This window comes from Capra hircus, chromosome 14 (genome assembly GCF_001704415.2).
Source record: "Capra hircus breed San Clemente chromosome 14, ASM170441v1, whole genome shotgun sequence".
NCBI lineage: Eukaryota > Metazoa > Chordata > Mammalia > Artiodactyla > Bovidae > Capra > Capra hircus.
In genome coordinates, this window is record NC_030821.1 from 8,486,933 (window position 1) to 8,631,111 (window position 144,179).

The 144,179-nt window shown below is 40.0% G+C and overlaps 3 protein-coding genes across 3 annotated transcripts; 2 read left to right on the top strand and 1 right to left on the bottom strand.

Moving 5' to 3' along the window:
- Window positions 11,810-54,911, top strand: DECR1 (2,4-dienoyl-CoA reductase 1, mitochondrial). The gene is made up of 10 exons (XM_005689252.3): window positions 11,810-11,925; window positions 25,536-25,738; window positions 26,951-27,008; window positions 27,133-27,219; window positions 28,175-28,322; window positions 45,690-45,789; window positions 50,743-50,815; window positions 53,473-53,619; window positions 54,100-54,162; window positions 54,266-54,911. Exons 1-10 carry the CDS (start codon window positions 11,875-11,877, stop codon window positions 54,323-54,325), a joined length of 990 nt encoding a protein of 329 aa, XP_005689309.2. The 5' UTR covers window positions 11,810-11,874; the 3' UTR covers window positions 54,326-54,911.
- Window positions 34,731-36,809, top strand: LOC106502862 (V-type proton ATPase subunit S1). Its single transcript, XM_013969299.2, has one exon. The coding sequence runs from the start codon at window positions 34,776-34,778 to the stop codon at window positions 36,114-36,116; it is 1,341 nt and encodes a 446-aa protein (XP_013824753.2). The 5' UTR covers window positions 34,731-34,775; the 3' UTR covers window positions 36,117-36,809.
- On the bottom strand, window positions 66,272-88,124 carry CALB1 (calbindin 1). The gene is made up of 11 exons (XM_005689251.3): window positions 87,800-88,124; window positions 87,198-87,274; window positions 83,005-83,079; window positions 73,986-74,069; window positions 73,825-73,881; window positions 70,317-70,394; window positions 69,509-69,564; window positions 69,380-69,419; window positions 69,199-69,252; window positions 68,275-68,346; window positions 66,272-67,935 (listed from the first exon to the last, which is right to left on the bottom strand). The coding sequence occupies exons 1-11, from the start codon at window positions 87,876-87,878 to the stop codon at window positions 67,822-67,824; spliced, it is 786 nt and encodes a 261-aa protein (XP_005689308.1). The 5' UTR covers window positions 87,879-88,124; the 3' UTR covers window positions 66,272-67,821.

Genomic DNA, 144,179 nt, shown 5'->3' on the forward strand with positions numbered 1-144,179 from the left:
GAGACCCGGGTTTGATCCCTGGGTCGGGAAGATCCCCTGGAGAAGGAAATGGTAAGCCACGCCAGTATTCTTGCCTGGAAAATCCCATGGACGGAAAAGCCTGGTAGGCTACAGTCCATGGGGTCGCAAAGAGTTGGACACGACTGAGCGACTTCACTTCACTTCACTTCAATAATAGGCTACAGGGGGCTGATGGTAGTGCCCACATGCGTCCTGAAACGGAGGCTGTTGTAGCTCTCTGAGGGGCATCTGTAGTGGGGTTCTTTCCCCCTGCTCCTTGGTGGAACGCTGCCTCTGTCTAATTCCTGTGTTTTCTTCCCCCTTCTCATCAGTACTTATGGGAGAGGTGGATACAATCTAGGAGGTCCAGCTGAGGTGGAATCCTGGGGGCGTTGACCAGAGGTCTCCATCGCTGGGATCGGAGCCTACTGAAATGGCGGCTCTACGATCTCCAGGAGAGCTGGCAGCAGAGCAGCAGCTGCTGCAGGAGCTTCACCTGGCCCTGGATCGGGCATTAAGGCAGCCTCTGGTCCCGATGGAGCACTGGGCGGTGGGCATGTCATCATCCAGTATGGGGGAGGGGGCAAGTCATCCTCATCCAAATCCTGTAGAACTTCTTTTTTATCATCTTTCAATTTTTATGCCATTAATATTTTTCTCTTTCCCTTCTGGATACAGAAGCTCGTCCAAGGAGGAGGGTCTTGAGCTAACCCTTGCCATGAGCCCATATATGGATATTGATCCAGGTGTCCCAGCTCTCCTGTGACTACTGTATAGACTGCTTCCACTATTTTTAAGTTCATGGTGTCCTCTGGTGGCCACCCTACTTCCACAGGGGGCCATTTGACCTCACAGAGTATGTGGAGGTGGTTAGGCATCATCTTCACCCCATAGTCTCCTCCAAGTCTCTTCCTTAAATTTTAATCATGCACTCCAATGCAGTTGCCTTAGATTAATTTTCTCCCATCTTTCTTACCTTCTTGGACCTTCTTCTACTTTTCGTTCTGTCTAGGAAGTTCTTGGTACCCTATGTACTTCTGATATTTCCACTCAATGAAAGGAGTGGAAATTTAATTTCCACTTAAATTGCCATTCCACCTCCTTCCTAATTGGGGTAAGAAGAGCCTTACCTCCCAGATCCCAGAGGGAGAAGGGGGATTGGCGTGTCTTCACCTGCCAGTTGGCATGGCCAAACCAGAACACCACATGGTCCAAGACTATTTCTTCCTTAACTTTTAAAGTCCATCTGCCTTAGTGGGCTTTATCAGGTGCAGATGAAAACACAGATGTGTTAAATATCCCATGTCCCAGGCCGTCTCCAGAAAAGCCAATTCGTACTCACTTATGTTCCCTCCTCCTTCTAGCCTGACAATTCCGAGGGGGTCAAGAATTTCACAGCAGATGGGACACCTCCTTGGGGAGGGCAGAATATGAGCACACAAAGACCAAGTTTCTTCTTCTAACAATCCCCTGGCAATTGCTTGGTAATAATTTTCCCCATAAAGGCGTGGACACCACTTCCTATGACCTTCTCAAATTTCCTTCGTAAGCCCTAACACACCATCGACCTGTGTACCAAGCAATCGCCACCGGCCTATTCCAGGCTCCTGTGGGTCCTGCTCCTTCTAGTCCCTCCCAGGGGGGTGATCAGGCCCCCTCTTCCACCCTGCCGGGTGGGTTCCTCCTCACCTGAGCGCTCAGTTCCCCTGCTGCCATCCACCACCTGCTAACGTGAAAGGTCCGGGCGTTGAGAAACAGAATCCTTCCAGAAGGGCGAGGCGCCTTACCCCCTCTAGAAGATTCAAGCCACAAGGCCTTGGAGTAGTCCCAAATGGGACTTGTCTCCTCAAAGTGAGGAGTTTCCTGGCCAATGCAGCAAATTTTGTAGCCACGCATTCTGGGAAACAAACTCACTCAGAAGGACAACGCAGATGGTGGAGTGCAGTTTATTACCCAAGGCAGAGTCTCCTCTTAGCTGAGGACTCTGACCAGTTTTTGTGAAAACTTTACACAAAGGATCAAAGAAAAAGAAAGATACCATCAAAGTTAACCTGTGATTCATATGCCTTAAGCCTAGGTAGCTAACAGTGGACGATTATCCATAGGCCTGTGGTCATACCCCAATAAGCATAATAGAATTTATGATTCTATTCAGTTACACAGATAATTAGGATATTCTTTTAGGCGACTAGGAGAGTCTAGGGTACAAGCCCTGGGGCTTTCCTTCTGGGGGGTCTGGTTTTCCAGTTGGTGTGTCATTTCCATAGATGGTGGGCATATAGCTCAAAGTCCACAGTCTGGCCCAAGATAGAGTCCTGCTTTCAAGATGGAGCCTGTTCTGCCTGTTTCCTCCTGCATTGGCAGCCAGATTATTTACCACTGCTTCACCTGGGCAGCACTGTCATCTAATCAGGAGTTAAATACTGGGGAGTCTATCCATCCTGTCCAGTTCGACTTGTACCATGCTGGTACAAGCTCTTTTCTTAATACTCCTCGCGTGCCTGCTAAGTTGCTTCAGTCATGTCCAACTCTTTGCAACTCTATGGACTGTAGCCCTCCAGGTGAAAGGTTATTGCTGAGCCACGAAAGACTCCGGGATTCTTGGCCTCCGGAGGAGAACAAGTCAAACTGGGGCCAGAGACGAGGGTTGGCTGTGCAGGGCTTTTGCGTAATAAAGTTATATTGAAGTATAAAAGAGACAGAAAAGCTCTGACATAGGCATCAGAAGGGGGCAGAAAGAGTGCCCCCCTGCTAGTCTTTAGCCAGATGTTACATAGCTAATGCTGCTGCTGCTAAGTTGCTTCAGTCGTGTCGAATTCTGTGCGACCCCATAGACAGCAGCTCACCAGGCTCCCTCGTCCCTGGGATTCTCCAGGCAAGAACACTGGAGTGGGTTGCCATTTCCTTCTCCAATGCGTGAAAGTGAAAATGAAGTCACTCAGTCATGTCTGACTTCTAGCGACCCCATAGACTGCAGCCTACCAGGCTCCTCCATCCATGGGATTTGCCAGGCAAGAGTACTGGAGTGGGTTGCCTAGCAGTCTGCTAATTAGAGAAAGGAAATGTGTCAAAACTCAGAGAATGGCACCAGACCCCTCACCCACAACATGCATTTTGAGATAACATTGGCATCAGGTGAGTCATCCCAGGCCATAACACGATTGACATAAATCTGGAAGATAGGCAGATTTCCATACAAATATATAGTTTCATTAACATAGATTAAGAGAACAATGTATAACATACTGGTTTGTCAAGTTGGTTCTGAGCCTTTAGGCGAACTACTTGAAGACAGAGTCTAGGGTAAATGCATAGTACATTAACATAGCCTAAGACAAACATTTCCATAAGAGAAATACATTGGTTAGTTCAAGGTTTGAGAAAAGTTAAGTTCAGGTAGAACCAGGTGTCATTATGACAATACAGAATTTTAAGAGAAACTCTTTTTAAATGTGTATGGACTTGAGTATGGGTAAACTCCAGGAGCTGATGATGGACAGGGAGGCCGCGTGTGCTGCGGTTCATGGGGTCGCAAAGAGTTGGACACGACTGAGCGACTAAACTGAACTGAACTGAGAGAAGGGGAAAAATATAACACTAGTTTGTTTCCTCCTGCCGCTTAAGAGAAATTAAAAATGTCTGACACTTGCAGCCTATTTCCTCCGTTTGGAGACTCCTGGCCTTTCTTCCTAACTCTCTCACAGGCTCTTCTATCCATAGGTGTCTCCAAGCAAGAATACTGGAGTGGCTTACCATGCCCACCTCCAGGAGATCTTCCTGACTCTGGGATAGAACCCACATCTCTTGCGTCTTTTGCATTGGCAGGGCTTTTTTTTTTTTTTTTTTTTTTAACACTAGTGATAATTTACAGTGGTTGACGTCGAGTTTGTGGTCTCTGAAGGAGAAAATTTCACTCCGGAGGCAAAGACACAGTCTCAGTCTTTTGTGCAGCAAAGTTTTATTAAAGTGAAAAGATAGAAAACTCCTCCAGTAAAAGGCCCTGGAAGTGGCTAGGGCATTATATACTTTTCAACTGGCTGCAGAGAATAGATAAAAAGAACACTTCAAGACTACAAATTCCACTGGACCCTTTCCCAAGCCACACATCCTGAAATAATTTCAGTACAAGATTAGCTAGAAGGAACATGTTCTATGCAACATGATTTTGGGGGAGATATATTGTTGCAGAGGAACAGGCTCCCAAGCAAGATTTTTTATAATTATAATCATTAATATAGTGTCTAAGAAAATCATTTCCTTGAGTAAGACTGTGTCATCATTAGCTCCTAAAGAAAGGCCAGTTCTTGGGCAAGACACATTTTTGCACAAGGCTTAAGGAAAGCTTGAGTGAGAAATTTTACCTACTCCTTAAAGGCCCCTGGACTGCCTAAGTTTTAACTCTCTCACTAGGACTACTTGGGAAGCTCCCTTAATACTCCAGTAGTTGCCTAAGCTACTTTACCAGCAAAAAACCTGCCACTTACATTATACTTAAGGTAAAGTATTTAATGTTTCCCCCGACATCAAGAATGAAAGAAGGACATATTTGCTGATACCACTTGTTTTAAATGTGGCTTTGGATGCTCTAACCAACAGAGTAAAAGGGGAAAAGAAAAGGCATATGAATTGGGAAGGAAGAAATGACAGTCATTATTCACAAATGGCATACTCATGTATATTGAAAACCTAAAAGAACTGGAAAGTATGTTTAATAAGGTCACTGAACACAATGTCCAAAAAATTCAGTTGTATACCTTTATTCCAGAAAATAAATAGAAAATGACATTTAAATAGATAATTATGATAGCACCAACAGTCATCAAATACCTCATAAGAAACCAATCAAAAGATGATACAAAACATTATTGACTACAAAAAAATTACTGACAAATTAAAATAAGTCCTAAATAAATGCCAGTTAATATACCATGTTCATGGATTGCTAATGTTAAGTAGTTAGAATAGGAAAATGGAGTCCAGAATGGTGGTGGCTAAAAGACAAGGAAGGGAAAAGCCCGCAAAAATAGAACAAAGGAAGGTCCGAGGACCGGAGTGAGGACCTCAGGTACAACAAACAATACTCCTGGCTAGCCCAGTTTACATAGGGCAGGCCCAGGGGAAGGAGGGGCAACATATAAAAAGAGGAGCCAAAGGGCCTGGGGTCTCTCTCTCCCGTGTGCGCATGCTCTCTCTCTCTCTCCTCTTCTTGTCTTTTGGGTCGGCATGCCCTCACGCCTGTATTTTCCTTTTATTTTCTAAATAAAACTGAGCAGTAACACGGAGCTGTAACACTGATCTGTCTGAGAGCTATAACACGGTCTATCTGAGAGCTGTGACACGCCAAGGGCATTAACGTCCATTGCTTCAAAATTTTGTTGTGATGAGACAGAACCAAGGAAATAACACACTCCCCTGACACTAAGATGCCATTTCTCCCCAAGCTGATCTTTAGATTCAATGAAATTTAATACAACGTCCCAGGTAATTTTTGAGTGGAAATCAAAAAGCAGTTTCTAAAATCTATATGGAAATTCAAAGGCTGAAATTCAATAGCCAAGGAAATTTTGAAGAAGAATAAAGCTGGAGTACTTACAACTAGCAACTATCAAGATGTATTATAAAGTTGTAGTTACTGTCAACTGTAGTGCTGGAGAAAAAGACTCTTGAGAGTCCCTTGGATGCCAAGGAGATCAAACCAGTCAATCCTAAGGGAAAGCAGCCCTGATCCTGAAGCGCCAATACTTTGGCCATCTGATGCAAAGAGCCAACTCACTGGAACAGACCCTGATACTCAGAAAGATTGAGGGTAGGAATAGAACATGGCAACAGAGGATGAGATGGTTGGATGGCATCGCTGACTCAATGGACGTGAGTTTGTGCAAACTCCAGGAGATGGTGAAGGACAGGAAAGGCTGGAGGGCTGCAGTCCATGGGGTTACCAAAAAGTTGGACATGACTCAGTGACTGAACAACAACAACTGAGGACCATCTATGTGAGGATTTTCTTCTTCATCCCAATTCCTGCCGTCGTTCTCAAGTAATTGTAAGAAACACCTGGACAATGTGCCAGCTAGGCTCACATTTCTTTGACTTTCAACTCCTGTTACTTTCATTTCTGTTTCACACATGCTACCTGTTTGATGGTCACAGTTTACATCACCAGAACCTTAATATCTTCCTTTCTAACTGGAACGTATTCCTACTACACCTGCTGTTTGGCTTCTTCTGGATATCCAGCCACTTGAGTCCTCCACTTTATGCAGGTTACCAGCATCCTTCTATCCTCATCGTGTGCAGAACAGACATCAGGATCTGTAGCTTGAACGACTTTTATTTTAGCTCATCTCTCAGGGCTAAGACTAGCTCTCAGAATAAATTTTATTTTCAGAGCTTTCAGCTCTCATTTTTAACTCTATAGCTCACTTTCCTATGAGCCCAACCAACCCTTCAGTCATGAGTGTCATGACTGCCTTCTATACTGAGGCTTCTGGATAAAATCTGCCTATCTTTGAAAATATAAAATGAATGCAAGCTCATAAATTCTAGTATCAGTTGAACTACAGAGCACTATTCATCAACATAATTTCCTCTTTAAAAAAAAAATCATTCTCTATAAAACGAAAGAGTTATTCCACACCTTTGCCAATCTCCTCGGATCTAGTCATCTCCAAACTTCCTTCTAAGAACACAGCATCATATCTTACTGGGGAAATTGATACAGGACTTCCTTTCAATTTCTGATCCTACCCTACATCTATCCATATCATAAGACACATTTCTTTTCTTTTAAAATCTATACCTATACCTCACTTTTGTCTTCTTTTAAAAATTTTTGGCTGTGCTGTGTGGCATGTAGAGTCTTAGTTTCCTAACCAGGGATCAAACCCATACCCCCTGCATTGAAAGGGTAGAGTCTTAAGCACTGGACCACTAAGGAAGTTCCTTATTCTAGCCTTCTTATATTTGGTTTCATGGTATGATTTGACATTTTGGTTTGGAATCAAATCCTACATTTGTTCTCAAGCCCATCTCCTCTCATTCCCACTAAGGTTTTGCTTTATGAATTACCTCTTTCTCCAATCTATCTTCAATTTCTTTCTTTGTTTCCTTCACCTTACCTTAAGTATTTAAGAGACCATCATGTCTTCTCCAAAAATTCCATTAATCTGCCATTATTTTCTAACTAATGTTAAGCTAGAGCATAGGTTTAATAGAGCTAGGATTTAACTGTCTCCAGATCACAGACTAACAAAGATAGCCCAGTCTCCTCTGACATATAATAGGGTTTAAATAATAACTGTCTTGAGGTATTACTGTTAGCATTAAAAGAGATACCATACTATGTATGGTAGGTGTTGAACAAATATTAGTTTCCTTTTTTTTTTCCCATCCTTTCTAGTTCCTAAGTGTAGGGGCTGTGTCTAAATCATTTTTGTGTCTCTACTGTATAAATCACTTATATATATATATAATTACCTCATCTAGACCATATCTAATTCCTGAAAATGAGGCAATGAGGGGAGGAACAAACTCTTACAATTATCTTATTTTAGTTTTATTTAGAATTCAGTTCAGTTCAGTTCAGTTCAGTCGCTCAGTAGTGTCAACTCTTTGCGTCCCATGGACTGCAACATGCCAGGGTTCCCTGTCCATCACCAACTCCCAGAGCTTGCTCAAACTCATGTGCATTGAGTCGGTGATGCCATCCAACCATCTCATCCTTGGTCGTCCCCTTCTACTCCTGCCTTCAATCTTTCCCAGCATCAGAGTCTTCTCCATTGAGTCTGTTCTTCATGTCAGGTGGAAAAAGTATTGGAGTTTCAGCTTCAGCATCAGTCCTTCCAATGAACACCCAGGATTGATCTCCTTTAGAATGGACTGGATGGATCTCCTTGCAGTCCAAGGTACTCTCAAGAGTCTTCTCCAACACCACAGTTCAAAAGCATCAATTCTTCGGTGCTCAGCTTTCTGAACAGTCCAACTCTCACATCCATACATGACTACTGGAAAAATCATAGCCTTGACTAGATGGACCTTTGTTGGCAAAGTAATATCTCTGCTTTTCAATATACTATCTAGGTTGGTCATAACTTTCCTTCCAAGGAGTAAGCATCTCTTAATTTCATGGCTGCAATCACCATCTGCAGTGATTTTGGAGCCCAGAAACATAAAATCTGACACTGTTTCCACTGATTCCCCATCTATTTCCCATGAAGTAATGGGACCGGATGCCATGATCTTCGTTTTCTGAATGTTGAGCTTTAAGCCAACTTTTTCACTCTCTACTTTCACTTTCATCAAGAGGCTCTTTAGTTCCTCTTCACTTTCTGCCATAAGGGTGGTATCATCTGCATATCGGAGGTTATTGATATTTCTCCCGGCAATCTTGATTCCAGCTTGTGCTTCTTCCAGCCCAGCGTTTCTCATGATGTACTCTATATAGAAGTTAAATAAGCAGGGTGACAATATACAGCCTTGACGTACTAATTTTCCTTTTTGGAACCAGTCTGTTGTTCCATGTCCAGTTCTAACTGTTGCTTTCTGACCTGCATACAGGTTTCTCAAGAGGCAGGTCAGGTGGTCTGGTATTCCCATCTCTTTCAGAATTTTCCATTTCTTGTGATCCACACAGTCAAAGGATTTGGCATAGTCAATAAAGCAGAAATAGATGTTTTTCTGGAACTCTCTTGCTTTTTCCGTTATCCAGCGGATGTTGGCAAGTTGATCTCTGGTTCCTCTGCCTTTTCTAAAACCAGCTTGAACATCTGGAAGTTCACGGTTCATGTAGTGCTGAAGCCTGGCTTGGAGAATTTTGAGCATTACTTTACTAGCGTGTGAAATGAGCACAACTGTGTGGTTGCTTGAGCATTCTTTGGCATTGCCTTTCTTTGGGATTGGAATGAAAACTGACCTTTTCCAGTCCTGTGGCCACTGCTGAGTTTTCCAAATTTGCTGGCATATTGAGTGCAGCACTTTCACAGCATCATCTTTCAGGATTGAAATAGCTCAATTGGAATGCCATCCTCCACTAGCTTTGTTCATAGTGATGCTTTCTAAGGCCCACTTGACTTCACATCCCAGGATGTCTGGCTCTAGGTGAGTGATCACACCATTGTGATTATCTGGGTCATGAAGCTCTCTTTTGCACAGTTCTTCTGTGTATTCTTGCCATCTCTTCTTAATATCTTCTGCTTCTGTTAGGTCCATACCTTTTCTGCCCTTTATCGAGCCTAGCTTTGCATGAATGTTCCCTTGTTATCTCTAGTTTTCTTGAAGACATCTCTAGTCTTTCCCATTCTGTTGTTTTCCTCTATTTCTTTGCATTGATCACTGAAGAAGGCTTTCTTATCTCTCCTTGCTATTCTTTGGAAATCTGCATTCAGATGCTTATATTTTTTCTTTTCTCCTTTGCTTTTCGCTTCTCTTCTTTTCACAGCTATTTGTAAGGCCTCCTCAGACAGCCATTGTGCTTTTTTGCGTTTCTTTTCCATGGGGATGGTCTTGATCTCTATCTCCTGTACAATGTCACAAACCTCTGTCCATAGTTTATCAGGCATTCTGTCTATCAGATCTAGTCACTTAAATATATTTCTCACTTTCACTCTATAGGTCATAACTGCATGGTCTAGTGGTTTTTCCTACTTTCTTCAATTTAAGTCTGAATTTGGCAATAAGGAGTTCATGATCTGAGCCACAGTCAGCTCCTGGTCTTGTTTTTGCTGACTGTATAGAGCTTCTCCATCTTTGTCTGCAAAAAATATAATCAATCTGATTTCAGTGTTGACCATCTGGTGATGTCCATGTGTAGAGTCTTCTCTTGTGTTGTTGGAAGAGAGTGTTTGTTATGACCAGTGTGTTCTCTTGACAAAACTCTATTAGTCTTTGCCCTGCTTCATTCCGCATTCCAAGGCCAAATTTGCCTGTTACTCCAGATGTTTCTTGACTTCCTACTTTTGCATTCCAGTCTTCTATAATGAAAAGGACATCTTGTTTGGGTGTTAATTCTGAAAGGTCTTGTAGGTCTTCATAGAACCATTCAACTTCAGCTTCTTCAGCATTACTGGTTGGGGCATAGGCTTGGATTACTGTGATATTGAATGGTTTGCCTTGGAAACAAACAGAGATCATTCTGTCGTTTTTGAGATTGCATCCAAGTACTTCATTTTGGACTCTTTTGTTGACCATGATGGCTACTCCATTTCTAAGGGATTCCTGCCCACAGTAGTAGATATAATGGTCATCTGAGTTAAATTTACCCATTCCAGTCCATTTTAGTTCGCTGATTCCTAGAATGTTGACGTTCACTCGTGCCATCTCCTGTTAGACCACTTCCAATTTGCCTTGGTTCATGGACCTGACATTCCAGGTTCCTATGCAATATTGCTCTTTACAGCATCGGACCTTGCTTCTATCACCAGTCACATCCACAGCTGAGTATTGTTTTTGCTTTGGTTCCATCCCTTCATTCTTTCTGGAGTTATTTCTCTACTGATATCCAGTAGCATATTGGGCACCTACCAACCCAGGGACTTCCCCTTTCAGTATCCTATCCTTTTGCCTTTTCATACTGTTCATGGGGTTCTCAAGGCAAGAATACTGAAGTGGTTGCCATTCCCTTCTCCAGTGAACCACATTCTGTAACCATTTCTATTGTTTCCCCATCTCTTTGCCATGAAATGATAGGACCGGATGCTATAAACGTAGTTTTCTAAATGTTGAGCTTTAAGCCAACTTTTTCACTCTCCACTTTCACTTTCATCAAGAGGCTTACTAATTTACAAATCAGTGTGTTTAATATTGTGATATCTGATTCATGACTAAGTTTAGAAAATGAAGCTAGATCTGTCCCTGTGTCTGTTTGGATATATGTATGCCTCAGTATGTGTCTTTGTCTTTGGATAATGTTGCTGGGGGTTAATTTGTAAATGAGCTTTAATCTAATTGGTCTAAAAAAAAGTAAGCACTTACAAATGAAACAATTATAAATACAAGAGAAATTAAGCAATTATGAATTACTGAAGTCATAACTAATGATTTTCAGGTTTACATGAACTGGGAAGTGTTCAGTATTAAATTAATACCTGGTATTAATGTTTGTTGATCTAATTATTATAGACATGTCTAAGAGTCATTAATATTAAGCATAATATTTTCATTCTGCCTAGGTTTAATATAAGCTAAATAAAATCTTGTATCTGTTACAAATCTGTCAGCAAGGAAACTTTCGATGTGAAGAAATGTTTAAGGAAAGAAAATGTAAATGAAATAAGAGTTTTTAGATAAACTCTGTTAAGAATAATTATGTTGTAGCTTCTGTGGCCTTAGTGGTTGGGGTATAGACTTGATTTACTGTGATATTGAATGGTTTGCCTTAAAAATGAACTGAGACCATTCTTTCCTTTTTGAAATTGCAACCAAGTTGCCCCTTCTCGCCTCATTAAAGGTGATCTGTTCTTGTAAAGTGCCAGTCTGGTTCTTTTTTCCGAACCTCGCCTTCTCTAACTCCCTTACCCTACCACCACAGTCCATGGGGATGCCGAAGAGGCAGAGAGGGCTCAGCAGCTAAACTACACGTGTGTCCATGTCATGCACGTCTGCAATCTCCAGACTTCTCTGGCACAGTAAGTCGTGCACTCAGAGGGACAGACGAACCTCCATTAAAGACCCTATTTAAACAACAACAACAATGGGGAAAACAAAGGTAATTAGAGCACGAAAAAGCACAGGAGAGGCCTGGGCTCTGACCCGGGGGGCGGGGAGCCCCAGCCGCCCAGGCGGGTCGGCTCCCGAGGCAGTCCAGTCCTGCCAACTTGGGGCTCTCTGACCCGCCTCCCTTCGCGCGCGCATTTCCGGCCAGACCTGGGGAGGCCAGACATGGCGGTGCTAAGCCAGCTTCTCTTTTCTTGGGGCCGCGGTCCCCGGCGGGTAAGGCAGCTCCGAAAGGGCTGGGGGCCCTGCGTGTCTCCTGCAAGTGCCCCGTCCAGGGGGCGCGCGGAGTGCAGACCCGGCGTCCCGGGCGCGGGGAGGAGCGCCGTGGGCCCCCGCGGTCCCCGAGCGCGGAGCGAGGCGCGGGGGTCCTGCAGACGCGGGGTCGGGGCGGGGGGCTGCGGCTTCCCCGGACTGGGATGAAGCGGGGCGGTCACGTCCAAGCTGCCCTCGGGAGAAGCCCTGGGGTACCTTTGTGCCCGTGTGGAGGGGCACGTTGAGCGCCTGCGTGGTTCTCACAAGTTGCACATTCTTGTGAGTTTCCAGTGAAAGTCGGGCTTCCCTGTGGCTCAGCTGGTGAAGAATCCGCCTGCAATGCGGGAGACCTGGTTTCGATCCCTAGCTTGGGAAGATCCCCTGGAGAAGGGAAAGGCTACCCACTCCAGTATTCTGGCCTGGAGAATTCCATGGACTGTATAGTCCATGAGGTCGCAAAGAGTCCAAGTTGTATGTAAATAGAGAGAAGGACCCTGCACACACCTGCCGGCCTGGTGAGGAGGGGGAGAGGGAGGTGTGGGGAGCGGGGCCCAGAGGAAACACTGGCCTTAGCTGGAGTCCTTTTTTTTTTTTTTTTTTTGGAGTCCTTTTTTTAAACGAAGAAATTCGTTCACCTGTTTGTTGTTCAAAGATTAATACCAACCTGGCGCGCGTGAGTGCTGAGTCAAGTCAATTCTGAACCTGTCTCTTTCAATTCTGGTTTCAAGAGGGAGAAGGTTTAAGAAGGACTACTCATGCCCAATTATTCTCTCAAAATTTTCTGGTCAGATAAACGATTTGTAGGGGGACAGGGTGACTAAAGGGGCAAAAGAAGCCTGGGAGTTAAACTAAGACATCTTCCCTCCTGGGGGGAAGTGAAGCATCAGGACTGGGGAAGAAGATGTTCCCACTCACAGTGGGAGAAGTGTACAATCTTAAGGAGTATCATTTTGGGGTTTTACATTTAAACTAGGACCTGAAGGATCAGTGGAAGTTAGCCAGCGGGAAGAGTAACAGTAAGAAAGTTTTAGGCAGCAGAGTGACCTTAGTGAAGGCCCAGACTAGAGTTATAGGTCCCAAATAAGGAGGTGGGTTGTGAGAGACAGACTGGGGAGGCCAGTGAGCCCCAGGAAGGAGTCAGAGCTTTGTCCTGAAGGCCTGAGAGCAGGGTGAGAATGGAGGCAACTTGAGCAAGACTCTCTCTGGATAAGAGACCATGGTGGCCTCAAGCGGGGAATGGCCGTATGTGAGAGGCTTGAAGTCTGGTGATATTCAAGTGGTAAATGGAGAGTCCTTGCTGCTTGGTCCATGGTAGGAGGTGAGAAAGGAAGACGGGGCCAGGCTGAGGAGGCAAATGGCACCATCAGAAGTGGAAGCAGGAAAGTAATGCCATCAGGTGGGACTTGAGATAGGGATCCGAGAGTGTAAGTAAAAGTGACAGGGGTCTGAGCTAAGGGCAGTTTTTGTAGCTATTTAGGACTAAAATGAACTCAGTGGATTGGGTGCGTGGTGTGAGATGAAGTCCTGATTTCTATCGTTGGCCTCTGAGCTAAGGAAAATGTTCCTCTCTCAGAGAATTTACAAGAGGGAGCCAGAGAGAAGAGAGGGGGTAAATGATGTACTTGAAAATGTTAAATGACCTCTCAGTTCATTTCAGTTGCTCAGTGGTGTTTGACTCTTTACGACTCCATGAACCACAGCACGCCAGGCCTCCCTGTCCATCACCAACTCCTGGAGTTCAGCCAAACCCATGTCCATTGAGTTGGTGATGCCATCCAACCATCTTATCTTCTGTTGTCCCCTTCTCCTCCCACCCTCAATCTTTCCCATCATCAGGGTCTTTTCAAATGAGTTAGTGCTTTGTATCAGGTGGCCAGAGTATTAGAGTTTCAGCTTCAACATCAGTCCTTCCAATGAACACCCAGGACTGATCTCTTTTAGGATGGACTGGTTGGATCTCCCTGCAGTCCAAGGGAGTCTCAAGAGTCTTCTCCAACACCAGTTCAACATCATCAATTCTTTGGCGCTCAGCTTTCTTTATAGTCCACATCCATACATGACCACTGGAAAAGCCATAGCCTTGACTAGACGGACCTTTGTTGGCAAAGTAATGTCTCTGCTTTTTAATATGCTGTCTAGTTTGATCATAACTTTCCTTCCAAGGAGAAGCGTCTTTTAATTTCATGGCTGCAATCACCATCTGCAGTGATTTTGGAGCCTAAAAAAGTAAAGTCTGCCACTGTTTCCATTGTTTCCCCATCTATTTCCAATGAACTGATGGGACCAGATGCCATGGTCTTATTTTTCTGAATGTTGAGCTTTAAGCCAACTTTTTCACTGTCCTCTTTCACGTTCATGAAGAGGCTCTTTAGTTCTTCTTCACTTTCTGCCCTAAGGGTGGCCTCTAGGACTTATAAACTGGTATACAGGTGATTTGACTAAGTTGTAGAGGTGGTGGGGAGAACGATAAGTCTGTCAGGAGTGTTAACGATGACCTTAGCCTTTGAATGGTGCATGTTGAGTGTTGGTGGAGATCCATTTGTATAAAGATAGGGAGGTGGACACAGTTGGTATTTGGGGAACCCTGAATATTTTGTTTATCTGAGTATAAATTTTAAGGAGGGGAAAGCAAAGGGAGATAAGGCTGGATAGATGGAGAAGAGCCAGATCATGATGACTTGCTGTGCTGGGTGAAGCTAAGGAATCTGAGCTTTATGCAGGGAATCCCTGAAGGAGGTCAAAGAGAGAAGTGCTACAGGCAGGTTTGCAGTACTCTGGAGAGCAGTATTGCAGATGTGCTGGGAAAAAGGGAGACTGGAGGACAGAGACCACGTAAGAGACGACGTAGCACAGACCCGCAGTATTTGTGAATGGTGGAAGATGGGAGTCTTTGAAGTCAGACAGTAGGCAGAGAGGAAAGATACTGACGAGGCAGGTAGAATACGGGCAATTTGGACAGGGATCGAATATATTAGGTGCCCATATTAGAAGGCATTTCATTAATACTTGGCAACCCTTAGTGTGTTTTTTTTTTTTCTTTTAGTTGTATTTATTTGTTTATGGCTGCACTGGATCTTCATTGCTGAATGCAGGCTTTCTCTAGTTGCAGAGAGCAGGGGCTACTCCTTGTTAAGGTGCTCAGGCTTCTCCTTGCAGTGGCTTCTCTTGTTACAGAGGACCGGTTCTAGGGTGCATGGGGGCCAATAGCTGAGGCACATGGACTCAGGAGTCGTGGCTCCTGGGCTCCAGAGCCCAGGCTCAATAGTCGTGGCACATGGGTTTAGCTGCTCCCTGGCATGTGGGCTCTTCCTGGGCCAGGGATCGAAGCTGTGCCTCCTGCATTGGCAGGCAGACTCTTTACCACTGAGCCACCAGGGAAGCCCAGCCCTTAGTTTGTAAAGAAAATTCCAGGTGGAAAATAATCACAAACTTAACTGTCCTATATTCTCTTCCTAAAATGATAACTTACTTTGACAGTAGAAATGCCTGGGTAAGTTAAGTAAGTTAAGAGTAAGGGGACAACTGTACTGTGATCCCTTCCAGAATGGGAAAACTCCCATGCTATCTTGCATCGAAAGCTGTGATAGAACTGTAGGCTTTCACAATTTGTGAAATGATGTTGCCATTCACCTTTAGCCCTGATTTATTTTGCTTATGCCTTAAAATTATATTTTTAACTCCAGATTAGATATCTCCAGCTGAATATTCCACAGGCATTCCAGGTGAAACATTTCTGATACAGAACTGGTTATTTTCAATTCTCCAACTTGAGTCTTCTCAGATCAATCGAGTCATTTAGGTACTGCTATTTATACTATTTAAACTCTGTCATCCTCAGCTCTCCCCTTCTTGCTTACCATTTCCAGTTGGCTGGCTTCTGAGTTCAGGCTAACCAACGTGTTAAACGTGTGGGAAGTATTGTCTTGCCTTGATTTCTGCTGTCCTCATTATTTCTCACCCAGACTAATGACTTTTGTCTGACTCGTCTCCATTTCCTTCTAGTTCACCGTTAAATCTTATTCTTTCTAAAACACAAAGGGATTGCACAAAGTAGCTTCAGATACTGAGATGAAGGTGAGAGAAGTGGAAAAGTTTCGGTCCACCAAATAGCCTTGATTAAAGAGAGAGACCTCTTTGTCTTCTTTTAGTGATATAGGTCAAGGTGTGCTGAGGTTGGACTTTAAGGCAAGAGGAAATAGTAATTCACTGCATCTTCTTTTTCTGGAACCTTCTCACCCGCAAATAATTTTATTTGCCAACTTCACACTCCTTCTATAGTGGCGTTCAGTCAAGGTCATCATCTCTTGTCTGGCCTGCTACAAAACATTATACCTACTCTCCCTGCTTTCAATTTTGCCTGCTACCTTTTCTTCTCAATTTAGTAACCAGAACAAGACTCTACAAACCTAAGGCAGATCATGACAGTCCTGTGCTCAAAACTTTGGAGAGTTTCCCACACAACTTGAGTAAGAATGTCAGTCCATGTCGTGGCTGACTCAGCCTTTGTGATCCCGGCCTCTATGCCTCACTGACTTCGCCTCCGTCCTTCTTTCTGCTTCCTCCGTCTTCTTCAGCCATGCTGGCCCTCTGACTCCTCATGTGCTCGGTAGGCTTCCTTCTCAGGGGCTTTGCCTTTAGCTTTTCCTCTGCCTGAAAGAACCACATGACTCATCCCCTCACTCCCCTTGGGTCTTTGTTCAGATATCACCTCAGTGAGACCTTTGCTGACCACTCTATTTAAAATAGCAACACTCTACCCATATTCTATGCCTTATTTTCCCTCACAGCAACACATTAGCTTTTACTGTACTATATATTTCACTTAATTCATCTGCCCTCATCCCAAAGATAATCTCTCTGTGGGTGGAATATCGTATCTGTTTTGCTCACCACTATATTGCCGTTGGTTGGAAGAGTGTCTTGGGCATAGCATATGCTCAGTAAAAACTTGCTAAAAATAAAATGAGTTAACAGTATACTTAATTATAATATCATATTTGTCTCTAGTACTTTTTCGCAGAAGCAAATTCCCAAATCAAAACAAATCTCTTTCAAGCACAGGGTTTCTATTTCTTGGTTCAAAAAAGTTAGTCATATTAGTTTTGGCTAATGTGATAGGGACCAAGAGGAGATGACTTGAATGAGAGGCAAGCAAGAGTGAAAACTCCACTTGAAAATTTCAAATTGCCTATTAATTTATCTCTTTGATTTCATCTTCCTTGATTGCATAGTTTTGGTGAAGCATCTATTTAGTCTACATCTAATTGCATACAGATAAGAACTGTAATAAAAATTAGCAAGTACACCCTGTAACACAGAGCAACTACTTTTTCAAGGACTGATGTTCATTGCTATGAAACGTATCATCACTCAAAAATGTAAGTTTTGTTTTGTTGCTGGTAACAACCACATAATTCAGCCTAGCCACTGAAGCTTGGAGTCAGCTAACTTTCTTTTATATTTGCTTAGCCTTACCTTCATGTTGCTGTGGCAATGAGATCTGTGTTCTGCAGAAGCTTAGAATGTCAGAGTCCTCTGTGCAGTGCCTGGTTTAAGTGAAGGAGCAGGTAGAGGTGCTCAAGCAAACCACACAGGTGTGGAGTTTGAGTTTAATAAAGCCTGTGGCAAGAATCAGAGAAGGCGATGGCACCCCACTCCAGTACTCTTGCCTGGAAAATCCCATGGACGGGGGAGCCTGGTAGGCTGCAGTCCATGGGGTCACAAAGAGTCGGACACGACTGAGCGACTTCACTTTCACTTTTCACTTTCATGCACTAGAGAAGGAAATGGCAACCCACTCCAGTGTTCTTGCCTGGAGAATCCCAGGGACAGGGGAGCCTGCTGGGCTGCTGTCTATGGGGTCACACAGAGTTGAGCACGACTGAAGTGACTTAGCAGCAGCAGCAGTGGCAAGAATGGAATGGGTAGAATTTGGGCTCTTCAATTTTGTTAAAGTTTGTAGTATACTGACACTATTGGCATTAGCAGGTGAGATGATCTTTTTATTCTGCAGGGAATAATGTCCTGTCTGCTCCTTATATTTCCAGACACTATGAACCATGTCAGTTATGCGGAAGTGACAGTAGGGTCTGGGCACTGGAAAGAACCCATGCATGTCACAAACTTATGCCTTCTAGCAACTGGATAAAATAAATTGCAAAGTAGTTATCGCAGGCTTACTCTGTTCATGCGCTATATGAATTCCTTTAGAAATGCAAAAGTGTGAACTTTTCAAAGTTGCTTGAAAAATAAGATTGTTTGGTCTTCACCAAATTGACATTTAAAGAATTATTTGTTTTTAATTGCAGGATAATGGCTCTACTGTATTGTGTTGGTTTCTGCCATACATCAACATGAATCTATTTTATGATATGAGTGTTGCTGCACCTGCTTTCTTTTGATTTCTGTTTGCATGAAATATCTTTTTCTGCCCTTTGCTTTCAGTCTGTATTTGTGCTTAGGTCTAATGTGGATCTCTTGTAGATAGCATATATAGGGGTCTTGTTTTTTGTATCCATTTAGCCAGTCTGTGTCTTTTGGTTGGAGCATTTAGTCCATTTACATTTAAGATAATTATTGTTATGTCTGTGCTCCCCTGGTGAATGAGCAGTAAAGAATCTGCCTGCAGAGCAAGAGATGCGGGAGACATGGGTTTGGTCCCTGGGTCGGGAGGATCTCCTGGAGGAGGGCATGGGGTACCCACTCCAGTATTCTTGCCTGGAGAATCCCACAGATAGAGAAGCCTGGCAGGCTACAGTCCACAGGGTTGCAAAGAGTCAGACATGACTGAAGTGACTGGGCATGCCCGGCCATGATCCTATTACCACTTACTGTATTGTATTATTTGTTTTTGTAGACCTTTTCTTTCTCTTGTATTTCCTGTCTAGAAAAGTTCCTTGAGCATTTGTTGTAACGTTGGTTTGGTGGTGCTGTATTTTCTTAACTTTGGCTTGGCTGTAAAGCTTTTGCTTTCTCCTTCAAATCTGAATGAGATCTTTGCTAAAAAGAGTAGTCTTGGTTGTAGGGTTTTTTCCCTTTTATCACTGTAAGTATAGCCTCCCATTCCCTTCTAGCCCGCAGAGTTTCTGTTGGAAAATCAACTGTTAGCCTTAGAAGGATCCCCTTGTAAGTTATTTGTTGCTTCTCCCTTGCTGCTTTTAATACTTGTTCTTTGTATTTAATTTTCATTAGTTCGATTAATATGTGTCTTGGGTTTAACCTGTATGGACTGCCTGGGCTTCCTGGTCTTGGTAGGCTAGTTCCTTTCCAATGTTAGGGAAGTTTTCAACTCTAATCTAAATATTTTTTTCATGCCTTTTCTTTTCTTTCTTCTTCTTCTTCTTCTGGGACCCCTATAACTCGAATGTTGGTCCACTTAATGTTGTCCCAGATGTCTCTGAGATTTCTTTGTTTCTTTTTATTCTTTTCCCTTTATTCTGCTTCGCTTCACCTATTTTTACCATTCTGCTTTCTGGTTCACTTGTCTGTTCTTCTGCTTCTGACTGTTATTCTGCTGTTGGTTCCTGCTAGTGTATTTTTCATCTCAGTTATTGTGTTGTTCATTGCTGATTGTCTATTCTTTAATTTTTCTAGGTCCTTGTTAACTTTTTCTTGTATCTGCTTGATCCATGCCTCCAATCTATTTATCTGCGCTTTCATTTTATTTCCAAGATTTTGGATCATCTTTACTTTCATTACTCTGAATTCTTTTTCAGGTGAGCTGTTTATTTCCTCCTCATTTGGCCTCGTTTTTCTGTTGTTGTTGTTGTTGTTGTTGTTTACCATGGCCCTTAAATCTGCTGCATGTCTCTCTGTCATTTTATTTAACTTACTGAGTTTGGAGTCTCCTTTCTGCCTGGTGGTAGGTCATAGTTCATCTCAGTTGTGAAGTCTGCCCCTCATGGGTGGAGTTGGACCAGTGCCTTGTGAAAGTCTGTTGGCTGGGGAAATGTGTGTCTGTGTTCTGGTGCATGGAGCTGGATCTTGTCTCTCTGAAGGGTAGTGCCGTTTCCAGTCATGTGTTTTTGGGTGTCTGTGCCTTGGTGAGGCTTTGGGCAGCCTTTCTGCTAATGAACAAAGTTGTGTTCCTGTTTTGCTAAAGTGCTGGCATGACACTGGAACTTGCTGGCTTTTCAATGGGCTTGGTCTTAGTGTTGAGATGGGAGGCCTTTGGGAGAGCTCTCATCAATTAATGTTCCATGAAGCTGGGAGTTCTCTGGTGGTCCCAAGTCCTAGACTCGGGTCTCCCACCTAGGGGGCTCAGGCTTGACCCCTAACGGTAGCAGCAAGACTTCATAGGCCATGCAGCACAAAAGACAAAGTGAAAAAGTGAAAGGGAAATTGCTCAGTCATGTCCGACTCTTTGTGACCCCATGGACTACAGCCTACCAGGTTCCACCGTCCATGGGATTTTCCAGGCAAGAATACTGGAGTGCACTGCCATTTCCTTCTCCAGACAAAGACAAAATTCCAAGACTAATGGTGAAAGCAACACTCAGTAGCCAATAACACCCAAAGAAACTCACACACACTTATAAAAAGAAGAGAGAAAACAGAGAAAAGGATAAAAACTAGAGTCAAAACAGAAGAGAGCAATCAAGCCAATAAACAAGCCCCTAAGTGAAAATGTATAGTAAAAACATGACTAGCAAAAATGCAAAATGAAACCATGGGGGAAAATGCAATATAACTACATAGTACCCTAAAAACAGGGAAAAACTGAAATGAATTTTTTAAAAAATAAGATGTTTTAAAACTGGAAAAAGTAGGTTGAAAAGTGAAAGTTAAGGGAATAGTAAAGAAAGGACAACATAAGAACATATGAGAAAAAAGAGAAAAATATAGAGACAGTGGCAGTATGAAGAATATCCTTGTGATTCCTCCATTTTCCTCTCCACACAGTTTTCTTCAGTCTATCTCCCTGCTCAGAAAGTCATCCAATATTTGTAGCAAGGCCTCTGGACCTGTTGTGGGCAGTGTTGAGTCAACTCAGACTCAGGTGTTACCTTACTCCACCTTTTGTGTGCATGCATGCTAATCAAGGTAAACTGGATGTGGTCAAATAGGAGATGGCAAGAGTGAACATCAGTATTTTAGGAATCAGTGAACAAAATGGACAGGAATGGGAGAATTTAATTCAGGTGACCATTATATCTACTACTATGGGCAAGAATCTTGGAATGGAGTAGCCATCATAGTCAAAGAGTTCAAATGAGTTCAAAGAGTTCAAAGAGTTCAAAATGCAGTACTTGAATGCAGTCTCAAAAATGACAGAATGATCTCAGTTTGTTTCCAAGGCAAACCATTCAGTATCACAGTAATCCAAGTCTATGCCCCAACCACTAATGCTGAAGAAGCTGAAGTTGAATGGTTCTTTGAAGACCTACAAGATCTCCTAGAACTAACACCAAAAAAAAAAAGTCCTTTTCATCATAGAGGACTGGGATACAAAAGTTGAAAAAGATAGAAAAAAGTAAAGAGATATCTGGAATAACAGGCAAGTTTGGCCTTGTAGTACAAAATGAAGCAGGGCATAGGCTAACAGAGTTTTGCCAAGAAACACACTTGTCATAGTAAACACCCTTTTCCAACGACACAAGAGAAGACTCTTCACATAGACATCATCAGATGGTCAATACCGAAATCAGGTTGATTATATTCTTTATAGCCAAAGATGGAGAAGCTCTATAGAGACAGCAAAACAAGACCTGGAGCTGACTGTGGCTCAGAACATCAGCTCCTTATTGTAAAATTCAGACTCAATTTGAAGAAAGTAGGGAAAGCCATTAGGACATTCAAATTGCTTATGATTATACAGTGGAGGTGACGAATAGATTCAGGGGACTAGATCTGGTAGACAGAGTGGCTGAAGAACTATGGACAGAGGTTTGTAACATTGTACAGGAGGTGATGACCAAAACCATCCCCAAGAAAAAGAAATGCAAGAAGGCAAAGTGGTTGTCTGAGGAGGCCTTAACAAATAGCTGAGAAAAAAAGAGAAGCAAGAGGCAAAGGAGAAAGGGAAATATGTATCGAAGTGAATGCAGAGTTCCAGAGAATAACAAGGAGAGATAAGAAGTCCTTCAAGGCTTTGTCAACGTGAAACTAAAGGGAATATAATGACCAGCTTGGAAGATGGCCAGATCTGCAAATTTTTCTTTATCATTTATACACATTTTCAAATTTTATACTCCAGTAACTTTCCCCCCCGGCTTAAAAATCAAATCATATTAATATTTATTGAATAAAATTTGAAATTACTCAAAATCAACCAACCTAACAAAAAGAACAAAGAATCTTCTATTATCCCTTCACCTAGTCATACATAATGACTGTGAAAGGTAATGAATGAAGTCAGATCTTAGATTTGAATCTTTACTACTTTCATTATTTACCTCTAAAGGTTAGTTACTTGACCTACCTGTGTCCTTCAGTTTTCTCATCTATAAAATTGGAGTAACAGTGTTGTTGTTGTTTTTGGCCCCTAAGTGGTCTCCAACTCTTTGTGACCCCATGGACTGCAGCATGCCAAGCTTCTCTGTCCTCAACTATCCCTTGGAATTTGCTCAAATTCATGGCCATTGAGTTGGTGATGCTATCTAACCATCTCATGCTCGGTTGCCCACATCTCCTTTTGCCTTCAGTCCTTCCCAGGATCAAGATCTTTTCCAATCTCTTTACATCAGGTGTCCAAAGTATTGGAGCTTCAGCTTAAGTATCAGTCCTTCCAACAAATATTCATGGTTGATCTCCTTTAGGATTGACTAATTTGATCTCCTTACAGTCCAAGAGATTCTGAAGAGCCTTCTCTAGGACCACAGTTCAAAAGCATCAGTTCTTTGACTCTCAGCTTTCTTTATGGTCCAACTGTCACATTCATACATGACTACTGGAAAAGCCGTAGCTTTGACTATATGAACCTTTGTCAGCAAAGTAATGTCTCTGCTTTTTAATACACTGTCTAGGTTTGGCATAACTTCTGTTCCAAGGAGCAAGTGTCTTTTAATTTCATGGCTGCAGTCACTATCTCTGGTGATTTTGGAGCCCAAGAAAATAAAATCTGTCATTGCGTCCACTTTTTCTCCTTGTATTTGCCGTGAAGTGGTGGGACTGGATGCCATGATCTTAGTTTTTTGAATGTTGAGTTTCAAGCCAGCTTTTTCACTCTCCTCTTTCACCCTTATCAAGAGGCTCTTTAGTTCCTCTTTTTAGAGTGTTATGGTCTGCATATCTCAGGTTGTTGTTATTTCTCCTGGAGAGCTTGATTGCAGCTTGTGATTCATCCAGCCTGGCATTTCTCATGATGTACTCTGCATAGATTTAAATAAGTAGAGTGACAATATACAGCCTTGTCATACTCCTTTCTGCATTGAACCAGCAGAGAACTCCATGAACCAGTCAGTTGTTTCATGCCCAGTTCTAACTATAGCTTCTTGACCCACATACAGTTTTCTCAGGGATTAGGTAAGGTAGTTGGTACTCCCATCTCTTTAAGAATTTTCTACAGTTTGTTGTGATCCAGTCTGTCCTTTGGCATAGTCAATGAAGCAGAAGTAGATGTTTTTCTGGAATTCCCTTGCTTTCTCCATAATCCAGCAAATATTGTCAATTTGATCTCTGGTTCTTCTGCCTTTCTAAACCAGCTTGTACATCTGGAAGTTCTTGGTTCACATACTGCTGACACCTAGCTTGAAGGATTTTGACCTTAACCTTACTAATGTGAAATTGTACAATAGTTTGAACACTCTTTGGCATTGCCCTTCTTTGGGATTGCAATGAGAACTGACCTTTTCCAGCTGTGTGGCTACTGCTGAGTTTTCCAAGTTCGCTGACATACTGAATGCAGCACTTTAACCGCATCATCTTTTAGGATTTGAAATCGCTCAGCTGGAATTCCATTACCTCACTAGCTTTGTTCATAGTAATGCTTCCTAAGGCCAACTTGACTTCACATTCTAGGATGTATGACTCTAGGTGAATGACCACACCATCATGGTTATCTGGGTCATTAAGACCTTTTTAGTATAATTCTTTTTTCTGTATTCTTTACACTTCTTAATCTCTTCTGCTTCTGTTAGGTCCCTGCTGTTTCTGTCCTTTATCGTGATCATCCATGCATGAAATGTACCTTTGATATCTGCAATTTTCTTGAAGAGATCTCTAGTCTTTCCCATTCTATTGGAACAATACAGTTTACCTTATAGGGCTGTAGAAAGTCCTAAGTAGACCTGGCACTTGGCAAATATCGAATCCACTACTTACTGTTGTTATTTCCTTCTAGTCATTTTTCTAAGCATGTATTTTTATTTATAGTTCAGGACATCCTGTATATTTTCTCTCTCTCTTTTTTTTTACATCATATTATAAGCATTTTCTTGTTCAATTTCTACTTGTGAATAGCCTTATCCTAAGCTATTGACTACATTTCTATTTCCTTACAGTAAATTTCTAGATATCTTAAGGCAAATAATGACAGTCCATTTACTGTATAAGAATGCTCTAGTGGGAAATTATATATTCTGAAGTTTTAATCTTACAGCCATGACCTGATGGGGAATATCAGATACCTGAATAGTATGATCATTAAACTCAGTAGGATCTCAGTGAATATAGAGAGATAACATGCAAGGTTTTATAATCTTGGTTTTGCAACTTGGGCAACATATTTAACTTCTCTGGGCCCCTCCTGTACAATGGGGTAAAATTAATACCTACTTCATGGGGTGGTGACAATTAGTTTTTAATCCTGATACGTGGTAAACACTTAATGAATATTGTTAGCTCTTTATTTGTTACTGTGTTTAACACTTAAAAGTTTGTTTTCAAAATTAAAAATGAGAGAATGGCAGTGTTTTAGATAAGTAATATGAGGGTAAGCTGTAAAGTATAAGATAGGGCAGTCCAAATACTTTTTTAGTTGAAAATGGTTTTATTGTTTCCCCCATTTTAATTATAACAAGTATTTTTCCCCCGTTCTAAATTTATTATTCAAAGACAACATGAGAAGAGGCATTTGATTTGATAAACCTTATAAAGGACTTTTATAATGTTCTTAAGTGATTCAAAGGATGGAATGTGATTTTCTTCCAAGTTGTTCTTGTTAAAAGACAAACATGCTTTAAGCTTTTTTAAAGTTAAATTTAAGCTAAACACATAAACTAACAATGCCAGCATTTATAGAGTGTTTTCTATGTGCTATCCAATTTTCTAAGTTTATTGTTTATATTGTCTCATGAAACCCTTATAATGACCTGTGAGGAAGGTTCTGTCATTATTTCCAACTGCAGAAGAAATTGAGGCAAATAGAGATTAAATAACTTGCTGAAGATTGTATGACTAGGGAGAAAGTTCTCTCCTGTGTAGTCTAGCTCCAAAGCCCATGCTTTAAACCATTCTACTGTGTTACTTAACATTCCACCAGAAAAAGTATAAAAATTGATTAAATATAGTACTAACCTGTTGACAGTGTTTGTGTTAATCCAAGAATTTGACTAATATTAAAGAATAAGTTTAAAAACTCATATCTTTTGTGGGAATACAAGTATGCATATTTCAATTCATTTTTCTTCTATTAGTTTTTCAGTTATGGAACAAAAATATTATATCAAAACAATGAAGCTTTGCAGGCTAAATTCTTTCCACCTTTTCCAAAAGTGATGCTACCACCCAATAGTTTTCAAGGAAAAGTAGCTTTTATTACCGGGGGAGGCACTGGCCTTGGAAAAGGAATGACAACTTATCTGTCCAGCCTGGGTGCGCAGTGTGTGATAGCCAGCCGGTAAGTGAGTTTTAGTACGTTGCCTGGCAAGAGTCTACTGATGGAATAAGTCTGTGCTACAATGTTGAAAACACTTTTTGCCAGATTTGTTTGATTTGCATCTTAATCTCTATGAAATAGTCTTTAGATTATTTAAAAAGAATAATAATAACTTTTCCTTGGAAAAAGTCAGTTATTATTTGTGATGATAGAAGTAATGATTGATGATGGAACTGATAATATACTTAAATTCAATAACATACACAAATTCAGTAACAAAATTTTTTCTGTGTATGAAGTAATAAAGTACTATATTGAGGCTCCTTTGTTTTCAGTATCAGTGATTATAATTACTGGTTCAGTAGATAGTTAACCTTGCACCAGGATAATGGATAGAATGCTTCCATTTCCTATAAGATGGGCAAATATTTCAAAACATCTATTGTGATGAATATAGGAAGGGGGAGGCCTTGTGGAAAGAATTTACTTAGGCATGTCCTGGTATCTTATAGCTATTCAAGTTAGAGGTTTAGAGACTGGCCAAAAAATCTATCCCTTCTTTCAGTTTGGAATACTGTAAAATTTTTAGATAGGATAAGTAATAGTCTGAATGATAAGTCACTATGTAATTTATAAGGGCCCAAAGGACTTTCTTTCAGATGTTTCTTTTAATGCAAATTGGCCAGAACATTTTTTTTATGTTGCAAATGTTTTTAAGTGTGTTAATATATTATTTTCTTTGTAATGCTATGTGATTTACATTGCTTTTTTGTGTGTGTGTTTTTCTGAAGAGTGTAAGATTCTGAATACATCTAGGTTGTCCAAACCCATCATTTTGGTATAAAATCTGGTAGCATAGATTTTATATATAACATAGATTTTTAAAAAATAGTTTAACCTAAGCTTACATCATTCCAGGAATGTATTTTCCTTCTAAAGCATGCCTGGGCAAGCAAACACATAGAAAAGAATATAATTAAGGAAATAATTTAAAATTTAACTGGCTTAAAAGTAATTCTATCAATTAATGTCAGATATATGAAAATTGCTTAAATTTAACTTCTGGAAAATAAATGCACTCAAACTAACTTGTTTATAGATTTAGCTTTTCTATTGTCCTCAAAATGCATGTTTTTAAGCTGTAAATTCTTTCTTAATGTATGAAATTAAAAAGAAAAATATAGCATGAAATTATTTCAGAACTCATGCAAAGTACCGTGTGTTTATTTCTAGAAAAATTGATGTTTTGAAAGCAACTGCAGAGCAGATATCTTCTCAAACTGGAAATAAGGTACATTAAAAAGTTATTTAAATCAGATTTAGGAATTATAACATGCTTAAGTAAGTAACTCATGCTTATGGATTAAGAAGTCTGAAAAAATGTAGAATTCTTTTTTCTTTTTATTGTTTTGCAGGTCCATGCAATTCAGTGTGATGTGAGGGACCCTGACGTGGTACAAAACACTGTGTCAGAAACGATCAAAGTCCTTGGACATCCTGATGTAAGTATGATGGTGATGAGGCGATAGTATCAGGTGTTTGATGTTGATAGCACCTACCAAGGTGTATTAATGAAATAAAATATTGATGCTGAGCAAGTGCTGTGTTAAGAAGCCCCTGTTTTCCTTTGCTAGCAAAAAGCCAGCTCTTTTTGCCAGGGAGTAGAGTAGGTAGACGGCTATACTATTTCCTTTCAGGAATACTTTAAAAATACATTTATAATCATATAGAACAAACTTTATTTCACTTTATTTAATAAGAATAAATAAATAAGAGTAAGCTATCCAAGAGCACAATATTTAGTTTAAATGATTCATGCTCTTTGCTTTTCTTTATAATTTTGGATTATCTCTGTCCATGGAGGAAAATAATACAAACAAGGAAACCTACAAAATAGCTCCAGATTTCTCCTTATAAGACTTGAGATATACATGGATGTTTTGCTTTTGTTTGGTTCACATATTGGAAAGAGGCCATTTCTCCAGTAGTCTCAAAGATAGCACTTTTCTATGTTAAAGATATTTTTGGACAAATCAATATCTACTGTAGAACTAAGTGGAATTTTTATTGTTATTGAAGAAGCAGGTCATCAACCAAGAATTTCATTAGCTAAATTAAGCCAAAATGATACCAGAAATTAAAGGCACTTTAATTGAGATTCCTTGAAATAAATAATCACATCCTAGACATGCTTAATCTATATGTATATTTTTAGTAATAGACTCTACCCTAATTTTGAGACAGGGATTAGAATTCCAAAATTTGGAAAACAATAATAGGAAATTTTCAAAGGCTCACAGAAAGTAAAAGTGAACCAAATCTCATGGTATTGTTTCATAACAGACTATGAACTTTAGTTTTACTTTATTATTTGGATAAGTTTCAGAAATAAAAGCCCTTTAGGGAAAATATTCTTCCTCATCTAAGCTTCTATAACTTGCCTTATTCACTTATTAGATTGTGATAAACAATGCCGCAGGCAATTTTATTTCTCCCTCCGAAAGACTCTCTCCTAATGCTTGGAAGACAATAACTGACATAGTTCTGAACGGCACAGCCTTTGTGACTCTAGCAATTGGGAAGGAACTAATCAAAGCACAGAAAGGTATGTGTATTTATTCTTCACATATTAATTGGCTCCCTACTGTGTGCAGGTTCTGTGCTAAGCCCTGGGATACTCAATGATGCAATGTCTGTACTTGTACAGTCAGGTCAGTTCAGTTCAGTTCAGTCGCTCAGTCGTGTCCGACTCTTTGCAACCCCATGAATCACAGCACGCCAGGCCTCCCTGTTCATCACCAATTCTCGGAGTTCACTCAGACTCACGTTCATCAAGACAGTGATGCCATCCAGTCATCTCATCCTCGGTCGTCCCCTTCTCCTCCTGCCTCCAATCCCTCCCAGAATCAGGGTCTTTTCCAGTGAGTCAGTTCTTCGCCTCAGGTGGCCAGAGTATTGGAGTTTCAGCTTCAGCATCAGTCCTTCCAATGAACGTTCAGGACTGATTTCCTTTAGGATGAACTGATTGGATCTCCTTGCAGTCCAAGGGACTCTCAGGAGCCTTCTCCAACACCACAGTTCAAAAGCATCAATTCTTTGGCTTTCAGCTTTCTTTATAGTCCACCTCTCACATCCATACATGACTACAGGCAAAACCAGTATGTCTAGAATCAGTGTACAGTTATTCACTTAACACTTACTGATGACTTTTGTGCACCATACCCTGTGCTGCATGCCCAAATGACAGAGGTGAATCAGACACTGTCCCTGATCAGGCTGTGGTTGGGACTTGAAGGGTGCAGGTATTTTCCCAGAGAGGTGATAGAGTATTCTGAACCAGGACAAGGAGGAAGTATCCTTGTGTTACTTGAAGGATGTCCTTTGGGGCTTGAGGGGAGTGGCATGGAGCTGATCAGTTTCCTTCCGTTGGTTCAAAGATTTTGTCTCATTAACTTCAATTTCTTCTTCTGTACAGTGTGGATAATTCTCAAATCAGCTTGAGAAAGGATATAGGAACAGACAGAAGGATTCTAGAGGGGCATTAGCTTTTTTTCTACACATGTGCTAACAATTTCCATCTTTTCCCCATTCTCTTATTGAAGTTGAAGTCCTATGTTTCAATTTCTATTATAGCAAAGTGAATATGATTGAGATAGGGAATTTGCTTTTTTTAAAAAAGTTTTTAAGAGGGGTGAATGAGTGGGGAGACAGAGAAGAGTTGCCTCCCTGTCCATCACCAGCTCCCGGAGTTCACTCAAACTCATGTCCATCGAGTCAGTGATGCCATCCAACCATCTCATCCTCTGTCACCCCATTCTCCTCCTGCCTTCAATCTTTCCCAGCTTTGGAGTCTTTTCCAATGAGTCAACTCTTTGCATGTGGGCTGACTTCTCTCTCTTCTCTCTCCCAGGATCCTTGTGTCTCTTCTGTATCTCTTCTTACTATATCCTTTTTCAAGTGTATTTGAGAATTATCCACACTGTGTCTGATTTTCTCTCTCCATACCTCTTACTCATTTCTCTGTTGCTCTCCGTATGTCTGTCTCACTCTCACTCTCTATCAACTCTTCGCTTTTGTTTCCCTGTTTATTTCTTCATCTTGGTCTCTCTCATCACTTGGTATTTCCCTGTCTTGTCTGTTTTATTTCATCCCCTGCCCGTCTTTGTTATTCTTGATTTCTATCTGACTCTCCTTCCTTTTCTCATTATTGTCTTTCTTTGTAATATAGACTTTGATCTATTTTTACTCATCACATTGGATTAAAATTAAAATTCTATGGACTTCATTAAAATTATATTAGCTCAGGCTTCTTAAAAGATGGAGCCAGTTTTTTTCTGCCAAAATTCCTGTCAGTTATAGATGCTGTAACCTGACAGTTTTCAGTTCAGTTCAGTTCAGTCGCTCAGTCGTGTCCTACTCTTTGTGACCCCATGGACTGCAGCACGCCAGGCCTCCCTGTCCATCACCAACTCCTGGAGTTCACTCAAACTCATGTCCATCGAGTCAATGATACCATCCAACCATCTCATCCTCTGTCACCCCATTCTTCTCCTGCCTTCAATCTTTCCCAGCTTTGGAGTCTTTTCCAATGAGTCAACTCTTCGCATGAGGTGGCCAAAGTATTGGAGTTTCAGCTTCAGCTTCAGTCCTTCCAATGAACATCCAGGACTGATCTCCTTTAGGATGGATTGGTTGGATCTCCTTGTAGTCCAAGGGACTCTCAAGAGTCTTCTCCAACACCACAGTTCAAAAGCATCAATTCTTCTGCACTCAGCTTTCTTTACAGTCCAACTCTCACATCCATACATGACTACTGGAAGAACCATAGCCTTGACTAGATGGACCTTTGTTGGCAAAGTAATGTCTGCTTTTTTTTTTTTTAACTTTATTTTACTTTACAATACTGTATTGGTTTTGCCATACATCACCATGAATCCACCACGGGTGTACACGTGTTCCCAATCCTGCTGTCTAGGTTGGTCATAACTTTCCTTTCAAGGAGTAAGCATCTTTTAATTTCATGGCTGCAGTCACCATCTGCAGTGATTTTGGAGCCCAAAATAATAAAGTCTGACACTGTTTCCACTGTTTCCCCATCTATTTGCCATGAAGTGATGGGACCAGTCCGTCTAGTCAAGGCTATGGTTTTTCCAGTGGTCAAGTATGTATGTGAGAGTTGAACTATAAAGGAAGCTGAGTGCCAAAGGATTGATGCTTTTGAACTGTGGTGTGGGGAAGACTCTTGAGAGTCCCTTGGACTGCAAGGAGATCCAACCGGTCTATTCTAAAGGAGATCAGCCCTGGGTGTTCTTTGGAAGGAATGATGCTGAAGCTGAAACTCCAGTACTTTGACCACCTCATGGGAAGAGCTGACTCATTGGAAAAGACTCTGATGCTGGGAGGGATTGGGAGCAGGAGGAAAAGGGGACGACAGAGGACGAGATGGCTGGATGGCATCACTGACTCAATGGATGTGAGTCTGAGTGAACTCCGGGAGTTGGTGATGGAGAGGGAGGCCTGGCGTGCTGCATGGGGTTGCAAAGAGTCAGTCAGACACGACTGAGCAACTGAACTGAGCTGAACTGATGGGACTGGATGCCATGATCTTAGTTTTCTGAATGTTAAGCTTTAAGCCAACTTTTTCACTCTCCTCTTTCACTTTCATCAAGAAGCTCTTTAGTTCTTCTTCACTTTCTGCCATAAGGGTGGTGTTATCTGCATATCTGAGGTTATTGATATTTCTCCCGGCAATCTTGATTCCAGCTTGTGCTTCCTCCAGCCCAGCGTTTCTCATGATGTACTCTGCATATAAGTTAAATAAGCAGGGTGACAATATACAGCCTTGACGTACTCCTTTTCCTATTTGGAACCAGTCTGTTGTTCCATTTTGTTCTACCTTTTTATTGTTGATTTGTAGAGATTTTTCATAGACTCTGAGCTGAGTGCTTTGTGAGATATAGTGTGTATTTAGAATATCTCCTCCTAGTCTGCTGTCGTTCAGTCACTGAATTGTGTCTGACACTTTGCAACCCCATGAACTGCAGAATGCCAGGCTTCCCTGTCCTTCACTATCTCCTGGAGTTTGCTCAAAGTCATGTCCATGGAGTCAGTGATACCATCCAACCATCTCATCCTCTGTCACCCCCTTCTCCTTTTTCCCTTAATCTTTCTCTGTATCAGGGTCTTTTCCAATGAGTCACTCTTCACATTAGGTGACCAAAGTACTGGAGCTTCAGCTTCAGCATCAGTCCTTCCAATGCATATTCAAGGTTGATCTCCTTTAGGATTGATTGGTTTGATCTCCTTGCAGTCCAAGGGACTCTCAAGAGTCTTCTCCAACACCACAGTTCAAAAACATCAGTTCTGCAGCTCTCAGCCTTCTTTATGGTCCAACTCTTATATTTGTACATGACTACTGGAAAAACCATAGCTTTGACAATAGGGACCTTTGTTGGCAAAGTAGTGTCTCTGCTTTTTAATATGCTCTCTAGGTTTTTTAATAGCTTTTATTCCAAGCAGCAAGCATCTTTTAATTTTGTGGCTACAGTCACTGTCCATGGTGATTTTGAAGCTCAAGAAAATAAAATCTTTCACTGTTTCCAATTTTCCCCCATCTATTTGCCATGATGTGATGGGACCAGATGCCATGGTCTTCATTTTTTAAAAGTTGAGTTTTTAAGCCAGCTTTATCACTCTCCTGTTTCACCTTCATGAAGAAACACTTTAGTTCCTCTTCACTTTCTACCATTAAAGTGGTATCATCTGCTTATCTGAGGTTGTTGCTATTTGGCCCAGCAATCTTGATTCCAGCTTGTGAGTACACAGCCCAGCATTTGGCATGATGAACCCAGCATATAGGTTAAATAAGCAGGGTGACAATATATGGTCTTGATGTACTCCTTTCTCAATTTCAAGCCAGTCCATTGTTCCATGTCTTGTTCTAACTGCTGCTTCTGGCCCAGCATACAGGTTTCTCAGGAGACAGTTAAGATGGTCTGGTATTCCTATCTCTTTCAGAATTTTCCAGTTTGTCATGATCCACAGTCAAAGGTGTTAGCATAGTCAGTGAAGCAGAAGTAGATGTTTTTTGGAATTTTCTGGCTTTTTCTATGATCCAGAGGATCATAGACCCTTTCTAGGTAATAACAGAAGTAACGATAGAGAAGTAGGTTATCTGGTCTCTAGCTGCTGCTGCTGCTGGTAAGTTGCTTCAGTCGTGTCCAACTCTGTGCGACCCCATAGACAGCAGCCCACCAGGCTCCCCTGTCCCTGGGATTCTCAAGGCAAGAACACTGGAGTGGGTTGCAATTTCCTTCTCCAGTGCATGAAAGTGAAAAGTGAAAGCGAAGTCGCTCAGTCGTGTCCAACTCTTAGCGACTTCATGGACTGCAGCCTACCAGGCTCCTCCATCCATGGGATTGTCCAGGCAAGAGTACTGAAGTGGGGTGCCATTGCCTTCTCTGTTTGGTCTCTAGAGGTTGTAGTTTTTATCAAATATAGTACATTTGCAGTCTTTATTTCTCCAAATGATTTTTCTGTTCCTTTATTCTGGGACTTCAATTATATATATGTTAACATGCTAGATACTTCCACAGCTTATTGATATTCTGCCTTTTTTCCCCCTCAATTTTTATCCCTTCTTTGTCCTTTATTTTCCATGCTTGATATTTGTGATGTCTTCAAGAGTGTGGATCTTTTCTTCTGCAACTAAAACCATTTATTTGATTTTTCATTTCAGATGTTTTTTAGCAATAGAAGTTCTGTTTGGTTCTACTTTTGTATTTCTAATTATACTCATGTTTTCCTTGAAATATTTTAGAATACTTACAATATCTTTTTTCTTCCATCTTTTGTTTTTATAAACAAAGATGATATTTTTAGTGATAAAAGGTACAATTCAAAAGGAGATAGACATCATAAACCATTACACACCTAACAACAGAGAAACAAAGATACATAAAGCAAAGATGAGAAGAAATGTAAGGGAAAAGGAAAAAATATATAATCATAGTGAGACATATTAATATTTCCTCTAAGAATATTTTTTCAATTGCAGAAAAAATAAGAATAGATGTGTCTTGAATGATGTCATTAATAATTTAAATATAATAGTTTTATATTTATATTAATCTTATATCCTACAGAGCTATATTTAAAATTTTGTAACTCATTTGTTATTTGGTTTCCATAGGACATTTAGAAAAACTGACAAAAAGGTAAACATTACTAAATTTCAAGAAGTAGAATTCTTTTCTTGTGTGATTCAGTTATACATATACACATATATTATTTTGGAAATTATTTTCCATTACAGGTTATAATAAGATATTGACTTTGTTCACTGTGCTACATAGAAAACCTTTGTTGCCTGTTGCATATCTATTTTTAAAGTTAGAAATCTAGCATTCTATTCATACTAAGTCAATCAGGTGAAATCAAAATGTCATAAATTTTTTAGTTAGGCAAAAATTGATAAATCTTCAAATATATATATTATACATATTATTTATATGTGAAAGTGAAAGTCACTTAGCTGTGTCTGACTCTGCTACCCCATGGACTATATAGTCCATGGAGTTCTCCAGGCCAGAATACTGGAGTGGGTAGCCTTTCCCTTCTCCAGGGGATCTTCCCGACCCAGGAATTGAACCAGGGTCTCCTGCATTGCAGGTGGATTCTTTACCAACTGAGCTATCAGGGAAGCCCTATATTATTTATATATATGTATACAAAAGAGTTTCTACTATACTTGTTAAAGGCTTGAGAAAGAACATTAGAAAAAAAAAAAAGAGAAGGTGGAGAAACTGGAAAACATAAACTAAATGAAATGGGAGCACCGAATGTAAAATAGAAAATGTGAACCAAGCTGGATGAAAGTAAAAGATCCTCATAGAGTCCAGTTGTTTTTAAACATGGCTGCTCATTAGGAACATATCTGAAACTCTGACCAATAAAAAGCAAGTAACACCTGGACATTTGTATTTTTCAAAGAATTCCAAGGTAATACTGATATGCATCTGGGGCGGGCGGGGACGCGGCGGGCTCCAGCGCTCTGCCGATGCCATGGCTGCCGCTGATGCTGGTGATGGCGGCGGCAGCGGCGACGTCGGAGCAGCAGGTGTCGCTGGTGCTGTGGTCGAGTGACCGAGGCCTGTGGGCTCCTGCGGCCGACACCCACGAGGGCCATATCACCAGCGACATGCAGCTCTCCACCTACTTAGACCCCGCCCTGGAGCTGGGCCCCCGAAATGTGCTGCTGTTCCTGCAGGACAAGCTGAGCATTGAGGACTTCACAGCCTATGGTGGCGTGTTTGGAAGCAAGCAAGACAGCGCCTTTTCTAACCTGGAGAATGCCCTGGACTTGGCCCCCTCCTCTCTGGTGCTTCCTGCCGTTGACTGGTACGCGATCAGCACTCTGACCGCTTACCTGCAGGAGAAGCTCAGGGCCAGCCCCCTGCACGTGGACTTGGCCACTCTCCAGGAACTGAAGCTCAACGCCAGCATCCCAGCCTTGCTGCTCATCCACCTGCCCTACACAGCCAGCTCGGGTCTGATGGCACCGAAGGAAGTCCTCATGGGCAATGCTGAGGTCATTGGGCAGGTGCTGAGCACACTGAAGTCAGAAGACATCCCCTACACAGCGGCCCTCACGGCGGTCCGCCCTTCTAGGGTGGCCCGCTATGTAGCCATGGTGACTGGGGGGCTGGGTCGCCAGCTGTTGCAGAGAACGGTGGCGCCACCTGCAATCAATGCCCCTGTGAGTTACAATGACACTGCCCGGCGGATCCTCTTCTGGGCCCAGAACTTCTCGGTGGCATACAGGGAGCACTGGGAGGACTTGACCTCCCGCACCTTTGGGGTCCAGGACCTCAACCTGACTGGCTCCTCCTGGAACGACTCCATTGCCAGGCTGGTGCTGACCTATGACTCACTCTTTGGGACCATGGTGACGTTCAAGTTCACTCTGGCTAACCGCTTCTACCGGCTATCTGCCCGGTACTGGTTTACCTTGGAGAACCTGGAAATCCATAGCAACCGTTCCGTCGCCTACTCCAATGCCTCCCAGGTCACGGGGCCCAGCATTTATTCCTTCCACTGCGAGCATGTCAGCAGTGAAAACGAGGATGGCAGCCTCCTTGTGCCTGACACACAGCCCTCTCTTTGGCAGATGACTTTTCGGGACTTCCAGATCCAGGCCTTCAATGTGACAGGCGAGCAGTTCTCCTATGCTAGCAACTGTGCAGGCTTCTTCTCCCCTGGTATCTGGATGGGGTTGCTCACCTCCTTGTTCATGCTGTTCATCTTCACCTACGGCCTGCACATGATCCTCAGCCTCAAGACAATGGACCGCTTCGACGACCACAAGGGCCCCACCATCACTTTGACCCAGATCGTGTGATTCCACACCTGTAGGGGTGGGGGATGGGGGGATTGAGGGCGTGCCTGGGGTCCAGGTTGTCACCTTCCCATCAGAGGCCCACTGGGCAGGAAGGCTTCTCCCTCTTCCGCCATTGCACGACTCCCTGGCTCCCCCTAGCTTGTCAGGCTACCTGTTCAGCCTGCTGAGGGTCTTCCCTAGGCTGCCCACTCCCCACATCTCTCTCCACAAGGTGTATATATTTCTGCATAGACAGTAGACAGATCTCCCAGGCTTGATCATTATAAAGGTAGGGGCCGTTAGTTCTACAAAATCCACCCCCCTTCTCCTTATTTATTCTGATTTCTCCACCTTCGCTGCTTGCTGTTGATAGTGCTTTTGTGTAGCCAGTCCTCCCTTCCCAGGCTCTATGGGGTTCCTTGTAGCAGCCAGGAGCTGTTCCATTCCCTGAGTTTGGGGGGGAGTGTGGAAGTACTATTTGTCTGTCCCGCTTAGCTGGCGTTATTATTTTATTTTTTGGTGATGTGCTAACAATAAGACGTACACTGGGGTTTATTCCTTTGGCCTAAGAAGTGAGGGATCTACATGGCAGGTGGGATGGGTGTGATCACGGGGTTTGGGACTTGTTCCTGTCGGGAGTACCTGGCAGGAGCCCCGGGGTGCTCGTGGTTTCCTTCCGAATAAAATAAAGACGGGTCGCCATGAAAAACAAAATGATATGCATCTGGATTTTTAAAAATGATTACAGGTTTTTCTATTAAATGCTACTTTTGGTGATACAGATTTCTATTTTCTGTTGACCAGTCATGATACCACGGTACTAAGTGAGTAATGGTTACATAGTCACAATAGTAAAAGATGTGGATCAGTTTTCACAATCAACAGCCAGACAAAAAACGAAAGATAATTACTGTTGCAAGCCATGATGGGAACATGATTAACCTAACAATATAAAATAATTACATACAATTTGGGGGATCAAGCCGAGTGATGTGGTAAGTGGAAGTGCATACATGCACATGTTTTCATCTGCTCAGCCAGTCTATGTCTTTTGGTTGATACATTTAATCCATTTTCATTTAAGTTAATTATCAATATATATGATCCTACTACTGTTTTCTTGTTTTGGGTTTATTTTCTATAAGTAGATATTTTCTTTCTCTTGTTTTCTGCCTAGACAAGTTCCTTTAGCATTTGTTGTAAAGTTGATTTGGTGATGCTGAGTTCTCTTAACTTTTGCTTGTCTGGAAAGCTTTTGATTTCTCCGTCAAACCCAAAGGAGAGTTTTGCTTGGTAGAGTATTCCTGATTGTAGTTGCTTCCCTTTCATCAGTTTAAATATATCATGCCACTCTCTTCTGATTTACAGGTTTAGTTAAGAAATCAGCTGATAGCCTAATGGGAGTTCCCTTGTAAGTTACTTGTCATTTCCCCCTTGTTGCTTTTAACATTTTTCTCTGTCTTTAATTTTTGTCAGTTTTGATTACTATGTGTCTTGGTGTGTTTCTCCTGGGGTTTATCCTGCCTGGGATTTTCTGTGCTTCCTGGACTTGGTTGCCTGTTTCTTTTCCCATGTTAGAGAAGTTTTCAGCTATTAGCTCTTCAAATATTTTCTTAGATCCTTTTTCTCTCTCGTCTTCTGAGACTCCTGTAATACGAATGTTGATGTGTTTAATGTTGTCCTAAAGGTCTCTTTTTTTCATCTTGAAGATCTTTTTTGTACAGTTCTTCTGTGTATTCTTGCCACCTCTTCTTAATATCTTCTGCTTCTGTTAGGTCCATACCATTTCTGTCCTTTTTTGAGCCCATCTTTGTGTGAAATGTTCCCTTGGTATCTGTTAGGTCCATACCATTTCTGTCCTTTTTTGAGCCCATCTTTGCCTGAAATGTTCCCTTGGTAACTCTAATTTTCGTGAAGAGATCTCGAGTCTTTCCCATTCTGTTGTTTTCCTCTATTTCTTTGCATTGATCGCTGAGGAAGGCTTTCTTATCTCTTCTGGCTATTCTTTGGAACTCTGCATTCAGATGCTTATATCTTTTCTTTCTCCTTCTTCAAGACCAAGATAATCACGATGGTGTGATCACTCACCTAGAGCCAGACATCCTGGGATGTGAAGTCAAGTGGGCCTTAGAAAGCATCACTACGAACAAGGCTAGTGGACGTGATGGCATTCCAGTTGAACTATTTCAAATCCTGAAAGATGATGCTGTGAAAGTGCTGCATTCAACATGCCAGCAAATTTGGAAAACTCAGCAGTGGCTACAGGACTGGAAAAGGTCAGTTTTCATTCCAATCCCAAAGAAAGGCAATGCCAAATAATGCTCAAACTACTGCACAATTGCACTCATCTCACATGCTAGTAAAGTAATGCTCAAAATTCTCCAAGCCAGGCTTCAGCACTACGTGAACCAAGAACTTCCTGATGTTCAAGCTGGTTTTAGAAAAGGCAGAGGAACCAGAGATCAAATTACCAACATCTGTTGGATCATCAAAAAAGCAAGAGAGTTCCAGAAAAACATCTATTTCTGCTTTATTGCCTATGCCAAAGCCTTTGACTGTGTGGGTCACAATAAGCTGTGGAAAATTCTGAAAGAGATGGGAATACCAGACCACCTGACCTGCCTCTTGAGAAACCTGTATGCAGATCAGGAAGCAACAGTTAGAACTGGACATGGAACAACAGACTGGTTCCAAATAGGAAAAGGAGTATGTCAAGGCTGTATACTGTCACCCTGCTTAATTAACTTCTATGCAGAGTACATCCTGAGAAACACTGGGCTGGAAGAAGCACAAGCTGAAATCAAGATTGCCAGGAGAAATATCAATAACCTCAGATATGCAGATGACACCACCCTTATGGCAGAAAGTGAAGAGGAACTAAAAAGCCTCTTTGATGAAAGTGAAAGTAGAGAGTGAAAAAGTTGGCTTAAAGCTCAACATTCAGAAAACGAAGATCATGGCATCTAGTCCCATCACTTCATGGGAAATAGATGGGGAAACAGTGGAAACAGTGTCAAACTTTATTTTTGGGGGCTCCAAAATCACTGCTGATGGTGACTTCAGCCATGAAATTAAAAGATGCTTACTCCTTGGAAGGAAAGTTATGACCAACCTAGATAGCATATTGAAAAGCAGAGACATTACTTTGCCAACAAAGGTCCGTCTAGTCAAGGCTATGGTTTTTCCAGTAGTCATGTATGGATATGAGAGTTGGACTGTGAAGAAGGCTGAGCACCGAAGAACTGATGCTTTTGAACTGTGGTGTTGGAGAAGACTCCTGAGAGTCCTTGGACTGCAAGGAGATCCAACCAGTCCATTCTGAAGGAGATCAGCCCTGGGATTTCTTTGGAAGGAATGATGCTAAAGCTGAAACTCCAGTACTTTGACCACCTTATGTGAAGAGTTGACTCACTGGAAAAGATTCTGGTGCTGGGAGCGATCGGGGGCAGGAGGAGAAGGGGACGACAGAGGATGAGATAGCTGGATGGCATCACCGACTCGATGGACATGAGTTTGAGTGAGCTCCGGGAGTTGGTGATGGACAGGGAGGCCTGGCGTGCTGTGATTCACGGGGTCGCAAAGAGTCGGACACGACTGAGTGACTGAACTGAACTTTTGGGTCTATGGGCTCTTGGTCTGGTTACTGGTGAGCTTCAAGAGGGTTTACATCAAGGGGGACCTTCTGAGGCTGCTGCTGCCTCTCCCCCGCCTCCTGTAGAGAGCTTTTGCTGGCCCACACCTACACAGGAGACCCGCTGACACTAGCGGGTAGTTTTGCTTCAGTCTCCTGTGGTTGGGGGTGTGGGGGTTACTGCTGCTTTCCTCTGAGTCTTGGTTGACACAAGATTTTGTTTGTGACCTTCAAGACTGGAGGCTCCATTTCTCCTAGTCCTGTGGAAGTCTTGTCATCAGATCCCACTGGCCTTCAAGGTCAGATTCCCTGGGGATTCCCAGTCCCTTTGTTGGACCCCCAGGTTGGAAGCCTGACGTGGGGTTTAGAACCGTCACTACAGTGGGAGAACTTCTTTGGTATTATTTTTCTCCAGTTTCTGGGTTGCCCATCCAGTGGGGTTGTGATTTGATTTTATCATGATTGTGCCCCTCCTACCATCTCCCTGCAGCTTCTTCTTTGTCTTTGGACAAAGAAGATACTTTGGAGTATCTTTCTCTGGTGGGTTCCACTGTTCTTCTGTTGGTGGTTGTGCAATAGCTAGTTGTGATTATGGTGGTCTCGCAGGAGGAGATGAGCGCATATACTTCTATTCTGACGTCTTGAACAGAAGTCTTTTCTATCATCTTTTTAAAAAAATTGTGAAGGATAGTTGATTTAAAATATTATGTTAGTTTCAGGTGTATAACATAGTGATTCAATGTTTTTATGGGTTATACTCCATTTAAAGTTACTACAAAATAGTGGCTGTGTTTTCCTGTGCATTACAACGTATCCTCATCGCTTATTTTATACACAGCAGTTTGTGTCTCAATCCTGTATTCCTGTCTCACCACTCCCTTCTTTTTTTGCCTCACTGGTGACCACTAGTTTGGTCTCTATATCCATGGGCCTGCTTCTGTTTTGTTATGTATATTCATTTATTTTAGATTTTGGAGAGGGAAATGGCAACCCACTCCAGGATTCTTGCCTGGAAAATTCCATGGACAGGGGAGCCTGGTGGGTGTCAGTCCATGGGGTCGCAGAGAATCAGACATGACTGAGCACAGAGTACGGTACATTTTAGATTTTAGGTTCCAAATATATGCGATAACCTATAGCGTTTGTCTTTCTCTGACTTATTTCCTTAAGCACGATACTCTTTTGGACCATTTTGTTGCAGATGTCACAATTTCATCTTTTTTATGGCTGAGTGATATTCCATTGTATATGTATACATCACATTTTCTTTATTCATTCATCTGTTGATGGATGCTTAAGATTGCATCCATATCTTGGCAATTGTAAATAATGCCACTATGAACATTGGGGTGCTGGTATCTTTTCTAATTAGTATATTTCTTTTCTTCATTCATTTCTTTCCAGCAATGGAATTACTGGATCGTGTGGTAATTCTACTTTTAATTTTTGAGGACTCCATACTGTTTTCAGTAATGGCTGCCCCAATTTACAGTCCCATCAACAACATATTAGGATTTCCTTTTCTCTACATCCTCGCCAACATTTGTTATTTGTAGACTTTTGGTGATAGCCATTCTTACAGGTGTGAGGTGATATCTCAATGTGGTTTTGATTTATATCAAGCTGGAATCAAGATTGCCAGAAGAAATATCAATTACCTCAGATATGCAGATGACACCACCCTTATGGCAGAAAGTGAAGAGGAACTAAAAAGCCTCTTGATGAAAGTGAAAGAGGAAAGCAAAAAAGTTGGCTTAAAGCTGAACATTCAGAAAATGAAGATCATGGCATCCGGTCCCATGACTTCATGGGAGATTGCCGGGGTCCAGCCCCGGTGGATCCAGGGTGATTCGAAGGGGAGACAGATAGGTAAGGAAAACTTATTTATTTAGAGACATAAGATTAGATTAGGACGAAATAGTATAGTAGGGAATTTAGGTGGAGAAAAAGATGCTGAATAACTTGGTTTATGGGGAAAACCAATAAAACCTCGAGACAAGAGATTTGTACCATCTACGTTAGGCCACCAGCGTCCACTTGAATATCGAAGGGTGCCCCACCTTAGGCTCCCTTTCGCGTGGATCTTAGCAGCCAGGGCAAGTAAGTAGAGGTGGCGAGCCTCCGTGCTCCAGATGGGAATTCAGCCGAAAAAGGGGAGAAAAGAATGACTTGGGGAAGCCCAGCATTGGTGCAAGACTCCAAAAACTATTTTTCAAAATCAGCTTATACACCCCAAGTTGTATATAAAGAAATAATGGAATATGCAGAGTTATGCAGGGGCAGCAGTCCTGACCCTCATTGAGACCAGGCTTTCTTTTTGCATACCCTCCTGTACACAAAAGGTCTCACGTGGTTTACATTATCTTCTGGCCAAGAGGCCTGTTAACAGTTTTATGGCTCTCTTCCTGGATAATTGTCTATCAACCAGAAAACTCCTTTTCCCTAGAAGTGTTTTTCTTTACTCTGCATCACCTTCAAAGTACTAAATAAAGTTACATTCCTGTAGAACAAAGGTGCAGTGGGTTATAACAAAGAAAGTACTTAACTCAAAGATCTAATGTTGCTAATACCAGGTCTACTACCTGTTTTTCTATATACCAACTATCTCTACAAATAAAAGATATGAAAATTTGGCAGCAGTATTGGCTCAACAAATGAAACCTTTAATCAGTCCTATTCTAATGATTTTGACTCCTCAGAAGCCCCTACATTCCTAGGATGTTTTAAGCTTCCTGTGCCTCCCATGGTCAGGAGGCCTCAAACAATCACATGCGCAGCTGCACGAGTCCTGCAGGCAGGCTAGAAAGCCATCAGAGCTCTAATTATTTCCAGAAAAAGGTGGTGGGGGGACAGCCCCCTGTTAATGACAGAAGAGTAGGTGGAAAGCATAACACAGTAAAGCAGGCAGACTCTGGTCTTGGGGGGTGGATGCTCGGGGGAATCCCTGAAGCCTGATCACGTCCTTGCATTTTGTCAGGCCTCCTTCCACATGACCTTGTCACGGGCGAGATTCCTCGTGCTGGCCCCCGGCAGGAAATAGATGGGGAAACAGTGGAAACAGCGTCAGACTTTATTGTTTTGGGCTCCAAAATCACTGCAGATGGTGACTGCAGCCATGAAATTAAAAGACGCTTACTCCTTGGAAGAAAAGTTATGACCAACCTAGATAGTATATTCAAAAGTAGAGACGTTACTTTGCCGACTAAGGTCCGTCTAGTCAAGGCTATGGTTTTTCCAGTAGTCATGTATGGATGTGAGAGTTGGACTGTGAAAAAGGCTGAGCACCGAAGAATTGGTGTTTTTGAACTGTGGTGTTGGAGAAGACTCTTGAGAGTCCCTTGGACTGCAAGGAGATCCAACCAGTCCATTCTGAAGGAGATCAGCCCTGGGATTTCTTTGGGAGGAATGATGCTAAAGCTGAAACTCCAGTACTTTGACCACCTCATGTGAAGAGTTGACTCATTGGAAAAGACTCTGATGTTGGGAGGGATTGGGGTCAGGAGGAGAAGGGGACGACCGAGAATGAGATGGCTGGATGGCATCACGGACTCAATGAATGTGAGTCTGAGTGAACTCCAGGAGTTGGTGATGGGCAGGGAGGCCTGGAGTGCTGCGATTCATGGGGTCGCAAAGAGTCAGACACAACTGAGCGACTGAACTGAACTGAACTGATGATTAGTAATGTTGAGCATTTTTCTTATGCCTGCTGGACATCTGTATATCTTCTTTGGAAACAGATTATTCAGGCCTTTTGCTCATTCTTTAATTGAGCTGTTTGGTTTATTTAATATTTTGGTTATTAGCCCCTGATTGCTTATCTTATTTGTCAGTATTTTTTCCCATTTAGTAGGCTTTTTTAAATTTTGTTCATGGTTTTCTTTGTTGTACAAAAGCTTTTAAGTTTAATTATGTCCCATTTGCTAATTTTTGCCTTTATTCTTTTGTCTAAGGAAACAGATCTACAAAAATATTGCTATGATTTATGTCAGAGAGTGTTCTGCCTTATTCTCTTCTAGGACTGTTATAGTTTTAGGTCTTACATTTAGGCCTTTAATTCATTTTTGGTTTATTTTTGTATACAATATGAGGATATGTTCTAATCTCTTTTTGCATGTAGCTGTCCAGTGTACAATATCATCTGAAAGGTCTTCATCTGCTGATTCTATCTCTTGTGTCATTTCTGAGAGACTTTCTATTATCTGATTTTTTTCCTGGTTGTTTCTGTGTCTTTTCATGAGTAGTAATTTTTGGTTGCCTGCTATAAATTTTATGTCATTGAGGTGTGTGCATGTGTGTGTATGTATCTGGTATGTCACCATATGTGTATGCATTTTCATTTCCTTTTGAATTAAAAGCTTGTGGATCAGGTTCATTGTTCAGGTTTGCTTTTAAGCTTTATTTGGGTGAGTCTAGAGTGGACTTTACTTTGGGCTAATTAAATCCTCCTACTTTGGCCACCTGATATGAAAGGGCAACTCATTGGAAAAGATCCTGATGGTGGGAAGAACTGCAGGCAGGAGAAGGGGGCAACAGAGAATGAGATGGTTGGATGGTGTCACTGCCTCAGTGGACATGAATTTGAGCAGACTCTAGGAGTTGGTAAAGGACAGGGAAGCCTGGGGTGCTGTAGTCCATGGGGTTGCAAAGAGTTGGACACAACTTAGCAGCTGAACAACAAACACCCTCCTACTGATGCACAGCCCTTCTGAACTTTCCACTGAAAGCCCCAATACTCAACAAGCCTACTTGAACAAACTTATCTCCCAGCCCTATGTGTACTATGGGAATTGTTCAGCTTATGACTCCCAGGAAGCTACTCTTTGCCTGGCTTTATGGACTCTTATTCCTAACAAGTACATTTTGGTGTCTGACCAGACTCAGAGATAGACTATGCAGATTTATGAGGCTCTATCTTTACATACTTTTCTCTTTGACATAAATCTCCTCACAAATTCAAACTTCCTTATTCTCCCCAAACCCCATTCTATCTCCTAAACACAGTGATAATGCTATATTTTACTGTTTTCCCACTCCTTATGCCACAGTCTGGAGAAGGCAATGGCACCTCACTCCAGTACTCTTGCCTGGCTAATCCCATTGATGGAGGAGCCTGGTTGGCTGCAGTCCATGGGGTGGTGAAGAGTCGGACACAACTAAGAGACTTCACTTTCACTTTTCACTTTCATGCACTGGAGAAGGAAATGGCAACCCACTCCAGTGTTCTTGCCTGGAGAATCCCAGGGACAGGGGAGCCTGGTGGGCTGCTGTCTATGGGGTCAAACAGAGTCGGACACGACTGAAGCGACTTAGCAGCAGCAGCATGCCACAGTCTATATGACATATGTATATAGGATATATACTATATAGACTGTAATATACACTATAATATGTATATATATATATATGGAGTACATACTGTAGTATATGTATAGTACCTTTATGTAAAATGTGATCTTAGGGCTCATTTCATTTGTTTTTCTTCTCTCAGAAATTGCTGTCTTCCCTCCCTGCTAAACAGTATCTGACAATAGTTGTATCATGTATTTCTGCAGTTTCTTTATGTTTATAGGAGGAAGGCAAGTCCATGGTGCTGAAGGCAGAAGTCCCTGCTAATTTAGTTTTAGTTCTGATTTATTCTTGTTTAAATGTGTGGATAGCTAATGGAAATTGTATCCAGCTGATTATGCAGGGCCTCTGAGATTTGAGCCTAGGTGTTGACTCACCTGGTATAGAGTTTTGATTAAGATTGGGCCATCCTGAATGACAGCAAGATTACTAGCAAAGAAAGATGAGGCACTTTTATTAGATTACTGTTTCATTAATTTAGCCTTAGTAAAGTTTTTTTTAAAAATTCTTCAGTTTTTGTTATACTCTTTTGAATCAGATCCCGTTATTTTAAATGTTTTCCTGATATGAATTGGTTTAGCTCTATTGTTAATTACTGTATCATTTTAAAATATTAGGAGCATCATTTCTTGCTATTACAACCATCTATGCTGAGACTGGATCAGGTTTTGTGGTACCAAGTGCTTCTGCCAAGGCAGGAGTGGAGGCCTTGAACAAGTGAGTACTATCTTGTTAATCTTATATTACTGTGTATATAATAATCTAATAAGTACTCTCAGGTTACTCTTGTCCCTGAAGATGATGTGCTTTGAAAGCCTGTGTAACTAAATTCCTGCTTTCTTGTTTCTTTCCAGAGAAAACGAAAACAATGACTAATTTGGATTTGCCAGGAGACATCGTGTCTCGTGAATAGGTCTTATTTTTCTATAGCTGCACTGTCCATTAGAATTCTCTGTAGTGATTAAACTATTCTGCAGATCTGTACTAGCCAGTAGCTACAAGTGGCCACTGAACCCTTGCATTGTGGTTACTGCGACTGAGAAACTAATTATTACTTAATTTTAATCACTTGTCTAGTACAACTGTATTATAAAGTTTGAGGAAAGGGCTGATAGGAACTTAGACTGGAGTGTCCATGTGTCTCTACTAGTACCCCCTCTGACCTCCCTTAAATATGCTTTCATCCTTTTATTGTACTTGCTATACTATTATACAGGATTAGTAGAACTAGCATAGACAGTGGCCACTTATCAGGTCTTTTGGCTTTTTCTCAGCAGTATATGATTGTTTTTTGAGTTTATTCCCCATTGGACTTCCCCAATGTCTTTGTTTAATGTAAGTTCTTATTGCTTTTCCTTCTTATTACAATAGCCCCATAATATGCTTCTCTGCTGCCAGTTTATTTTTTATTCACGTTCCCACCAGACTCATCTTTCTAACAATGTATGCCTGCTTGTTATAATTCCCTAGGTAAAAACCTTATATCATTTTCTTTTCATCTTTGGAATAAAAGCTGAAACTCAGTATAATATTCTAAACGGACTTGCCTTTGGCCTTTCCGTACTCATTGGCTTGTTAGGTCAATATTTATTGTGCACCTTTTGTGTATGTGGCACTTCTACAAGGTAGAGGGATACGGTAGTGATGGAAACAGAACAATCCTCATTCTCACCTGAGCTTGTATTCTTTTACCATTCTTCCTCTGCTTTAATCACTGATACTTCTGTGCTCTATGCTTACTTAAACACATCATGCACTTTCACATAGCTATGCCTAGATTGTGCTGTTGTTAGAATTTGTTATAATATATTTCACCTCCCTTCAGGGCTCTCATATCACCTCTTCTGGGATAGTTTTTCTCATTTCTTGGAGTAACAGGCAAGCTTGGCCTTGGAGTACAAAAGGAAGCAGGGCAAAGGCTAACATAATTTTTGTCAAGAGAACGCACTGGTCACAGCAAACACCCTCTTCCAATAACACAGGAGATCACTCTACACATGGATGCTACCAAATGGTCAATACCAAAATCAGATTATATTCTTTGCAGCCAAAGATGGAGAAGCTCTATGCAGTTAGCAAAAACAAGACCTGGAGCTGACTGTGGCTCAGATCATCAGCTCCTTATTGCAAAATTCAAACTTAAATTGAAGAAAGTAGGGAAAACCACTAGGCCATTCAGGTATGACCTAAATCAAATCATTTATGATTATACAGTGGAGGTGACGAATGGATTTGAGGGACTAGATCTGGTAGACAGAGTGTCTGAAGAACTATGAACAGTGGTTTGTAACATTGTACATAATGAAGTGACCAAAACCATCCCCCAAGAAAAGAAATGCAAGAAGGCAAAATGGTTGTCTGAGGAGGGCTTATAAATAGCTGAGGAAAGAAGAGAAGCAAAAAGCAAGGGAGAAGGGGAAAGATACACCCAACTGAATACCGAGTTTTAGAGAAGAGCAAGGAGGAATAAGAAGGCCTTCTTAAATGAACAATGCAAAGAAGTAGATGAGGAAAACAATAGAATGGAAGTGACTAGAGATCTCTTCAAGAAAATTGGAGATATCAAGGGAACATTTCGTGTTAGGTTGGGCACGACAAATGATGGAAACAGTAAGGACCTAACAGTAGCAGGAGAGATAAGAAGAGGGAGAAAGAATACACAGAACTATACAAAAAAGGTCTTAATGGCCGGGATAACCATGATGGTGTCACTCACGTAGAGCTCGACATCCTGCAGTGTGAAGTCCAATGGGCCTTAGGAAGTATTCCTACGAACAAAGCTGGTGGAAGCAATGGAATTCCAGCTGAACTATTTCAAATCCTTGAGTTGATGTTGTTAAAGTACCACGCTCAATATATCAGCAAATATGGAAAACTTAGCAGTGGCCACAGGACAGGAAAATGTCAGTTTTCATTCCAAACCCAAAGAAGGGTGATGCCAATGAGTGCTCAAACTACCGCACAATTGCACTCATTTCACATGGTAGTAAGTGATGCTCAAAATTCTCCAAGCTAGGCTTCAGCAGTACATGAACTGAGAACTTACAGATGTACAGCTGGGTTTAGAAAGGGCAGAGCAACCAGAGATCAAATTGACAGCATTTGATGGATCATAGAGAAAGCAAGGGAATTCCAGAAAAACATCTACTGCTTCATTGTCTGTGTTAAAGCCTTTGACTGTGTAGATCACAACAAACTGTGGAAAATTCTTAAAGAGATGGGGATACAAGACCGCCTTACTTGTCTCCTGAGAAACCTGTATGAGGGTCAAGAACCAACAGTTAGAATCTTACATGGAACAAGTAACTGGTTTACAATTGGAAAAGGAGTACAACAAGGCTATATATTGTCACCCTGTTTATTTAACTTCGATGCAGAGTACTCATGCAAAATGTCAGACTGGATGAATCAGGAGCTGGAATTAAGATCGCTGGAAGAAATAACAAGAGCCTCAGATATGCAGATGATACCACTCTAATGGTAGAAAGTGAAAAGGAACTAAAGAGCCTCTTGATGAAGGTGAAAGAGGAGAACAAAAAAGCTGTCTTGAAATTCAACATTCAGTAAACAAAGATCATGGCATCTGGTCCCATCACTTCATGACAAATAGGGAAAATTGGAAGCTGTGACAGACTTTATTTTCTTGGGCTCCAAAATCATTGCAGACAGTGACTGCCGGCACAAAATTAAAAGACCCTTGCTCCTTGGAAGGAAAGCTATGACAGACCTAGACAGTGTATTAAAAAGCAAAGACATCGCTTTGCTGACTTAGGTCCATACAGAAAAGCTATGGTTTTTCCAGTAGTCATGTACAGATGTGAGAGTTGGACCATAAAGAAGGCTGAGCACTAAAGAATTGTTGCTTTCAAACTGTGGTGCTGGAGAAGACTTATGGGAGTCCCTTGGACTGTGTGGAGATCAAACCAGTAAGTCCTGAAGATAATCACCTATTCATTGGGAGGACTGATTTTGAAGCTGAAACTCCAATACTTTGGTCACCTGATGGGAAGAGCTGACTCATTGGAAGAGACTCTGATGCAGGGGAAGATTGAAGGCAAAAGGAGAAGAAGGTGGCAGAGGATGAGATGGTTGGATGGCATCACCGACTCAATGGACATAAATTTGAGCAAACTCTGAGAGAGAGTGAAGGACAGGGAAGCCTGGCGTTCTGCAGTCCATGGGGTCACAAAGAGTCAGACAGGACTTAGTGACTGAACAATAACCTTTTGCAGCTTTAAAATTTTGTTTATTCGAATCTAATGAGAAGAGTAACACATTAATAAATGCCATCTTGTGTTGTAGATTCTAAAATGAAGGTGCACAGAGAAGGGCATGGGAGACCGTTTTTAATTTATTATTAAAGTTATATGACTTCCCCACTAGGATCTGTGTACTGTGAGAGAAGAAAGCAGATCTTATTCATCTTGCTTATTGCTCAGCAAGATCTGGTACATAACCAATGCTCAGTTCCTGCTGAACTACACAATTCTCTCTTTTGAGTAGTTTTAAGGTACTTTTTAACATGTAAACTAATAATACACATTTCTTTGGGAGACAAAATTATACTTTACTCAGCAGTTTAAACTTAGTCTGAATAGAGATAATTACCATTTTTAAGGTCAAATGATATTGGACATAAGAGCTTAGAATGTGACTATTTTGACACCATTTGTACAATATCTACATTTGTTTTGTCACGATCTTATTAGATATTTCAATTTCATGTTCTCTAAGGGCCATGATCCTGTGCTGCTTTCTTGATATTATATTACTACATGGTGAATTGCACATAGTAGCTGCTCAGTAACTGTGTATATTCTTCCCCAGCCTGAGTTCCCATCAGCCCTCTTCCATACCTTGTAGCACACAGTCATACCACATAAGGTCTTTTAGGTCCTGGAGACTGCGTGTTGTTATGCCTTTGTTCTTTATACCCACTGACCCACGTTCCTGGACAGTCTTCTCTTCTCCACCCTCCCTTCCAATATCTTCCATCCTCTTCTCTTTCCCCCTTACTCCCACAAAATCCTCCTAATCCTTCTTCAAGTGTTAGCTCACTTATCACCTCCTGAAGGAAGCCTTCCCTCTTACTCCTGGTAGAGACGGGCACTTCTTCCTCTGAGTAATGTTGGCACGTATTACACAGTTTCCATCTTTCACTCGATGAAGGCACTTGTAATGTTGCAGACACTGTGATCTAATGTACTATAAGTAAAGTTGCATTGAACTTTCTAAGTGCAGGACTGAACTCCAGACAATGCGAGGAAGAGACATGATTCTCTCAGTTCTTGATGCTAAATAATGATAGCCTCTTTAAATATGTATACTGATATTGGTCTCCATACTAAAATGTGAATGGTAGGTAGTCTAGCATAATGCTTAGGACACTAAAATGTAAATATTATATAGTACAGAAGACTGTGATCAAGGGCACAAACTCTTGTGCTGGACTGCTAGAAGTTGACTCACTAGCCATATGACCCAGAGCAAATGATTTATTTTCTCTGTGCCTCAGTTTCCTTGTCTGTAACAGAGGGAATAATAGCAGTACTTACCTACTGGAGTTGCAGTCTCTGGCATGTAGTAAGCATGTCGTAAGTCTTGGTTAATAGTATTTGTAATTTATAGTATAGTATTTTAGAAATCTGTACTGTTTGTTTTAATTTTTAGGTCTCTTGCAGCTGAATGGGGTAAATATGGAATGAGATTCAATGTGATTCAACCGGGGCCTATAAAAACCAAAGTAAGTTTTGGTTTGCTTATGATCACATTTTGAATGATTAAGAAGTGGACGATTAATAGGTACATTCTGAAATATGCAGCATTTTCCAAGGATACCAGAGTTTGGAGCCCTGGTAGAAGGGCAGAGGGTTTTGGTATTATCCAACATAAGAAATCGGAGAAGGTGATGGCACCCCACTCCAGTACTCTTACCTGGAAAATCCCATGAATGGAGGAGCCTGGTGGGCTGCAGTCCATGGGGTGGTGAAGAGTCAGACATGACTGAGTGACTTCACTTTCACTTTTCACTTTCATGCATTAGAGAAGGAAATGGCAACCCACTCCAGTGTTCTTGCCTGGAGAATCCCAGGGACGGGGGAGCCTGCTGGGCTGCCATCTATGGGGTTGCACGGAGTCGGACACGAATGAAGCAACTTAGCAGTAGCAGCAGTAGCAGTATAAGGTCTATTTCAGTGTCTTAATATAATATTTCTGGGATCTTCTATGCCTTGAATTTTGGCATTTGGTCTGATTCGTTTTAATGATCTGGTATTATATTTCTTATTTTTTACTATATTTTACAGGTTCTTACTTTGACGTCCTTTTTTTAAAAAATCATGGAAATTTAACTATATTTTAAATTTAAGAGATGGTTTCTAAATTTATCATATAAGCTTGGTCTTATATGTAGAAAATAGGTAGCATTTTCTTTGAGTCATATCTGTGCCTTTTCACTTTAAACACTCATGTCATCTAATTCCTGCGTCTCTGGGATTAAAAGTTCTTCTGATGGCATGCATTCTACCTGTAATCAGATATTCATTGCAATTCATATTATCACTTATGCTATTACAGACATTGCTCGAAAAGTTCACAGGTTCTCTGTTCTCTCACATTATCCCAAATAACTTCATTCTCGTATCTTTTTGTTTTCATGTAAAGCAGGAATTTTTAATCCCACTTGGAATGTTGCTTTGAAGGCCCAGGTGAAATTTGCTAACTTTAACTTAATAAACTGAGAGGGCTTCCTTGGTGCCTCAAACAGTAAAGAATCCACCTGCGATGCAGGAGACCTGGGTTTGATCCCTGGATCAGGAAGATCCCCTGGAGAACGGAGTGGCTACACACTCTAGTATTGTTATATAAATGGAAAATAATGCTAAGGGACATTTGCCTTATGGTGGTTCTGGGTTGTCAAATATTAACATGAAGATGGTTGTATTAATTAAGTAGTTTGAAGGGTGGAATATAGAAAAACTGCCTAAGTGAAACTTGACTGAATATCTGATTTGTTTGGCACTTAAATTATAAAATATGATAAAATTAATGGAAAAATAATTCAAATGCACATATTAAAATACTTGATTCAGAGTATCACTGTGTTAAGCACTGTCTGAAAAGGACTAAACAGTCATCAAAACTTCATTCTAGGACCTCAATATCTAGGAAAGGTCATCTGCATTTTATTATTTATTTAATGTATATTTACTGAGTGCCTTCTGTGTGCAAAGGTGCTGAGACAGATATAAAAACAGGTATGACAAAATGCTTGCCATCAAGGAGCTTTAGTCTAGCTAGTAATCTAGGTATGAGTTTTATGCAAATGACAAGCATATAATTTTAAAGAAATTAAAAGAAAATTAAAGTATGGAAACTCTGTAGCCAGCACTGATAGAACCAGGTTTGAGACCTTTGTCTATGATTTTCTTTATACCTGTCTAGGAAAAGCTGAAGGACTCACAAGGAGCCTGTGTGTGCTTTCTCTGTCTCGTGTCTGTCTGTGTTACTGAAAAGAATTGTCACCCAGACTTCCAGGCACTAGTAGAGGAAAAGTCAGTGATTTTTATTAATCAATGTGCATGCATACTTTGGGCTTCCCAGCTGGCACCACTGGTGAAAAAAAAACCCACCTGCCAATGAAGGATACATAAGAGGTGAGGGTTCGATCCCTAGGTTGGGCAGATCCCCTGGAGGAGGCATGGCACCCCACTCCAGCATTCTTTCCTGGAAAATCCTCATGGACAGAGGAGCTAGGCAGGCTACAGTCCATGGGGACACAGAGAGTCAGACACGAATGAGCAAACTGTCACACACTCACGAGCACACGCATGCAAGCTTTATCTTGGTCTGCTCCTTTGCGTCATTAACCGAAGGCAGAAATCGTTTCGCAGATTTAGTTATGGTTTTTCTCTCTCTGGGACCTACTTGAATGTGATATTACTACATACTGGTGTTCTTCCTTTCCTATGATTTTGAGAAAAAAGGAGAAGGAGAAGGAATTTCCTCTTAAATATTTTCTACTTGGGTCATTTTTCTGCGTTAGATCAAATAACAGTAGCCCCCTTGCTTCCGTCACACTAAACTTGTACATATTTCAGAGTATTTTTGTATACATTTTCTCATTTCCCAGGCAACAATTTTGTGAGATGGCTCAGACAGGCACCCTCATTTTACTTATGAAGAAACTAATGTAGAAAGGTTATATGTTCTAGTGGTTTTTTAAGGGTCAATATTAGGCAAAATGAATGTGGAAGAATTTGGCAAAACTTTTGCTTATAGGGAGTAAGATATGAACAGGCTGCCTTAGTAACATTCCATTTATTGCAAATTTATTTCTTAAATAGGATGTTTTTGTTTTTGTTTTTTAAAAGCAACCTAACTATTTTCTTAACTTCTAAGGGTGCCTTTAGCCGTCTTGACCCAACCGGAGCATTTGAAAAAGAAATGATTGACAGAATTCCCTGTGGTCGTCTGGGAACTGTGGAAGAACTTGCAAATCTTGCTGCTTTCCTTTGTAGTGATTATGCTTCTTGGATTAATGGAGCTGTAAGCATAGTTTTCTCTCTCAACACTTTTGAGAGGTGGATTTGGGGTGGGGAGGTGGATTTGGGGTGTGGAGGTGGATTGTAGAACCAACCCTGATGATGTTGAATGTAAATATGATTTAAATTATTTAATTAGCTGTATTTAGTATGTTATTTATAATCTAGAAATACTAATATAGTTTAAGCTTATGGAGTTGATTCATTAATAAATTAATTTTATTAAATGCAAATAACTCTGGTAGACATGCCTTTAAGCTGATCTTGAAGACTGGGTAGAATTTGAAATCATAGAAATGATGGAAAGAGGATTTTTAAGAGAGTAAATCAATTTAGATTTAATTGTCAGTTTTGTCTTTAAAACTTGTGCTTGGATTGAAAGTGTCAAAGAGATATTCCAATCAGTTAGGAGGGAGAAGTGGCTAATGGTTCAGAAAACTTTTTAAAAGAAGTTAATTTCACAGCTTTTATTATCATTTTTTAGGTAATTAGATTTGATGGTGGAGAGGAAGTACTTATTTCAGGGGAATTCAACAGTCTAAGGAAGGTAATGCCATTTTGTGAATGTAATACAATATTAACAGTGAGGATACTAAGCTTTAAAAACACTCAAGAACCTCATTAAATTGACTTTTTTCTTTTTGTGGTAGGTCAGCAAGGATCAGTGGGACATGATAGAAGGACTTATCAGGAAGACCAAAGGCTCCTAAAACTACTCTGGCCTCATCTTGGTTATAATGGAAATTATGCAGACTATCTATAATGATTTGAATATTTTCAGGTCTAATAAATTGTTAATTAGTATGCATTCCTGGAATGTGTATTATATGCTAGGCCAATGGTAGGTAGATCTTGTACATTAAAAGATGAATAAGATGGGATATTGTCTCTTCAAAGAATTTTTAAACAATAAAAACAGGAAAGAGAAAGGCTATTAATAGAACTGAAAGGTGCTTAGAAATGCAGAGAAAGGGACAGATATTTGTAACTGGAGAAAATCAGGAGAAACTTAATGGTGGAAGTAGCATTTAAGTTACATGTTAAAACTATGTCTTTGGTGACGGTGTCTAAAAGAAAACAGAGGATTTACAATAAATCTAATAATGGACTCTGTCTTTTCAGTGTATTTCCTTTTCATTGTACTTATGAATTGTCTTCTTTAACTCAGTATTAATTCAGTTTTAACTCAGTATTAACTCAGTTAACTTAGTATTAATTCAAACATGTTTTTGCCAGGACCTATTTTGTAACCAGAAATTTTATTTGGCAGTAAGAATAAAACATGAATAATCTACAGCATTTGTACTCTTAAAACTCATTATCTAACAGGATAGATAAACTTGTAAATAATTATTTATGATTCATTGTGATAAATATTCCAGCAGGGTTATGGAGGGGGAAGTAATTCATTCTGTTTCTAGAGTTTAGAGAAAGTGACGCCTAGTAGATAGCATTTCATCTCAGCGTTTAAAGGATATATTCTCTATGACTTACAATTACCAGAAGGAAAGGATGAGGTGGGGAGGAATAGACTGGGAGTTTGAGATTGACATGTATACACTGCAATATTTAGGATGGATAGCACAGGGAACTCTGCTCAATATTCTATAATAACCTAGATGGGAAAAGAATTTGGAAAAGAATAGAGAAAAAAACTTTTTTAATAAAATGCTTGTTTTGAAAAAAATAAAATTACTAGAATAGGAAATGCTAAAAAAATTAAGTGTGTATTCTCTATGTTGAAAAGATGAACAAAGCTTATAAAAACTTTTTGTGTATAATTTCATTTTATTCCATATTTAATTTGACTAATTTGTCATCCTAAGAATCAAAGAACAAAAAATCCACAGTTTCAAGTTGATATAGATATAATTTTGAGTTTATATTTTTTAAAAGTATTTTGCTAAAAAAAAAAAAAAGTATTTTGCTTTCATTATTGTTGTTTAGTCATTAAGTCATGACTGACTCTTTTGTGACTCCATGGACTGTATAGCCCTCCAGACTCCCCGTCCATGAGATTTCCCAGGCAAGAATACTGGAGTGGCTTGCCATTTAGGAATCATTCATTATATGCTTGGCAGACTGACTTTCCCCATTGCCTAAGTTACTAAGAGAGGGCACCAGCAGCTTCCATCTTACCTCCTGCAAAAGAATCTAGTTTTTCTGTTTGAACTTATATACTATAAACCTGCTATACAAATCCTTATTACATTGATGTTAATTATATGCATTAATTACATTAAATTGTGTACATAAATGGTTTAGAATTTGTATCCTTTACATGTATGATAATTTTGCCTTTTACCTTTTACCTATCTCCATTTACCTTTAAAAATAACCATTTCCTCTCTTCTATCCACATCTTTCTTCTTTATTTTTAAGTTATCAATACTTATTATGGTGTAGGGAAAAAAAGTGACAGTAGTTACATAAATGACTTTTGTAAGTTTCATCACTCTTATTTTCTTCATGATAAAATTCAAAATTGCAATATCTGCTTCACAGGGTTGTTATGAGGATTAGGTGAGAGAACTAAAAACACCATGTTAAGCGTCAAGCACGCAAATGAAAGAAAAGGCCCTTCTGTTTTTCTGCTCTTTGATTTTTAAGAAATTATTATCATAGAAAATGTGAGAATACAAAAGAATAAAAAAATTGAAAGTTAACTTCCTAAAGCAAACTTCTGTTAACATTTTGGTATATTTATTTTCAACTTTTTGCCTTTTTTCATTTAATCTTTATTTTTTATGCACGTAATTTGTTTATATAATTTATATAGGAAAGAGTACACTGAAATCCCCACTCCAAAGCTGTCTTCCCATGTAACTTTCTTCAGTTCTTTTAATTTTTTTTTCTGGAATTACATGAGATTGCAAAGGGTTGGACATGACTGAATGACTGACATGTTTTGGGCTTCCCTTGTGGCTCAGCTGGTAAAGAATCCACCTGCAATGCAGGAGACCCCAGTTCAATTCCTGGTTTGGGAACATCCCCTGGAGAAGGGAAAGGCTACCCACTCCAGTATTCTAGCTTGGAGAATTCCATGGATTGTATAGTCCATGGGGACACAAAGAGTCGGACATGACTGAGCGAATTTCACTTCTGCTTCATTGACTATGCTAAAGCCTTTCAATGTGGGGATCACAACAAACTGGAAAATTCTTCAGGAGATGGCAATACCAGACCACCGTACATGCCTGCTGAGAAACCTGTGTGCAGGTCAAGAAGCAACAGTTAGAACTGGCCATAGGACAACAGACTGGTTCCAGATTGGGAAAGGAGTATGTCAAGGCTGTATATTGTCAGTCTTTTTAACTTATACACAGAGTACATCATGCAAAATGCTAGACTAGATGAATCACAAGCTGGAATCACGATTCTCAGGAGAAATATCAACAACCTCAGATATGCAGACGATACCACTTTAATGGCAGAAAGGGAAGAGGAACATCACCTCTTGATGAAGGTGAAAGAGGAGAGTAAAAAAGCTGGCTTGAAACTCTATATATAAAAAAAAACAAAACATGGAAAATAGAAGGGAAAAAAGTGGGAACAGTGACAGATTTTATTTTCTTGGACTCCAAAATCACTGTGGACAGGGACTGGAGCCATGAAACCGAAAGATGCTTGCTTCTTGGAAGGAAGTCTATGACAAACCTAAACTGTGTATTAAAAAGCAGACACATCAATTTGCCAGCAAAAGTCTGCATAGTCAAAGCTATGGTTTTCCCAGTAGTCATGTATGGATGTGAGAGTGGGACCATAAAGAAGGCTGAATTGATACTTTCAAATTATGATGCTGGTGTGTCTTAGTGTCTTCTTGGATTGCAGTCCCTTGGACAGCAAGGAGATCAAACCAGTAAATTAATCCTAAAGGAAATCAATCCTAAGTTTTCATTGGAAGGACTGATACTGAAGCTGAAGCTCCAATACTTCGGCCACCTGATGCAAACAGCTGACTCGCTGGAAAAACCCTGATGCTGGGAAAGATGGAAGGCAAAAGGAGAAGCGGGGGCAGAGGATGAGATAGTTAGATAGCATCACCAACTCAATGGACATGAATCTGAACAAACTACGGGAGACAGTAGAAGACAGAGAAGCCTCGTGTCCTGCCGTCCACGGGGTCACAAGGACTTGGACACGACTTAGCAACTGCACAACGACTCCAGCTTTCTTTTAATTTCCACTTGCGTGGAATAGCGTTTTCCATCACTATATTTCAGTCTGTATGTGTCCCTAGGTCTGATGCGGGTCTCTTTTAGGCAGCATATACACAGATCTTGTTTTTTAATCGATTCAGCCAGTGTGTCTCTTTTGGGTGGAGCATTTAATCTGTTTACATATAAGGTAATTATTAATATGTGCTTACTTCCATTTTGTTAATTGTTTTGTTTACATGATTCTTTTTCTTCCTTTGTGTTTCCTACCTAGAGAAGTTCCTTTAGTCAGTCAGTCAGTTCAGTCAGTTCAGTCACTCAGTCGTGTCCGACACTTTGCGACCCCATGAATCGCAGCAAGCCAGGCCTCCCTGTCCATCACCAACTCCCGGAGTTCACTCAAGAGTTGCGTCCATTGAGTCCGTGATGCCATCCAGCCATCTCATCCTCAGTTGTCCCCTTCTCCTCCTGTCCCCAATCCCTCCCAGCATCAAAGTCTTCTCCAACGAGTCAACTCTTCGCATGAGGTGGTCAAAGTACTGGAGTTTCAGCTTTAGCATCATTCCTTCCAAAGAAATCCCAGGGTTGATCTCCTTCAGAATGGACTGGTTGGATCTCCTTGCAGTCCAAGGGACTCTCAAGAGTCTTCTCCAACACCACACTACAAAAGCATCAATTCTTCGGTGCTCAGCTTTCTTCACAGTCCAACTCTCACATCCATACATGACTACTGGAAAAACCATAGCCTTGACTAGACGGAACTTAGTCGGCAAAGTAATGTCTCTGCTAAGTTCCTTTAGCATTGTTTTTTCAGGCTGGTTTGCTTGGGTTGAATTCTCTTAGCTTTTGCTTATCTGTAAAGCTTTCAATTTCCCTATCAAATCTGAATGAGATCCTTGCTGGGTAGAGTAATCTTGGTTGTATGTTTTTCCTTTTCATCACTTTAAATATAGCCTGCTACCCCCTTCTCTCCTGCAGAGCTTCTGCAGAAGCTTATGGGGATTTCCTTGTATATTATTTTTGCTTTTTCCTTGCTGCATTTTTTCTTTGAATTTAATTTTGAATTAATTTTTGTTAGTTTGATTAATATATGTCTTGATGTGATTCTCCTAGGGTTTATCCTTTATGGGACTCATTGGTCTTCCTGGACTTGAGTTGCTATTTTCTTTCCCATGCTAGGAAATTTTTTTCTATAATATCTTCAAATAGTTTCTCATATCCTTTCCTTTTCTCTTCTTCTGGGATTCCTCTAATTCGAACGTTAGTGCATTTAGTGTTGCCCCAGAGTTCTCTAAGACAGTCTTCAATTTTTTTCCCTCTTTTTTTTCTTTTTTTATTCCACTCCTTGGCAGTTATTTCCACCATTCTATTTTCCAACTCATTTATCTGTTCCTCTGTCTCATTTATTCTGCTATTAATTCTTTCTATGTCAGGGAATGTTTAACAAGAGGATTCCTATGCACTATTTCTCATAAATCCTCTATTCCTTATCAGTTTCTGTTGTCAGAAACTAGTGGAACGGCAAGCCGCTCCCAGGACTAAGATCATAGGATGAGACAGGCTTGAATCTCCTTCAGTAAACATTCTCCTTATGACAAAACTGCTTAGTCTCGATCCTCTTTCTTGAGATGTGGATTGTCTCCTTACCTTGTGGCCATTATTGATCCCCTGTTCCCTAGGTAACAGTTGCCATACGTTTGGTTTTCTGATCTTTATCATTGTCGAAAGAAATTTCTTGTACCACAGCCTATATATAATCACAGAAAGATCATTAAAGCACCTTTGCTCCATCAGAGCTTGGGTCCCCATGTCTTTCTTTCTCTCTCTTTCTCTCTCTCTCCCTCCCTCTGGCTCTCTCTTTCACTTTCTTATCGTCGACTCCGGACCACCAGGTTCCGATCCATTAAAGGACCCCAACACTTCTACTGTATTTTTCATTTCATTTGCTGTTCATCTCTGTTTGTTCTTTAGTTCTTCTAGGTCTTTGTTAAACATTTCTTGTATTTTCTCAATCTATGCCTCCATTCTATTTCTAAGATTTTCAATCATTACAAGTATCAGTCTAAATTCTTTTTCAGGCAGGTTGCCTATCTCCTCTTCATGTATTTAGTCATATAGATTTTTACCTTGGTCTTTCATCTGTAACATATTTTTTTGTCATGTCTTTTTTTTTTTTTTAATAGATTCCTGTCTTCTGGTTGTTTGGCCTGAAGTTTCTAGCACTGGAAATTGCAGGCAGTTGGGTAGAGCTGGGTCTTAGTGTGAGATGTGGACCTCCAGGAGACCTTACTTTGATTAATATCCCCTGGGTTCTGATGTTTTCTGTTAGTCCAGTAGTTTGGACTTGGCACTCCCAGTACAGGAACTCAGGCCTGACCTCTGGCCTAAGAACCAAGATCCTGCAGGTTGTGCAGTGTGGCAAAAAGAAAAAAAATAATAAATAAATAAGAGTAACAAAGAATACCAAATAAATTGAGAATATTAACATATGTTAGAGAATATGTATATGAAACAACTGGAAGGTAAAACAGAACCCCAATAACAAAAACAAAAAAAGTGCTTCTGTCCTTCACAGGCTGCTCTGGGCTGAATGCTTGGGGGACTGCCAGTAACTTCTCCTGATATCTATTCCCTGAGGGTCCCTCCCCATCTAGCTTGTCTCTTCCTCCTCTGTGAGCAGAGGGAGCCTTGGAAAGTGGTGGATCAGGTGCAGGGCCTCAGCAGGTCCCCCAGGCTGAGTTGGTGCGGGGATGTGAGCCACATTCCCCTCTGATCCTCCAAACCCCAGGTCCCTTCCTGCCCCCACTGGCCCCTCAAGGTAAGTGTGCCTCTTCAGGTGTATGGATACCTCCCCTCCTCCAGCTTCCCCCAGGGGCCCTGACCGCCTTCAGCCTCCCCTTCTTCCCCCTCCTTCCCCCCAAAGCCCTGTCCTGTTGCTCCAGGATTTATCCCATCCACCTGGGTGTTGAAGTCCCCACAAGCATCTGGTAGTGTCTTGGCTGTGCAGAGATGTGGACTCCATGTCCTCCCTCTCCTCCATCTGGACACTACCCCTTCCACCCCTTCATTTTATAAAGAGAGCTGAAGCTCAAGGAAGTTAGGACTTGACCAAGGTCGTAAGATTAAGCTAAGCTTATGTTTCCTGCTCAACTGGACCAGATTCTTAGGATCATCATTTTAACCAGGAGACAACAATAAGGTCTTTATGAGATACAGTTCTATTACAAAAGCTTGAAAAGAAAAAGACCCATTAATTTTTCGGCATGGGGGGATTGGTTCTTGATCAATTTTATTTTGTTGCAACTGAACATAAAATATTTGTTGTATTTTCATAAATTCATTCACAGCCTCAGTCCCTTTAACGTCAATTTCCTTCCAAGGTCTTGCAGTTCTCAAGTGTACAGTAATATAACCCTTGGGTCTGGAGACAGAAAACATGGTGCTTGATACAAAATCTCAACTCCTTACGCTGGTAGAGGTGATCTTGCCTGCTCTATCTTATACACCCTCTCCCCCAACCCAGGCTCACAGCAGCTTTCTTTCTATTCCTCAGAATTATTCGGCCTAGGGCCTTTGCACTAGCAGTTTATTCATCCTATGAATGTGCTTTTCCTTATCTTTATAAAGCTGGCTTTTTCAGGGATGCTTTGGACACCATTAATTTTTCAAAAATAATTTTAACTGACCTATGATTGCTAAAAATACTCAAATCATGAATTTTCACAAAAAGAATTTGGTTGTATAACCACTAAGCAGGTAAGAAACAAAATATCACCAGGCATTCAGAAGCCTTCCTTATGTTCCCCGCTGTGACTCCATTTTTCTCCCTAAAACTAACCGACATTTCGACTTCTAACATCTAAGTTAAGCTGCTTTTGAAGTTTCTATTTAGAATTATAAAACGTGTATTATTATATTTTTGGATTTTATCTACATAGCAATTGCTTTGTCTTTGTTCAGTTGCCAAGTTGTGCCCAATTCTCTGCAACCCCATCAACTATAGCACGCCAGTTTCCCCTACCTTTCACCATCTCCCTGAGTTTGCTCAAACTCATGTCCATTGAGTCAGTGATGCCATCCAACCATCTCATCCTCTGTCACCTTTTTTTCATCTTGCCCTCAGTCTTTCCCAGCATCAGAGTCTTTTCCAATGAGTCAGCTCTTCCCATCAGTTGGCCAAAGTACTGGAGCTTCAGCTTCAGCATCAGTCCTTCTAGTGAATATTCAGGACTGATTTCCTTTAGGATGGACTGGTTGGATCTCCTTGCAGTCCAAGGGATTCTCAAGAGCCTTCTCCTACACCACACAGTTCAAAAGCATCAATTCTTCAGTGCTCAGCTTTCTTTATAGTCCAACTCCCACATCCATACATGACTACTGGAAAAACCATAGCTTTGACTAGATGGATTTTGTTGGTAAAGTAATGTCTCTGCTTTTTAATATGCTTTCTAGGTTTGTCATAACTTTTCTTCCAAGGAGCAAGTGTCTTTTAATTTCACAGCTGCAGTCACCATCTGAAGTGACTTTGGAGCACAAGGAAATAAAGTCTGTCACTGTTTCCACTGTTTCCCCATCTCTTTGCCATGAAGTGATGGGATTGGATGCCATGATCTTCATTTATTGAATGTTGAGTTTTGAGCCAGCTTTTTCACTCTCCTCTTTCACTTTCATCAAGAGGCTCTTCAGTTCTTCTTCCTTTCTGCCATAAGGGTGGTGTCATCTGCATGTCTGAGGTTATTGATATTTCTCCCGGCAATCTAGCTTGTGCTTCATCCAGCCCAGCATTTCTCATGATGTACTCTGCATATAAGTTAAATAAACAGGGTGACAATATACAGCCTTGATATTCTTTTCCTAATTTGAAACCAGTCTGCTGTTCCATGCCCAGTTCTAACTGTTGCTTCCTGACCTGCAAACAAATTTCTCATGAGGCAGGTAAGGTGGTCTGATATTCCTATCTCTTTTAAGAATTTTCCACAGTTTGTTTTGATCCACACAGTCAAAAGCTTTGGCATAGCCAATGAAGCAGAAATAGATGTTTTTCTGGAACTCTCTTGCTTTTTCTATAATCCAGCGGATGTTGACAATTTGATCTCTGGTTCCTCTGCCTTTTCTAAAGCCAGCTTGAACATCTAGAGGTTCTTGGTTCACGTATTGTTGAAGCCTCACTTGGAGAATTTTAAGCATTACTTTACTAGTGTGTGAGATGAGTGCAGTTGTGCAGTGGTTTGAACATTCTGTGGCATTGCCTTTCTTTGGGAAGCAAACTGACTTTTCCAGTCCTGTGGCCACTGCTGAGTTTTCCAAATTTCCTGACATATTGAGTGCAGCACTCCAACAGCATCATCTTTTAGGATTCAAAATAGCTCAGCTGGAATTCCATCACCTCCACTAGCTTTGTTCGTAGTGATGCTTCCTAAGGCCCACTTGACTTCGCACCCCAGGATGTCTGACTCTAGGTGAGTGATTGAACCATCATGGTTATCTGGGTCATGAAGATCTTTTTTGTATAGTTCTGTGTATTCGTGCCACCTTTTCTTAATATCTTTTGCTTCTGTTAAGTCCATACCATTTCTGTCCTTTATTGAGCCCATCTTTGCATGAAATGTTCCCTTGGTATCTCTAATTTTCTTGAAGAGATCTCTAGTCTTTCCAGTTCTATTGTTTTCCTCTCTTTCTTTGTAATGATCACTGAGGAAGGCTTCCTTATCTCTCCTTGCTATTATCTAGAACACTGCATTCATATGGCTATATCTTTCCTTTTCTTCTTTGCCTTTCATTTCTCATCTTTTCTCAGCTATTTGTAAGGCCTCCTCAGACAACCGCTTTGGCTTCTTATATTTCTTTTTTTTTAGAATGGTTTTGGACACCACCTCCTGTATAATGTTGTGAACCTCTGTCCATAGTTCTTCAGGCATTCTGTCTGTCAGATCTAATCCCTTGAATCTATTTCTCACTTCCCCTGTATAGTCATGAGGGATTTGATTTAGGTCATACCTGAATGGCCTAGTGTTTTTCCCTACTTTCTTCAGTTTAAGCCTGAATTTTGCAATAATGAGCTGATGGGGGAGCCACAGTCAGTTCTCAGTATTGTTTTTGCTGACTCTATAGAGCTTCTTCATCTTTGGCTGCAAATAGTATAATCAGTTTGATTTTGTTATTGACCATCTGGTGGTGTCCATGTGTAGGCTTGTCTCCTGTGTTCATTCTCATAGTTATGTTACATTTCACCATACGAATATACCAGTTTAATGCTCAGCTATTGGTAGACATTGGATTATTTCTAGTTTGGGTTATGTCAAATACAATGCTGCTTGCTTTAAGCATCCTCTTTTTTTTTTTTTTTTTTTTTGAAGATACATACACCTTCCTCTGTTAGGTTGCTAAGCCTAAAAGTGAAATTTCTGGATTGTGAAGTGTGTGTGCGTGTGCTTTGTCACTCAGTCGTGTCTCTTTGCAACCCAATAAACTGTAACCTGCCAGGCTCTGTTTGTGGAATTTTCCAGGCAAGAATACTGGAGCTGGAGCATGTTGCCATTTCCTACTCCAGGGGATCTTCCTCACCCAGGGATCGAACATCCATCTCTTGCATCATCAGGCAAATTCTTTACCACTGAGCCACCTGGGAAGCCCATGAACTGTACATGCATTCAAATTTAGTAGATACTGCCAAATGGCTTTTCAAGGTCTTCACAACTTAGCTTCCCACCAAGCAGTGTGTAAACATGTTCACTGTGCCACAACCTCACCAATACTTGGCATTCAAAAATCTCTTTAACTTTAGCCTCTCTGGTGAGTGCATGATAGTATTCCACTTATTCTAATTTGATTTCTCCTGATTACTAATAACACTGATTATTTTATTTTTATTTTGGTTAGATATCCTTTTATTTGTGAAATGCCTGTTCAGCCTTAGTACACATTTTTATGTTGTGTTAAATATAAGCATTGTTTTCAGAAACAATGTTTATATATTTGTACCTTTGTCAGTGTTAACAAATCACTGAAGGAGGTCATCAAGTGCACTTGAGTACAGGTTGACCCAAGAGCTGAGTCCAGGCTCCTCACTCTCTCCTTCCTGGAATGTCCATTTGACCTACCCTTCCTACACCAGAGCTATTTCAGCCACGAGTAGGTAAGGTACTGTGAGACCACCTGGATTGAATGTGTGACTGAACCCAGGGTCAAGGCTCTATAGAAACTCTCAGATTCAGGTGGGTGAGTGTGGAGGTCTACTCACTTAACACCCAAGCCAAACCTTGTATGTCTATTTCCTTACTTACTAAAACAGCCACCTGCCAGTCTGGAGTGGCCTGCCTCTTTCCTAGGTCGCTCCATGCCCTCTGTGTACTGGGGCCAGTTTCAGGTCTCACCTGGGAAACTCTCAAGATTGTGAGCCAACACAAACACCTGTTCACATGCTGGTGTTTGGTTTTCAAGCTACAAGCAACTTTATTCTCTTAATAGCATATTTTTGAGAACAGAGTTCCTAATTTTAACAGAGTCCAAATTTTCAGTCTGCTTTTTCATAACTGGTTAAGGAATTTTTCCATGCTTGAAGTATTGGAGATATTCCCTTGCTGTCTGTGTACACTTCCCATTTAGACTTGTAACATAGTTGGAATGGATTTCGTGATATGAGGAAGGTGTTATACAAGCTACCTTACATTTGTTCTTTCAGATTCATTTTCCATTCTTCGTTCTGTTCTCTGCTCCAGGAGGCTGGCCTGTCACCTATATGTAATTGTGACTAATTTAGCTGAGTTGTAAGAATTTTCCCCCGGAGTGCTTACGAGTTAAAGTCCACCCTGATAGGCCAGGTGCTCAATTTGTGGCCCTTATAACTGTCAGCACTCTAGGAAGTTCCCTCAGACATCCTCCTATCAGAATTTTTGCTGTTGCTTTTCTTTCTTTTTCCTTGCTATTATTGTAAGAGCACCAAACCCGGTCTAGTTATGGTGTATACTTCGTAATAAACAGCTGTTCACCCACAGATGAAATGTAGGGAAATTCTGTATATTATTCCTATGCCTCTGGAGAACATCCTTCACAAAGAAATATTTGATTATGTTTGCTGAGATTTCTTTGTAAATCTTAATGTCAGAGACACCTATTAATTCAATGAGGCATCCCACAATTTGATGATAATGAGTTAAACAGGTTTACATTTATTTAAATGTCTTGTGCTGTGCTTAGTTGCTCAGTTGTGTCCAACTCTTTGCACCCCCATGGGCTGTATCCCACCAGGCTCCTCTGTCCATGGGGATTCTCCAGGCAAGAATACTGGAGTGGGTTGCCATTCTTCTCCAAGGGATCTTCCCAACCCAGGGATCAAACCCAGGTCTCCCCCACTGCAGGCAGATTTTTTACCATCTGAGCCACCAGGGAAGCCCATTAGATGTCTTAGGGTGTAATAATTTTGGTAACCTACATTTCCCATGGATTGATCATGGGTTATGTTTCACGACTTGAGGAAGAAAAGAAAAATACAAGACATTATTAAAGTTATTTCTGTTTTTATTTATTCTTAGTAGTTAAATTCAGCCTAAGACCAGTGCTTCCATTTACACACTAAGAGCAAAGCCAGTCTACCACTGAAATCACATGACAAATTTTATGTTTTGGCAATCTCTTTTCTGTTCATTCTTGAGGGAAAGAAATTCCTATCTTTTTGTTATTTATATGAATTGAGGAGATCAGTGCTGAATTTATAGAATGGCAACATTCAAAGTGACCCAGAACCATTAACTCTTTGGTAGTAACTAAATTTCAGAGACACATCTCTCATAGTTCCCTGCTTCACAATCAAAAACTGAGAAATCACAAAGCATTACATGTCAACTATAACCAGTATAGTATATTCTAGCTACAAATATATGAAACTGTGGCTTGAATGTGTGTCAAGAGAATGTTTTAGAATTACCCTTCTAAATAAGATAAATGGCTGCATTAGCATTTCTTTTCAGATGTTCTTTTTAACTCATTTGAAACTATCTGCAGATAGAAATAGAACGAGTTTGAATGCTGATCTCAATATGAAATACAGAATTCACAGAATAGACAAAATTGTTGATGTAGCATTCAATAATCAGGGTGCTATGAATTTTACATTAAAATTCACTTATGTAGTAAAAATAGAGCTGTCATAGCTAGAAAAAATTATTTTCAGAGACAGCAGTTACCCTGGGTGGAAAAGAACAGTTCTACATAGAAAGAAAATCCAAGAAGTATGCGAAGTGAACACCAGGATACTTGATATATATAATCTAATCAGATAGTACATAGACTATGACATAAAACAGCAGTTTCCTAGAATAATTATAGGCTGCAAGACATGAAACCAGTTAGAAAACGGGTTGAGGTCCTACTCTTTGACAGTAGACTTATAAATACAAATGTAGAATTAGGTAGATCTATGCATTGTCTGCTTTTCCTTGTCATCAAATCAACGTGAACCAGTAGACTGATAAGAATTCAAGCAGTAGATGTATTGCTGATTCACTATATCTTGCCCAGGGAAGTGAGACTATTAACCTCACAGAGCCGCGATTAACTATGGATTGATAGTTTGGTATTTTAGATGCAAAGCACATTTCTTCTAATTGGAAATACAGCTTAGAACTATTTTGTTGGGCAGACTTCAGATTGTCTGAAATAAGAATGCTTAGCTTGTTATGTATAATCCTTCTATTCAATAGTGACAAACATCAGAGACTAGGATTTTAGAGACTAATCCTGGTGGATTTTTGAGGGAAATCTTGTCCAATGACATGTATGGAAGGAAGAATATGTTAGGTTATTTTTTTCTTTTAATTGGGTGTATTGACTGGCCTAAGCATAGACATCCTCCTTTTCAGTCATATGGTTACAAAAACTGTACATTACAAAGAGTATAGAAACAAACTGAAAAGAGTGTGCCACAGATCCTGGATAATTACCTATATGCAGTTAAATTTACAGATAGAAAAGAAAATACAGCCTACATCCTTATGGTGCACAATTACTTTTTAGATACAACGTATCACTAATAAGTATCATGGTCATCAACCCTAGTTGTCACCAGCAGAGAGAATGAGAGCGAGATCCGTTCGGTATAGCTTCCCTCCATCCGATAAAGCCATTATACTTTTCTTGTATGTTGGAATATTATTAATATCCAGATCCTAAATAGGACATAGATGGTATTACAATCCAGTTAAACATCGAGGTGAATTAACCACTGTCAAGTAATAAAATATGAGACAAAACTGCTTGTTATACCAATCCATTAAGAAGAGTTGGATTAAATTCTTATACAAATGTGAATAAATCACAAGGTTGTTTTAAAATCTATTTATCACAGTTAAACACTGATTCAGACCAGTATGAAATCAAGTTAAGAACTGAAATCTACTTCTCCTCTATAAAGTTTTAAAGTAGATTCTCCAGAGTAGATGTGTGGTTGCATCTGGATGGATCCATCAAGTCTGCTTAAGAAGGAAATGGCAAGGTAACTAGATTACCTGTTTATTTTTCTCACACAGATCCTTCAGTAAAGCATCCAGTTCATTTTCATCTATGTATCCATTGCCATCCTGCAAGAGGGTTAATAAAACAGTATATAAGCAACCTCATCCACAAAAAATGCAAAGGCAGTGAAATGGAAATCATTGAAATCCTCAGAAAATCTACCTACTGCAAATTTGGCAGATACACTGACCTTGTAGGTCAGACCCTCAAATTTTGAACTGCTCCAAAGTTCCAAAACAGATACGAATTTCCTCTCATTTAGCACCTTACATTTGTAAAATGCTTCGAAATTTTCAAAGCCGTTTTACATTTACTATTTCCCTGCATGTTAACAATATCACTACCTCTCGTTGAAGTAAGAAATTAATCACAAATGTTTTGCTCGAGGGAGGACATAGGCATGGGGGAAGTATATTCCCGGCCTGTAATAGAGGCGGGCTGTTATCACATCAGCTGTACTAGGGCCTCCAGAGGACTGGCTTGGTCCACGAGGAAAGAAATGAGAAGAGATAGAGCATGTTAACTACTGACGTCATACACAACCTTTCCTCACACATGTGATCTCACTATCCCCTACGTGGGAGAATCCCCTCTGGATATTTTCATCTAGCCACCCTGCAGAGTGACTATTATTATCTCTTGGTTACAAATGAGGAAATTAAGGGTCAGAGGAGTTTGGTATCTTATTCACAGTTCACAGGAGATAAAATGTAGCATGGCATTTGAATCAAATTCGTCTAATTTGGGATATAACGTAATTCATTTCCTATGACAAGAATAAATTGGCTGAGTAATTTTAATAGCTCATGTTTCTTTAAATATAACCTTGAGTTTGAGGCTTTTTTTCCCTTTCTGAGCATTTTCCAAATTTTTCTAAAAAATCAAATTACAGATAAGAAACACTTTTTTTTTTTTACCTGATCGTATAACTCGAAAGCTTTATTGAACTCTTTCCCGCACATTTTGACTCCCTTGATGATAGAGAAGAGGGCAAAGATTAAAATGCTACAATTACATTTCATTGTACTTCCCTTGGCAGATATCCCACATTTTAACCTTTTGAGAAATATTATGTACAGTAGAGAAAAAGAGAAATACCTGAAATTTAAGAAGAAAGTTCTCCTGCACGGGTAGTAATCTTTTGAGAGAAAAACATTATATAACTGCATTAGATTTTTGACAAAGGTCAGCTTATAATGGTTTTATTTGCATAGCTCCTAAACTCACCTGGCCATCTCAGTTAATTCCAGCTTTCCATCATTATTTGAATCAAACAATTTCAGCTGAAAGACAGAAGGCATTATTTTGTATTGAAAAAAAATACCTGTTGCATAGAGAAGGAAATTCAAAATAAAGAAGTTTGAGTAATCAATTACCTATATAGATGGCAAAATTCTAGAAACTAGCATTTGTTAAAATTTCGGTGAAAAATTTCAGTTCTGTGACTTGTCAATTACCAAAGTTTATCACAACAACAGAAAATAGAGTAAGAGTGATCTTATGCTAGACTTCTGGAACATCATTGTTCATTTTTCTTGCAATACATGTATGTATTATATTTGCAATATCTTGCAAATATGTATATGTTTATATTTGCATATAAACCTGCAAATATGTATGTTTATATGTATCAAGATGTGGGAGATATGGTATCTGGCAGTACACATCCTGAAACTTTCCAAATAATAGTAGGAAAATAAATATTTAATTTGTTTTCCTCTTTTAGAGCATCAAAGAGTAAAGCAGATAATATGGCTAAATCCTTACAGAATAAATTTTTGAGTAAGTGATCTTTTGATAGCTGAAAATTACCTAACTCCACAAAAAAGGAAACGCTCATACACGGAGCCTTGAAGCTAGCCTTACAAGGCAGAAGCTTTGTAGGTATTTCACTTTTCAAGTGAAATGATACATGTGTGCATATGATGCCCACACCATGGTTTATTCATTTCATCCTGTGTAGTCTTGGGAATTAGCCAGAACACAGTAATATTTCATAGGCTCTTGGCTATAATCTTTTCAAGATCAGTCCTACCATTAGGTCTGTATATTCAGCTAGTTTTGTGTCATCAACAGTCTTGTTTGCTTTTTCCAGCAAGTCCTTTAGAAAGTTCTGTTAAGACAAAAAACAGATAAATTTCATCAATAACAATCTGCTTTCTTTACAGCCTGCCTTGAAATGGAACACCTCAGGAATACAAAGAAAGTTTCTTTTTGAGACTAGGACTGGATAAAAGGAGGACATTAGAAGAGAGGTCCTCTTGGCATTCCAGCAGGGATGCTGCCTTTGACAGGCGTGATATCTGCCTTTTACTGAGAACTGATCTGTCAGACCATGCTATGGTATGCTATGCTTTTATGATTTCAATTAAAAGAGAAGTTAGATTGTGCACCATGTAGGAATCAGAGTAAAAACTTATAAAGCCAGCCAGCCCAATGGATGCATTTCTTCCTAATGGTATCTTCACAGATACTCATGCTATTCTTCTCCAAGAAATAAGAAACACTGTGCGTGTGTGCGTGCTAAGTCATTTCAGGCGTGTCCGACTCTTTTGCAAGCCCATGGACTGTAGCCCGCCAGGCTCCTCTGTCCATGGGATTGATTCTCCAGGCAAGAATACTGGAGTGGGTTGCCATGCCCTCCTCCAGGGATTGATCCTGTGTCTCTCATGTCTCCTGCATTGGCAGGCATGTTCTTTGCTTATGAGCCACTTGGGAAGCCCAAGAAACAGAATGGACCCCCTTATACCTTTTTGATGTGAATGATTATTAGTATACAAGGTGGAGATCTACCCTTAATCTCAAGTGCATTTTCTGCCCTTGCAATCTGTATTTCCTTATCAGTGTATAGCCAGTATGAAGCATATTTCACTAGAGGCTGGATTAGCTTTTAGGTTTGATGCAGTCCAAAGCACCTTGGTTAGTGTTTCACCTGACTGTTCAAACTAAATTAGTTGGCTGCAGGCGTTACCTAATTCTTGAAGGATATGAATCACACCAAAGTAGAAATTAATATGGGAAAGATGCAAAAAAGATGATTATTAATTTGACAGTTGACATTTAGGAGTGATTTTAATTTTTTTACCAGAGAAATAAATCAAATAAAAGCTTTCAAAAGCTTGCCATATAAATGACAATGTAAGTACTTAAGAATATAATAGTTTTTCACTTTGTCTAGTGCTGTTCATTTGCAATTTCTTTATTTTTCAGAAAAATGAATTACTGCAATTATGGAAAACTGAGCTGATATGTTAAGACAATACCAAAGGATCGGGTTTCTTCAGGTTTGCTGTCATATATCTCCCTCCCAAATTTTCTAGTTCTGCTGGGATGATTTAACTTCATTATTTTCAATGAAGGAGACTTTTTCCTTATTATATTTCATAATTTTATTTTCACTTCAAACATTCCACTTAAAATTCAAAGTGAAGCATGGAAAATTCAAAGTTATCTGTTGGGGATGAATTTTATTTTTGAACCATATGAAGCTTTTGTCAGAGACTAATTGGGTTAAAAATCCTCATCAGAGACTAAAATGGTGGTCACAAAAATAGCCTGGGAGAAACTTCAGGACGCTGAGATTCAAAGTCATGTCTGAGAGCAAGCAATGTTTTACTCCATTATGGAATCTTAAAATTAGCTTTCTTGAAAGATCCATTAAAAAAGAATGCCAACTTATCTTCAAAATTCCCCAGAGAGAAGTACTTCTATTTAGAATCTCTTCTGAGAATAAAATTTAGAACAAAGAAGGTCAGTATTGGAAATGAGCTAAAGTTTCTTTATAAACTTGAAATGATTTTTAAAATAATTTTTTTGGTCCAGTAGAATAAAAACACAATAATTTAACTGTCACCTTGTGGGTTGCTGAATTACAAATTTGTGAAAAAAATAGTTTTTGGTGATTTCATGTGAAAAATGTTTACATTTCTAAGTGTTGTTAGTCCCACATGCTTTAACGATTTTGCAATTATACATGTGTGCTAAGGAGCTTCAGTCTTTGTGACCCTGTGGACTGTCACCTGCCAGGCTCCTCTGTCCATGGGATTCTCCAGGCAAGAATACTGGAGTGGGTTGCTGTGGCCTCCTCCAGGGGTCTTCCCGACCCAGGTATTGAACCCACATCTGAGTCTCCTGCATTGGCAGGCAGGTTCCTTACCACTAGTGCCACCTGGGAAGCCCTCGATTATACAAATACGTGTAACTCAAACAATGTTCAACTATGACCGGGAAACCATGTTTGATTTTCCTGTTTCCCTACAGAAGAGCAGAAGAGGTAACTCTTGGTGACTAAAGCTGAAAACTTTTGATATTGTGGGAAAGAAAATTATTGCTATTATCAGATATTCTGTGGCCAAAGCCAGGTTCTTTTCCCAAGCAGCTGAGTACTCTTGAAAAATTATCTAATTTCTCTGAATTTCAGTTTGTTTGTTTGTATAATGGGAATTATAATACCTCCTCTGCAAATTTTCTTTGAGGATTAAATGTTAAAATACATGTTAAGCCTAGTATTATGCCTGCCACATAACAGGTGCTCAATAATTATTAATTTGTTTCCCTTCTAGTTACTCTATATCCTAAAGATAGAGAAAATAGAGACTTTCAGACTGAGAAGTGTTGAGGTCAATTTAAAAAAATGAGGGAAAGATGGTTTTGTATTTCTGAAAGGCTAGTAAATTACTGAGTTCATGAATAATATAATTTATATTGTACCTGTATTTCACAAAACCTCTCAGATGCAACATCTTACTTGAGCCTCACAATAAATTGAAAGGTAAGTGTTATTACCCTCATATAAAGGAAGAAAAAGTGAGGCAGAATGATAAAGACATTTGTCCAGAGACAAGACTTGGTTTCAGATCTCTTTACCTTTTCCTTCCTATCTTCCTCCTCTCCTACCAGTTCCTATGTACGTTTCTGAGACACGAATTGATAAATTCATTTCCAAAGTTACAGTTTTTCAGAAGTTTGATTATAGTGGGACTTTGTAAGCCCGGGGCCTTGGAAGCAAACTAGTTCAGAGATCACAGCTCTATGTCCTGTTTCTGTGTAGACTTCAGTTCATCACTTAACTTCTCTTCACTTTTTTCCTTACTGTGGTAACATTAATCCCACAGTACTCACATAAAGATTAAATAAGACGTGTACAAAGTGCCTGGCATACAACTGGTGTCCAACAGTTGCTTCTTTATCTTTAAAGGGAAATCTATATAGTTGTTTAATCTATAAGATAAAATGTCAAATTTTAATGAAAATAACCTGACTTATTTGGCTTAGTATGCCATTATAAATCTCTCTCTCTATCATCTATCTATCCCTTATTAACAATTAGTACACACCACAGAAAATGTCAACTGCTGAACAGAATTTCAAAAGGTACTTGAAGTCTCTTTTTTGATGGGGTACTTTATTAACCATGTAGAAGACTGGATGAAAATGTGCCATTGCTTAACATTAGTTTCTTTTGTGGGAAGTTTTTTTTTAAAAACCACGGAATTCATAATTGTATTTGAAAGGGGAAAATGTACACATTTTTCTTTGCTTACCTTAAGCTCCTCAGTTTCTATGAAGCCACTGTGATCAGTATCATATTTTCTCCATGTCTGTAAATAATTTTGGATAAGGAAGACCAAACACATTAGAAAAGGTCATAATTCCCCTACTTTCAGATATCTGAAGATTTCACTCAGTGACAGGTTTCCTATACCTTCATGAATTCCTCACAGGACTTTAGCTGCTGGCATCGGAAAAGCAGCAGGAAGTTCTCTTCCGTGGGTAACACATGAGCCAACTGGAAAAGATCGAAGAAGCTGGTGTGAGGAGCTCGAAAGCAAGTCTCTCTCATTTCCTGCTCTTAGTTGTGCTTGGCCATGATTTTATTACCCAGAAAACTAGGAGAGGAGAAACATAGCAATCGATTTTCCCTTTCGGATACTTTGTCCCTACAAAGTGCCATCGTGTTTTGCAGCGCTTGCTGCCCTTTGAGGGACCGGTTCTCAGGTCAGGGAGGAGGCTGCAGCAAGCATGCCTGGGGAGCGCAGGGAAGGGTGGCTGACACTGCTGTCTGCTAGACACACAGGCAGACTCATGCCGGTGGCTCGACCCCTGCATCTTTCCTATGCCCCAGATCAGGTCTTTTCCTGTGAGGGCCCAGAAGATGGCACACGTGGGGCCATGCATTTCATAAAAGAAGCAGCTGAGAGATATGAATGTAGCAGGGAGCACAGAAGGCAAGAAATGAATTCTGAAAGTCGGAGGAGAAAGCTTATTAAGAGATGCAATGGAATATAAACTCAGGCCAATTGTAAAACAAGAGAAAGAGAGATGGAAAAAGACACTTTACAGTGAACAGTGGAAACTGAATGGTAACAGGGAATATCAGTTCTCAAATGTTTGGTGTCTGCTAAAAGGACATCTGTTGCTTGAGTCCAGGGCTTAAATTTTATTTGATGATCTCCCTTGAGTGATCCGCTGACATTTCTCCTAAGATCTCATTTTGTAACTTCAATGCTCCTTTTTTTTTTTTTTTTTTTGGTGGAAAGAAGGACTCCAGATCCCATTTTATGACGAATACAATCTATCTATTGTGCGCAGGGAGGGCGGGAGCTGGACTGATGGCCTAATGAAGGTGTATGCTCTATTCCTGGGCAGCTGCTAATTAGCTGTGGTCCGCAGCAACTCCCTCAGCCGTTTCTGGAACTTAGCGTGCTCATCACTTAAAATGAGGAGTGGAAATAGAAACCAGTGTCTCTTAAATGTATTTGGTTCAAAATGACTTTGAGAAGCTGTTAGAATTACTGCATTTTCACCATTAAAGAATGAACCTACAATACTATATTTCATCTAATTCCCAGAAGTTGATGAATCCCCTGAAGTACAGGCATGGACCCTCATCTGGGAATTTTAAACTAAAAAACCCATGGTCTAGATTAACCTCTAGGTCAGCATAAATCCCAAAAGTCTACCAAATTATAGAACAGACTCTCACATTAAAAATATATATATATTGTCCTTTTAGGTCCATTAAAAAATTTCATGCTTGGGGCTGGTGCATGGGGATGACCCAGAGAGATGTTGTGGGGAGGGAGGTGGGAGGGGCGTTCATGTTTGGGAACGCATGTAAGAATTAAAGATTTTAAAATTAAAAAAAAAAACACACAAGTAAACAACAACTACAACAAAAAATAAATAAATATAAAATGTATCATTCTATCTTATATGCAGGTAACCTCAGCTTCTTTATGCTGTATATGTCCTTTAACTTATCTTATTTTTAGATCTTTGAAATAATATTTCAAATTAGAATCATTCAGGCACTAATAATGGGATGAAACGAAGGGGCAGAGCCAGATATCTTATTATGTTTAGTATGACTATCAGAAAACATTTTCTTATTTCCAAAGGTCAATAGAATGGTTATGCATTAATGTAAGCATTAATTTAGGAAACAGGAAATAGCCAATGCCAGCTCTTTCTTTATTGGTATGTAAATTGGCAGATACCCCTTTGTAAGCTTTTGGTAGACCTACCCATAGCCCACCCATTTCAGGAGGGTAAAGACTATTCTTTGTCTGCATCCCCTGAATACTTAGTGTGATACTCAACATGTTAGGTGCTTGACATAAATGTTTGGATTTGGTTAATAATTTTACTTCATTAAAAGTACCTACTTAACATGATTTGTAATGAGCATATATTTTTTATCTTCGTTGTGATTTTCTATATTGCTTGGATTTTCAAAATTACTGTACATTTTTTTGAACAAAATAATAATTTTTCTTTAAAAATCTACTTATCAAAACCCACCAAATAGATAAAAACAGAAAAACTAAAATACTGAACTAACAAGCAATGACCACATGTAAAATTAGGGAAATGTTTAACCTCTTTTGTTTCAAAAATTAAACTTTACATAACTTGCATGAAGTTCACAGGTCTCTAAGAATGTCTAATATAAAGATGGTAAAATTGCTCTTCATGTTTAGTATAAATGTATATTTCTTCACCCCTGCTATTTTGCTCCTACTTGGTTTAATTATAATAAAATACATATTATATCTACATGCAACACAGTCAACCTTTCAATTTAATTGAAATGTTAAATTCAATACAGTACCATCATATTTTATAGACGTTAGCAATGAGTCTTAAACACATAAAACACTGTCATAAGACAAACCAGCCACTAAGAAAGAAGTAAGTATGTGTGGATAAGATGTGGCTATGTGTTCAGTTGCTACGTTGTGTCTGACGCTCTGCAATCCCATGGACTGTTGCCCTCCAGGCTCTTCATGGGAGTCTCCAGGCAAGAATACTGGAGTGGGTTGCCATTTCCTTCTTCAGGGGATTTTCCCAACCCAGGGATCGAACCCTGGTCTCCCCCATTGCAGGCAGACTCTTTACTGACTGAGCTATGAGGGAAGCCCCTTCACAACAAACAAATAACACAACAAATCATCTTTTTTTTAACATATTTTTTGCCACGTCATGTGGTTTGTGGGATCTTAGTTCCTGGACCAGGGATTGAACCCAGACCCTTGGCAGTGAAAGCACCTAGTCCTAATCAATGGACCACTAGGGAAAGCATATGAATCAATATGAAAATTTCAGAGCTGGGTGCCAAAACTCTCCAGCTGTTGATTCTAAGACCATATCTACAATGTGACTGAGGTCTTTTATAGAAGCTGTTAAGTAGGGCTGTTGTTGCCTCTCTTTTGCTAAGTCAATCTTGTCAACAGGAGTAGCCTGTATTACTTGTTCCAAGATTATTGGTGATTTCTTAATTTTCAGTCCACCAGCCTGCTTTTTTATAAACTCTCAAAACTTTATTATGAGTTGGAGAAGAGAGTTAAGAAAAGCAGAGAAATGAATGGAAGTCAGATAAGTGTGGCTACTAGGAGAATCTTTCAAAGCTTCATTTATGAAAATCGCTTGCTTGTCCCTGAGAGTGGGGAGGCAAAGATTTCTCTCTACTTGCCTGGCTTCTGTTTCAGTCTCTGAACATCTTGAGGAAAGGGTCTGTGACTTAATTAATGTTTTTTTGCCTGGCACCTGCAAGAATTTCCATAGATATTTTACTCAACCAATGAATGAAGGCAGTTGACTATCCAGGGTCAGCGTAGGCTGCAAGAATTCAAATAGCTTGCTACTAAGCTGTGGACAGGGGTTGGAGTGGCCGCTGTGACTGCCATCCACAGTTCTCTTTAGGTGCTAGGAATGTTGTCGTGGTCTCAGCTGTCAGGTCTCTTTGGGAGATTACCTGGGCTGACGAGAGCTATGTTCCCAAGATGCACATAGGGATATAAAACCTAGCTCTCTCACTCAAAACTTGGGACATCTCCCAAAGTTTGTCCCAGTTCAGAGCTCACTGTAGGGTCAGCTAAAGTTGAGACTGTTTCATAGCCCAACGTCTTGCTCTGCCCAGCTTTGTTCTTTTATTTCCCTCGGATAGGCACTGATTCCAAGAGCACTTCTTAATAAACTTCCTCATTGCTTCTCTTCAACTCAGATATGGTCCCCAAAGGAACCAACCTATCCCAGGACAGGGATCTTTACCACCTCTCTTCTATTACTAGCCATAATATGGAGCTCTTGATTATGTTTTGGATCAGGTTGAAATCCCTTGCTGTGGCTCACGTGGCCGTGATTCAGAACCTATGAGGCACTGGACTGCATGCTGGGGATTCATAGTCACTGACAGTAAGAACTTTACAGGGAGGCAGATAATTAAAAATTTTGTTTCAGACAATTTCAAAGCAAGAGATAACTACAGTGGTAAAGCTACCTGCTAGGTGCTGGGAGAAGACATGTGAAGGACAACTTTACAAGAAATATAAATGACTGAGGTATATCTTTTAAAGCATACACACAAAGCTTAATTTTTGAAGACAATTTTGGTGCATGTTAGATTCTTTCAACACATATTAGTAAAACATTCACTTTCTTGGTTTGGAAGCCAAAGAAATATTTTTCTAGCCAATGAGAGGTGAGTCTAGGAAATTAGGAAATTTAAAAGGCAAATAATCTTTTCACACAAATTAAAGGCTAGTTGAATTTAATAATTTGAATTTGACAAGTTATAAGAATGGGAAAAAGACTGACATTAAGAAAAATGGCATAGATTTTCTAATGAAATATTTTTATTTCTAATAATACTAGCAAGTACATTTACTTAGTTTTTATAGTGTACCAGGGCTTATCTATTTTAACATGTGTTATCTGATGTTGATATTCATATGTCATCTGTGTTCACAACCAAGGAAACAGAGGCTCAGAGAAGGGAAATGACCTGCTATCACATAGCTTACAGTTGGAGCCAGATTTGAAGTCAGTCTGACATTTTGATTTTGAGACTCTTGTCCTTTAACTATCACCCTCCATTAAAATCTTCAGTCTTAATAAACTATTTTAAAAATCTATCAAGAATGGAGTTCTAAATCAGATTTTATTGTCAGTCATTTCCCCAAACTCTGAGGTAGAAAACTGTGTATGCTTAGTCGCTCAGGCTTGTCCAATTCTTCCCAACCCCATGGACTGTAGCCCTCCAGGCTCCTCTGTCCTTGGAATTTTCCAGGCAAGAATACTGGAGTGGGTTGCCATTTCCTCCTCCAGGGTATATTCCTGACCCAGGGATTGAACCCTCATCTCCTGCAAGCCTCCTGCATTGCAGGGGAATTTTTTTACCACTGAATCACCAGGAAAGCCTGAGGTAGAAAACTAGTTTACTATTTTAAAAATTACATTTATTATGGTTAAATTTATATGCTCAAATCCCACTATCAAGAAAAGAAGGAAAGTCTAGAAAAATGTCTGCTTCCCTGGGAGAGTTATTACAATTTTACAACTGAAATAGCTTTCAGATCTATTTTTTCCAGTGGATGCACTGACCTGGACAAATAGACACAGTAAAACTCGAGAGGACGCTATTTTCTCACACAGTGCTCAAGCAATCAGGTGAAAAGTTTGCAGATTTGACATCCAGCTAAGGGAAACATCTATACTTAATGTGAGCACCAGAGAAGGAATTTCTATTATCTGCTAAATCATTCAGTCTCCCTCTTTGACTATTTTAATCAATCTTCTCTGCAATAGAGCTATTAGTCTGAATAAATTTAGAACATTTGACTGCCATGGTATTTGTTAAATTATCTCAGAATTTCAGAGTTCCTGTTTTGAGTTTGTATCAACAATCTCTTTATTATCAAGCTGTATTTGTGTGAATTTGAAAATCTATTTAAAAGACATGAAACCTAAAAGTTCACAAGAAAGCATATTTGTACATTGCCCTTCTTGTTACATGTTTTCACATGTCTAGGTAGTAACAGCATGTTGTTGAAAAGTGTCAGTCAACTTCGTTAAAACAGAAGTTTGAAAGTTAACCACTATATTTTCTGATTTTTTGAACAACACATTTCAATTAGAGCCAAGTCAGTTTGACCTGGAAAGCAGACTACCACATAAATACCATTTGGTTTATTTGGATTAGATTTTGAGGAGCCCCTGAATAACACCTACTAAGTGGGCAATACATAAGCAAATCAAATCTCTTTTCCCTTTGAACATGAAAGTTGCGTATACTTGATGTGAGTTGATGGGAATCTGTAAACTATTATAAATTTTGGAAAACCTGGTTTTTTTTTTTATTCCTTCAAAGCTGGCTGAAATTTGTGTATTTATGTTCCATGTTATACATAGGATTTCTTAGCAAGTGATATATGTCAGATTGGAAAACAGAAAGGATGAACTTGATTTAATACAACTTACTGGTGACACTAGAGGGCACATTACAAATTCAGGCGTTCCCCACTCTCCTCCATTTTGTATATGTAATCTGTAGCTTTCAGTTCCTTTTTTCCAATGATTTTTCGGAATCTCTCCTTTTTTCTTATCCCTCCTCCTTAACCAGGTTAAGTACAATCAACCTGCACGTGAACGACAGCAGCAATCTCTTCCCTGTTCCCCCATTCTCTCCTCGTTTCTCCAAGTACGGACCCTCCTCACTTTCTTCTGTGTCTTGGCTGATAACTCTGATTAACAAAAAGAATTCTGGAATCAGAGTCAGATCTAGACCTGTATAAATGTTCTGTCACTCCTTGCCAGTGGGACCTTAGACACATCATTCAACCTTTCTGAGCTTCAATTTCTTTACCCTTTAAGTGAGAAACCTTGGCTAGCTTTTCTTCTGGGTCCCATGCAACAAAAAGTTCCATGTCCTGGAATAATTAAATTTTCTAATTAAGTCTTATGTGTTTCACTTCTTTCAAACTCTTTCTGCTTTCACTGATTGAATGAGTGAGTGAGTGAAGTCTCTCAGTCGTGTCTGACTCTTTGTAGCCTCCTGGACTGTAGCCTACCAGGATCCTCCATCCATGGGATTTTCCAGGCAAGAGAACTGGAGTGGGTTGCCATTTCCTTCTCCAGGGGATCTTCCCAACCCAGGGGTCGAACCCAGGTCTCCTGCATTGCAGGCAGATGCTTTACCCTCTAAGCCACCAGGGAAGTCCTTTCACTGATTGAAAGTTCTTCCCAAATCATGTTTCAAGTGATTGGGTCAAATAACTTCTCTTTACTTTGTGCATCCCTGTTCAACCAGGCTAAATTTAAGCCTTGCCATAAGTAACCAATAAACTGAAGCTTGAAAATATTTTCTTTTAATGCAGAAAACATGTGGCTTATTAATTGCAAAAAAAAAAAAAGGGCTGAGTGGTTTAGAGGAAAGTGGCTGAAATTCTACTTAAGTTACAGCTTTCCTCAACTATAAATTTATTTTATTTTGTTATTATGAGGATCAAATGAGATCACATGTTTGAAAACACTCCATAATTGTGTGCGTGTTCAGTCCCCTCAGTCGTGTCCAACCCTTAGCCCTGGACTATAGCCCTCCAGAGTCCTCTGTCCATGGGATTCTCCAGGCAAGAATACTGGAGTGGGTTCCATGATTGTGTAATGTCATACAAATAAATGAAAATTCTCTTTCTTACTGTTATTGCTATAAAAGTTCCTCAAGTCTTCATTTCAGTCTTCATTAACTTCTTCATTCTCTTCTGTTAACTATTTCTATCTTTCCTCACACAGAAATCCTTTTCTTTCATGTAACAGTTTCTTTCCCAAACTTCTGTGGAAATTCCTTACATCAAATCTCTAGGAAAATGTATCTGGTAATAACTCCTAGCTTCTCATTCAAATTAGACCTCAAATAATACTTCATCAATGACCATCCCATATAATATACAGTAAAATATAGATTCAAAATAGCTTTTTTCATCTAATCCTTTTAAAAATATAGAATCTATGTGAATCAGTTCCATGCTTTTTGTGGTATTGTTAACAACCTAGGGTCACAGAAGAAATTAAAAATAGCTGAGCCCATTGGAGTCCTTAAGGTTAAATACATTAAATACAAGATGACAGTCTTTCCTGTACTAGAATTATAAAGTATGCCAAACTCTCAAATAGCCACATCTATAATTTCACTGATTTCAGAATTTCTGACTATTTTTGAATAACTAGATTTATGTCATGTCATTTATGTTCATTTCAATGTTATTTCTTATCCTTGATGATTCACATTTTGATTAGTTGGCTTCTGTGTCAATCTATAAGTCCCATTACTATTAATTCATCTATTTATATAGTAATGAGTTATGCATAGGCAAAGGGAAAAGTGTATGCTCCAGGGAAATATTTTAATTACAAAGATAATAATAGTATGTCCTTCTTTAACTCTATTTGTAGTAGCTGTTTAAAAATAAGTATATTTCACATTGACATCACTGGTGTCCTATAACATCAATTTTTGAAAACCAGGTTAGTTCTCTGAATCAAAGGTAAATTATGACTAAGAATACTTCACAATCTAATACACTAAGAACATTACATAAAGAACATAATTATGTCTATTATTTGATATATTTTAAACTATGACCTTATTAATTTTTCTGGACAAAGTTATCCACTCAATTTCTCTAATTGGTTGCAGAGATAAAGAAAGTAGCTAAGACATTAGATTTTATAAAAGTAAAAGTACTGTTTCACATATCTGAAGAATGCAAAAGAGTTAATGTATAGTCAAAGTTTTGCTGCCTTGATTCATAGACAGAAAAGTTGTCCTCACTAGGAAAAGATAAGATTTGACACTGAAGTTTCAGCTTTTTAAGAGTCAAAAGAAACACCTACACATCATAAAATACTCACTTTAAGTTCTTGTGTTTTTACATGGCCAACTGGCAATTTAAAATGGAACTTCAGAAAACAAGATGCAACTTTTTGCCATGATATCATCTTTAGGGCCTGCAAATAGTTCATTTTATTTTCTAACAGAAAAGTCTACACTATTAATAAGAAATACCAGTGAACCGTGTTCTTAGTTAGCGTTTTATTGAACTGAGGCTGGTAAGGTAATGGGATGAGTACTCATCCAGAAGTTGCGAACTTGAGTCTCTAACTGCACCAAGGCCAGCAGACAGTTGCATAGCCAGAGACAAATCATTTGACTTCTTTAGGTCTTAGTTTCGTAATATATTAAATTTTGGCTTGGATTATGAAAATTCTTAGGTCTGTTGCACTTCTGAGCAGTTTTTGATTTTATATCTCTGAACAAAAGACAGCATGTTACTTAAGTAAAATAAGCCTCTTAGAACAGGTTTTGCCTATCATGTTTGAGTTGAATACAACTCCAAAAAGCTCACTTATTAAAACCATATGAGAACAATGCATAAATTCCTTACCTCTACAATTCCTATTTTTCCATCATCTCTTTGTCCATACTGATCCACAAAAGTTTTCATCTCAGGTGATAACTCCTAAAATTATAACAAGCCAGGTAAGAAGAAGGTTTTTTAAAAAAACATACAAACAGTATGCTTGTTATCATGTTAATAACTTGTTACAAAGAAAAACTGGAATTAGAACCATTTAGAATTATGCATATTGATTAACTTTTTCATGAAAATTAGGATATAACTGATGTACCAGTTTTACTCATTTGAAGTGAAAGACATAATTTCTGAATCAGTCATTATGATTTATCTTCTATTATTAGTACTGAGAATATGTTATCCTTTAAAAATGTAGTCAGAATTATTCTGTTCATAACCTTTAGTGAATTTAAATATAGTGATCCTCATGAATGCACCTTAACATTACTTGCTTCAGGGAAGATTATTTTATATTGCTGCACTAATTATCCTATAACATTTTCCTTATTATAACATGCTTTATCCATGGAAGTTAATATTGTGTTTTCAATTTGGACAAGCAAATGTGAATGTTCAAAAGCAACTCATTTCTAAACAAAAAAAGTTTCCAGTGTGGATGAAGCTGGAAATGTTCTTACAAATTAAAGAAAAATTTGTGTCAAATTAACAGAAATGACTTGACCAATTTGTACTTTCATTAAAAATACGCAATACTGATGACCTTAGTTTGGATTACTGATTGTATATGCTAAAGATCTTTGTTTCCAAGAGTAATTTAGGGAGTAGTTCTCCAGTGTTTCCTTGTTTCCATTTTCTACCAAGAGGATGTTCTCATTTCCATTTAGTTACGTACAGAAGATATATTGAAGAGGGACAAAGTGAAAGCTTTCATCTCGTTTGACTTATCTTTTTCAATCTATTTTATTGCTTACATAACCTCTTCACATATTGACAGAATAGATAGCTCTGAACTGTAAACTAATGACCTGAACATAGATAGAACTAGTATTCAGGAAGTTGGATTTTATACCCTTGGGTCTTCGACATAGCCCATTTAAAATAGCCCTATTGCATTAACTGAAGCTGATGTAAAATAGGTCAGCCTTTATGAATGTCCTATTCTGTGCCCTTGGAAAAGTAAATTAAGGTTTCAGTTTTTATCATAACTAAGAAGATGGTGATAGTATCTATCACACACATTTGCTCTAGGGATAAATAGCTTAATAGAGTTTGAGGACTGTACTAAGGCTGAATATTATTATTATTAGTGTTAAAAAATCCTACTTTGGTTAAAGGTAAATTTCTTTAATAGACGGTAACAAATAGTAATTAAACAGCTTAAAATAGCCTTAAAAAACCTCTTCCAATATGGATTAATTTCAACTTACCTTTATTACCTTAAACAGTGTAAAACATAATTACAATGATAATGATAATAAGTTAAAGCTTTATAAAAAATAAATGTAAACTTAAAGACTATTTAGTGGAAAATGCTAGTTCTGAAAGTATATTAAGTTATGATATTTCATTAATGTTGTATTCACCTATAGTTAATATTAGTGAAACTTTGAAATTTCACATTATTAATATGCTAAGCCAAATAATTTTTCCATTAATACAGTAAAATCTGTTATCATATTGCTAGAAATGCAAAGAAACCTGGTTTATAAGTTCAACCTTTAAGTTCTAAAAAAAAGAGAGAAGAAAAAATAGATAAAAATTGATTTAATACAGTGAGGCCAGTAGTGAAATATTTGTCTAGTACATGAATGTTTCAATTCATATCTTGATTTAGATTTTAACTATTCAAACCTATATTACAATAATCAAGCTGTTAAGCAACTTGATATAATCCTGAACCTGTGCTCAGATTTGGTGTTATTGGATTATAATCCAACAATAACATCTTCCAATATTCTAAGATTGGAAACATACAGTAGAAAAAAATAATTAAGATCTAAAATTTTAAAAAGACTAAGATGAAGTCATTGTTTACAAAAAGTATATATATTAAAATGAGAAGAGGAAAAGAAATATCTGAAAACATGTATAGAGTTTCTAAATATCTGAATTTCTAAGCTGAAAATAAATATTAAAATTACTTATTAGAAAATTAAAATATAATCATTTAGCTGCTGGAAACATCTTTAAAGGTTTTAATTAGAAGTTTTATGGTAAGTAAGATTTCCCAACCAGATATTTTAAATATATATATTTTAACTGTAGAAGAAAATGTTTTGTATTATTAGTCAAAGATACATAGATCTATAATGATAGTATTGCATGAATTTATGTACATGGTAATGTATAAGATGGTATGGAGAGAGTATATAAAACATTTTCAATTTTATTTGATCCCATCCTATTACACTTTCAAATTTATGTAATATCAAATCTGGATAAAACAATTCCCAGAGTGTCCTGTGCCTGCTCAGTTGTGTCTGACTCTTTGTGACCCCATGGACTGTAGCCCACCAGACTCCTCTGTCCATGGAATTCTCCAGGCAAGAATACTGGAGTGGGTTGCTATTTCCTTCTCCAGGGTATATTCCTGACCCAGGGTCCCAGAGTGCTCTCTGGTTTTAAATCAGTTTGATTTAAATCATTGAATTTTAGCAACTGATAGCTTTTAATGCATTATAAATCATTTTAGTGTCCTCTGGCATTCTTTTGGAGCTTTCCTGATAGCTCAGCTGGTAAAGAATCCACCTGCAGCAGTGCAGAAGACCCCTGTTCAAATTCCTGGGTTGGGAAGATCCCCTGGAGAAGGGATAGGCTATCCACTCCAGTATTCTTGGGCTTCCCTGGTGGCTCAGATGGTAAAGAATCTGACTGCAATGCAGGAAACCTGGGTTCAATCCCTGGGTCAGGAAGATCCCCTGGAGGAGGGCACAGCAACCCATTCCAGTATTCTTGCCTGGAGAATCCCATGGACAGAAGAGCCTGGAGGGCTAGGCGTTCTTTTGATATGTTGTACAGAGATATGTGCCACACAATTTTCAATTTAGATAGAACAAAAAGGTGATTATTAGTGAATTATATGTATAGATATATATATGTATGGCCATACTTCTCAGGCTTGTCCAATTTTTTGTGATCCTGTGGACCACAGCCCACCAGGCTCCTCTGTCCAAGGGTTTCTCCAGGCAAGAATACTGGAGTGGGTTGCCATCCCCTTCTCCAGGGGATTTTTCTGACCCAGGGATCGAAACCAGGTCTCCTGCATTGCAGGCAGATTCTTTACCATCTGAGCCACCAGAGAAGCCCATTTATGTATACTATTATGTGTATAACTCAGTGCTGGAGGTGATGATTTGCTAAAAGCTCACACAATTGTATTTTCCTCTAAAGATATATCTTTGTATCTTCATATATATATGTATATATACAATGTAAAATCTCTATGCTGACAATATATATTCTTAACAGGCTAATTTATGCCAAAAGGAAGCTATTCATAATTAGTAAAAATTAACTGATAGCTTAAATTACAAATATAGCTAATTTTCAAAATGCCACTAATTGCTTCCCATTAGAGAATCACTTTGCTTGTTTAAAATGTGTGAAGTTCTTAAAATTACTTTTTACATCTCTAACTTTTGATTTTCTTCCTCACAACAGAAATGAACCCCCTTTTGGCTAAATTTCCTGCTCATTATTATGTTGCAAAGTTGTACAAATTTCCCCCAGTGAGGAAGGACATTTTCTCCTCACTCCAACCACATCAACATTACAAGAATAATAACTGGCAATAATTGGCAATAGAATGAGAGAGCCATAATCTACAGATTGGTTTCCTGACCTCCAAGGGATAGAAATGTATTTCTACTGGTTTACTTTTCAGGCTATTAAAGAGAGGTTAAAAATTACCTAACTGAACTCAATAGAAGAGGTGGTGATCTGCTAACAGGTCTCACCCACACTTTCCTTTTAAGTACTATTAAAATACAAATATACAATCTTTTAAAAGCTCTGATTTCATATTGTAAGGCTTTTTCCCTTTAAGGAATTTCTCTTTCTCTCTCTCCTTTGTCTCTGCGTCTCCCCCTCCTTCTCCCTCTCTTTATCCCTACGCAATTTCAAAAGGCACTCTTTCTCCCCTTCTCAGTAAATAAATGTTTACGTTCCCAGAAACCATTTGATTTCGCTAGCTCTTTATGAGAACGCTAGAATATTTATTTAAAGACAAAGGTCTCTTTCCTCCCTTGCAAACTTCAACCTACCAAACCAGCCTTCTTCCGCGCCTGCTGGAGCTCCTGAATCAAGTTCTGAAGCTCCTTTCCTTCCAGGTAACCACTTCCTGTAAAGACAAAGAAGCACCCAGTTGTCAGACATTTCACTCAAGTTTCTTCCCCGTTCAATGTCCACAATGGCTATTTTCCGGCCACTGGAGAGGTCCCATCTTGGCCTTAATATTGATTATTGATTAACCCGCAAAAGATACACGACAGGGCAGTGGTCCCCTCCTGGGAGAGACCCACTAAGGGCAAAGGAGGATGGTTGGGTTGATGAGTGTAGCCATAGAAACTTTGCAGGGTAGGGTCTCTCTCGCTGTCGCTACACTTCACCCCAACCCCCCACCTTCTATTTGTATCATCCTTGGAGAGAGAGAGAGAGAGGAAAAAAAAAAAAACTTTCAAGGTTTTGGGATAACATAGAAACAACACATAAACTTTAAAGTTCATGGTTGGCAGCCAACTGGAGAGAGATTAGGGAGATGGGGAAAGAAGCAAAGAAAAGAAGGATAATCGGATCAGGACGCTCAAGGAAGGGAAAAGAGTGGGACAAGGTTCTTCAAGCAGTTAAAAAGATAAAAGATAATCACCGTCAGCGTCGAAATGAAGCCAGATCTCAAAAAACTGTGAGGCTGTGATCAGAGATGATTGCAGGTGGGATTCTGCCATCGTAGAGCGGAGTGGGTGGTCTGCGTGGAGTATGCGCGTGTCAGCGCTGAAGTGGGGTGAGAACCTCAGGGTATAGATGCGCGTGTGTCTGTGCACGTGCGCGAGTGTGGACGTCTGTGTGTGTGTGTAAGAAGAAATCCCGGGCTGCAGGAGAAGGAAACGCAGGGCGCCGGCGCCGCCAGTCGCTGTCCTCGGTGCTGCTCGGCTCAGGCGTCCCCGGGAGTCCTGTGCGCCGGGGCTCCCGCTCTCCGTATTTATCTCGCCGTCGGGCCGGGCCACGCCTGCCCCGGCCTCCCATCCCTCAATCCCGCCTCTTGCTCGCAGCAACCTTCCACCCCTCCCTTCCCGTCTCCTCTCCTCCCAGGAAAGCGAGCTGGAGCACTAGCTGTGAAGTGCAGAAAGCAGCAGGTGGTGGGAAATCCTTAGCTTAGAGACAGGTTGCGGAAAACATTCATTTCCCTCCACATTCTCATGTCCGAAAGGGATCTTATTTCTGAAGAGTATAGTGAAATATCGTGTGTGAAGAGGTTTTGATTTGCAGATAGAGGAGGAAAGTTAATGAAGGGTAGAACCACATAACAGATGCTTATATTGTGCGTGTGTCTCTGTGTGGGTGTGATTTCTCCAAGACATCTGAGTATTTGTTTGAACAAAGTCAGGTGAAAGTTTAGCAAATATTAGATTAATGTGATGAACATATGCAATGAACTATTGATATCAATAGCTACTCTATTTTGTGCTTGTTGAGGACCATCACATGAGTATTTGTTCAGTTCAGTTCAGTAGCTCAGTTGTGTCCGACTCTTTGCAACCCCATGAATCGCAGCATGCCAGGCCTCCCTGTCCATCACCAACTCCCGGAGTTCACTCAAACTCATGTCCATCAAGTCAGTGATGCCATCTAGCCATCTCATCCTCTGTGGTCCCCTTCTCCTCCTGCTCCCAATCCCTCCCAGCATCCGAGTCTTTTCCAATGAGTCAACTCTTCGCATGAGGTGGCCAAAGTACTGGAGTTTCAGCTTTAGCATCAGTCCTTCCAAAGAACACCCAGTGCTGATCTCCTTTAGAATGGACTGGTTGGATCTCCTTGTAGTCCAAGGGACTCTCAAGAGTCTTTTCCAACACCACAGTTCAAAAGCATCAATTCTTCGGCGCTCAGCTTTCTTCACGTCCAACTTTCGCATCCATACGTGACCACTGGAAAAACCATAGCCTCGACTAGATGGACCTTTGTTGGCAAAGTAATGTCTCTGCTTTTGAATATGCTACCTAATTTGGTCATAACTTTCCTTCCAAGGAGTAAGCGTCTTTTAATTTCATGGCTGCAATCACCATCTCATCATTTATATAAATAAGCCTTGCCAACATGAGAAAGCAGGATGATTTTTTTTTTCAACTTGAAGTAGAATTATAATTGAAAAGTGACAGAATTTAAACTATAAAATCATAAAATGTAAAGAGAAGGAAGTTATCTTTAGAGATACTATGGTTTACCTTCTTTGGGTATAGAAAGATTTAGCATACTAAAGGAAGAGAAACCATACCTAGGTGAGCTAAAGAGCCAAGGCCCCGCCTGCTCAGTGGCTGGAACACCATATCTCTCCTTTTTGCTATGCCAAGCAAGTTCTGTTAAAGAAATTTTCAAACATTTTTGGAAGTTACCATGAGAATTGGGGGGGAAAAATCTAACTGAACATGTTATGTATTTTAATATAATAAATGATGATTTATTATTTACTTACAGACTGTATGCAGGTCAAAAGCAACAGTTAGAACTGGATATGGAACAACAGACTGCTTCCAAATAGGAAAAGGAGTCCATCAAGGCTGTATATTGTCACCCTGCTTATTTAACTTCTATGCAGAGTACATCATGAGAAATGCTGGGCTGGAAGAAGCACAAGCTGGAATCAAGATTGTGGGGAGAAATATCATTAACCTCAGATATGCAGATTACACCACCCTTATGGCAGAAAGTGAAGAGGCACTAAAAAGCCTCTTGATAAAAGTGAAAGAGGAGAATGAAAAAGCTGGCTTAAAACTCAGCATTCAGAATACTACAATCATGGCATCTGGTCCCATCACTTCATGACAAAAAGATGGGGAAACAATGGAAACAGTGACAGACTTTATTTTGGGGGGATCCAAAATTAAATTAAACTAAATTAAAATTAAATTAAATTAAAAACCACTTGCTCCTTGGAAGAAAAGTTATGACTAACCTAGACAGCTTATTAAAGAGCAGAGACACCACTTTGCCAAGAAAGGTCCGTCTAGTCAAAGCTATGGTTTTTCCAGTAGTCATGTATCAATGTGAGAGTTGGACTATAAAGAAAGCTGAGTGTTTTAGAATTGATGTTTTTGAACTGTGGTGTTGGAGAAGTCTCTTGAAGGGTCCCTTGGACTGCAAGGAGATCCAACCAGTCCATCCTGAAGGAAATCAGTCCTGAACATTCATTGGAAGGAATGATGTGAAAGCTGAAACTCCAGTACTTTCGCCACCTGATGCAAAGAACTAACCCTTTTGAAATGACCCTGATGCTGGGAAAGATTGAAGGTGGGAAGAGAAGGGGATGACAGAGGATGAGAAGGTTGGATGGCATCACCGACTCAATGGACATGAGTTTGGGTGAACTCCGGGAGCTGGTGATGACAGGGAGGCCTGGCGTACTGCAGTCCATGGGATCTCAAAGAGCTGGACACAGCTGAGTGACTGAACTGAACTGAAAGACTTCTAAAGTATTTGGTTTTAAATATTTTAAAAGTTGAGATCCACTGAAGATGTATCTTAAGTGTCTGATTCAGTTCAGTTCAGTTCAGTCACTCAGTCGTGTCCAACTCTTTGCAACCCCATGGACTATACAGTCCATGGAATTCTCCAGGCCACAATACTAGAGTGGGTTCCCTTTTCCTTCTCCAGGGGATCTTCCCAACCCAGGGATTGAATCCAGGTCTCCCACATTGCAGGTGGATTCTTTACCAGCTGATCCACAAAGGAAGCCCAAGAATACTGAAATGGGTAGCCTATCCCTTCTCCAGCAGATCTGCCCAACCAAGCAACTGAACTGGGGTCTCCTGCTTTGCAGGCAGATTCTTTACCAACTGAGCTATCAGTATTCTTGGACTAAGTAGGCAATCATTAAATGTTCATTTGTTTATACTTTTATGTATCCAATGAACATTTATTAGTACTTACGTCAAGCACTCTGCTAGACACTGGAAAAAGATTAAATAAAAGACGTGATCCCTGACTTATTGAAGCTTACATTTATGGGGATACAGTCACATGCACACACACATGATATAATAGATATATTGGGGTTATTCACAAGATACTATGTATGCATAATCTTCCCAATTTGCTTGCATGAGAGTTGAAGCTTAAATTTTGTAACTTTTCTTAGATAATAGGCACAGAGAAAACTTTGTTCCATGGTGGGCACTTTGGTTGTAAGGAGAAATGGTCATGGAAATGAAAGACCAATAGCTTGGGCAAATTCATAATTTCTGGAAGACTAATCCTAAATCTAGTTTGCCACTATATTAGCAACAGGTACTTTATATGAAAAAGTATAGTATGTGAATTTGGAAACCAATGCTGGAGGATAAACTTCAAAGAGAACGTGAAAAAGAATTGACTATAGAATGATTTGAGGAAGAACCTTGACCCTTTCTAGTCCTAACAGCTAAGAATGTCTAGACTTTGAGTACAGTTCAGAGAGAAGGAAAAACAAATACTGGGGAAAAAAATGAAGGAACATGAACAAACCAATTAAAAGACCACTAACATTTCTATTACTTTTGGTAGTTAACAACTGAACACTCCTCCTGAACACTGAACAGTTTACTCCTGAACACTGAATAGTTTCCTCCTGAACACTCCTTCCCGGCTTCCCCTGCTCAACACACAGTGATATAAATCCCTAATTAGTTTCACCACAACATTTTTAGAATATCATTTTAAGTTTTGAAAATATTACATGGTAACTTAATTTTTTTTAAACAAAAAAAGGTGTATATGAAAAAACTGTCTCTTTTCCATTTCACTTTGTCGAAGCTAAGAAGACTTCAGAATTTCCATGCAGCATTGTTTAGGTGTAGTGATTTCATTAGGTTTGGAAATTACATAACAAAAGGACTAATTTTCTTCAAGTCACACAGATTTGGAGAAGGCAATGGCACCCCACTCCAGTCCTCTTGCCTGGGAAATCCCATGGATGGAGGAGCCCGGTAGGCTGCAGTCCCTGGGGTCGCTAAGAGTCGGACACGACTGAAGTGACTTAACAGTAGCAGCAGAAAAGAACAGGTGACTTTTCTTAGAGCTGTGTGCAAATACCAGGAACACTCTTTTTAGTTCTTTTTCTTTTTAAAATACATTAATTTTTTTTAAAATTTTTGACTGTGCTGGGTCTTCATTGCTTCACAGGCTGCCCTCTCCTTGCTGTGCGTGGGGTTCTCCTTGCAGTGGCTTCTCTCTTGAAGAGCGTGGCCTCTAGGGCTCTGGGCTTCAGAAGTTGCAGCCTGTGGTGTCAGTAGCTGTGGCTATGCAGTCGTGGTGCACAGGCTTAGCTGCTCCTCAGCACGTGGGATCTTCCTGAATCAGGGTTGGAACCCATGTCTCCTGCATTGGTAGGCAGATTATTTACCACTGAACTAACAGGGAAGCACTTTCCTTTTTTTTTATGTATATGTAGAGTGGCTTTTGAGGAAGTAATGTAGATTATGGAGCTCTAAAGCTCCCTTTTAAATCACCTCTTAGTGCTGCCACTACCTTGAGCAATCAATATTAAAAGCTCCATGCTTCTATAAACACACAAATATGCACATATGGTTTTTATTTAAAAATTGGTTTCACAGAAAAGAGACTATATTCTTCATATTACTCCATAACTTTTAATTATTAAATCAAAGCATCCCTCCAGTATTAAGTCAAAACCTAACATAATTTTTTACAGTCAAATATTTTTTTGATTAACTATAATTATGGACATTCAATTTATTTCTAGTTTTTTATCCTTTTTTCTTTTCTTTTGCAGCATCAAACAATGCTATAACAATGTAACATACACCTTTATCCATTTATCTTAGGTACATGTATTTTTTTGTTGTTGTTTTGTTTGTATTTTGGCCCTCAGCTTGCAGGTGGCTCAAATGGTAAAAAAAAAAAAAAAAAAAATCTGTCTGCAGTGTGGGATACCTGGGTTTAATTCTTGGGTCAGGAAGATCCCCTGGAGAAGGGAATGGCTACCCACTCCAGTATTCTTGCCTGGAGAATTCCATGGACAGAGGAGCCTGGCTGGCTACAGTCCACAGGGGTCACAAAGAGTTGGACACCACTGAGCAACTGACATTTTTCACTTTGTGGGATCTTAGTTTCTCAACCAGGGTACCAGGATTTGAACTTGGTTTCCCACAGTGAAAGCTCCAAGGCCTAACCACTGGACTGCCAGAGAATTTCCAATACATGTATTTTTTATTACAGCAGGACAGAGTCCCAAAAACTAGAACTGCTAGTTCAGAAGTGTACATACTTTAAATTTTAATACATATTTCCAGATTATTTTTCTCAACTTGTAGCAACTCATACTTAGCCTCATTAGCTACTGCATTGCCTTTAAATGCAAATGCATTGCCTTAAAATTTTGTGCTAATCTAATTGCAAAACTAAGTTATTAGTCTTCCCTTAATTTGCATTCACTATTCTTAAATTTTACCTTTTCATTTTCTAACGTGAGATTTTTTAAAAATCATATATATGTATTTAATGGGCTTCCCTGACAGCTCAGACAGTAAATCATCTGCCTATAATGCGGGAGACCAAGGTTCAATCTCTGGGTTGGGAAGATCCCCTGGAGAAGGAAATGGCAACCCACTCCAGTACTCTTGCCTGAAAGATTCCATGGACTGAGGAGCCTGGTAGGCTACAGTCCATGGGGTTGCAAAGAGTCAGACATGACTGAGTGATTTCATGTATATATATATTTAATGGAAGAAATATCATTCAATAGAAAATATTTTTCCTTGAAATTATTATTGGTCTATTGTCTCAGACTGTTACCTCATTGTACATACAGTGTCTTTTTTCAGACTATTTTCAGCCATTTCCAGATTAAATTCTACTTTATGGTACCAGCAAAAAAAATGTACAGTTTATATAGATTTGAAGTAAATTTATAAATAATTCTTACCTCTGTCTTCAAATACTTTGATTCCTTAATTAATGTATGAAGGATGTTCTTAAGTTCATGGGAATCCTTTCATTTCCAGGATTCTTAAATAACTAAAAAGCTTTCAATAATGAGATGGTTTTTCCATAAGATAGGAGTTTCTAAAAACAGCGCTGCAAACAAAGCATTTTTATTACCTGCTTTATAGGCCTTATTAACCACCGTTAAGGTGAATGGATTCATGATCTCATATTGTCATAAAAACAGAAGCAATTCGTTTGCAAAAAGAAAATGCCTGGGGTAATTAAAATGCATTTCCCATTTCATGGTACTAAATTACCCTATCTCCTTTCATATTCAGCTACAGTGGTTCCAGTTCACTATGCAAATGGGAAGACTCTGAACTTCCCACTTTTAATGAAAGCTTGCATGCTTGCTAAATTGCTTCAGTAGTGTCCATCTCTGAGATTCTATGGAGTATAGCCCACCAGGTTCCTCTGTCCATGAGATTCTCCAGGCAAAAATGCTAAAGTGGGTTGCCATTCCCTTCTCCAGGGGTTCTTCCCAACCCAGGGATTGAACTCATGTCTCTTATGTCTCCTGCATTGCCAGGCAGATTCTTTTCTACTAGCGCCACTACTGGATATAGCTGGCACAATCTCCCCCACAAGAATACCCATTTGCTTGCTCAAAAATATTTACTGACCACATATTATTCAGGGGGCTATGATGGTGAAAAAGACAGTCTCTGTCCTCATGGGGGTTACAGTTTAGCAGGAAAGAATGTAGAAGTCCAATGGCAGGCTGTGAGAACTGGGGGCATTTTGATTTTATAATTTCTGTGACCCTTCCTAACTCTTCAATTCTGTAATTTTGTGACTCTGCTTGGTCTGGTGTTTTTGTGATAGACAGTATACATTGCTAAATAGACGTCTAGTGTACGAGTACAGACTGTGGCCTTGAGCAAAAATGATTTTCTTGGTGACTATCTGACCTACTTAAGATAATTCTGAAGTCCTTGACCTCACTAAATGCTCCATCTAACCTGAGTTACAAACACCAGTAAATGCTGCAGCAAATATTTGCATTAACTGTGATTTCATTGTTTAAAGACATAGAGTCCCTTTATTAGATGGGTAGAATAGAGAAAAGAGTCCAAAATGGTAGTAGCTAAAAGACAAAGAAAGGGAAAAGCCCACAAAAAGGGAATAAAGGATATATCTGAGGACCAAAGCAAGAACCTCAGGTGAAAAATAAACATGCCCCCTTCCTGGCTAGCCCTAATTTTCGTAGGGCAGGCTCAGGGTTGGGGGTGGAGAGGCGGGGGTGGGGGGGGGGTGATGCGGAGACAAAGTGTATAAAAAGAGGGACGCATGATGGGTTGAGGCCTCTCCTTTGGGGTCAGCCCACCCTCATGCCTTGAGGGTGTACTGTCCTCTGTTTACCAAATAAAATTCTGAGCTGTAACCAAGCTGTAACACTGGTCCACCATTTCAAATCTTTGTTGTGGAGAGACAGAACCGAGGAAATTACACACTCTCCCGACATAGCTGGTGCTGTGACTCGGGTCTAACTTGGCTGAAGCTACCTCAGCTTGGCCCCAGTGAGGCAGAGGCCAAGCACAGCAGAAGCCCAACTCAGCAAAATCTGTCAAGGTGGAAGGAGAACGCGACAGAAACCCAGTGCATGGAAGTGACAAGAAGCCCAGCGTGCTGGAAACTGGCACAGCAAAACAAATGTGGCAGAAAGCTTACATGGCTCAGTCTCAGAATCCAGAAAACTTCTGTTTAAGGTAGGAAGTCTTCGCCCCTATGGCTGGAAAGACATATAGCTAACAAAATGTTAATTCCATTACAATCTCTCTTTTCTGTTTCCTTGAACAAACTGCAAGTGGGCATGTTGTGGGTGAGGGGCCTGGTGCCATTCTCTGAATTCTGAAACATTTCCTTTCTCTAATTAGTTGACTGCTAGTAGCTATATAGCATCTGGCTAAAGGCTAGCAGGGAGGCACTCTTTCTGCCCCCTTCTTATGTCTATGTCAGAAGCTTTCTCTATCTCTTCTATACTTTAATAAAACTTTATTACACAAAAGCTCTGAGCGATCAAGCCTCACCACTGGCCCCGGATTGAATTCTTCTTCTCTGAAGGCCAAGAATCCTGGCATCTTTCACGGCTCTGCAACAACCTTTCAGGGACTCGAACCCAGCCAAAACCCTTGGTACCTGGTCTCAGGATCTAGTGAATCTTAGGTTCTTGATGTCTCATTGCCAAGAGAATTCAGTGAGAGACAAAGTGATAGGTAAGAAGTGGATTTGTTCAGATTCAGAGAGAAGCACACTCCACAGAGTTTGGGCTACTGCAAAGGGTGAGTGCAGCAGCTATGAAATGTGGCATGGTTAGTTTTTATGGGCTGGGTAATTTTATATGCTGGAGTCTGTATCTAGGTCAGGAAGCAACAGTTAGAACTGGACATGGAAAAACAGACTGGTTTCAAATAGGAAAAGGAGTATGTCAAGGCTGTATATTGTCACCCTGCTTATTTAACTTATATGCAGAGTACATCATGAGAAATGCTGGACTGGAAGAAACACAGCTGGAATCAAGATTGCCAGGAGAAATATCAATAACCTCAGATATGAAGATGACACCGCCCTTAAGGCAGAAAGTGAAGAGGAACTAAAAAGCCTCTTGATGAAAGTGAAAGTGAAAGTGAAGAGTGAAAAATTTGGCTTAAAGCTCAACATTCAGAAAATGAAGATCATGGCATCTGGTCCCATCACTTGATGGGAAATAGATGGGGAGAGTGGAAACAGTGTCAGACATTATTTTGGGGGGCTCCAAAATCACTGCAGATGGTAACTGCAGCCATGAAATTAAAAGACGCTTACTCCTTGGAAGAAAAGTTATGACCAACCTAGATTGCATATTCAAAAGCAGAGACATTACTTTGCTGACATTAATTTGCTATGGTTTTTCCTGTGGTCATGTATGGATGTGAGAGTTGGACTGTAAAGAAGGCAGAGCACCAAAGAATTGATGCTTTTGAACTGTGGTGTTGGAGAAGACTCTTGAGAGTCCCTTGGACTGCAAGGAGATCCAACCAGTCCATTCTGAAGATCAGCCCTGGGATTTCTTTGGAAGGAATAATGCTAACGCTGAAACTCCAGTACTTTGGCCACCTCATGCGAAGAGTTGATTCATTGGAAAAGACTCTGATGCTGGGAGGGATTGGGGGCAGGAGGAGAAGGGGACGACCGAGGATGAGATGGCTGGATGGCATCACTGACTCGATGGACGTGAGTCTGAGTGAACTCCGAGAGTTGGTGATGGACAGGGAGGCCTGGCATGCTGCGATTCATGGGGTTGCAAAGAGTCAGACACGACTGAGAGACTGAACTGAATGAGTGGGAGGGTCATTCCAACTATTTTGGGGAAAGAGTAGAAATTTCCTGAAATTGGGCCACTGCCCATTCCTTGGTCTTTTGGCAGTGCTTTGAAACTGTCATGGAGCCTCTGGGTATGTCATTTAGCTTGCTGATTGCAGATCAAGGTCTAGTCAAAGTTTACTTGTCTGCCATCTTCAACACATTTAATTCTAATTGGTTTGTGTTATGTCCTTGGGCTATGTCATTCTTTCAAAAGTTGTGCCCTGCCCCTTTCCCTCCTGTTACACCACTATCCACTGTGTCCTGGTAGCTGTTGCCCAAGTGGGTGAGGGTTCTGTCCTTAATCTCCCTTGTGTCAAGGATCAGGCCAATTAAAACTGTGGGCACAGGTCAGGCATTTATGAAGGGGATTGATTCTTTAGTACGTTCTTCCCGTTGCTTTTTTCTCCTGTCCTTCAGCTCCTCCCTCCATCTATGCCATTGTTTGCAAAGTATTGGGTAGGTCATCAGCTTTCTACTTCTAGAAAGGATGCTCTTTTCGTGAGCCCTGTCCAGGCACACAGTGTTGCCTCTGCAATTTTCTGGTGGGAAAACTAGAAAATGGCTTGACCTTGGGAAGGAAATACTGTATAGTTTCCAATTCCTCTAGAGATTCAGGCCTTTATCGTCTATGTTTCCTACATGTGTGACAACAGCACCTCTCCGTTGACCCACTAGGGTGGGTGACAGGCACACAATGCCTGCGAGAAGTCCATCAGTTGGTGGCAAGCCTTCAAGGGTGATTGGGCTTCCAGGTACAATGTTTGCCACTTTGGGGGTTAGCCCTGCAGACCATTTGAGCTCAAACCCTTACCATCCTTCTCCTAAACCTGCAAACGTATCCCCTGCATCAAATCTCCACTCCACTTATGGAACCTCTGGTCTGTTGCCTCTTATCGTTTTGTCCCTAAGCCACTTTGCCTCAACTCCTACAACCACAAGCCTGCCCCCTCTGTGAAAGTGAAAGTGAAAGTGAAGTTACTCAGTCTTGTCCGACTCTTTGCGCCCCCATGGACCGTAACCTACCAGGCTCTTCTGTCCATGGGATTTTCCAGGCAAGGGTACTGGAGTGGGTTGCCATTTCCTTCTCCAGGGGATCCTCCCGACCCAGCGATTGAACCCAGGTCTCCCGCATTGCAGGCAGACGCTTTACCGTCTGAGCCACCAGAAAAGCCCCCTCTGTAGGCAACATCATTCCACTCAGCCCATTATTTTAATACTCTTAGCAGGACCAGATAACCTACTCCTTTATCATTACTTCCGTTATTACCTAGAATGGGTCTGTGACGATGAAATGCTTACCACTGGAGGCACCCTATAATGCTCTTATGGAAGGCTAGGGAAGGAAGTCAGTGACTTAACGTTCCCTCACAGCAATAAGAGGATTAGGCTTGTGGCTACTTTACCAGGTTCACAGTTTCAGGGCACAGGCTTGGATTGATTTACATCATGTTATCTATTTCCTTCTGGGGTGGGCAAACCAGCAATGAGTTATGATTACAACCCCTTAATCCTACCCAGCACTAGTCAAGCTGGAGACCTTGGGGACACCCAACTCCAGCCTGGGGATCCCTGGAGGTTGACCTGCCTTGACCTGTCCAGGGATCTGGTCTTCGGGAGGTTGACATGCCTCAGCCTGCTTGGGGATCAGCCAGTCCGGGGGTCCCAAGAGGTCAAAATGCCTCAACCTGCCCAGGGACCCAATTCCAGGGAAGCAACCAGCCTTGACCTGCCTGGGGATTCGATCTTCAGGAGGATGACCTGCCTTAACCTGCCTGGGGATCTGCACCCTGACCTGGGGACACCTGGCTCTCAGGTTGCAATAGTACTGGGTAGGATAAGCTTCCAAAAGACTCACCCCTAAGGAAGCCCACCCAGGGAAATGGGAGGAAGCCTATTAGTTGTGGTGCTATGCCCAGTCTCAGCAGTAACTCAGGAGTCCAACACAAACCCCACTGCCTTTCTCAAAAGGCTAAGAGAGGCCCTCCACAAGTTTACCAATCTGGACTTAGACTCTTACAAGGGACAGGTGATTTTAAAGGACTAGTTTCTGTCCCAGTGTACATCAGACATAATGATAAAGTTACAACAGCTACAGCAGCAGGACCCTGCTGCCTCCAGATGAGACAGTCCAGACAGTCACCAATACCTTTTATAACAGAGAACAGGAGAGGGAGGCCAGGGCCCAGGAAAGGGAGAAAAGGAAAGAGACAAGGCATGACGAGATGCTGCCTGCCCTCCAGGGAAGCCCTGTGGCAAACCCTGAGTCCTTGAAGGACAAGGCACGAGACAAATGCCTGATCTGTAGACAGAAGGGACATTGCATCAGAGTGTCCAAATCATGGCAAGTCTCCTAAAATGGCTTACTAGAAAGGCCATCATTTGGGAAATGGGCGGTCCTCTGTCCTCAGGACCCAAGAGCCTCAAGGACAAGTGCCAAGCCTTCCCTCATGATGGTTCCACAGGACTGAAGCGGCCTGCTCCAGCCAGGCCACCTGTCAGATTACCATCAGGGGGCTAGAGACAAGGGTGCAACTGGATGTGGCAGGGAGTTCCGAGAATCTCTTGGTTGACACAGAGGCTTCCTACTCTGTCCTGACCTCCTACTCTGGAAACTTCTCCCCTCAGACCTGTAGCATTTTGGGTGCTACAGGAAAAGCAATTACAAAAAAAAAGCACCTGAACACTTCTTTGTCGCTGGGATGGACAGATATTTTCCCACCAGTTTCTGGTGGTCTCTGAGTCCTACTCCTTTATTGGGAAGAGACATACTCACTAAGCTGGGGACCGCCCTTGTGATGGGAAGCTTCTCAGCCCCTAGCACCCTACAGTTCCTGGTTACTACTGAGAAGCCCATTATGGTCTCTCCAATAAGGAGGGACCAAAAACTCCAGGAGAAAAGCACCAACAGATGACTTGGGCAGTATTACCTCAGGGGTTCAGAAATAGCCCCCACCTCTTTGGACAGGCTTTTAGTTGGGATCTTCTAGATCTGGACCTGGGACCTAATGGGAAAATATTGCAATATGTAGATGACCTACTAATCTGCTCCTCAGATGAGGAAAATGCTCATCAACATGTGATTCAGATTCTAAACTTTTCGACTGAGAGGGGATATAAAGTCTTGTGCTAAGGCACAGATGGTCCAGTCAAAGACCTGGGAGTTCAGATTACACATGGGTCCAGGAGGCTGTCCTTCGACCGAGTACAAGGAATCCTCCAGTTGCCCTCCCCCACGACTCGAAAGCAATTGCGAGCTTTCCTGGTGCTAACCAGGTATTGTAGAATAAAGTGAAGGGAAGTCGCTCAGTCGTGTCCGACTCTTCGCGACCTCATGGACTATATCCTACCAGGCTCCTCTGTCCATGGAATTTTCCAGGCAAGAGTACTGGAGTGGGTTGCCATTTCCTTCTCCAGGGGATCTTCCCGACGTAGGGATTGAACCCGGGTCTCCCTCACTGCAGGCAGACGCTTTACCCTCTGGGCCACCAGGGAAGCCACCACTGTAGAATCTGGATACTCAACTATGGCCTAATCGTCCAACCCTTATATGAATGCTTAAAGGGACAAGACGATTCCGCAAAAGGAGGCAGAGGCTACACTAAAACAGGCCTTAATCCAAGCACCCGCCTTGATGTTGCCAGACCCAGAGAAAGCAATCCATCTATATGTCCATGAAAAAGAAAGAATAGCCTTGGGAATGTTTACTCAAAGGTTGGGGCCTGAGTAAATGTTTACTCAAAGGCTGGCCTCCCTGCCTTCAAAAACTTGCAGCTACTGCAGTCCTGATAGAAGATGCTTTAAAACTTTCTCTTCAGTTCAGTTCAGTTGCTCAGTCATGTCCAACTCTTTGCAAACTATTTTTACCAGCCACCAAATGAAACAACTCCTGAATGGGAAAGGCCATTTATAGATGTCTGATCAAAGGATCCTCAGATATCAAGTAGTGTTGATGGAAGATCCAGGCCTGACTATACCCCCTTGTGAGGTTCTTAACCCAATCGCCCTCCTGCCTACCTTTGATAGCTCTCTCCCCTTTCACTCTTGCCTAGAAACTTTGGACCATTGGACAAAACCCTGAGAGGGATTGTCAGAAGATCCTCTGACCAATCCTGAGGAAATTTGGTACACTGATGGAAGCAGCTTTGTCTTGGATGGAAAAAGGAGAGGAAGATATGCAATAGTCTCCAATTTTGAGACCATAGAAGCTAAACCTTTGCCACCAGCTACTTCAGCCCAGTTAGCTGAGCTCATAGCCCTGACTCGAGATTTAGAGCTGGAAAAAGGAAAAAGAGTAGTCATTTACACTGACTCCAAGTATGCCTTTCTGGTGCCTCACACACATGCTGCTATTTGGAAGGAAAGAGGCCACTTGACCACCTGAGGGTCCCCAATCAAGTATGGTGATCAAATCCTTAGACTCTTGGAGGCAGTCCATCTGCCCGCTGAGGTTTCAGTCTCCCATTGTAAAGGACACCAAAAAGGGAGCACGGAAGTGGCACGAGGGAACCAAGCAGCTGATCAGGCAGCTAAGAGAGCAGCATTACAGAACCATGACCTAATAGGGGTTGCCACCCTAGTTCCACAGACTAATTTGCCAGAAACTCCTTCATATACTGAAGGTGAGACTCTTAAAGCTAAGAGGGAGGGTTTTCAAGATCATATTGGGTGGTTCCAAAAGGAGGGACTCCTTTTTCTGCCTGGGAACATCCAGTGGAAGTTCATTTACTCCTTACATGCCACCACTCATTTAGGGGACAAGGCCCTCCAAAGATTACTAGAAAGGTCCTTCAGAGGATCAGACCTCCAAAAGACTATAAGGCAAGTATTCTCCTCATGTCCCTCTTGCCAATTAAATAATCCCCAGGAAATTCAAAGACCCCAGCTGGCCCAGCCCATCCAACAACAGTGAGGGACTTACCTAGGACTGGCAGATAGACTTTACACAGATGCCAATTTCTCAAGTATATAAATACCTACTAGGCTTGATAGATATATTCACAGGATGGATTGAATGTAGACTGAAAAGGCTGAGGAGGCTGTAAAAAAGCTGCTCTATGAAACCATTCCAAGATTTGGCCTGCCCAGGTCCCTACAAAGTGACAATGGGACATCATTTACTTCTAAAGTCTACCTAAGGGGGGTCTCTAAAGCATTGGGCATTATTTATTACCTCCATTGTGCCTGGAGGCCTCAGTCTTCAGGAAAAGTAGAAAGAGCCAACCAATTCTTAAAATCAGTGATAAAAACCCTAATTGCCCCTACAGGTCAGTCTTAGCCCTTATGAGATGCTATATGGGAGTACACGTGTCTCTTCCAATTCTGGTTTCCTTGGTGTGTATGCCCAGCAGTGGGATTCCTGGGTTATACGGCAGTTCTATTTCCAGTTTTTAAAAGAATTTCCATACTTTTCTCCATAGTGGTTCTACCAGTTTGCATTCCCACCAACAGTGTAAGAGGGTTACCTTTTCTCCTCATCCTTTGCAGCATTTATTGTTTTGTAGACATTTTGATGGCGGCCATTCTGATCATGTGAGATGATACCTCATTGAGGTTTTGACTTGCATATCTCTAATAATGAGTGATATTGAGCATCTTTCATGTATTTATTAGCCATCTGTATCTCTTCTTTGGAGAAATGTCTGTTTAGTTCTTTGGCCTACTTCTTGATTGAGTTGTTTGCTTTTCTGGTATTGAGCTGCATGAGCTGCTTGTATATTTTGGAGATTAATTCTTTGTCAGTTATTTCATTTGCTATTATTTTTTCCCATTCTGAAGGCTGCCTTTTCACCTTGCTGATAGTTTCCTTCACTGTGCAAAAGCTTTTAAGTTTAATTAGGTCCCATTTGTTTATTTTTGTTTTAATTTCCATTATTCTGGGAGGTGGGCCATAGAGGATCTTTCTGTGATTTATGTCAGATAGTGTTCTGCCTATGTTTTCCTCTAAGAGTTTCATAGTTTCTTGTCTTACATTTATAGTTTAATCCATTTTGAATTTATTTTTGTGTATGCTGTTAGAAAGTGTTTAGTTTCATTATTTTACACGTGGTTGACCAGTTTGCCCAGCACCAATTGTTAAAGAGATTTTTCCATTGTATATTTTTGCCCCTTTTGTCAAAGATAAGGTGCCCATAGGTGTGTGGATTTATTTCTGGACTTTCTGTTTTGTTCCATTGGTCTATATGTCTGTCTTTGTGCATACCATACTGTCTTGATGACTGTAGCTTTGTAGTATGGTCTGAAGTCAGGAAGGTTGAGTCCTCCAGTTCCCTTCTTCTTTCTCAAGATTGCTTTGGCTATTCGAGGGTTTTTGTGTTTCCATACAAATTGTGAAATTATTTGTTCTAGTTCTGTGAGAAATTTACCATTGGTAGCTTGATTGGGATTGCATTGAATCTACAGATTGTGAAGACTAGAATTTAAATCTCTCAGACTAGAAATCAGAGACCTGTGACCCATGCAATATGTTTTAAGTCTTATTTACAACACATTCCCATAATTTCTAACTTTCCAACCTCACACACATACATACACCCCACTTGCATATTTGCAGAAAATCTTTGCTCCTGTTATTTTCCTTTTTCTAGGAATTTTTTTTTTCCTTCTTCAATAGTTCCCTGTTGGAGTACTACCCAATCAGCAGCTTCCTACAGGTTTAGATACTGCCAGGTTTTTCTCTCTCAGTCTCTCACCAAGAAATAATACTTCTTTCTGTTGAGTAACTTTGAGTAGATTACTGTGTTGTATTTTCTCTGTCTGGTCTCTCAGCTTTATTATACAGTTATTTGTAAAGTAGCTTTAAAGGCCCAGATAAAGGGAAGTATCTTGGCTAACAACAGGGCAGGAAATTTGTCACATTTGATTTTAATCTGAGTTAATACCTAACTAGAAGAAACCCATTATATGTTAATATCTTTGGATTTATAATTGTGCTTTCCCTCCCCCTCCCCCACAGATGTAACACTTGGAAGTATGAAAAGTTCTCATCAATACATGCAATGAATTTTTTAAAATCAGCCATTAAAAAATGGAATAGGGTATTGAAAATGGATAGCTAGTCAATCAGTGAAACAGGTATGTATTGTTTAAAAATTTAAAAGTTATTAATAAAGTCTGATGTTTCACTTTTTAGAGTCATCTCTTTCCAGCACACTTGTCTTAATGTGGATTGGGCTTCCCTGGTGGCTCAGGTGGTAAAGAATCTGCCTGCAGCACAGGAAACCTGAGTTTGATCCCTGGAGAAGGAAATGGCAACCCACTCTAGTATTCTTGCTGGAGAATTCCACGGACAGAGGAGCCTGGCTGGCTACAGTCCATGGGGTCGCTAAGAGTTGGACACTACTGGGCGACTTTCACTTTCTGCCTTACTGTATTTTGTATGAATCTTTCAGTTGTTCAAATTTTTCTTTTTTCTTTTCTCCAGGGTATTTGCACATTTACTTCCTGCTTCCTGGAGCATTTTCACACACTCTCTTTGTGCATGAGTCAAGATTGCCAGGAGAAATATCAATAACCTCAGATATGCAGATGACACCACCCTTATGGCAGAAAGTGAAGAGGAACTAAAAAGCCTGTTGATGAAAGTGAAAGTGGAGAATGAAAATGCTGGTTTAAAACTCAACATTCAAAAAACTAAGATCATGGCATCTGGTCCCATCACTTCATGGCAAATAGATGGGGAAACAGTGGAAACAGTGACAGATTTTATTTTATTGGGCTCCAAAATCACTGCAGATGGTGACTACAGCCATGAATTTAAAAGATGTTTGCCCCTTGGAAGAAAAGTGATGACCAACCTAGATAGCATATTCAAAAGCAGAGACATTACTTTGCCAACTAAGGTCCATCTAGTCAAGGCTGTGGTTTTTCCTGTGGTCATGTATGGATGTGAGAGTTGGACTGTGAAGAAAGCTGAGCGCCAAAGAATTGATGCTTTTGAACTGTGGTGTTGGACAAGACTCTTGAGAGTCCCTTGGACTGCAAGGAGATCCAACCAGTCCACTCTAAAGGAGATCGGTCCTGGGCTCCAGGCATGAGTACATCTTAAAACTACCCCAGTGATTCAAATGTGCAGCCAAGGTTGAAGAACCTTTCTCATTTAATATTTATCATAATTTTATTGGGGCTTCCCTAGTGACTCAGACAGTAAAGAATCTGCCTGTAGTGTGGGAGACCCAGTTCAATCTCCGGGTCAGGAAGATCCCCTGGAGAAGAAAATGGCAACCCACTCCAGTATTCTTGCCTAGAGAACTCCATGGACAGACAGAGAAGTCTAGCCAGCTACAGTCCATGGGGTCACAAAGAGTTGGACCTGACTGAGCAACTAACACTTTCACTTTCAGATTAATAGCTTTATTCAAATATACCATAAAGTTCACCAACTGTTAGTGTACAATTCACTGATTTTTAATGAATATAGAGTGTAAAGCTATCACCTCAATACTTAAACTTTCTCCTGACCTCCTGAATTTATCTTAAGTAAAAGTTTAAGTCACTCAGTTGTGTCCAGCTCTTTGTGATTCTATGGACTAGCCTGCTAAGTTCCTCTGTCCATGTAATTCTTCAGGCAAGAGGACTGGAGTGGGTTGCCAGTCCCTCTCCTGGGGATCTTCCCCGTCCAGGGATTGAACCTTGGTCTCCTCCTCTGTAGGCAAATTCTTTGCAGTTATAGCCAACAGTTCAGTTTAGTTCATTTCAGTCACTTAGTCATGTCCAACTCCTTGAGACCCCATGAATCACAGCATTCCAGGCCTCCCTGTCCATCACCAACTCCCAGAGTTTACTCAAACTCATGTGCATTGAGTCGGTGATGCCATCCAGCCATCTCATCCTCCGTCATCCCCTTCTCCTCCTGCCCCCAATCCCTCCCAGCATCAGGGTCTTTTCCAATGAGTCAACTATTCACACGAGGTGGCCAAAGTACTGGAGTTTCAGCTTTAGCATCATTCCTTCCAAAGAACACCCAGGGCTGATCTCCTTTAGGATGGACTGGTTGGATCTCCTTGTAGTCCAAGGGACTCTCAAGAGTCTTCTCCAACACCACAGTTCAAAAGCATCAATTCTTCGGCACTCAGCCTTCTTCACAGTCCAACTCTCACATCCATACATGACCACAGGAAAAACCATAGCCTTGACTAGATGGACCTTAGTCGGCAAAGTAATGTCTCTGCTTTTCAATATGCTATCTAGGTTGGTCATAACTTTCCTTCCAAGGAGTAAGCGTCTTTTAATTTCATGGCTGCAGTCACCATCTGCAGTGATTTTGGAGCCCCCCAAAAATAAAGTCTGACACTGTTTCCACTGTTTCTCCATCTATTTCCCATGAAGTGATGGGACCAGATGCCATGATCTTCGTTTTCTGAATGTTGAGCTTTAAGTCAACTTTTTCACTCTCTACTTTCACTTTCATCAAGAGGCTTCTGAGTTCCTCTTCACTTTCTGCCATAAGGGTAGTGTCATCTGCATATCTGAGGTTATTGATATTTCTCTCGGCAATCTTGATTCCAGCTTGTGTTTCTTCCAGTCCAGCATTTCTCATGATATACTCTGCATAGAAGTTAAATAAGCAGGATAACAATATACAGCCTTGTCGTACTCCTTTTCCTATTTGGAACCAGTCTGTTGTCCCATGTCCAGTTCTAACTGTTGCTTCCTGACCTGCATACAGGTTTCTCAAGAGGCAGGTCAGGTGGTCTGGTATTCCCATCTCTTTCAGAATTTTCCACAGCTTATTGTGTTCCACACAGTCAAAGGCTTTGGCATAGTCAATAAAGCAGAAATAGATGTTTTTCTGGAGCTCTCTTGCTTTTTCCATGATCCAGTGGATGTTGGCAATTTGATCTCTGGTTCCTCTGCCTTTTCTAAAACCAGCTAGAACATCTGGAAGTTCACGGTTCACGTATTGCTGAAGCCTGGCTTGGAGAATTTTGAGCATTACTTTATAAGCATGTGAGATGAGCGCAGCTGTGTGGTAGTTTGAGCATTCTTTGGCATTGCCTTTCTTTGGGATTGGAATGAAAACTGACCTTTTCCAGTCCTGTGGCCACTGCTGAGTTTTCCACATTTGCTGGCATATTGAGTGCAGCACTTTCACAGCATTATCTTTCAGGATTTGAAATAGCTCAACTGAAATTCCATCATCTCCACTAACTTTGTTCACAGTGATGCTTTCTAAGGCCCACTTGACTTCACATTCCAGGATGTCTGGCTCTAGATGAGTGACTACACCATCATGATTATCTGGGTTGTGAAGATCTTTTTTGTACAGATCTTCTGTGCATTCTTGCCACCTCTTCTTAATATCTTCTGCTTCTGTTAGGTCCATACCATTTCTGTCTTTTATAGAGCCCATCTTTGCATGAAATGTTCCCTTGGTATCTCTAACTTTCTTGAAGAGATCTCTAGTCTTTCCCATTCTGTTGTTTTCCTCTATTTCTTTGCATTGATCGCTGAGGAAGGCTTTCTTATCTCTCCTTGCTATTCTCTGGAACTCTGCATTCAGATGCCTGTATCTTTCCTTTTCTCCTTTGTTTTTCGCTTCTCTTCTTTTCACAGCTATTTGTAAGGCCTCCCCAGACAGCCATTTTGCTTTTTTGCATTTCTTTTCCATGGGGATGGTCTTGATCTCTGTCTCCTGTACAATGTCATGAACCTCATTCCATAGTTCATCAGGCACTCTATCTATCAGATCTTTTTTAGACAGCATATTATTGGGTTTTGCTTCAGTATTCAGTATTTATTCAGTATGACAAGCTTTTTTGTGTATTTATGGGGAGTTTTTTGAATATCAACATCTTATGCTAGTATTCTCTATTCATTAAATGAAAACAGGTATCACTGATTAAGAACCACATGTAAATAGGAAAAGCACAGACTTTACAGGTAGGAAGACCTGTTTAAAATAATGATTTCACTATTTATTAATTTTGTGACTTTGGTTAAGAGGAGTTCTGAAATGGCAAAATGGTGATATCTGTCTCATGGTACTGTAAAATTAAAAAAGAAACCTGAGGCAAAGTGCCTGGTAGGTTACTAGCCGGGTCAAGTAGTTAGTGATTAATATAGTAAAATTAGAGTACTCAATTAGATTCAAGATTCTTATCTTAAAACTCTCTAATCCTGATTCATTATAATTGACTGGGGAAACTATTCCCATGCCCTTTATGTAGCAAAATTCCAAGTTAATTTTTGTTGCTGTGTAATTATTGGATGGTTATTGTTAATTTTCATTCAGAGATCACAGTTCATTAACTAGACATGATATTTTGAATGACCTTTTGACTTATTCATTGCAAGCAATGCCAATATGAATTAAGATATAAAGATGAGGTCTAAAGATGGTGCAGTGGTATAGAATCTGCCTGCCAATACAGGAGATTCAGGAGATATCTGTTCCATCTCTGTGTCAGGAAGATCCCCTGGGATAGGAAATGGCAACCCACTCTAGTATTCTGTCCATGGAAAATTCCATGGACAGAAGAGTCTGGCGGGTTATAGCCCATGGGGTTGCAAAGAGTTGGACACAACTCAGTGACTTTCACTTTCTGTCTTGTTGTATTCTGTATGAATCTTTTTTAGTTCTCCAAAATTCCCTTTAGAAAGTCAAGGTCTCACCTGAGCTAGTTGGCAGCCATTGGCTGAACGAAGCTGCAAGGTTGGGCTCTCCTTGTCACATTCATACTGGAACAAGGACACAAGGCTTACTGCTCAGAGGTGGCACACACCTCCACATCAAAGAGGAAGAAGACGTCAGGATGGACATGATGTGAGCAACTGAGCTTGCATACACGCACGAGGTCTGTTTATCACAGTGTTTTTGAAATATTTCGTGACAATTAAAGCTGAGCACAGTCTCAGTAAACGAATCTTAGGAAATCTATTTCCAATCAGCCATGACATGAAATTACAAAACTCTCCTGGGAAAAATGCTTTCACGAAAGATGAAAAAAAGGAGCTTCCCTGGTGGCTCAGCAGTAAAGAATCCACTTGTGAAGCAGGGGATGTGGGTTCACTCCCTAGGTCAGGACAATCCACTAGAGAAGGAAATGGCAACCCACTCCAGCATTCTTGCCTGGGAAATCCCATGGACAGAGGAGCCTGGCGGGCTACAGTCCGTGGACTTGCAAAGGTCACACATTACTTAGCAACTAACAGGAGCAGCAAGGCCACCATAAAAATGAGGGTAAAAGAAGATAATCAGTAACAACAAAAAGAAAGCAAACAAGGAGAATGAGTTCACACAAACCAAATTTTATTCCAGGACATTTGTGAGTGTCTTTTGCAAATAAAACGTGAAGAATGTTCTCAGGGTGCTTCCCTGGTGGCTCAGTGATAAAGAGTCCACCTGCCAATGCGAGAAACATGGGTTTGATCCCTGATGCAGGAAGATCCCACAGGCTGTGACAACTACTGAAGCCCATGCACCCCAGAGCCCCTGCTCTGCAGCAAGAGCAGCGCTGTAATCAGAAGCCCGTGCCTCACAACCAGAGAGCAGCCCCTGCTTGGCACAATGAGAGAAAAGAAACAAAGACCTCGCACAGCCAAAGATAAACAATAAAATGAAAAGGATGCTCTTGGACACCAGGAAAAATCTAAAAGTTGATTTCTTTTATAATTTTTTCCTTAGAATAATAGCACTTTGGAATGGTTAGGAATAAGTCAGACTGAGAGCTTTTACGTTATACATTTAATGTCCTCTAGGAAAATGCTAGTAACATATATTTTTATCTTAAAAATCATGTATGTGCCCAGGAAGAGCAGTGATGAGCAGTAAAGAAGTATTTTAACAGACAGATGAAAAACGATTAGAATATTCTCAGAGGTACTGCATCCAGCACCATGGTGTTTGGTGCCAGGGAAATGCAAAATAACTAAAGTGCTAATAATCATAATGTTAATTATGATGAACAAGGTTTAAAATTTATTTGAAGATGAATAGATAGAGCTTTATTTATAAATATGTACTAAGGACCTGACTGAAGAGACTTAGCACGCATGCATGCAAGGAAACATATGTATATATACATACACACACAGAGGCATATGTAATGTCAACTAAAGATACTTACAACCTAAAAGTTGATAGTTATGTATTATTTGGTGGGAATTTTTAGGACATTAAGCCTGAGGCAGCATCTCAAGCAACCCCAAGGTAACTACTCCAAGGATGTGAGTGGGGAGCTAGGATATATAGGAGTTTTGCAACAAAGGACAAGTAGTCTAGAACATCAAAAGATTATGCTTAAAGAAAACCAGATATCCCAAGTGAAGGAATTTAGCACTTTTCTATGTATGGGAAGATGCAGGAATCTGGGCTCACTGAAATCTTTCCTTTGATATGCACCTCACTCTCTGGGGCCACACTATCCTCTTTTCACATATGGAGTTTCCTTTCCTCGGGGTACACTGCCGGGAGTCACTGCAGTCGGATGGCTGCTGAAAGTGAAAGTCGCTCAGTCATATCTGGCTCTTTGCGACCCCATGGACTTTATAGTCCATGGAATTCTCCAGGCCGGAATACTGGAGTGGGTAGCCTTCCAGGGGATCTTCCCAACCCAGGGATAGAACCCAGGTTTCCCGCATTGCAGGTGGATTCTTTACCAGCTGAGCCACCTGGAAATCCCAAGAATACTGGAGTAGGTAGCCTATCCCTTCTCCAGGGAATCTTCCAGACCCAGAAATTGAACCGGGGTCTCCTGCATTGCAGGCGAATTCTTTACCGGCTGAGCTACCGGGGAAGCGACGATGGCTGCTAGATGGCAGGTATCCTTTTCTTCCTGAGATCCCTCAGGGCTCACCAGGTCTCTGTGGGGTGGTGGCTGCAACCACTGATGACCGTGACATCCTTTGTTTATTGATATGGCAGGTACGTTCCATTTATCAGCAGTTGATGAGCCATATCTCACCTATGAAATGGATTTGTGCTAATGAAATTGAATTTAAAGTGAGTTTCCATGTAGCAAATCCTATTTTCCAACCTATCCCAGTCATATAATTGGGAACATTTACCATGGGATATGTTGGAACTGAGAAGCAAATACTGGTCTGAAATGTGTGTAAAGTTTTAACTCAAAAATAATTTTTCAACAATCCCTATGTGCCTTCTACTGCAAACAAGCTGAGGATGCAGTGTTGAATCACAAGCTCTGTGTCTCTAATTCCAAGGAATTTATCCTCTAGTTAGAGGTGCAGAGAAGTAAACAAGGAATTTCAACACAATGTAAAGTGATATAAAAAGATGATGCTGAGTAGTATGGGAGAAAACAGACCATACTTAACACAATCAGCTGAAGCTGGATAAGTCTCCTGGAGTCAGTAAAATCTAATCACAAGAAATTATTATCTAGGGAAAATGGAGTGGAGTGCGGCTATAGTGGGCCCAGTGATGATGGTAGATGCTCAATTAGGATGGTTGTGTTTGTGATGGTAGAGGGCGTTCTAGGCAGAGAAGCAGGAGGGAGCATGGAATGTTTGCAGTTCTGCATATTTTAAGCATTGTTTACTGTGGGGGAATGGAAAGAAGTCGACGGTGAGCGATGAGGCTGGCAGTATATGAATACATTTCTAGCCTACAGAAGGAGAATTGCTGTTCTGTGGTGTGCCAGTAAACAGTTCTCTGAATAAAATCCTCTGTTGTTTTAATATTTGCCCATTTCTGTGCTGTAAATCCTCCCACCATGGTCACTTTTATGCTGCCAATGGTTTAACAACTGTCATGCAAAATCCCTCAGCATTTAACAATTGACTCTTTAAAAAAATTTTTTTTAATTGGAGGAAAATTGCTTTACAATGTTGTATTGATTTCTGCCCATATAATAATGCAAATCAGTCATAATTATATGTATATCGCCTCCCTCCTGAACCTCCTTCCCCTCTCCTCATTTCACCCCTCTAAGACATCACAGAGCACCAGGCTGGGCTCCCTGTGTCATACGGCAACGTTGCACCAGCTATCTGTTCTACAGATGGTGTATGCACGTTGGATGATGGTGGATGTATGTTGATGCCATTTTCTCCATTCGTCTCATTCTTGCCTTCCTTCACTGTGCCCACACGTCTGTTCTCTACATCTGCGTCTCCATTCCTTCCCTGCAAAGAGTTTCATCAATACCATTTTTATAGATTCCATATAGATGCACTAATATATATTTGTTGTTCTCTTTCTGACTTACTTCACTTTGTGTAATGGGTTCTAGGTTTATCTACTTCACTAGAACTGACTCAAATTTGTTCTTTTTATGGCTGTGTAATATTCCATTCAGAGAAGGCATATATATATATATATATACACCACATTTGTATCCATTCATCTGTAGATGAACATCTACACTGTTTCCATGCCCTGACTTTTGTAAATAGTGCTGCAGTGAAGAATGGGGTACATGTGTCTTTTAGAATTATGGTTTTGCCAGGATATGTGCCCAGTAGTGGGATTGCTGGATCATACAGTAGATTCATTCCTAGATTTTTTTTTTTTAACAAATCTCCATACTGTTCTCCATAATGGCTATATCAGTTTTCATTCCCACCAACAGTGTAGGAGGGTTCTCATTTCTCTACACCCACTCCAACATTTAAACAATTGACTCTTGAGAGCCAGTTCATCTAGCACACTATTGCTAGAGACTAGATCATGATTGATAAATTAATATTAGGAAAGAACATGTGGAGATGGAAGGAGGCAGATACATTCATTATTGTGATTCATCACTAGTTTAAATCAGTCAGTTCAGTTCAGTCACTCAGTCATGTCTGACTCTTTGCGAACCCATGGACTGCAGCACACCAGGCTTCCCTGTCCATCACCAACACCCAGAGCTTCCTCAAACTCATGTCCATCGAGTTGGTGATGCCATCAACCATCTCATCCTCTTTCGTCCCCTTCTCCTCCTGCTTTCAATCTTTCCCAGCATCAGGGTCCTTTCTAATGAGTCAGTTCTTCGTATCATGTGGCCAAAGCATTGGAGCTTCAGCTTCAGCATCAGTCCTTCCAATGAATATTCAAGGTTGATTTCCTTTAGAATTGACTGGTTGGAATTCTTTGTAGTCCAAGGGACTCTCAAGAGTCTTCTCCAAAAAAAGTTCAAAAACATAAATTCTTTAGCACCCAGGTTTCTTTATGGTCCAACTCTCATATCCATACATGACTGTTGGAAAAACCATAGCTTTGACTAGATGGATTTTGTTGGCAAAGTAATGTCTCTGCTTTTTAATTTGCTGTTTAGGTTGGTCATGGTTTTTCTTCCAAGGAGCAAATGTCTTTTAATTTCATGGCTGCAGTCACCATCTGAATTGGTTTTGGAACCCAAGAAAATAAAGTCACTGTTTCCATTGATTCCCCATCTATTTGCCATGAAGTGATGGGACTGGATGCCATGATCTTCGTTTTTTAAATGTTGAGTTTTAAGCCAGCTTTTTCCACTTTCTTCTTTCACCTTCATCAGGAGTCTCTATAGTTCCTCTTCACTTTCTGCCATAAGGGTGGTGTCATCTGCATATCTGAGGTTATTGCTACTTCTCCCAGCAATCTTGATTCCATCTTGTGCTTCAACCAACCCAGCGTTTCTCATGATGTACTCTGCATATAAGCTAAATAAGCAGGGTGACAATATACAGCCTTGATGTACTCCTTTCACAATTTGGAACCAGTCCATTGTTCCATGTCTGGGTCTAACTGTTGCTTCTTGACCTGCACACAGATTTCTCAAGATGTTTAAATAGTTTAAATAACCTTTTCTTTTTCAGGTTGTAACTGAACCTACCTTCTCAACCACTGTGCATAGCTATATACTCACAAAATCAGCAGTTCATTTTACTACGTAACGCTTTCCATTCTCTGGGGGACAAAACTTAGAATCTTAGAATTTTAAAGGGTCTTTGAAATGGTTCAACATTGCTGTTTTAGAGTTCAGGAAACTGAATCTCAGGTTACAACTAATAGTTGCACGCGTAAAGCTTGTATGTCTTATTCAGCCATTTTCAGATCAGCCATTAGTCCTCTTCAGCATTCTGTGTGGCTTAGACGTTAAAGCGTCTGCCTCTATTATGGGAGACCTGGGTTCGATCCCTGGGTCAGGAAGATCCCCAGGAGAAAGAAATGGCAACCCACTCCAGTATTCTTGCCTGGAGAATCCTATGGACGGAGGAGCCTGGTGGGCTACAGTCCATGGAGTCGCAAAGAGTCGGACACGACTGAGCGACTTAACAACAACAACAGTTTCTTTACACTTTTAGTCACTAAATTTTAACTCTTTACTCCTTTTCTAAATATTTATGCTTCAGCTGAACTAACTGCAATACTATGCTTCATGGCTCTCAGATTTAGAGTTCTCTTACCTCAACATTTTAGTTTTAATTTTTTTTTTAAATTGGATTTCTGTGTGTGCAGATTTTCAATAAATATGCATGTTCAGTTCAATGAGTAATTCTTAATGTTAAATGTGTTGAATTGTCAAATACAATTTAGAAAACTCGGAAGAAAACTCTACAGACCCCAAGTCTTACTGTTACCTTTCTTCTGTCTTCCTTCCTGATATTCCAAGATCCCTTCATCTCTTCCCTTCTATTTCAAAACCTTCATTTAGTTATTCATTGTAGTAGGTATTTAGGTGACAAATTCTCTTAGCTTCCTTTCATTTGGGAATGTTATGATTTTGCTTTCATTTCTTAAGAATACTTTCAGTGAACACAGAATTTGGGATTGATAGTTCTTTTCTTTCAGGGCTGGTATCTGGTGAGAAACGACCTGTTGTTCCAATAGCTTTTCCACTAAAGGTATGGTGTTCTCTCTGTTTTCCAGTTTTTGTTTGTTTGTTTGTTTTTTTATCCTTAGCTGTAAGAAATTTGAAATGCATCCTTGCTGTGTCTTGGCACAGATTACTTTGAGTTTATCTTGTTTGTGGTATCTTTAGTTTATTGAATCTGCCGGCTTATGTTTTTTGTCAAATTTGGGCCTCATTATTTTCTTTCATTATTTTTCTAGGCCTTCCCTCTTCCTCCTCTACTTCTGAGACTCCCATGATGTAAATATTAGATATTTTGTTACAATCTCACAGGACTTTGAAGCTCCATTTAAACCCTGTTTAATGCTGATCAGTCTATTTTCTACCCATTACTCAGTTCAGGTAGTTTTTATTATTCTGTTTTCAAGTTCACAGATTATTTCCTCTGTCCTCTACATTCTGATGTTAAAGCCATCACTGAATTTAAAAAAAGTTTCTTAATATTGGTTTTCCACTTTAAAAGTTCATGTGGTTCTAATTTTATACCTCTGTTTTCTTTGCTAAAACTCTATTTTTTCACCTAAGAAGAGTGTGATGGCTAACTTAAACATATTTATGATGACTACTTAAAAACCCTTGTCAGGTAATTCCGCCATGTGTGTCATCTCAGTGTTGATGTCTGTTGAATGTCTTTTCTTGTTCATGTTGGCATTTCTCTGACTCTTGATAGGATGAGAGATTTTAAGTTGTACCCTGTACATCTTGGGTATCATCTAGTGAGACTATGGATCTTTTGAAAATCTTAAGATGTAACTAGTCTCCTCTGACATGTCTGTGGACAAAGAAAGATGAAGTCCTGTTGTCACGTGGAGGTGGAAATGCAGGTTCTCTAGTCAGCTTCCACTGACAGCCCAGAGTAGGGATAGAATTCCTTGTCATTGCTGAACATGCAGGAATTCAAGCTCGCTGCTAAACCTGCACTGACACCACTCTGACTGGAAAGAGACGGGAGACTGGTATTACTCTCCATAAGGCCTCTGCTGACACCGTGAGGGACGCTCGTTACTTCCGAGCAGGGATGAAAGTCCTGCCTCCACATTCATAAAACTCTACAGAAAAGGTTTTGAGTGATTAAGCCTGGTTCCTGGTCTCGGAGAAGGCGATGGCACCCCACTCCAGTACTCTTGCCTGGAAAATCCCATGGACAGAGGGGCCTGGTAGGCTGCAGTCCATGGGGTTGCGAAGAGTCGGACACGACTGAGCGACTTCACTTTCACTTTTCACTTTCATGCATGGGAGAAGGAAATGGCAACCCACTCCAGTGTTCTTGCCTGGAGAATCCTAGGGATGGGGGAGCCTGGTGGGCTGCCATCTATGGGGTCGCACAGAGTCGGTCATGACTGAAGCGACTTAGCAGCAGTAGTCAGGAAGCGTGGAAGTCAGTGTTCTTCACTTGGCTTTTGCTGACAGAGGTAAGGTATAGCCATGGTTTTCTCTATGATACTTGGTTGCAGTAGAGAGGTTATTGCCTACTATCATTGTTTACTGTTTTTGATAGACAGCCCCTTTTTTATTCTTTGACTATAGAGAACTGGCCTTGGTACTTTTTTCTGCTCTCATCAACATTTCTGGGTTATCAGACTTACTCAGCACTTAAAATTTCCTATACCTTCTGCCTTTTTCTTGCCTTTTATTAAAAAGTTTCCTCAGAAGGCCAATGGATAAGAGACGTAGGGATTTTAATTTCAAAATTTGAGAAAAAACCACAAGTCAAACTGTCCAGAAATGGAATCTTGGTAGGTGAGATATTCTGTATCTTGGGTTGTTGAAGATGAAAATCAGGAACCAGAAAGGAATCAGACTAACTGACACTTAAGATCTCCTCCAACTCTGAAGTTCTATGAGAGTCTAAGAAAGCAGCTTTAGAAAATCTTCCCCAGTGAAGAGGACTGTGACACTGAGGTACCCCGGCTTGAACATTTGTACCGTGACTCTCCTATATGGAGATTTCTTGTCTGTATAGGCCCTATAAGACTAGCAGAGCGAGGATGGAGAGTTAGGAGGAGGATGGGAAGAGAACATTCATCATAGACAAAGAATGAATATTTTAAGTTGCTTTTAAAAGCTGAAAGACTTGCATATGTTTTTATAATGTTTATATTTTTATCAGCATGTTGAAAACACCACCAGCTATAAATAAAAATGTTAATACTTAGCCAAAATAAATGTTTTATGTACCAGATAATTCTCAGGAAAAAAGACATTGGGTTTATGTGAAATAAATGTTTATTAATTTAAACCAAAAGTATTTAGAGTTAAGAACATTTGGATCTCATTTAATGAAATTCAACGTTTTGCTTACCTGTATTTAATATAATTCCGTTATGGACTTCTTGGTATCTGAGAGGTCATAATTATCCCTTGAGAAAATGTCATGTTAGTAACATGTTGGAGCTAGAGTGATCCTTTATAGGTAGTGATACCCCTGAAATAAATACTAAAACTTCTGAATTGTGTAATTTCAAATCTTACTATGGAGATATGTCAATGGAATGTGATTCAAAAGCAAATACGTTACATAACGGCATCTCAATAAACTGTTCTATGGAAAAAAAACAGTAACTAAAGTACGCAACCCGAAAACGTTAACTAGTTCACCTGACTCCCATGATTTTGAAAGAGGTCTGTATTGCCATAGGGGGCGATAAGGAAGCTAGTTAGTATAATTAGAATTTGCTGGTGCAAATCAGCTACTCAGCTGCAGAATTATCCCAGAGATAATTATCCCAGAGATTCATTTACTGTGTCATCATCTATGCATATTTTCAGCTAGCCTCTTTGAGGGCTCCAGCAACACTATAGGCAATTTTGGCTTTTGTTTCCTGAGTGCCATTTTCATTAACATTAGTGGATGTGAAGTGTGAATAGTGAAAGAATAATCATTTCCTCTTGCGGATATCAAAAATTTTAAAATGAGAGACATTGCAAAACATCTGAAATATGCTTCTGTCCTTTTTTTGCTGAGCAATAACCCTAGAGGTTGTTTTTTTTGGTGTGTGTGTGTTAAGTGACCAGAGTCATATTCTGATTAGAAACTTTGCTGGTTAATAAGCATGTCTTACAGAGAAAGCAATGGCAACCCACTCCAGTACTCTTGCCTGGAAAATCCCATGGATGGAGGAACCTGGTGGGCTGCAGTCCATGGGGTCGCGAAGAGTCGGACATGACTGAGTGACTTCACTTTCACTTTTCACTTTCATGCATTGGAGAAGGCAATGGCAACCCACTCCAGTACTCTTGCCTGGAGAATCCCAGGGACGGCGGAGCCTGGTATTAAAGAAAGTTAAGATTCAATGAGAGAGAATTGACACAAGAATTATACTGAACAATTTATCTACCCAGGAAACCAGTCCTGAATATTTACTGGAAGGACTGATGCTGAAGCTGAAACTTCAATACTTTGGCCACTTGATACAAAGAACTGATTCACTTGAAAAGACCCTGACGCTGGGAAAGATTGAGGGCAGGAGGAGAAGCAGATGACAGAGGATGAGATGGTTGGATGGCATCACTGACTCAATGGACATAGGTTTGGGTGGACTCTGGGAGTTGGTGGTGGACAGGGAGGCCTGGCATGCTGCAGTTCATGGGGTCACAATGAGTCGGACACAACTGAGAGACTGAACTGAACTGAATCTGTATACACACACGCACACACATACACACACAATATGTGTTTATGTATACATATTGTTGACTTAAAAAATAGTCATAACCTAAAAGTTTAGAAGTATATATTTTAAATTATGAAAGTATGATAACACATTTACAGGAGACTTGGAAAATAGAGAACAAAGTTACATATAGTTCCACTGTATATTACAATTATTTTTTCAGTAGATAAATTAAGATGTTCAGTTGGAGTTTCAATATCAACTCTCAAAAATTAATAGAACGAGTCTGGTTCAAGATGGCAGAGTGGAAGGATGCACACATACGTCCTCCTGTGAGAGCACCAAAATCACAACTAGCTGTTGAACAACCACCAACAGGAGGACCCTGGAACCTACCAAAAAAAGATACCCCACGTTCAAAGATAAAGAAGAAGCTGCAGTGAGACAGTAGGAGGGGCAAAATCACAATAATCAAATCCCATATCCACTTGGTGGGTGACTCACAAATTGAAGAACAATAATACCAAAGAAGTTCTCCCACTGTTGTGAAGGTTCTGAACCCCACACCAGGCTTCCCAGCCTGGGGACCTGACAAAGGGACTGGGAATCCCAGGGAATCTGACCTTGAAGGCCAGAGGGATTTGTCTACAAGACTTCCACTGGGGGAAACAGGGACTCCAGGCTTGGAGGGCACACACCAAACCTTGTATGCACCAAGACTCAGAGGAAAGGGGCAAAGACCCCATGGGAGACTGAGATGAAACTACCTGCACGTGTTGGAGGGTGTCCTGTGGAGCCATGGGTTAGAAGGGGCTCACCACAGGGACGGGGGGCGGGGACTGGAAGCAGTTTTGGAAAGTCCCCTTTGGTGTAAACCCTCTTGGAGATCACCATTAACCAGACCATGAACTCCCATCAGGCTATCAGATTTCTCAATAGAAACTCTGCAAGCCACAAGGGAATGGCATGATATATTTAAAGTGATGAGAGTGAAGAACCTATAACCAAGAATACTCTACCCAGCAAGACTCTCATTCAGATTTGATAGAAATCAAAAGCTTTCCAGACAAGCAAAAGTTAAGAGAATTCAGCACCACCAAACCAGCTTTACAACAAATGCTAAAGGAACTTCTCTAGGCAGAAAACAAGAGAAGCAAAAGCCCTAACTACAGAAAATAAACCCAAAACAATTAAGAAAATGGTTAAAGGATCATACATATCGATAATTACCTTAAATGTGGTGGTGGTGGTTTAGTCTCTAAGTTGTGTCCAATGCTTGTGACTCCATGGACTGTATAGCCTGCCAGGCTCCTCTGTCGATGGGATTCTCCAGGCAAGAATACTAGCGTGGGTTGCCATTTCCTTCTCCATGGATTAAATGCACCAACAGGTGAAAACATGTGCACATATGCACTTCCACTTACCACATCACTCTGCTTGATCCCCCAAATTTCGTGTAATTATTTTATCTTGTTAGGTTACTCATGTTCCCATTATGGCTTGCAATAGTAATTATCTTTTTATTTTTGGTCTGGCTATTGATTTTGAAAACTGATCAACATCTTTTACTATTGTGATTATGTAACTATTACTCACTTAATACTATTGTATCATGATTGGTCAACAGAAAATAGAAATCTATATCACCAAAACTAGCATTTAATAGAAATTTAGTCATGTTTATCTTTTTGCTAGTTTTTGTAAATGTCCTATGGACATTTAATGGATTCCCAAATAGCTCAAAAAATAAAGAGTCTGCCTGCAGTGCGCGAGACCTGGGTTCAATCCCTAGGTCTGGAAGATCTCTGGAGAAAGGCATAGCAACCCACTCCAGTATTCTTGTTTGGAGAATTCTATGGACAGTGGAGACTGGCGTGCTACAGTCCATGGGGTTGCAAAGAGTCGGACATGACTGAGCAACTTTCACTTTCACTTTCATCTTTTTGCCAGTTTTTCTAAATGTCTTATGGACATCTAATAGCAACATATGAGATACAAAATTTTAAATATATTTTGTAGGATATGATTAATATAAATTAAATATAAACCTATTATATTTAAATTATTAATGACATCATTCAAGATGCTCCTATTCTTATTTTTTCTGCACTTGATAAAATATTCTCAGAGAAATTTAATATGTCTAACAATGATTATATATTTTTTCCTTTTCTCATCTTCTGAATTTTGCTTTGTATCTTTGCAATGTATCTTTGTTTCTTTGTTGTTAAGGTGTCTAATGGTTATGATGTCTATCTTTTTTGTGAATTGTTCCTTTTATCATGAAAAATTCATCTTTGTTTCATTAAAACATAAATTTAACAGACAAAAAAATTAATAGAATGAATAGACGGAAAAGTAGAAGGCACATGAGTGAAGTCGCTCAGTCATGTCCGACTCTTTGAGACCCCATGAACTGTAGCCTACCAGTCTCCTCCATCCATGGGATTTTCCAGGCAAGAATACTGGAGTGGGTTGCCATTTCCTTCTCCAGGAGATCTTCCTGACCCAGGGATCGAACCCAGGTCTCCCGCATTGTAGGCAGATGCTTTACCGTCTGAGCCACCACGGAAGTCCAGAAGGCACATAGTGGACCTAGTGGACCTCGAAAGCACTGTGAACCAATTTAACATAATGAAGATTTATACAATTTTCACAGAGCAGCACAGTACAAATTCTATTCAAGATCCATAGACTATAAACCAGGAAACACTGGAACATATCCAGGGACATACAACAAGGTGCAAAAATTTCATGGTCTAAAGGTATTGAAATCATATGGAGTCTGTTCTCTTATAACTGTGGAATTATGTTGAAATCAATATCAAAATCATTTGAAAATAATCCACATATTTTCAAGTGCAACATGACTTTTACCAAGAGAGATCTTTGACTTAGCCATTGAAAGCTTCAAAACAATTAAAAGACTGAAAAAACACAGAGGGTGATTTCAGAGAAGAATGCATTTAAATGCTAAACTAATATCAAAGTGAGAAATAAATATCAAGGATACTTTAAAAATTCCATGGATTTGAAAATTTAATATCCACTTTTAAATGATGGGTGTATCTAAGAAGCCATAGCAAAGAAAGGTAGAAAATATTTCTAAATATGAATAAAACTGAGTAAAACAATGAAAAGAGAATTTATCAGAACTTGTTGCATTCAGCTGAAGCAGCTCAATGCAACTAAATACAATGTGGAATCTTTAGTAAGATATATAAACAAATAATGGATACTAGCATTAAATTTTGTGAAATTTGAACAAACCTATACTTTTGTTAATAATACTATATCATAAAACATAATGTTTGTTTATATTTTTAGAATTGTATTAGAAGTTGAAGCCTCATTCAAAATTTTTTTAAATCACTAAAGTAATAAACTTTCTAAACTTTTAGCAATAATGCTAGATACCAGAATAAATGGAAATATATCAGTTTTGAGTGAATATAGGTTAGAAATCCAGCATTCTAGTCATCCTTAGTCAAACAAGTGGAACCAAAATTTCAAACAAATTTTAGCTAAAATTTAGCAAAAATTCACGTTTTCTAAAATATATATACTTACTACATATATACTATATATATATGTACACAAAAGCTTTTCTACTACACTTGATAAAGTCTTGAGAAAGAACAACAACAACAAAAGAGACAGAGAAATTGGAAAATAAAAACTAAATGAAATGGGAGCACTGAATAGGAAATAGAAAAAGTGAAACAAACTAGTGAAGAGATCATCATATAGTCTAGTTGTTTTTAAACATAGCTGTTCATTAGAATTACATCTAGAGCTCTGGGCAAAAAAACGATACCTTGGCATTTGTGTTTTTCAAAAATTCCAGGATAATTCTGATATGCATCTGGATTTTAAAAAATGATTACAGTTTTTCTATTAAATGGTAGTTTTAGTGATATATACTTCTACTATGTTCTGTTCACCGATCATGATACGATGATATTAGGTGAATAATAGTTACATAATTACAATAGTAAGTGATGTCTATCAGTTCTCACAATTAATAGCCAAACAAGAAACAAAAGATAATTACAATTGCAAGTCATAATGGAAACACAATTAACCTAACAATATAAAATAATTACATACAATATCGAGTGTTAAGTAGTGATGTGGTAAGTGGACGTGTATAAATGCACATGTTTTCATCTGCTCAGTCAGTCTATGTTTTTTGGTTGGTGCTTTTAATCCATTTACACTTTAATTGATTATCAATATGCATGATCCTATTACCATTTTGTTAATCGTTTTGGGTTTATTTTCTTCAGGTAGCATTTTTGCTTCTCTAGTTTCCTGCCTAGAGAAGTTCCTTTAGCATTTGTTGTAAAGCTGGTTTGGTGGTACTGAATTCTCTTAACTTTTGCTTGGCTGGAAAGGTATGGATTTCTCTATCAAATCTGAATGAGAGTCTTGCTGGATAGAGTATTCTTGGCTATAGTTTCTTCCCTTTTCTCACTTTAAATATATCAGCCATTCCTTTCTGGCTTGTAGAGTTTCTATTGATAAATCAGTTGATGACATTATGGGAGTTCCCTTATAGGTGGTCATCTTCCCTTGCTGATTTTAATATTTTATCTTTGTCTTTAATTTTTGTCAGTTTGATTACTATGAGTCTCTGTGTGTTCCTCCTTGGGTTTATCCTGCCTGGGACTCTCTGTGCTTCCAGGACTTGACTATTTCCTTTCCCATGTTAAGGAATTTTTCAGCTATTATCTCTTCAAATATTTCCTCAGGTTCTTTATCTTTCTCTTCTTCTTTGAGTGAGTGAGTGAAGTCGTTCAGTTGTGTCCAACTCTTTGTGACCCCATGGACTGTAGCCTACCAGGCTCCTCTGTCCATGGGATTCTCCAGGCAAGAATACTGGAATGGGTTGCCATTTCCTTCTCCAGGGGATCTTCCCTACCCAGGTATCGAACCCGGGTCTTCCACATCACAGGCAGATGCTTTACCCTCTGAGCCACCAGGGGAGCCCTCTTCTTCCTTAGGGACCCGTATAATGCAAATGTTGGTACATTTGCTTTTGTCTCAGAGGTCTCTAGGGCTGTCTTCATTTTTGTTTTTCCATTCTTTTTTTCTATATTCTGTTTTGCACCATTTCCACCATTCTGTCTTCCAGGTCACTTATCCGCTTTTCTACTTCAGTTATTCTACCATTGATTGTTCATCTCTGGTTTTTTTGCTCTTTAGTTCTCCTAGGTCTCTGGTAAACATTTCTTGCATAGTCTCCATTCTTTTTCCAAGAACCTGGATTATCTTCACTATCATTATTCTGAATCACTTTTCTGGAAGGCTCCCTCTCTCCACTTCATAGAGTTGTTTTTCTGGTGGTTTATCTTGTTCTTTCATCTAGGAGCTAGTCCTCTGCCTTTTCATTTCATTTAACTTTCTGTGGTTGGAGTTTCTGTTCTGGAGGCTGTGGGGCTGTGGTTCTTATCCCTTCTTCTGTCTGGCCTGTGGTGGGTGAGGCTGACAGGAGGGACTTGTAGTTGGAAACACTGCTTCTTGCTCTGGTATGCAGTGTGTGTTCAGTAAAGCTTTAATCCAGTTATCTGATGAGTGGGGCTGCACTGCCTCCTGTCAGTTGGTTGGCCTGAGTTGATCCAGCCTTGGGGTCTGCAGGCTCTATGGTAGTGTTAATGGTGACTTCCAAGAGGGCTCACTTGCCAAGGGACACCTCCTAGGCCTGCTATTGCCATTGCTTCTGCTGACCCACACCTCCCCAGGAGACCCTCCAACACAAGCAGGTAAGTCTGGCTCAGTGTCCTGTGGGGTTATCACTCATTTCCCTTGGTCCTGGTGCACTCAAGATTTCCTTTGGGCCCTCCAAGAGTAGAGTCTCTGTTTCCCCTAGTCCGCTGGAAGTCCTATAATCAAATCCCACTGGCTTTCAAAGTCAGATTCCCTGGGGGTTCCTAGTCCCTGTGCCAGACCCCCAAGCTGGGAAGCCTAATGTAGGGCTCAGAGCCTTCACAACAGTGGGAGAACTTCTTTGGTATTACTGTTCTCCAATTTGTGGTTGCCCACCCAGCAGTTATGGGATTTGATTTTATCATGATTGCACCCCTCTCACCATCTTGTTGCGGCTTCTCCTTTGGCTTTGGATGTGCAATGCCTTTTAGTTTGGTGGGTTCCAGTGTCCTCCTGTTAATGGCTGTTCAATAAGTAGCTGTGATTTCAGTGCTGTTGCAGGAGGAGATGAGTGCATGTCCTTCTACACCAGCATCTTGATTTGATCAAGAGTTATGTTTTATTCAGTAGGAATTCTTAGGACTTCAAGCCCAGGAGACAGCATCTCAAGCAACCATGAGAGAACTGCTCTGAGGAGTCAAAGGGAGGAGCCAGGTTATATAGGAGTTTTGTAACAGAAGTCAGGTAGCCTGGACATCAAAAATTTATTGGTAATTAAAGAAAACCAGATATCTCAATTTAAGGAATCCAGAGTTTTTCTTTGGTTCCCTGGTAGGAAATGTGAACAGTGATTGCAGCCACAAAATTAAAAGACACTTGCTCCTTGGAAGAAAAGCAATGACAAACCTAGACGGCATATTAAAAAGCAGAGACATTACTTTGCCTGCAAAGCTCTGAATAGTCAAAGCATGGATTCTCCGGTAGTCATGTATGAATGTGAGAGGTAGACAATAAAAAAAGCTGAGCACTGAAGTATTGATGCCTTTGAATTGTGGTGCTGGAGAAGACTCTTGAGAGTCCCTTGGACAGCAAGGAGACCAAACCAGTCAATCCTAAAAGAAATCAACCCTGAATATTCATTGGAAGGACTGATGAAGCTGAAGCTCCAACAATTTGGCCACCTGATGAAAAGAGCCTACTCTCTGGAAAAGACCCTGTTGTTAGGAAAGACTGAAGGCAGGAGGAGAAGGGAACAACAGAGGATGAGATGGTTGGATGGCATCACCGACTCAACGGATGTGAGTTTGAGGAAACTCCAGAAAGGACAGGGTAGCCTGGGGTGCTACAGTCCATGGGGTCACAACGAGTCAGACACAGCTGAGTGACTGAACAACAATTGCGGCTTGAGTTACTGTTGCTGCACTGTTGCTTTCATTTAGTTTGGAGTGTTTGTTTACCTGTCAATCACCACAACATCCTCTCCTTCACTCTCCTCATCTTCCTAGGGTTTCCACCTCTTAGCATCCCAATCAGGCTTTGTCACAAGCACTTGGACAGTAATTCACAGCAGGTTTTCCCTACTTAGCTTTGCAAAATGGCGTGCTAGAGTCCTCAGTTTATTATCCCGGTCTCCCACCTTGTTGGCCAGCCCTGAATGTAGCAGAGACAGGTACACATCCTTCTCTAACCTAAAGTCTTTTTCCAGTTTTCTAACGTGAGAGTCAGCCTCTTATTAAGCATCAGTGGCCACCACAGACCTGTTCATAGTAAGAGCCACCCACAGTGTAACCATTCATTCCCCCACTTTGCAGAAGTTCCTCAAACAAACACATCAAACCAGCTGGCTTTTTGGAGTTGTCCCACACTCATTCAGTGGTCCACCCTCCCCACACAGGGATTGATGACCAATTTGGGATTCCTTCCCACCCCATTTGGTCTCCTGGCTGGATTATGAATTGTTGATTTGAAACCTTGGGATCTTCCTGGGTGAAATCTGAAACTGACCTCCCTACATGGAAGGCAGGGACAGACTGAAGAAAGAGGCGGATGGTTTCTGATAGGTAGGTAAAGATTTAATAAGCAAGGGAATTTACATAGAAAGATGTTTTGGTGTCTGTAAGGTAAGTAAATCTTTGCCCTCACTCACTGGAATCTTAAAAGTTTACATAGAGGCCTTAACTGGGTTCAGTTAAGAACACTGCCTAGATGATCTCAACAATGTATTAGCTCTCAAGATTGTATCCTTGAAAAAGGTCCCCATTGTGGGAATGATGGGCCAAAAATACATTCTAAGGACAAAGAAAAAGTTGAGGAATCTCCCATGGCCCAGGTCATCTGGGGTCATCAGAAGTCATGTTTTCTTGATGGTCTGGTCTCCTCTGACAGCCTGTTAACCTGAATTTGGAAAGAAAGAGACAAAATATAATCTTCCTTCCTTGACCAAGCACCTGTTGACTGAAAAAGATGCCCAACATGAGAGTTGTGGGTTAAATTTTATTTGGGGCCATATGAGGACTGCAGCCCAGGAGACAGCACCTCAGACAGCTCTGAGAAACTGTTCCAAAGAGGCAGGGGGAAAGGAGCGAATATATGTGATTTTGGTAAAGGGGGAGTATCTGCAATCAAAAACACTTTTTTTTTTTTTTTTTGTAGAAAGTTTTTGCTGGTCCCGTGAAGCTTCTGCAATTGTCACCAGGAAGGATTTTAGTGCTTTTCAAGATAGGAGGAGATACAAGAAATGGCTCATAAAACCAGCTCCTGAAAATATCTAGCTCTCTGAAGACCTGTCCTGCTGGTTTCCCAGAGCACAGAATGCCTCATTTCTGCTCTCCACCTTGAACTCATTCAGGCGGTGTTGAAGGTCAGCAGCTAAAGCGGCACATAATTCAATCCTTGCAGAAAGAGATGGCAAGCACTCACGGCAAGTGCCGATTTGTGGTCAACACACCACAGAGAGAAACCTGGGAAAACTTTAGTATGAACTCTCACTCTTTGCCAGTTTCTGCCAGTCTTCCCACCGTCTACAGGCTCTGGTATTATTGGGGTGTCCTGGTGTGTGTCATTTTCACCACCATAAACTGGAGAGAAAAAACCATTTTCCTTCCATACTTTGTGGTGAGTGCTTTACCAAGACCCCATTTTCTCTAGTGGTGCTGGTTCAGTTGCTAGGTCGTGTCCAGCTCTTTGTGACCCAATGGACTGTAGCCTACCAGGCTCCTCTGTCCATGGGAGTTTCCAGGCAAGAACACTGTTGTGGGTTGAACTCCTATCTCCTGGATTGCCCACGAATTCTTTATTTTCTCTAGGGCATCTCATAAATGGGTAAGCTTATCTAGGTTAAAATTTCTCCACTGTGGCTATTGTAATTCAAGATTATCTTTGGTAATTATCTTAAGGTTAATTTGCTTGCTCAGCCTTAAAACAAATTTTTATTTGCCCAAGGCCTTACATCAGATCTGGCTCAGCTTAAGCTGTACCTAGTCTGGTTTCTAAGTCAACACACAGTTCATCTCTGGCTGATTTCTGGATCCAGTGCAGAGAAAGAAACACTCAAACTTTTAAGCTCCTAATGCAAAATCTGTGGACCTAGGATCTGAGAGGGACTTATCGCCTCCAGAAAGAAGTAAACTCAAGGGGCTCAACAAGTACCTGCATCTAGTTATTTGTCACTCCTGGGGACTGTCAGGATCGTCTGTGGTTCCCTCTTCTGACATCAGAGCTGTTACAAGATAAATGGAAGCATGTTAAAGCTTCTGAGTTTATCTGAGCAAAAATTCATTAGAATCTGGCAGCACGTAGTCTAGCACATAGAAAGGAGCTCTAAGGAGCTGTACAAAATGAAAGAATTTTACAGGCAGAAAGGAGCAGAAACAAGGAACTTGCATTAGTCAAGAAGGCAGCTTGGTTATTGGAAGGTTACTTTCCTTTATGGCATGGTGGCAGACCACCTAACTAGCCCTGATCAGGCCATTCCTGATTGACTGCTTCAATATATCATTTTTGCAAAACTAGAGCCTGTAATTAAATCTTAGTTTGGTAATATAGGGTTTAGCATAAGGTACTCCATTTGAGGCCTGTTTTCTCATTTTTAACAGTAAACATGTATAACTTTATGTATATTAAAACTTTGACCCAAATATTTCTTCCTATCAGTTTCTCACTTTTGTAGTGAAAACACCACTTTCTTATCTTGTTATTGTTATTATTATTATTTCCCTCTTACGAAGATCCCCTGGAGTAGGAAATAGCAAACCACTCCAGTATTCTTGCCTGGAAAATTCCATCATCAGAGGAGACTAGAGGGCTACAGTCCACAGGGTCGCAAAGAGTCGGACACAATTGAGCACAACAGTAACAGACAACACGTTTTAAATGTATAGGAACTGACAGTCCTTGGGCCATAACTGAAATTTTCCAGGAGACAGAAAGTCTATTCTCTACTTAAAATATATCTTTTCCTATTTTGAGCTTTCCCCATCCTTATTTCCCCATCCTCATCCTTCATTTAAAATGAATTTTCTTATAAGCAGAATTTAAATCTTTTTTTCCTGTTCTTGCTTTATTGGAGAAAATAAATATACAATGTCTCATCCCATTGCTAAAAAGAGAAATGAGTGTCTCATTCCATTGCTTAGGAAAGACTTAATGATTCAAAGTGCTGCTAAAACTTGGTGATATTTCACTCTCATGGTACAGTTAGAGCAAAGGATGTTTATGTAAATAATTTGAAGTAGGAAATTGCCCTGAAAAAAAGATATTTAGTGGGTTTTAATTGTTTGTCCATACCTTTTAATCTATAAAATGCAATTTTCAATAGTCCCTAAGACCACTAGTGCAAATTAACAAGTGAGTTTCTCCACCCTGTGATCTCTTATTGATATGAAAATGTTGAGATTACTTTGCTTATTTGAAAATTGGCAGAGCACTGCAACAAATGTAAACCTTGAATAATATAGGATACAACTCTTTTATTCAAGGAGTTCAAAACAAATCAATGTACTAGGAGTAATCACTGTGACATCACTTTGCCAACAAAGGTCCGTCTAGTCAAAGCCATGGTTTTTCCATAGTCATGTATGGATGTGAGAGTTGGACTATAAAGAAAGCTGAGCACAAAAGAATTGATGCTTTTGAACTGTGGTGTTGCAGACGACTCTTGAGAGTCCCTTGGACTGCAAGGAGATCCAACCAGTCCATCCTAAAGGAAATCAGGTCTGAATATTCATTGGAAGGACTGATGCTGAAGCTGAAGCTCTAATACTTTGGTCACCTGATGTGAAGATCTGACTCATTTGAAAACACCCTGATGCTATGAAAGATTGAGGGCAGGAGGAGAAGGGGACGGCAGAGGATGAGATGGTTGGATGGGTTCACCGACTCCATGGGCATGAGTTTGCACAAGCTCTGGGAGTTGATGATGGACCTGGAAGCCTGGCATGCTGCAGTCCATGGGGTTGCAAAAAGCCGGGCACGACTGAGTGACTGAACTGAAATGAATCACAATGACAGAAAAATTGTTTCCTCTAAGAAGGTGCAATAACTCCTTTATGCACTATCATGCCTGGAATGAAGTAACTGACTGGGATCCCAGAAGAGTTGTTGAGCCCAGGAGAGAATCAGGCAACTTAAAATTACTTTCTCTCCTTTCTTTTTATCAAATTATAGTGACTTTGGGGCAAAAAACTCTTGAGAGGGAGAGATTTTATTTAGGATATCATAATTTCTCCCAGTTTCTAAGGAGATCTCCTATTTCTTTATAAAAAAAATAGAGATAGCAATAAAATACTCAACATCTAGCATCATTTCTTGCTGAGGAAACCAAGTCTGAGACAGACAAAGCAATTTCTCCCAAGCTGCCCTGAGGTTAAATCAACCATCTTATACTGGGGATAGGAAGTTTCAGTCTCTTTAAAAAACCTTTTTGTCACTATGGAGAATTCGAATCGTTTATTAGTCAAGTGTATGGAAGAGGTGGGTTGTTGTTTCCAGATCCAGTCCTTAGATTCCAGTCTGAACTCTGTTTCTTGTTAACCAATGCTCCACCTATGAATACTAGTTGCTTAAAGTGATTCATGTGTAACATCAAAATAGATCTAGAGATACAATAAATCCATACTGTTGAAAATGTCTGCCCTGTACTGACTGGTTTGAGCCTGATGGAAGTAACATGATAAAGAGGAAAAAACCCTAGTTTGGGGTCAGATATTTGGGTTTAAAACTTGAATTCAACATATATCACCTCCGTGACTTTGGAAAAATTATTGCCCTTCTCTCATGCCTGTTTCCTTGTTTGTAACACAGGGATAAAAAGATTTGCCTAAGCTGTTGAAATATTTCAATGAGAAGGTACAAGAGTTTCTGCTCGTGTTCTCTCGCTTCTCCTCCCATCTTCCTGTCACACTCAACTAAACGAACATTTGCTGCCTGCTTCTGTTACTCCACAGACTCTCAATAATCCAATCTAACTAATAGCTCTATTCTAAGAGAATTATACACATCTGACAGTGGCAATTTAAGAACACTATTATATGGCTTTTAAAATCAAGTAAGTGTTTGGCTATGTTTTTAAAATAAAATTAGCTGCTAGTTCCTTTATTTAATTAAAATGAAAGATGGGCACTTTGGTTATTGGGTAGACTCAAGTGTTAGGAATACTGCTTTTGAAAATTAAACTGTAACTTTGGGTTACATTTAGAAATTCATTTACTAAATAGAAATCATCAACCAAAAGTTTATTTAAATGGAATTGTTTAGACAAAGTGAATTCATACACAGTTCCATATCTTCTGGATAAAAATATTTCACTTAATATTTCTGCTATTGGAGAAACTGTTATAAATATACAGCTTTAGATAGTCATTATATTTTTCACACAAATTGCTTTTGTTATCCTACTAAGATGAAGCTTGAGATTTCATTATATTTTTCACACAAATTGCTTTTGTTAGCCTACTAAGATGAAGCTTGAGACTGATTTCAAGGATAATCAAATAACTATGAACTTTCAAAGACTGTATACTCTACTTCCAAAGCAGACAGTCTTGCATTTGAGAGAGTAAATGTATGTTTGGAATGTAAAAGGCTTTTACACTGCTAGACTTAGAAAATTTATTTGAAAGATTCACTTGGCCAGTTGATATCATTTCATATAATTATACTGTATATAGGCTAATATACGCAGTCAGATGTACTTCTTTGTGTATGAAAAAAAAATGTGCATATCTTTTTGGTGTTTTAGTAAAATTTAATATAAGTGAAAATGTTCCAGTACTTTCATAATGTTCATTTGTTTGAGTAGACTAACAGAAAATATATTCGCTTGGCATAGATACGTTCTTTCCACTAAAGCTAATGGGTATCTTTGAAAGAAAGATCAATCTAATGAAAATTCATTTCCCTTTAATCTTATAAATGACTTCCTTGAGTAGCTAGAAAATGTAAATGAACAAATGAATTGCTATGCCTAAACTAGTTGAGAAGCCTAACATTAAAATCAGTCATTCTGTTACTTATAATATAGTAAGTCACCAATTATATTTTATCTTTCACTGATTTTTGTTCAACAGTAACCTTCAGAAATGAAAGCAATGATGATTATTTTTTCCTCCTTTTACACAGAGTCTCTTTGGTAAAAATTTCATATATTTTGGAGTTCTAGATGTTTCCTTGTTAGTAGAAGCCTTTTCTCAAAACTATTAAAACTTAGTTTTATTTTCAATTCAATATCAACAGTTTGCTTTGCTTTAAATTACAACTTTGCTCACAAACTCTAGAAAATAAGTCACCTATTTTACTGCTGCTCATGGATGATGTGAATATTTATTTAGAACAATGAATTCATTTAAAAAGCGTTTAGGGATAAAAATGTGAGTCAAAATGACTCTCTTCCAAAGATTAAAATTTAATATTTCTTATTCATTTTTGTTTCAAAATGGAAGATACTTTCCTGATAATACAAATCATGGTAAAATTTAGGGAACAGAAAAATTCAAAGTTCCCTTCTAATCTCACCTTGTAAACCTATTTACTATTAGTGTTTCAGTGTGCTTCCTTCCATCCTTTAATATTATACACATATATGTGTACGTAGAGTCCCTTGGACTGCTAGGAGATCCAACCAGTCCATTCTAAAGGAGATCAGCCCTGGGTGTTCTTTGGAAGGACTGATGCTAAAGCTGAAACTCCAGTACTTTGGCCACCTCATGTGAAGAGTTGACTCATTGGAAAAGACTCTGATGCTGGGAGGGATTGGGGGCAGGAGGAGAAGGGGGTGACAGAGGATGAGATGGCTGGATGGCATCACTGACTCGATGGACGTGAGTTTGAGCGAACTCTGGGAGTTGGTGATGGACAGGGAGGCCTGGCATGCTGCGATTCATGGGGTCGCAAAGAGTCGGACACGACTGAGCGACTGAACTGAACTGATATAAATAATATATATTTGAGAATATAAAATGCTTGACTTAAATGAATTTCATGGACTTCTTTCTAAGTTAATACAAAAGTGATCTTTATGAAAACTTATTTAATATAATTTATGCTGAAAACATTACATTTGTTCTTTACTATTAACCCACTCCAATATTCTTGCCTGGAAGATCCCATGGACTGAGGAGACTGGTAGGCTACAGTCCATGGGGTCGCAAAGAGTTGGACACGACTGGGTGACTTCACTTCACTTCGCTTCATTGTAATGTTTCAATAAATATCTTTGTACATAGGCCTTTGTCCTATTATTTCTTTGAGTATATTCACAGAAAATAAATTGCTGAATCAAATAGTATTTAAGTTTGAAAAGTAACTGGGATGGTTCTCCTGGAAGATACTTTCAAACTACATTTCCCTCAAAACCCTGTCTATTGTCGCACATCCTTGTTAGCACTATACTGCTTATAGTTTTAAACTTCGCCAATCTGATAAGTGAAAAGACAATATAGTCTTATTATTTTTATTTGAATTTTAAAAATCACTAACTGAAATGAGCAGTTTTTCAAATTGCTATTTTTTTTCTTTTTTAAGTGTGAAAGTTGCTCAGTTGTGTCTGACTCTTTGTGACACCATGGACTATACAGCCCATGGAATTCTCCAGGCCAGAATACTGGAGAGGTTAGCCTTTCCCTTCTCCAGGGGATCTTCCCAACCCAGGGATCAAAACCAGGTCTCCCACATTGCAGGTGGATTATTTACCAGCTGAGCCACAAGGGAAGGCCAAGAATAGTGGAGAGGGTAGCCTATCCCTTCTTCAGCAGATCTTCCCAACCCAGTAATCAAACTGGGGTCTCCTACATTGCAGGCAGATTCTTTTCCAACTGAGCCACTTGGGAAAAACTGAAATGTAATTAACATATGTGTGTGCTCCCTTGCTTAGTCGTGTCCAACTCTTTGTGACCCCATGGACTGTAATACAAATTTGGCTCTCTATATAGAATGGACAGGGAACAACAGACCAGTTCCAAATTGGGAAAGGACTACATCAAGACTGTATATTGTCACCCTGCTTATTTAACTTATATGTAGAACACATCATGCGAAATGCCAGGCTGGATGAAGCACAAGTTGGAATCAAGATTCCCAGGAGAAGTATCAATAACCTCAGATATGCAGATGACATCACCCTTATGGCAGAAACTGAAGAGAAATTAAAGAGCCTCTTGATGAAGGTGAAAGAGGAGAGTGAAAAAGTTGGCTTAAAACTCAGCATTTAAAGAACTAAGATCATGGCATCCGGTTCCATCACTTCATGGCAAATAGATGTGGAAACAATGGAAACAATGACACTTTGTTTTCTTGGGCTCCAAAATCACTGCAGATGGTGACTGCAGCCATGAAGTTAACAGATGCTTGCTCCTTGAAAGAAAAGCTATGACCAACCCAGAGAGCATATTAAAAAGCAGAGACATTACTTTGCTGACAAAAGTACGTCTAGTCGGAGCTAAGGTTTTTCCAGTAGTCAGGTATGGATGTGAGAGTTGGACTATAATGAAAACTGAGAGCCAAAGAATTGATGCTTTAGAACTGTGGTGTTGGAGAAAACTTCTGAGAGTCCCTTGCACTGCAAGGAGATCCAACCAGTCATCCTAAAGGAAATCAGTCCTGAATATTCATTGGAAGGACTGATGCTGAAGCTGGGAAGCTCCAATACTTTGGTCACCTGATGCAAAGAACTGATTCATTTGAAAAGACCCTGCTGCTGGGAAAGATTGAAGGCAGGAGGAGAAGCAGATGACAGAGGATGAGATGATTGGATGGCATCACCGACTCCATGGACATGAGTTCGAGCAAGCTCCTGGAGTTGGTGATGGACAGGGAAGCCTGGCGTGCTGCAGTCCATGGGGTTGCAGAGTAGTGCATGACTGAGCAACTGAACTGAACAGATAATCTAGGGACTTTACAAGAGTGGAGAAGACTTAAAACAGCTATTGAGGGATATATATATATATAAAATATATATATATATAAAATCTGATATATATATTATATCAGAACATATAAATGAACTGAGACAATTCAAGAAGCTGTTGCTCAATCACAGTGATATCTCAGCTAAGACCAGAATGGATCATAATACAATGGATTACACAGCGGTTTTCTTCAGTCATGCTAAGATGCCATAGCCTTTATTACATTTCAGGGCAAAAAGTCCTGATGATACTGGAATTCTTGTGTAGATCCACTGAAGTGGTTGATCATGGAAGATACATAAAGTCAAAGTCATATAATGAAATCAGAAGGGGTTCATGGACTGGGAGAATAAGAAATGAGGCTGCAAAGGCAATGAGAGTAAAGAGCAGGCATGGAAGAAGTGAAGCTACTCAGAGGTGAAAGACTTGGAGCCATGATAGCAAAGAAAGCACAAGGTTTTAACTCCTAAGTTTAGAATATTTCATATGAATAAGAATACCCCAAGCATAACTTTAAAGATCACTGATTAACATGGAGTATGTCAGAGATTATCTTAAGCACTTGTTTAACTAAACACATATTATTTGAAAAGAAGTTTAAAAAAATTGTGTGTGTATGTTTATGTCTATGTTTCCAAAAGAATCAAAATAATTAGGATGAAAATGAAGGTTCTTAGAAAAATGACAGTGAAAAAGATTCTAATAAAGCACATCAGTATAAAGTGTAAGTAGTTATTTTTATCTCTCAAAAGGAAATTTTCCAGTAGTGTTACATATGTGATAGATCTATTTCCAGAACATCAATAAATTGTTTTAAAAAGAGACAAGACATATGCCTGGTTAATGATTACTAGTAAGGGAAAAGTGTTTCTGCATAACTAATAAATATTCAGAAGATTAGAAAATAAGATATTTAAATAAATGGACAATCTAAGGGCTTATATAGTAGTCCAGCTACCTGTAATCCATTAAATGGATTAATTTCTAAAGTGAATATTGTTTAGGTTATCTAATTGTATATAATAAGCTACTCCAAAACATAGCAGCTTACAACTACAACAATTATTTCTTACCTTTCATGATTCTGTGGATAGACTGGGGTCCACTGTGCAGTTCTGGTGCTTCCCTGAATATTGGTAAAGGCTGAAGCCAACTGAACTCTCAACTGGGCTGAAATAGCCAGATCAAATCATTTACTTGGCTGACAATTGGAGCTGTGTTTGCTGGAAGCTGACTGGGACTATTGACCAAGACGGCTCTCTTTTCCTCCATGTAGTCTTTCTATATGTTTTGACCTTCTTAAAATACTGTAGCTGGTCTTAAATATTAAGTTTTAAGTAGAAGCTGAAGATTTCTCAATGCCCAGATTTGAAAGTCATGGAGAGTCTCCCCTGCTGCATTTTATTTCTCAAAGAAATCTTCAATCTAGTGATTCAGTTTAGAGTGGTAGTATTTTGAAGTGTCTTTTTTTAAAAGTCAAAGCAACATATACATACAGTTTTTAAAAACCAAATCCTGAGAAAATCTTGTATGAGAAGTAGTGATTCTCTATGTGCTTCCAACTCTCTTATGTCTAAGGATTTTGCAAAGCCAATTAAAAAAATATTTTTACTAAAATATGGTATTGACTAAAATGATTCCTGAATCTCATCTTATTTTTTTTTCATTTATTTGTTTATTTTTCTGGGGCACATTTTCAAGTATTGTCCAAAAGGAGGGTACATGAGACAGTTTTCACTCCTTCACTATTTAAAAATATTTTATTCTATAACCACATGATTCATTTTGCGTGTGTGATAATGAATTATAGATTGAAAATGACTTGTCTCCAGAAAAATTCTGAAGGTATTTTTCCAATAATTTTAAGCACCAAGTTTTACTGATAAGTGGTCTAATTCCAGTCTTGTTCTTTTGTATTACCTAGAATATATATGGAGTGAGTTGAACTTGAGGCCAGCTGATTTGCTTTGAAAAATGCTATAGATGTCTAGGACTATCACAGTTTTATTATAATGGAGTATAAGATAAATGATAGGGCTAAAAAGAATGTATGGCAAGAATAATGGCTCTGTTTAAAATGTCCATACCAGAATCGCAGGACCAGAATCCCAGGAATCTATATGTTATATTATGTGGCAAAGGAACTTTGTAGATGTAATTAAGTTTGTGCTCCTTAAGACAAGAAAACTCTCATAGATTATCTCCATCCCATATAATCATAGGAGTCCTTTAAAAGCAAAGAATGCCCTCTGACTAGAGTTAGAGGGATACAGCACAAGGAAAAGACAGAAATGCAAAATAGGAAAAAGACACAATCTGTTGAGACTGAAGGGGTCCACATGGGAAGAATGAAAATGAATGCCAGTAGCTTCAAGGACTGAAGACCTTTCCCTAGCTGATAGACTGCAAGGAAATGGAGACTTCATTCCTATAATCACATGAAATTGAATTTAGCCAACACACTCAAATAGGCTGAAAGAATATTTTCTCTAAGGTATCCAATAAAGAATGCCGCACCGATAATATATATTCAGGGCTGACTTCAGCCTTCTGAGTTCCTAAGCAAGAGGACCCAGATGAGCCCACCTGGACTTCTGATCTATAGAAGCTTTGCAATCATAAATTTGTGTTAAGTGACTACATTTGGGGGATTTTCCTGGTAGCTTAGCTGGTAAAGAATCTGCCCACGAAGTAGGAGGCCTGGGTTTGATCCCTGGGTTGGGAAGATATGCTGGAGGAGGGCATGGCAACCCTCTCCAGGTTTCTGGCCTGGAGAATCCCTATAGACAGAGGAGCCTGGCAGGCTACAGTCCCTGTGGTCTCAAAGAGTCCAATATGACTGAATGACTAAGCACAGCACAGACCACATTTTTGGTGACTTGTTACAGCAGCAATAGATAACTAATAGAGAAGGTCATTAAATGAAATCAGTATAAAAAATCAAGCTATCCTTTTATCCAACTCTCTACTTGACAGATTAATATCTGTCAGCAGATTTACTCCCCAACTGAAGCCAAAAAATATGTCCATATATGCAAGTATTTCTCTGAGGAAATATAACCATTCACACTGTTAAAAGGTAAGGCAGATTAGGAGCTTTCTGGTTTCAGACTTCTATACTCATGGTTTAGGGACCCTCCAGACATTTTTCTACTCTGATGTTCTAAAGTAAAATCTTCTAATCAACAAATCCAAAAGAACAAGAATGGTCTTTTTGTTGTTGTTGTTGTTAAATAAACCTAGTGGGGAAAGGACAGGCTGTTCTAACTCACAGCACTTTGGATACTTCTGACACCAAATATGTGATGTCTTCCAACATCACTTCTCCAACTCTCCAGACACCAACTGGCTACCCTACAATACATTTTCATTCTGGCATTAACTAAAAGAGTTAGTATTAGACTCCACAGGTTTAAGGTCTTAATTTCACAGGAATGCCCACATTTCAGTTGCCAGTCACAAATATCAAGCCCCCAGGTTATCCACTTGGTTACAAAATTGAGGGGTTCCCACCAACCTCCCATTAATGTTTGATAATTTTTTAGGGCAGCTCATAATCTCCAAGAAATGCTTTACTATTACTGGTTGATTATAAAGAATAAATTTGAGCAGCCAGATGGAAAGGTAGGTAGGGCGAAGTCTGGAAGGGTCAAGCTCTCTGAATGCTATTGTTTAGACGTTTTTTAAAGGCTTATATTACATAGGAGTAATAACTGATTAAATTCTTGGTCCACTGGTTGGCTGAAAGTTTCATATGAATAGTATATGGGTGGTTCTCACCTTGGGTGGCCTCAGCCTGCAGTGGCTTGGAACAGGGTTTTGCTTTCTGGCCAGAGATTTGAAATCAGTGAGAGTGCTGAATCCTAGCCACTAGACACCAGGGACCAGTGGCCAGTGACAAGACTGTGATCTATCAGCTGTACAGAAAGGGATTTCCACATAGACATAGAAAGTAGTGAAACAAGTAAAGTGTTTAGCAGGAAGAAAGAGAGTCCATGTGGATGAATGCGTGTGCAGGCTCAGAGACTTGCACCCTCATGGTACTTTGAATCATTTCTTCTGGGTTTCTGTTGGCCAATCATCTTGCTTTGCCTGGTTCAGAATCTGTATTTGGTATATATCAGAGTTCTCCCATGTGTGCGCATGCTTCTCTTAGCCAAGATGGATTCTAGTGAAGAGGCCTATAGGTAGGTTGGCATCACTCACTCAGAGGTGATGCCTCCACCCTTTTGACCTCCAAGGAGCCTTTCTGTTCATATGTAGTCAGGGAGGTCTCCTTGACTTCAAGAATGAGGTTCCTCTGGCAACCAATCCCATCCTGAAACTGACTGGGAACAATTAAGACTCACTCCCTCATTAACATAAAATTAAGTGTAATTGAAATGAATAAGATACTATTACCCCTATCACTTAGGAGATTTCAAGAATTTTAGAAGTTCTGTGTCAGGACAAGGGACAGAAAGATCAAATATATAAATTTATAAACATATATAATATGTAAACAGTTATACTGCTTATACAGTATATATTATACCATTTATATATATAAATTAATATATAGACAGAGAGATTAACTGTATACTTATTATGACACAGAGTAAAACACAGATGAATGCAGAAAAAATGGGAAATTTAGTAAAAAAAAACAAACTTTTAAAGAAAATAAAAGAAAGTTATCAAATCAATAAAATTAGAAATGAAAATGGAGAGATCACAACAGACAACACAGAAATACAAAGGATCATAAGAGACTACTATCAGCAATTATATGCCAATACAATGGACAATGTGGAAGAAATGGACAAATTCTTAGAAAAGTACAACTTTCCAAAACTGAACCAGGAAGAAATAGAAAATCTTAACAGACCCATCACAAGCATGGAAATTGAAACTGTAATCAGAAATCTTCCAGCAAACAAAAGCCCGGGTCCAGACGGCTTCACAGCTGAATTCTACCAAAAATTTCAAGAAGAGTTAATACCTATCCTACTCAAACTCTTCCAGAAAATTGCAGAGGAAGGTAAACTTCCAAACTCATTCTATGAGGCCACCATCACCCTAATACCAAAACCTGACAAAGATACTACAAAAAAAGAAAACTACAGGCCAATATCACTGATGAACATAGATGCAAAAATCCTTGACAAAATTCTAGCAGTCAGAATCCAACAACACATTAAAAAGATCATACACCATGACCAAGTGGGCTTTATCCCAGGGATGCAAGGATTCTTCAATATCCGCAAATCAATCAGTGTAATTCACCACATTAACAAATGGAAAAATAAAAGCCATATGATTATCTCAATAGATACAGAGAAGGCCTTTGACAAAATTCAACAACCATTTATGATAAAAACTCTCCAGATAGCAGGAATAGAAGGAACATACCTCAACATAATAAAAGCTAGATATGACAAACCCACAGCAAACATTATCCTCAATGGTGAAAAATTGGAAGCATTTCCCCTAAAGTCAGGAACAAGACAAGGGTGCCCACTTTCACCGCTACTATTCAACATAGTTCTGGAAGTTTTGGCCACAGCAATCAGAGCAGAAAAAGAAATAAAAGGAATCCAAATTGGAAAAGAAGAAGTAAAACTCTCACTGTTTGCAGATGACATGATCCTCTACATAGAAAACCTTAAAGACACCACCAGAAAATTACTAGAGCTAATCAATGAATATAGTAAAGTTGCAGGATATAAAATCAACACACACAAATCCCTTGCATTCTTATACACTAATAATGAGAAAGTAGAAAAAGAAATTAAGGAAACAATTCCATTCACCATTGCAATGAAAAGAATAAAATACTTAGGAATATACCTACCTAAAGAAACTAAAGATCTACATATAGGAAACTATAAAACACTGATGAAAGAAATCAAAGCGGACACTAATAGATGGAGAAATATACCATGTTCATGGATTGGAACAATCAATATAGTGAAAATGAGTATACTACCCAAAGCAATCTACAGATTCAATGCAATCCCTATCAAGCTACCAGTGGTATTTTTCACAGAACTAGAGCAAATAATTCACAATTTGTATGGAAATACAAAACACCTCGAATAGCCAAAGCAATCTTGAGAAAGAAGAATGGAACTGGAGGAATCAACTTGCCTGACTTCAGGCTCTACTACAAAGCCACAGTCATCAAGACAGTATGGTACTGGCACAAAGACAGACATATAGATCAATGGAACAAAATAGAAAGCCCAGAGATAAATCCACACACCTATGGACACCTTATCTTTGACAAAGGAGGCAAGAATATACAATGGAGTAAAGACAATCTCTTTAACAAGTGTTGCTGGGAAAACTGGTCAACCACTTGTAAAAGAATGAAACTAGATCACTTTCTAACACCGCACACAAAAATAAACTCAAAATGGACTAAAGATCTAAATGTAAGACCTGAAACTATAAAACTCCTAGAGGAGAACATAGGCAAAACACTCTCAGACATACATCACAGCAGGATCCTCTATGACCCACCTCCCAGAATTCTGGAAATAAAAGCAAAAATAAACAAATGGGACCTAATTAAACTTAAAAGCTTCTGCACAACAAAGGAAAATATAAGCAAGGTGAAAAGACAGCCTTCAGAATGGGAGAAAATAATAGCAAATGAAGCAGACAACTAATCTCAAACAACTAATCTCAAAAATATACAAGCAACTTATGCAGCTCAATTCCAGAAAAATAAATGACCCAATCAAAAAATGGGCCAAAGAACTAAATAGACATTTCTCCAAAGAAGACATATGGATGGCTAACAAACACATGAAAAGATGCTCAACATCACTCATTATCAGAGAAATGCAAATCAAAACCACAATGAGGTACCACTTCACACCAGTCAGAATGGCTGCGACCCAAACGTCTGCAAGCAATAAATGCTGGAGAGGGTGTGGAGAAAAGGGAACCCTCCTACACTGTTGGTGGGAATGCAAACTAGTACAGCCACTATGGAGAACAGTGTGGAGAGTCCTTAAAAAATTTCAAATAGAACTGCCTTATGACCCAGCAATCCCACTGCTAGGCACACACACCGAGGAAACCAGAATTGAAAGAGACACATGTACCCCAATGTTCATCGCAGCACATATTAATATGTCCTGGCTATTAATATGTGAATATTCATTGGAAAGACTGTCGCTTAAGCTGAAGCTCCAATACTTTGGCCACCTGATGCGAAGAGCCGACACATTGGAAAAGACCTTGATGCTGGGAAAGACTGAATGTAGAAGAAGAGGGTGACAGGAGATGAGATGGTTGAATGGCATCACCAATTCAATGGACATAAACTTGGGAAATCTCTGGGAGATGGTGAGGGACAGGGAGGCCTGGCATGCTGCCGTCCATGGGATTTCAGAGTCGGACATGACTTGGCACCTGAACAACAACAACAACAACCAATAATAGAATACTAATTTGTATTCTGGAGCTATTTTAGAAGATTGCATTGATGATGCAAGACTAGGATACTAAATGCAATGAAAACAAAAAATGAAATTAGAAAATATTTTTAAAATCCTCAGGAAAGCGAAATATGGTAGTCAAAAGAAAAAAATGGACACTTGGGAAGACAATTAATAAAGTCTCCCAGAAAGTTGAAAAAACACATATCATTGGAAAATTCATGAGAAAATATTACGTATATATAAGACCAAGACAAGAAACTCACAGTCCAGTTAAAGAGTTTGAGAAAGTGAGAACAGAACAGAGGAAATTTTGAAAGGAATAACACACAGTGCTTTTAAATATTTCATGAAGGATATATGTCTCCAGAGTGAAAGGATAAATATAGGCATATAATTTCCCATTTTTCCCACTCACTTAGGTAGAAAGAATTTCTCTTAGAGATGTATATGCCCATGTTGCCATGTAGTTCTGCATGACTAGGACTGCTTTTGGGGTAAAGCGGTGAGAAAAAGGAGAGAATACAATGACGGGGTTTGTGTCATACACATGGGACCGCAGGGCCCACCTCTCCTAGTTCCTTTGGCCAGAACACTAGTTTTAAGTGTCTGCACAATTGCTCCCGCTGCTGCAGTGAAGCTCTGTAACTGAGGTTTCCTCTAGAGGCGGGACTTGGAGAGAAAAGTAATGAGAAAAGAACAGGAAATGCCAACAAGCAAACACACATATTCTCTGGAACACAGATGTTGGTTTTGAAATTTGAGAGAGACAAGATTTATCTCTGCATTTTTGCTTTCCACACCTGCTATATAGTTCTGTATTAGAACTACCCTTGGGCTAAAGCCAGGAGATAGATAATCAATGGGACAGATAAACAGTAGTGGGTTGACTGAAAAGAAAGTGAATGTGAAAGTCACTCAGCCATGTCTGACTCTGTGACCCCATGGACCATATGGTCCATGGAATTCTCCAGGCCAGAATACTGAACTAGGTAGCCTTTCCCTTCTCCAGGGGATCTTCCCAACCCAGGAATCGAACCAAGGTCTACTGCATTGCAGATGGATTCTTAACCAACTGAGCTATCAGGGAAGCCCTATGAAAGTCTAAACCAGATTTTGTTGTGTAACTTAAGTGTAAGAAGAAAAGTCCAGCAGAATATAGGAAATATGAGACTAGAGAAAGTGCTATACGATTCTGTATAGACGGTTAATTCAGTAATTGAATCAATAATGATTCAGGTTCCACATCATCTGTGGATATGACCCTTTACTTTGGGGAGTAACAAATACATACAGAGGCATAAAAGTGAAAGTGTAATCGCTCAGTCATGTCCGACTCTTTGTGGCTCCATGGACTGTAGCCCACCAGGCTCCTCTGTCCATGGAATTCTCTAGGCCAGAATATTGGAGTGGATTGCATTCCCTTCTCCAGGGGATCTTCCCAACCCAGGGATTGAACCCTGGTCTCCTGCATTGCAGGCACATTATTTACTGTCTGAGCCACCAGGGAAGCCAAGAGGCACACCTCAGAGATACTTTGAGTTTGGTTCCAAACAAAGTGAATATTGCAATAAACTGAACTATGCAGAGTTTTTGTTTTCAGTATATATAAAAGTTGTTTATACTATAGTTTATTAAGTATACAATAATATTGTGTCTAAAAAAACAATGTACAGATGTTAATTTAAAAATACTCTATTGTTAAAAAATGATAGCCACCATTTGAGTCTTCAGCAAGCTCTAATCTTTTTGCTGGTAGAGGGTCTTCACTAGATGTTTACGATTGGGGATTGATCAGGATGATGGTTGCCAAGGAGTAAGGTGGCTGTGTGCCAA

What these genes read in the sequence shown, in the direction of transcription:
- DECR1 (XM_005689252.3), top strand. Translation starts at nt 11,875, where the DNA reads ATGGCGGTGCTAAGCCAGCTTCTCTTTTCTTGGGGCCGCGGTCCCCGG. An exon ending in AAGTCCTTGGACATCCTGAT is followed by an intron (nt 27,220 to 28,174) that starts GTAAGTATGATG and finishes TTCACTTATTAG; the next exon opens with ATTGTGATAAACAATGCCGC. An exon ending in AATTCAACAGTCTAAGGAAG is followed by an intron (nt 54,163 to 54,265) that starts GTAATGCCATTT and finishes TTTTTGTGGTAG; the next exon opens with GTCAGCAAGGATCAGTGGGA.
- LOC106502862 (XM_013969299.2), top strand. Translation starts at nt 34,776, where the DNA reads ATGCCATGGCTGCCGCTGATGCTGGTGATGGCGGCGGCAGCGGCGACG.
- CALB1 (XM_005689251.3), bottom strand. Translation starts at nt 87,878, where the DNA reads ATGGCAGAATCCCACCTGCAATCATCTCTGATCACAGCCTCACAGTTT. An exon ending in CCTGTGAGGAATTCATGAAG is followed by an intron (nt 73,882 to 73,985) that starts GTATAGGAAACC and finishes AATTATTTACAG; the next exon opens with ACATGGAGAAAATATGATAC. An exon ending in ACTTTCTTCTTAAATTTCAG is followed by an intron (nt 69,253 to 69,379) that starts GTATTTCTCTTT and finishes TCTATCATCAAG; the next exon opens with GGAGTCAAAATGTGCGGGAA.